The 144,179-nt window shown below is 35.2% G+C and overlaps 1 protein-coding gene across 1 annotated transcript; it reads right to left on the bottom strand.

Annotated features, from left to right (window-relative positions):
- Nucleotides 1-6,129: 6,129 nt before the first annotated feature.
- Nucleotides 6,130-80,894, bottom strand: LOC100619892 (placenta-specific gene 8 protein-like). The gene is made up of 2 exons (XM_056821116.1): nt 80,732-80,894; nt 6,130-6,743 (listed from the first exon to the last, which is right to left on the bottom strand). The coding sequence occupies exons 1-2, from the start codon at nt 80,892-80,894 to the stop codon at nt 6,388-6,390; spliced, it is 519 nt and encodes a 172-aa protein (XP_056677094.1). The 3' UTR covers nt 6,130-6,387.
- Between the last annotated feature and the right edge of the window lie 63,285 nt (nt 80,895-144,179).

Consider the following 144,179-nt stretch of genomic DNA (forward strand, 5'->3'; position numbering starts at 1 on the left):
ACATGACTGCCAAAATATTTCCTTAGAATCCAATCTGACCATGTTATTTCCCAGCTCACAAAGACCCAGGATCCAAAATACATTCTTCTGTATGGCACTTACACACCCTTCACATACTGGTTCCAAGTCACATTCCTGGCATTTTACGTTATTTCCTTCTACTCTAGTCGAACGACTATCCCTGCTTTTCCATATCCATATGAATTTGGATATCACATATATATATATAATAACCCTTCCCTTGCTTTCATGACTTTGTATAAGGTGCCTTTGTATAAGCCTGGAATTCTCTGTTGCTTTACCTTCATCTTCTATAGTGTCAAGTTCCTTTTAAAGGTCAGCTCAAGGGACAACTATAGCAGACCTTTTCTTTCCACCCCCCCCTTACACACACTTCTTTTGTTCACATTTTCCCTAAATATCCTCAAAAATCATTCTCTATTTTCTTTGTATTTGTTAAACTTACATGTATGTATGTACACATATATGTACACAAATAGCATTTGTCTCTAGTGGCATATAAATCCCTTAAAGGCAAGAAAGGTTTTCATTTTGTGTTCATAAATCCCAGAGCCCGGTAAAGCATAGGACATGTAGCAGAAGCTTAATACATGCTTGTTCCATTAATCTGAAATAAATAGTTATAAAGGTTGTATAGGGGGCGTTCAAAAAGGGAGTGTCTAGGCCTCTTCTGCAAGGAAACCAGGATGAGCAAGGCTGTAGAAGGTTAAAAGCATTCAGTGTTTGGAGATTCCTCTGTGTGTGTGTGTGTGTGTGTGTGTGTGTGTGTGTGTGTGTGTGTGTGTGTGTGTGAGGTGGGTATATGTTAACTCGTTGAATTGAAGTTTACTTATGATCAGTTTTCTGAAATACACATCTCTGACTGGCGGTAAGTTTATTCAGTCTATGCCAGAGAGCTGCACTGATCTCTTCAGATACTTTTCTCTGGCCCAGCTTCTGTGGAAAAGATAAGAATCTCCGATGGTGATTCTGAAAGAAGTGCTTTCTATGCATACGGAGACATCCAGTCATTGAAATGCATGACAAATGTTGAATAAATAATACCTGAGGACACAATGCCTGCATTTGCTCAAAGCATGCATTATGATGAGGCTTCTAAAGCAGTTACCACACTTGAGCGTACCACACACAAATAAAAGTCAGTCATTCCTTAAAACTGTTTATTTAACCTTAAGAGCTGTAGAGTAGCCAATAAAAGCCATATAATTCAGAGTAAATAGTGATTCTCCAGTGTGACACTTCTATTCATTTTAAGGTATTAAACTTTCCTCTCTCATTTTCTCTTTAAAGGAGAGTTATAAAAGCCATTATGCATTCTCGGATTCCTTGCAGACAACAGTTCTCCAACAGTTATGGAACAGGGAGCAGTGAGGAATTTAAACAGGAGGTCCTGTAACTCAGATAAGTTATCAAGTACAATTGCACTTGAGACAAAAAGATAGATATAGATGGTTGACTCGGCTTCAGAACTACTATGGTTTTAGTCATACAGCTTCTATGGAAGTTGTATTTCTTGGGAGGATTTCAGAGTAAACATCTTAAGGAATTCACAGGGTCCTAAAAGGAAACAGCAAAGCAGGAAGCCCTGTGGCAATGGCTTCCACAGCTGAAAAGAAGACTTCAGTTTGGACTGAGGAATAATATATGTTCTTATTGAGGCACCTATCAGACCTAAAGATTGTGTAACATTTAAATTCATATCCAATAAATCCAAGAATATTTTATAACATTTACTAATAACCACTTGAAGGAGAAGGAAATAAAGAACGAGGTACAAAACTTAACTATGACCACGTGTAAAATATTCTCCTGCCTGGCACTCACCCAACCTCCCCAAGTCACATTGGCAGGAAAAGAGAGAGCAGGGCGGAGCTACACAAACCTAATATCCTCCCCACGTGAGCACAGGAGGCGAGAAGGAACATGGGAAGCCGGAAAATAGAGCTCCTGGGGGGGCAGAATCCCAATTACACAACAGACATTTTAATTTCCACAAGCTCCATTTTCTCCGTGGGTCTAAGTGAGAACGTTTCTGTTTGTCTTTTTCTCCTGCATGGATGACCCAGGCTGGGACTAAATTGGTATTGTGAGCCTAAATGCCACTTCGGTCACAAATTGACTGCTCCTAGCACAGTGCCAGGCGCCATTGTAGGTGGGTTGATTAGTTACCCTTTATAGATTAGAGTCATTTAGGCGTCAGTCAGTCTCCTTTCAGGGTATACAACAAAGGTTTCTGGCATATAAGGGAGTTTGTTGTTTCTTTCTTAGACCACTTAGTCCTGATTTACCACTTCAAACTTTGTAGAATAAATAAGTGGATATTTTCAATAGGCTAAATAAGCCCTTAGATGAATCTGATTCGTGAGTGCTCCCATCTTGTAGAAGCTTATAGAGATATTTTTTCTTCTCTTTATCACTTTATATGAGTACATACATAAATGTAAGAGTCTTTAAAAGATTATTTAACCCATCTCTAAGGGTACTAACGCCAAACAAAATCAATTTGCAATCTCACAAGAGATGTGAAGGAAAGATGGCTGCACTCTGGAAAATGAAATGTAGGGAGTTAGGAGGACAAAAGCCTGGTGTTCGGGGAAGGTGGGCTCTAGGGGGGAGACAGTGGTGGCCATGGGGCCAGGTGCTGACAGACACACCACGAGATATGGGGACAGATAGACTGCTGATGGCATCCCTTTTATCCCCCTTAAAGGGATTATCTTTATTACTCCAGGAATCAAAACCTTATTGCCCTCCTCCACGTATTGCTTCCTTTCTAAATAATTCTGACTGACATGACATAAACTATTTTCTGTAATGGTATCCTAAGTGGATATTTTGAGCAGTGAGTCATCACATTCTCCATATTATTATATATTAAACTTCAGATAATAAGGACCTCATAGCATGCCAATATGTTGAATCTTTTAAATACACAGGAAGAAATGTACTCTACAATAGAGAATTTCATAGCCATCTCTACCTGCTTCTGTTATTTTTCCTCAGTCTGGTACCCCTCTGGGTAGTGCACATGTCGAGAAGACCAAAAGAAAAATAGAATTAATATGTAAATAAGTATAGTAATATATTTAATATACTATAATCAACTTTAATTTCTTAATATACCACATGAATTATTTAATTGGTTAAACTAATATATTAAGTAAATTGTTTATAATATATTAATATATCTTTTTCCATATTAGAACTGAGTGGACTATATATTCAATTCCGTCTCGTATCCAATATCTGTAATTCTTTTGCCTCACTAAACATAAGTTATATGGTACTCATTAAAATTAAAATAATATTAACAGTCAGCGTTCCTACCTAGGAGCAGAGTAGCTCCTCCAACAAGCTGCTGAATTCTACGGGTACATATGCTGGCGAAACCTTGCAATGGATGGCTATTACAATAAAGAATGGTGAGAAGGGGAAGGAAAAGGCAAGCGTGGTGCGGCACGATAACGCACATGCACCGACGATTGCAATGTTTGGGGCAGCTTCCCCGGAAGGGCTCGTAAACACACGAACACACGTCCCTACTACAATCGCTCACCCGTCAGATGTGTTCATGGGAGACTGCTTGCTCTGGCATGCTTTTCCATCCCGAAGCCCGCTGGCCTCTGCATCGTAGCGTCATCGGGTTCCATTTCCTCCTCCCACCTCCCTGGTCCTACTTGGCCTCTCAGGACCCTTAGTTTCTGCCGAGCACAAGTTATGTGCGCAGTTACTTGAGGAGGAAGATGTACTCCTAAGAAGGTGCCACCACAAAACATTCTGGAGGAGCATCTTGAGCTGTGAGGGACTGGAAGTCAACGAGGGACTGTGCAGTCTGGAATTCTTAATTCATTCATTCCTAGAGGTTCATAGATGATAACAATAAAAGATCTCAATAGAATTCGATACAAATGATTGCTGAGTGATGGTGGAAAGAGAAGTTTAAATATGAGGAAATTCGAGAGGAAAAAGCAGTTAGTTTTGGAAAAGGTGCCAAGAGACGTATTGCCTAATTTAAAGTTTCCAATTTCAGAAAACATTAGAAAATAAGAGACATTATTTTATAATGGATAGAATAATACTTGGAATGAGGAAGACATGGTTTAAATCTTCTCAGAGACATACTTGATTATGGGTACTGGGCAAGTCATTTAACTTTTCTCAGCCTCAATTTCCCTATCAGTAAAAGAGTATCTGTAATGCTTGTCTCACAGAGTTGCTATGAAAATCTCATTTTTATTGCTTGTAGATTCTGTATAGAACATCCAATTATTATTTAAGATTGGAAGTATATTAAAGGAAGCAACTTTGTGTGAAAGGGAATTTGCTGGCAGTAGAGGAGGGTGGCACTGATAGTTAAAGTTGACTTTGACAGTGACCTTGCTCTGTGGGATCCCTCCACTAATCTACACCAATTTGGATGCAAGAGAAATTCATCCCAGTGGGAAAGTGCTGGAAGAATAGGGTAGAGTAGTTTGGGGTCAGGAAAGAGATTGGCGGTGGTCAGCCAGAGAAAGAGCACTCCTCAATCAGTCAGGAACCAGAGTAAAACTCACTTAACTGTGATAGTTTCGGTTCTGGCTAGAAGAAACCTTGGAGCACATCTAGTTCATCTCTCATTTTATAAATAAGGAAACTGCAGTCCCCAAAAGGAGAAATCATGCTCAACATCATAGCATGAATTGATGGAAGCACTTCCATTTTGGTGATATTTTAGTTTCTTTTCCTTTGATAGAAGAGATGAATATGTTTCTATTTCTTAAGTTTGAACAGGAAAATTTAGGTCTGAGTCACAGCAGCAGGATGATGTAATTGAAAAAGTGCAGGACTGGGAGATCTTGGTTTAAATTCCACCTAGACAATTACCAGCTCTGTGACAATAGATGACTCAGATATCTCTGAAAAATGCATATAACAGTAATTTTACTACTGCTGCGGGCCAGGGTCCAGCCCAGCTCGGGACTCCAGGTGGTCCTTGGCAGGTGGAGGGACTAGATGGAATTGAATGATGAAAGGCATCCATATGTTTGTATCTGCCTGGGGCAAAGCTCTGCATGAGATGGCTGCTTCGCCATGCCCCAGTTTAGCTTTCATTTTTATACCCATTTTCTTGGCACATAGCTACATTATTCAACATAAATGTTTGAATAAAGATAATTGGATAAGTAATACATGAACTTTTAACAAATCATTTGATTAACATTCTGAGATCATTCTATACACTTGTATTGTAACTATTGATTCTGACAGGATACACAAAGGTTTTACACAAGATCAATGGTTTTGTCACAGGTGACTTTATTTTCTCGTTAACCTGTGAGGAGCTTTGAGCTTACAGATAATCAAGGAAAATCATTTATTACCTTTAATAAAAATAGATAATCAGTTCTAGAGACCAGAACACCAGCCAATTTAAGGGATCAAAGGGATAATAGAGGCATAACTAGTTCTAATAGTAAACTGATCATTTTTCAGAATTTCATTGGGGAGTTTGGGTTGGTAAATCAAGTCACTGAGGCATAATGAGGCATGGTGCACCAAAGCATATTGTACAGGCCTCTCTTATGAATGATTTATGTACTGGCTTAGTAGAATAAGTTCTGGACATGGCTTATGGGCACAGCTTTTGCTGGGAATTATATACCTAAGCAAAAGTTAACCCATGATGGTCTTTTGGGTTTAGTTTTGTGAGTCTGATCTTTTGGTGATATTTTGGGGGAATAGTGTGCAAGCATTTTTCTCTTATATTATTCCTTCTGAGGCTAGGGAGAGAACAAGAATCATATCAATTCCATCAATAAGGGATGTTGATGAGAGAAATCATAAAGAGGGGGCTGAGTGGATAATTCCATCCTGCCAAGGAGCCACATTGTGATCTCCTGGTTTCCACAAGTGACAGTGTCAAGACATTGTGGTCTGATGGCTCCCAGTTACTACCTGCTTCACAGAATTACTTTAGGAAGACGCACTCTGAAAGCTTTAAATTACTATACTGTGTGAGTGATTCTTTTTGAGGTATAAAAATTGAAAAGAAGTTGGCAATAAAAGTTTTCAAAAGTTAAGAAAATATTTGCTTTCAAAAGTTGTCTGCATTAAGAACTTATTTTCTTTCTTTTTTTCTTATTTTGAATACTTTTATTTGCTTTCTATTAAAAAATCACATTACAAATCAAGAATTATGAGTCATGATACAGCAGAGATTAAAGCTTCAGGATAAACTGGCATGGCATTCCATCATTATTAAACTTCTAAAGTGTGTAGCAATTTAGGACAAGAGTTAGAGGAATACTTAAAAGAGAGATATTTTTCACATGTTAAAACTAATGTTGGTTGCTTCATCAACAACACAAGACTTCATCATTAGTTTTTTCAGAAAGCATTCATTCCCCTCCTTCTATTAATGTCTCTCTTAAGTTGGCAAAGAGAACACACAGTACAACAAGTAGTCACCATGAAGTCACTGCAGATGGATCCAGTGATGCCATATCTGGTGCGGTAGAGGGTCCTCATGGCCACGCTCGAGCCACACAAACAGCATTCATTCATGTCAGAAGCTACTTGGCAGGAGAGGCAAAGGGGACAGAATATCCCACAAAGACAGACTCCACAGTCACTGCAACAGTCTAAAAGGCCTGTCTGCCAGTTGGAGCTTTGTGGATAAACACCACGCTGGGGCTGAGTCACAATGACCAGGGGCTGTCCTTGTTGCGTTTTTGAGGGAGGTACTTAGAAGAGCAGAGCCTGCTTGGAGTTCACAAGAGAAATGAAAAACAAGAACTTATTTTCCAGGAGTTGGGAAGAGCTCTCTCTGCAATCTGTTCCTGTTTACCAGTGAAATAACAATATTAATTGGGAGGGGTTTAGGATGGGAAACACATACGGATTAAAATTTAAATATTTTGCTTTTATGCAATAGAGAGGAGAGGCTTGGGAAAGGAAGGATAGGGAAAAGGAGGTCTTACAACTTAATCCCTTAGTTTAAAACTCCTAATTAATAATCCTATCTTATCCTAAACTCCTAAGGGCCAGTCCAACAGAAAATTCAGAGATCTTACATATAGAGTCTTTTGGCAAGTAGAGGCTAGAGTCCAGATGAGGAGTCCTAGATGGTCCAAAGAATGACTGGAACTGCCAATATTTCCCTTGGTCCACCCAAGGTTACTTGGGACACTCCTATCCCCTCTTGTCCAGAGGGCTGCTTGTAGGATAATCCCGTGATGTCCACAGGAGCACAGATCAGCAACCTCCAGATTCTCTCTCTCAGTGGCAACCCCCCCTCCCCATGTCAGTCCAACTGACTCTCCAATGGTTTTTGGAACTTTTCTCTTGCCAGCTCTGAAGGTTCTCTGGGATTCTGTGTCTCATGGCCTGCCTGTCAATCATACTTTGTATGTAACCCGTCGCTACACCAGGCATACCTAGAACATAATGTTCACCTCTGGGTGTCATTTTAAGAATCTCAAGCTGAAAAGCACACAGAGGAAGAGAACCCAAGTGATGGCTCTCAGAATCAATGATACATGAAAACTGATTAAGTTGTGGGAAATGCTAAACCAAGAGAATACTAAGAGTACATACGTATTTTAAATGTTGTCATACAGAGAAGCAAATAGACTATGATTTTCCCAGACAAAAGAATTGGAAGACAACAGTTGCAAGTTACAGGGAAATACACTTTGAATGTATGCCAGGGAAAATGCTCCAGACATTAAAAAACAGAATTAAGTAGATTTTTTTACAACTTACTTCTCATTATCTAATAACCATAGGCAAGTATAAGGTATGACGTAGGAAAAGACGGTGGCAATGTTTACCTGCAAACACATTTAGCCTATACTCTTGGTACCACTAAGCTAAAATCCTTTTTTTTCAGTTAGTGGTATTTAAATTGTCCATTTAATAAGGCCCGTCAAAGTTCATGGGAGTCCCTGGAAAGTTATTCTAGGTTAAAGGGACCCTTTGGTTCTATACTTATGTCATATCACAGGTACTGAGCCTCCACCAAAGGTTGTGTTTTATAAAAGAATATAAAAGTTATGTAATGAGACAGAATAGAAAAATTAATATCAAGGAAAATCCTTACAAGCATGTAGGAAAATATTTTTCGCAAATTTCCATACTTCCAATGAGGAGGACAAATGAAATGGGGGCACATTCCATCAGGACACAAAGAAGAGAGACGACAAACTTCAGGACTTGAGAAATTGACCATTTGGGGACTTCATCCTGGAGGGAACGCCTCTATTCTAAAAATGTGATTTATTAATTTCCTTGCTAACTTGATATCTCTTGGTGTCCTCTGCTAAGCTATTCCTTCTATTATCCTGATATCTTCCAGTCTGTGGTGCCATTTCCATAGATCAGTTTTTTGCTGAATTACAATCTTTATGTGTTCTATTCCCAGCAAAGGAAGGGTTCCAACTATTATATTCTATTTTAGAATGAAGGTTTTTAAGTATGAAGTATTTAAGTTCACTTGTAGATCAGAACCATAGTCATAACTCTCCAACCAGGATAAAACAGACACAACGAAACAACAAAAACATTATCTTTTGAATGTTTCCTTCCCTCAATGTTAAACTTCCCTTAAACTGAATCTGCAATTGGAGTTGAGGTAATCATTTCAGTTCCCATCATGAGCTAGTCTGGGACCATGAAAATTAACCAGATAGTTAACAACAAAAAATGTACACCATCCAGTACTTACTTTTTATTTAATAATGATTTGTAATCATATTATTGTGATATATTTTATCTGTTAATTACTAAGTAGCAAAATGATTCCACACTCAAGCTAAACAGAGTAATTTTTAAAGCTTACAGTAATAAAGAAATCATTAAGAACTGAAAAATTACCCCCAAAACATAAATTACTAAGAAAATATTTCCCTTTTGAATAAATACTGCTGAGAAACCTGGAAAAACAATTTAGTATAAAAGTATAGAACAACTCTTAAATCAGAGATCACAATGAATTGAAACTGCATATTTTAACTGAATATAAAAAGTAATATTTTTTAAATAAATGAGAACAAGAAGTTCCATTCTTGGATTTTTCTTTTCTTTCTATACCATATGTTAATTAGTGGCCTCATAAGCTCCTAAAAGTTCAATTCTCATCTGTATTCAGGTGGCTCTGAGATATTTATCTATAGCACTAAAAACATAGATACAGATATAGATAGCTATCCACCCTTAGTCTCTCTCTCAAGTTTTAGTCCTTGATCACAAAGAGCCAATTGGATAGTCTAATCTTGAAGTTTCAGAGATTCCAAACTCAACACAGTCAAAACTAAACCCATTATCTCTTCTGAAAAATCTATACTTATTTTGAACTTTTTTCATTTCTTTCTAGAGTGCCACTTTCCATTGTTACCCATAATTGCAACTTGACTTCTTCATCTCATTAATTCAAAATGCATCACTTCTTTCCGATATGTTTCTTTTTAAACACAAAGTTACCATCTTAATTTGGGGCTTGGCCACCTCTGGCATGGATTATTGAAATGTTAATCAATTGGTCTCTGCCTCAAGTTTTTCCCTTCTCTAGACTATCTTGCACAAAAGTGTCATTGTAATATGCATAATGTACATTTCTGACACAAACTCAATATGTGTTCCTTTCTACATGAAAAATTTTCCATGTTGCCCTGAGTTTGAGTTTCTTTCTACTACAATGAAAAAAATTACCTTGCACCCTTCTAATATATTTTACATAAGTATATAAGATACTCTCCCTTTTCTTCCTATGAGATTTGTGCTAAAAATGATGAAAAGTACTTTTACATAAAGAAAAAAATGTCAAATCAACTAGTAAAGAGTGCAAAATAGTGTCTCTTTCTGAATCTAGAGTGATTTAATAAAATTTGATGAAAGATGAGTTTAAAGAGAGATGGATTTATTTTTGGATGAGATTTTTAAAAATTGATATAGAAAATGAAGTGTGACACAAATATATATATATATATATATATATATATATATATATTAACTTTTTTCTTTAAGTATGTAGGAAGGTAGGTCAAACTGAACAAAGATTTCAAGAGAACAAAATGTCATTTACTAAAAACATTAGTTTATAAAGTAATAAAATTTCAAAGACATAAACTAAGACTGAAAGCTCTTAGGAACAGTTCATTTGCACATGGATGTTTTAAAACTTAAGAATGCAATACTGAAAAAGCATGAAAACATATTATTTTTGATGGATATGGATTTTGTATGGGGTATACAGGCTTCTCCTAGACACCCCAATTTTGTAGCCTTCTTAGAGTGTTAAAGAAGGTGGCTTAGAAGCCCTGTGGTCTCTCCCTTCATTCTTGATGAGCACAGAGAGACACCTCTCAGCTTGCTCCTGATTAACATCTACTTTACATCCCAGATATCTAATTATCTTCTAAATTGGACAGTTCGCCCCTTTTGACTTTGAGGCATAGGACATAACCACAGGACTGCATGCTAGGAGCTCTAAGAGAGATTCTGGAATGCTGGAGGAGACATTCTGAAGGAGCATCTACAGCTGTGCTCCTCCTGGCTGGGAGCTTGGAGAGAAGGAGCCGATCTCTGCTGATCCCGTTTCTACCAGCCTCGGAGTGGGAGAAGGGAAACCTTTTGATTTCTCTGGGAGAGCCTCCCTCCGGAATGGCCATCCCAAAGAAGTCCCCACAGATTCTCAAATCCTGACTAAAACATGGCGGTCCAGAGGCAGCTGCTGGGAGGGCTGAGGGTCAAACCTCAGACATGGCCCCACTGGGGTTTGAACTCCTGCGTCCAGAGAGCATCCTTTTATCCTCATAAGCTGCTGAAGCCTGGCAAACCAGCCAGGGGAGGATTTACAGGGTCAGGTAGAGTGGAGAGGACTTTGGGGGTGACTAGCTAGAAGCAGGAAGGGCTTTGGGGAGCCTCAAGGACAGGAAGGATTGTCCATGCGGAGAATGTGAAGGGAGAGGGAGGAGAGAGAGAGAACTAGTGATCTCCTTAATCTCCATAGAGTGGATTGCTAGGATTTGAATAGAGCAGGCAGAGGGAGTGAAGCCTACTCTCACCTGCTGTCCAGCCAGTCAGGTGTCTCTACGTCGTGGCTCCCAGCCAGCATCCTGCAGCACCAGTTCCAGAGGACTAGAGAGCGCCTCCTCCTTTCCTCCAGTCCCAGGTCCGGTCCCCAGATCGCTTCAGCTGTGACCTGGGTTGTGAATGTTCTCATAATATCCAGTCACGCGACGGAAAGCCAGCAGGCTGGGACACAAGGAACATCCCAGGAGATTCCCTCCACACCCCTCCAAGCGCAGGAGAAATGACCTTCGACTATTAATAAACTATCCGTAGCTCCATTCTTTAAGCTAGTCAAGAAACGAATATAAAGTACTGATCAGTGGCAGAACGGCTGTTTTAAGTACTGGATTAAAGGAATATAACTGAATAATTTTGTTTAGGTAACACATGTCATATTGGAGGAAATCAGGGAAACGCATTGGACGGTTTGTATGGATTCATAGGAATACAAACAAGATAAAATGCGCGTTTTCCAAATGAAGAGAAGTGGAAGAGAAAACACAACTCCAATGATGGAAAAGCCGCGGAAGCTTTGGGAAAGACTGAATGAAATGTAGATTCCCTCTTCTTGGCAAGAAGTTGGGACCTAATTGTGTGGAGTGAAAGCCTGAGGGGGGTCAGACCCCCAAATCACTCTAATGAGCAGACAGCACACTTAATGCTGGCACAGTTCACCTGGCTTTATTCAGAGGGGGCATAGAGGGAGGAACATTGCCTGGGTTTAGTCAGTGTTCTCAGAAGGGGAGGGGGCTAGGGGTGAGGGAATATTGGACTAGGCATAGCCAATATCCCTCACAAGGGGAAGGGGAGACACAGAGAGACACAGAAAGAGAGACAGAGAGAGGAGGGAGGGAGGGAGGGGGAGAGAGAGAGAGAGAGAGAGAGAGAGAGAGAGAGAGAGAGAGAGAGAGAGAGAGAGAGAGAGAGAGAGAGAGAGAGAGAGAGAGAGAGAGAGAGAGAGAGAGAGAGAGAGAAAGTATTTGGAACAACATTGTTAGGGAGGCAGGTTAGGATTTTCACTGTTTTATATGAAATACATGACACTGTCTGACTAGAAGTTATCACTGACATAAAATGAAGCCAGTAAAAGAAAAGCAAATGTGTCCTGACCTCTTCACCCTCTGAGGATTAAGGATAACAATATAAATGTAATATAAATACAAAATAAAAATATAAATCTCTAAAATATCCAGGAAAAATAGAAAGTGTTGCTTGATAGATCACCTATTCAATCACCTTAATTTGATATTACATCTATTTTGTATTAAAGTGGAAGACATAAGCAGCACTAAGAGAACTTTCAGTTCTTTCCAAATATCCCTCGCAGCACTAAATGATCTTCTGATCCTAAGAAGTACTCCTTCAGTCTGTGAACATTTATGATTTTACTGAATTGATTCATTGAGTCATATAATCAGGCTGACTGATTATCTGCCAGAATTTAGTGGTTGTTTTGGCTTTATGTAGACACAGCCTTAGTTATAAATGAGATTTGTGCACTAGCAATATGCACCTCTATTATTTATTCAAGAAAATGTATCCTACTTTGAATATGGCTTTAGAAAAATAATATATTATAATACATCTGATAGGCTTGTTCACCAACAAAGCATCACATTCTAATACTATTTCTATTTTTGTAATTCACAAAAAAGAAACTTTTAAAATATATTTGAACATTCATTTCATATTTTCAGGTTGTCAATGATGCTTAACTTGTCTATAAACCTTTCCAAAATGACCAAGAAAAAATAGTAATGCCTTGTAGTATAAAATATTATAACTCAATGTTTAGTAATACCTTATTGGTTCACTTTGATTTACAGCAAACAAGTTTTTGAATATTCATTTCAAAGAGAATTTAATTTTTTGATATAAATAGTGACATTTTTATAGCAAGGGTTTAGAATTTCCAAGGAAGACCACCACAAATTGAAGTTGGGTATAGACTTTACCTGAACATATATTATAATTCATTTTCTCTTTACATTTAAAATATTATAAATCTGTTACTACATTTTCCAGGAGCCCACTGACTTCATTACATATGTCATTACATACTTCCTGTAGACAGGGGATATTAGGCAGTGGGGTGGAGGGTCCCAGTCTCTTCCTTGCTGTTGTGAGCATGGTGGTGCTAAGTGTGGGTTTTGAACAGGATAATTAGCCATGGGCACATGGTTTTTATTTTGTATCACTTTTATTCCTTTATTTCTAATGATCTTTAATAAATCTCTTAAAATAAAATATTTTTATTATTGAGAATAATTTAAAATTTTACACATTAGAACCTTTCTGTAATGATTTTAAGGGTGGGATCAGTGTTAAATGACTTTACAGATGAGACTACCTTACAATAATATCTTTTTAGTGTTTTGATATTTAAGCACTCTTGGATATCATTCCAGAAAAAAAAATATCATATAATAAATTTTACTTTAAATTCCTTTTGTGCAAAGGATATTTACCCATCCTCTTTTCTTGGGCAGCACAGGTGACATCTACCTGGCATGAGCCTGAATTTGACCTGGGGATTAAAGACAGGACAAAGGAAGTCATGAGATAATAAAACTGGCTAACCAGGAAGTTCATGTTCTCTCTCTGGCTCTGGCTCTGGCTCTCTCTCTGACTCTGACCAAGGAACTTCTGTCCTAGGAATGCTGCTGGAAGAGCCATGTGGGTAGATAGATTAGGCCTCTTTCTCTCTTTCATCTTTTACTTATCTAAGTAATTCTAATAAACTATTAAAATCTAACAGCCAGAGTACTAACTTAATTAAAACAATGTCAAGGCTATAGTTTTATACCATGTATCTTCTCGATGTCCTAGCCATAGTCTTGCTCTGGAGAGAGAATTTTCCTACACTGGTCCCAAGTCCTCCTTTCCTGATTAGTGAATTCCTGGTTCCAATAACCTTTTAATGAGGAGTAGTTGTCATACTCAATTCAAACTGAGTCCAATTTATGATGTACTTCTCTACCTTTTCAACAGTAGTTTCTCAAAGGTATTATCTATCCATTTCCTCTTCCATTTTCTTTTTTAAATTTTATTTGATTGATTAATTAAGAGAATTTTTCCATGGTTACATAATTTATGCTATTTCCCTCACCCCTCCTACCCCTGTCCTATAGCCAAAATGCAATTCCCCTGGGTTTTACATGTGTCATTGATCAAGACCTACTTTCATATTATTGATATTTGCAGTGAGGTGATCATCTAGAGTCTATATTCCCAATCAGATCCCCATCGGCCATTGGCCATTAGAACCAAAATAAATATACTTTAAGCAACTAACGTGCAATCTCTTTTTCAAGTACAAATATGTGACTGTCTCTGGCAATGGCAGGTTTAAGACATGCTTATAAAACAAGTTCATTTGCAAATAATTATGAAGAACTAAGGAAAATGTGGACAAATTATCACTTTTTAGGAATGTGAAAATGGCTGCACAACTACAAAAATTTGGCAAGAGACCCAGTTAAGCCAAGTGAATTAAGAACATATGTAAATACAACTGGAGAGAGGAAAGGAAATATAATATAGAAAAATGTAAATAATTTCCCAACATTCCTATATTTTCATGTGTAATGGCAGTGGAAGCTCATTAGCACTATTACAGACTCTAATAGGTAATATGAAGAAGATAAAATTAGGAAGACTAGATACTACAAAGTATAGAACATGTCCTTTTTGAAAACATACACATTTAAAGTTATTTAAATGAAATGATTTTCAGAATGTCTTTAAAGTGAATGACAACCCAAGGAACAAAATGGAGAAATAATATTATTCGGGGAAATAATACTTTAGAAGACAATGGCAAATACTGATCTACATATTTAGGTTTTTATTTTTTCAAATGTTTTACAATAGTGATATTCAATTTCCTCTTTTGTTAATTGAGGCAATTTATATTTTTTAAAATATTCACACATTTCACCTAGATTGTCACATTTATTGCCATATAATTGGACAAAGTAGTTTTTAATAATGACCTTATTTTCCTCTACATTAAAGGTGAGGTCACCCTTTTTATCTTTGATACTCTTAATTGCATTTTTTTCTTTCTTTTTTATTAAATTAACCAGTGCTTTTTCTATTTTATTTGTTTTCTCAAAGTACCAGTTCCTACTCTTATTTATTAGTTCAATAGTTCCTTTTCTTTCAAATTCATTCATTTTCCCTTTGATTTTTATGATTTCTAATTTAGTTTTTATCTGGGGATTTTTAATTTGGTTGCTTTATAGTTTTTTAACTTGTATGCCCAATTCATTGACCTTTTCCTTCTTTAATTTGTTGATATATGCACTGAGTACTGCTTTGGCTGCATCCAATAGATTTTGATATGTTGTTTCCTCATTGTCATTCTCTTCAATGAAATAAGTAATTGTTTCTTTGATTTGTTCTTTTACCCACCAATTTTGAAGAATTAGATTACTTAGTTTCATATTAATTTTAAATCTGCTTTTCCACAAGCCCTAATTGATAATGATTTTTATTGCATTAAAGTCTGAAAAAATTGCATTTATTATTTCTGTTTTCCTACATTTATTCACCATGTTTTTATGCCCTAATACATGATCAATTTTTGTATATGTGCCATGTGCTGCTGCAAAGAAGGTATATTCCTTTTTATATCTATTTATTTTTTCCAGATACCTGTTAGCTCTAATTTTTCTAACATTTCATTCATTTCCCTTACTTCTTCCTTAGTTATTTTTGGTTCAATTTATCTAGTTCTAATAGGGGAAGATTGAGGTCCCCTACTCATAAGTTTTAACTATATATTTCCTCCTTAATCTCCTTTAGTTTCTCCTTTAGAAATATGAATGCTGTCATATTTGATGGATATATGTTGAGTACTGATATTTCTTCAATATTTATACAGCCTTTTATCAAGATGTAATTACTTTCCTTATCTCTTTTAATCAGATCTATTTTTGCTTTAGCTTTGTCTTAGATTCTAATTGCTGCTCCTACCTTCTTTGTCTCAGTTGCTGTCCATTAAATTCTTCTTCACCCTCTTACCTTTACCCTGTGTATTGTCTACCTCCCTCAAGTGTGTTTCTTGTAGACAACATATGGATTCTGGTTTTTAATCCATTTTCTATCCACTTCCTTTTTATTGGTGAGTTTACCCCATTCACATTGAGTTATGATTACTGTCTGTGTATTCCCCTTAATTTTTATATTTTCATTTGATTCTGCCTTTTCTCTTATCCTTCCTATCCTGCTCTCAAACTTTTGACTTTTAGTCACTCTCCCTCTCCTTTTTCCTGTAATTAATGTTATTCCACTTTCCATCCCCTCCCCTCTTATTTATTCCCTTATAACTATAGTTAGTACCTTTTAAATGACTCCCAACATCTCCCTCTCTTGTATTTATCCCCTCCCCACCAGCCTGTTTATTGCCCTTCTACTTCTTTATAGGGCAAGATATAGCTCTATGTCCCAATGTATCTGATTGTTCTTCCCTCTCTGAACCAATTTCAATGAGTGTAAGATTTAAGTATTAACTGTCTCCAACCTCTTCTATCCTGCCATTGTATTGGTCTTCTACCCACCTCTCTCCATACACTTCTTTATAAAATATATATTTTCTCCATTTTATCTCTTTTCCCCTTTCTCTTAGTATTATCCGCTTTTTTACCCCCTAGTTTTTTATATATTTCTTGACACAGCATCCTATACAATTTTTCACTGTACCCTCTAAGTATACTTCTTCTAACTATATTTCTTCTAGCTATTCCAATGATAATAACAGTTTTTAAGATTTACCAATAACATCTTTTTTTATAGGAATCAAATTCATTTGAACTTATTGGGTCCCATAAAAAGGGTTTTTTGTTTGTTTGTTTGATTTTACACTTTCTAAATTATATTTTCTTGATTGTCTTGAGTTCTTTGTTTGAGGATCAAATTTTCTATTCAAAACCAGGCTTTTCTTTATGAATGCTTGGAAGTCATCTATTTTATTAAATGACCATATTTTCCTACAAGAATATAGTAGGTTTTGCTGAGTAGTTAATTCTTGGTTGAGGACCCATTTCCCTTGCTTTCCAAAATATTATATGCCAAAAAAAGTGACAGTATATTCCTGGTATGAATCCTCAATTGACCTTTGTGATGCTGACAGCTCAAAGATTTTCCTCAGACTTGTGTGTAAGCTTTTGATCTCAGTCTGAACTCAATCAGGTCAGGTGCTGATCAGATTCTATCCCTAGACTTAGACTCTTGCTTTTGGCCTCAAGGTGTTCTTGATTCAATCATGCACACCCTTGATTGTTCTGTCTTAGAGCTCCACCCTTTGTTTTGGGCAAAAAGGTCCTGGGAAGGCTTCCCCAGGAGAACTGTGTCCTTATCTCAAACTGTAGATTATGTCCTCAAACAATGTCCAGACTGAAATTCCTGGTTTTGCTCTGGGTCCATATGGATCAGCCACCCTCAGCCCAGATTGATTTGGCCTGGGACTCTGTACTTCTCCACAGATTTGCAATATCAAGCAGTGTTAGTTGACTTGGATAACTAATTGCCAGACAGGATCTCAGGGTCTGACTTATCTTGGGCTTAAGTTTAGAAACTGTGAAAGCAGATGTGGGGGAGTGTGGAAGGTTGTAGTTGTGGTTGTGGTTGTGGAGGATTCACTGCTATGCCTCCTGCTAGCTCTTCTCCCCTGTCACCTCAATTCCCCAGATGACCCCTGCCTACCTTTTGGATTTTTCTATTTTTGAAGGTTGCCTTCCTCTGTCTCTGTTCTTTCACTCATGTATTCATTTTGGGGTGATATTTTACTCTTGGTCAGAGAGGATTTTTGTGGTGCTACCCTGGTTACTCCTCCACTCCACCCTCAAGTATTTTATTCTATCAGTGGTCATTTTAAATAGAGTATCTTTCGAATCTCTTCTTGCAGGACTTTGTCAGTGATACATAAAAATACTAATGATTTATGAAGGCTTATTTTATATCCTGCCACTTTGCTAAGATTATCTATACTTTTAACTAACTTTATAACCAAGTTTCATGGATTTTTGTATGTATCATATCATCAGTAAATATTTGTAATTTTATTACTTCTTTCTCCATTCTGATTCCTTTGATTTCTTTTTCTTTTATTATTGTTCTTGCTATCATTTTAAATATTATTTTAAATAATATTGGTGACAATATGTATCCTTGTTTCACTCTTGATCTTATTACCAAGGATTCCAGTTTGTCCCCTTTACACATAATACTTGCTAATGGTTTTAGATTGATGCTTCATATTATTTTAAGAAGAAATTCATTTATATGCATGATTTCTGGTGTTTTAAATAGGAATTAGTGATGTACTTTATCAAAATATTTTTGAATCTATTGATATAATCATATGTTTCTATTATTTTTGTTATTAATATCAATTATATTGATAGTTTCCCTTGTATTAAACCATCTCTGCATTCCTTGTATAATTCCTGTTTGGCCATAATCTTTGTGGCATATTATTGTAGTGTCCTAGGTAGTATTTTGTATAGGATTTTTGCAGTCACATTCATTAATGATATTGGTCTATAATTTTTTCTCTATTTTTGCTCTTGCCGGTTTAGGTATCAGCACCATTTTTTTTTTCATAAAAGGAATTTGGAAAAACTCCTTCTTTACCAGTTATTTCAAATAATTCATTTAATTTAAGAATTAGTTGCTCCTTAAACATTTGGTAAAATTCCTTTGTAAATCTACCTGGTCTTTCCAAAAATCCATGAATAAGCTTGTCCTGGTTCTGGATTCATGATGCTGAGTGAGTGCTTTAATTGAGAATTATAGTTTTCTGGTGTTAAGTCTTAAGAAAACTGATTTGTTAGGGTTTTTTTTTCTTTCTCTTTTGAATGTTGTTTTAATTATTCTATATATGATACATAACATATTTGGGTTTTTTTTCTTTTTCTCTTTTATTTAGTTTTATAATGTTTATGTGACTTGGAAAAAGTCTGTTCATGTGAAAGAGAAGAGTTAGATATATAACGATACTTTTCATCCCCAGAATTTAACTTGTCTAATATTGGTTAGTTGTCTTAGTCCTGTTTGGTTTTTCATGTCCACATTTGGGTTTTTCTTGTTAAAGCTACTGGAGTGTTTTCTCTTCTCTAGCTTATTTTGCAGATGAGACAACAAATGCAAACAGAGTCAAATGACTTGCCCAGGGTCACATGGTTATTGAATATCCAAGGCTGAATTTGAAATCAGGTCCTCCTGACTCCAGGTCTGGCACCATATACACTGTACTGCCTAGTGCAAGAGACAGAGTAGAACATTCTTTTTTTTTTTTAAGATGGAAATTCACTATAAACTGATGATTTTATGTACATCTTTATGATGTTTAGTTGTTTAGGGAGAAGACTGTCATTCTATATTGTCATTTTAATTCTATATGATGCCCTGGGCATCCAGGTAATATGGAAGACAGAGAGTCTAGCCTGGACTCAGGATGATCTGAATGCAAATTCAGCCTCAGGCACTTAGTAGCTGTGTGACCTTTGGGAAGTCATTTGACCATGTTTGCCTCAGTTTCTTCATCTTCAAATATGAGCTAGAGAAGTAAATGGCAAATGATTCCAGTATCTTCGCAAAGAAAACCCCAAAAGGGGTCACAAAGTGTTGGACACAACCGAAATCAATGAGCAACAACAAAATATCATCGATACTATGAAAGAAGAATTAAAGTTTAACGGTTAAGATGTCTGGGAAACTCTTGGCCAACATATTTTGATCCAGACCAAACTTGTATGTGTCTGACTCTGTTGACCACTTACATAACAACCCATCTTCTTTATTTTGTGTGTTTTGTCAATGAATCTCAATTTCTTTGTGAATTAATTGTACAATTATTGATATCAATGATTAAAACAGCTCAAATGATCAAATTTCTTTGTCCTGGTGTTATGTCTGTAGTAGCCTTATATTTAACACAACATCCCTTGTCTGATTAGGTAAGGAACTCATAACATATTTGAACACATATTGAGATTTATTGGAATTAAACACGATACGGACTACGGAAAGTTTGGACAGTACTACAAGTTTCTGGGACACTTTATTTGGAAAGTAGAGAGACTAAAGATGTTAGAGTGGGTAGTCAGACAGACATTCCTTTGTAGAAACACATTTAATGCGCTCTCTCTAGTAGGATGAAATTCTAAAGCAGGGTGTACTTTGCCCTCATGCAGGAGAAGAAAGTGTTCCTTTAAACCATTGAGTTTGCGCAGCAAAGTGATTGGGACAAACTAGCAATACAAATGTGTGACGACCAAATAAATTAGGTTAGGCAATGTTTGCAGCTGCTAATAAGTACTTTCCTTTATCTAGTACTGTCAGTAAGGAGCAGTGGAGGACGATGAAAGGTACATCTGATTTGACAGTCCTTAAATGACTCTGAGCCAAATACTTCTAACGGTAACGACTAGTTAAAAATGGGCTCATGTTTCAATACAGTAACCAAGGAAGCCAAGTCCTTACATCCTCGCGTATTAGAACAATGCAGGGAGAAAGTCTCTCTCCTGATTGCTAACAAGTAGTTCGCTCATGCGGATATTTTTCATCTGACACTTAAAAAAGGATCATATCTGTTTAGTTATATGCTGCTTACTTCTAAAACATTATGTTCTTTCCTCAATATGTTTTATGTCTCTCAAAGTTTGAAAATTAAATTTCTTTGGGCAATTTTTGCTGTTTAGACATATGAATGCAAGACCCAAGTGTGTACAAACCCTTTAATATTATAAAACCTTGACCCTCTCAGAAACTATGGATAGCCTATTCTATGAATATACAATCTGTATTCAAAAATGGGTACTCAAACCTGATTGAAACAGAGCCATCCCCTACAAGTAGGTGGCAATTTTCTTTTAAAGATAAAGTAAAAATAAATACTGGTTTGATCTTTTCATGAGTTTTGGGTTTATCCAAATGATTTTCATGCGGGTCCTTTAAAAATTATGAGTAGCAGAGGAGAGTAGACAGAGGATGTGGACTTGTCAAGAAGAGCAGGGCTGAAATCCCACCTCTGACACATTTAGCTCTGGGCAAGTTTAAGACAGATGGAGAATGTTGGGAATGTAGAGAGGGTGTTTTGTGAAGGTAGTGCCATACTCTCTCAAATCACTTGCTACATTTGTTGTTCTTTTCTTCTTTTTGCATAGGAAAGGTAAATAACCGTTAAACTGCAAACTTGACTATGATTCTCTTTGAATATGTGGAGTTAGTAAATGGAATTGGTCATTCCAATCATCACCTTTTTTCCTTTTATCAAATATAGTAAACGAGCTTCATAAGATCATACTCATGATAGATCGGTCTATGGATTTTAGGTCCCAGAATGGCAAAGTAATTGGATGTTGTTTTAACTATATTCCTCTATTTCTTTCAAAGGCAACTTTTCTGAATCTGTAAGGAAGAACTTAAATATCATGATAAATCTTAGTGTCACTATATGATCCTTGAGTCCATACTAATATAAATACGATGTGTTAACTCCTTAGTCATATTTTATCTCTTTAGTCTAAATCCCAATATCCCTGCTAGAGAATATATAACATATACTTAAATATAAATGATCTACTTAGAACTTAAATTAAAACATAAGTTTAAAATATGGGTATTTAGCTCTCTAATTGTTTATAACAGTTTTAAAACAAGTGTATTGCCATCACTTTGGCTGGCACTGCTTGAAGACCAGCTGTGTTACATTTCACCCCTCCCCTGGTCTCTCTGCCCCATTCAAGAGGGAATTAAGTTCATTGCTTAGAACAGTTATGCAATGGCATAGTTCAAAGCTCCAAGTGCAAAATACCCCTTGGGCTGGAGTTCCAGCTGCCTTAACTTCTCAGAGTTGTTTGTTTGCTGGGTTGGCTGGTTGCAACTGTTATCTCATTGGGCCTGATTTGTTTAAACATACTCTTATTCATCCCTGATTTTAGGATACCACTAAGTTTTTCAGCATTGCAGGGTTGACTGATCCATTGGTTAAATGTAACCTCCAGATACCATCTTGAAATCTTTAATTTCTATCATTCTTTGGTGCATATGGAGAATTTTACTCTTTTCAAGGCTATGTGATAATTGGATAACTTTGGGAGAAGGTTCCACCAGATCAAGGAGCTCTTTAATAAGATTTTGTTTTTGGTGAAGGTAGGCAACTAATAAAGGCTTGTTGACTTGACTTTCTTTATTTTTCAAACATATATGCAAAAAAAGTTTCACACTCTTATTTTTTTGGACTTACTTTCTTGCCTCTGATTTCTTTTATTTTCAAGCCTATGTGGTAAAATTTCTTAAATCAATATTGAATTCCTTATTTTTGCTTTGTCTACGTCTTTCTCTCCTTAATATTGCCTTGACTTTTTCAATTCATTTTCATTTGCTGATTGAAGCTGACCTGCTTCCCCCACCCCCTATTCTGTTATGAATGTGCAAGTTCTTGGGGAATTCTCAATGCACATTTTACACAAGTACATGGAAATTTTGGAGATTTTTTGATTGGAGTTGGTGGAGGTATGGGAAGCTGATTCTGATCACGTATGACAATGGGGGTATCCTCTCCCTACACTTCAGAGCAGACACAGAAATTCTCTGACTTTTGTTGTTCAGAATGACTCAGGGTTTCCTAATCCTTGAACTAGGTAGCTCGTGGATATATTATAAACAGTATCCTCATCATTTAGTGCTCTGTACAATAGTTTTCAAGTAAGTATGTTTTCTTTAAGCTGATGGACAGGGGAAAGGCAAGTGCACTGTCTCCTTCCCAGTTGCCACATGTCTTTCTATTTCTTTCCTCCTACAATTCTTACTCCACTTAATGGGCTACCTGAACATTGAAGTGTGCAGTCCCTAAAATGGTTTGATATGGGAGAATGTGTTCATTCTTGATTATAGCTATACTAGCTTTTAAAAGGATTATATTTTGTATAATTGATAGAATAGGAAATATATTGCTAAATTAAGAAAAATACTTATCAGAATATTAGTCTTAGCATACCCACACTGTTTTATAGAATTTTTTCTATTAAAAATGTATGTGTATAGATAAATTCTTGTCTTTTCTTCATCAGTTTTTTCCCACTTACATATAAAATCAATTTTTGGTATTCCTTTTTGAACATTTTGACCTCCATATTCTTTACTTCCATCTCTTCACTAAAATTATTTTGAAAGATATGAACAATGACTTAAGAGTATCATTATTTTCTAATAATATCAAATTGTGTAATTGTGAAATATAGTCTGCAATCAAAAATCAAAGAACCTTTTATTTTCTAATGTTTTATGGTAAGTGATTCATATATTCCACATTCTTTTAAAAAACTTTTTACTATGCCTATTTTTATCATCCATTTCTTTACTGGATAACATTTCTGGAGTCTGTGTTAAATGATAATTTTCAATAACATCAGGTTCTTCAACATTCCACTTTATGTTTTTGTAGCATATCACTTTCCTTTCTTATCTCATCTAATCATGCTACTTGCACTCTGACCTTTTACTTCCTCTCATTAGATTTCATCTCTTCTTTTGGGACTCTTGACTCTTAGGAGGTGAGCTTTTACTTTATCTTTCCTGGAATCAGGCTTCTTTTCTGCCATTCCCACACCATCCCCTTGTTCTATCACCCTTCCAAATCTAATTCCCCTTTATTTATTGCCTTCCCTATTGGAAGGCGAGTTTCTTTATTAAAGGCAGGCTCTTATCTGGATTGCTTGTTTCTGTGCCTTCAGCACTTTGCATAGTGCCTGTAACATAAAAAGCACTTAAGTTCCTCTTCATTAATTTATACATTCATTCATGCATGTATGCATATCTCTGCTTAAGACTAAAGTTATCAGCATGCCCTAATTTCCAGGACCTTGTCATACTTTGGACTATGATGCCATTGGCAAAAAGCTTTGTGACATCCTTGTTTATAACCGATGAAATGTTTTCCATTTTGTAATTAAATAGTATTCAACTGAATACTGAAAGTATTCGAGTCTTCAAACCATTTCAGATGTTTACCTAATGATTTACCTGCTTTAATCTTCCCTTACACCTTCACTGAAGCATTTCCAGTGCGTGTGATAATGGTATTCCTGATTTAGTCCTATATAGCTTGTTTTCTTGTGGGACTAAAATAAAAGGATTGTCACTAACTCCCTTATTGTCTATGTCAAGTTGCTCATCATTATGACTTTTAAAAGGGAACCCTAGACTGCCCTGTTTAGGAATCATCATAGTAAACTTACTGGGTGCCAACTCAAACAGTGAAATTGCTAGGGTGCAATTGGCCAGCATTTAAAGATTCCTGGCATGCCTTTAGAGCTAAGATAAAAGTGTCAGGGCACAAGAACGCTCCACTATACATCATCCACCGGGCATTACCCTTTATTGCTTTCATCTTGAGGACCCTGTTGTCCTGAATTATGGTTTGAACTTCATGGAAATTATTATTATTATTATCTTGTACTACTTTTTGTTAATAGCAGTAACATTAGCAATCTATTGTTATATGTTCTCTCATAATAATGCAAGGACTATCTTTTTTCTTCTTTCCATTTTCAAATTCTAATATAATAACTCAACAAATTTAAAAGTATATAATATTTTGTTTAACTTCAGTTAATAATAATTCATTGAATTTAACTGAAACATCCTGGATTGGATGGAATTAAATAATATTTAGTGTTACATTAAAATATGTTAATTACATGAGAAAAAAACAATGTTTGAACTATTTAATAATATGGCACTCTTCTAGACACTCAAAAATTATGAAAAAAAGCCCATCATATAGTTCTTACTTTCAAATCTTTCTCTTGGAAAGAAGATATATAATCATTGTTTTTGTTTGTGTAGTTCTTCAAGGTAGGATAAATCATTTATTTTAATATATTTTACTTACATTAGCAATATTTTGAGGAGAGTCATATTATTATCACTCATTTTACAGCTGATGATACTGTGGTTTGGAGAGATTAAGTGATTTGTCCCTGATTACATAACATTCTTTAGCAGATTTAAATTTTGGTCTATATTTACTCCAAGTCCAGAATTTTTCCTCCTATATCACCCTATCTCTTCTTACTTATGAATATCTTTAAAAAAGTAATACTCTAATGTAAGTAACAAAATAATTTGTGTAGATGATGTAATAAGAAACTAAATTCAGCATAAGGATATGAGTCATTAAAGGTTTCATGGAAAAACTATATTTGATATCAATTTTATAGAATGAATCAAATGTGGATAGGCAAAGGGGAGAAGAAAGGGTATTCAGGATGAGAAAGGAAAACATAAAAACACAAAGAGGGGATGGGGCATGAGTTCTAGGGTAAAGAAGTAGATTGCCTCAGATGAAGAAAACACTTTTTTTCCCCAGGGGTGAGAAATTGGGGGGAAACTAATGTTGCTGGAAGGTGGTACCATGGATAGATTCCTGTCCTGGAGTCAGTATTCAAATCCAGCTTCATACGCCTAAACTAGTTGCCTCTTAGATATAAATTTGCCTAATCTGATTCTGGGAAAATTTTATTATCTCTATTTCCTCCAGTTTTTTCATGTATAAAATGAGAATAAAATAGCACCTTCTCTTAAAGTTGTTGTGAAGTTCAAATGACATCATATTTGTAAAGTACTTAGTATAGTATCTGACACCTAAAAAATGAATAAAATTTAGATGTTATTGCTCATCTTTATTGTTATCATCATCATCATCATCATCATCGTCGTCGTCATCATCATCATCATCATCATGTTGGACTGGTATGGTGAGATGTCAGAAGAGTAGATAATGTTGAATACCGTAAGATAATTACATGCTTTGTATTCAACCAGCAATGAAGTTTATATACAGAAGAATAAAACAATATTGATGATAGCTAATATTTATTTAACACTTTAAGTGTTACATGTTTTCTTTATATGCTTTACATATGTTTACTCATTTTAACATCAAAAAAAATCTTTTATTTATCTTTTACCACAATAACTTTTTTGAGGAAGGTGCTGTTACCCCAGTTTTTTTTTAATTTAGGGAAATTAAGTGACTTATGAAAGATTAAGTGACTTGTCTGAGATAATAGCTAATAAGTATGTGAAGCAGTATTTGAAGTAGGTTTTCCTAACTCCAAGGCTAGAATTCTTTCCAATGCACCCCCACAACCTCTTGGGTTCCATGATAATGATAAATGCATTTCTTTGGGGTGACTAATTTAGTAATAACATGAAGGATAAATTATAATAAACAGAAAGCCCTCAGGAAGACAAAGCAGTTAAATTATTACATAAAACTAGACAATCATATAGTAAAATGAATAAGAAAAAATGGAAGAAAGACTTAACAGGCTTTGGTAACAAATTTGACTATGTGTGTGTGTGTGGGAGAGAGAGAGACAGAGAGAGAGACAGAGAGAGAGAGAGAGACAGAGAGAGAGACAGAGAGAGAGAGAGAGAGATAACTTTGATGGAATATCAATTTAAGAATGAATTAAGTTCATAATCATATTAACCATATTAGATATGACGATTTAAAATTCTTCCCACTCAAACAGTATGAAACAAGCTTTGTTCCCTCATTTCATTATAAGATTCTCACAGCAGCAAAGTCTCATAAAATTGATGGAGGAGAAAGGAATAAGCCTGGGCTTGTGCATAATGAGAGTCTGAGTAAGAGTACCTAGAAACTTCAGTGTTGCTTTCATAATGCCACTTGATACTCCTGGCAGAAAGTTGTCTCCTCATTCTGGGACTGCTTGTTCATCAAAGTGTAACAGACTCCTGTGCTTCAATTGAGGGCTTCAAGATCTGGAACAGGGATATAATGAAACATAATTAACTAAGGGCTGAGATCTGGGCATTTCAATGGATTAGAGGTGCTTAGATTTTCTTCCTAACTCTAGTCAATTATTTCATAGTGGCTATCTTTAGAAATAACAGGTTTGAATAGTCCTTGAAATTCTTCAATTGTGAGATAGATAGATGGAAACATGAGAAGCTGCGAAATCCATAATTGGCAAAATGGTCCTATAATATGGATAAAACACTACGATAATAAGGTTGAGTATTTAAGATAATGATTTGAGGAACATCATTTAGTTTGTTACACTGTCTTTGAAATAGTCAGGTGTTCATTTACTCACACTGTACAGACAAAGAATAACTCAATTAGATATGTACTTTACCCTTATGGAACTTGCGCTCTAAAATGATGGAATCTTAAAATATTGAGTCTATTGTGCCAGTGAAGTACCAATTTATAGAATAACAGATCTAAAATCAGGAAACTGAATTAAAAGGTGGCTCAAGTTCAAAGGTTGCCTCAGACACTAGTTGGTTATAGCACTTGACCTCTGTTTTAGATTTCTCATCTGTAAAATGAAGTTAATGATAGCACTAACCTCACAGGATGAATGTGACGATCAAAAGAAATAATCATTGTGAAATGCTTAACCCAGTGCCTAGTACACCTTAAGTACTACATAAAATGTTATCTATTATTATTATTATTATGCTGTTGTTGTACTTGACTTCCAAGACTTTGCTGTTTGTTGCTTTAAAAAAGAATTATGTTCTACATAAGGCATAGCAAAAAAAATTAAATGATTCCCTTATACAATTGTCCGATATACTCCCCAAAGACAAGAGACTTGCTTTTGTAAATTTTTACATTTTCAGGCTCACCAGAACTTAAAGTTAAATTTTCTCAAACTAAGATTGATCCCAAGGTCTTTTCAGAATCACAACACACACACACACACACACACACACACACACACACACACACACACACACACACACACCGCCCCACCCCATGCTCCAAACCTCAAGTCTAAGTAAACAAAAATCTGCTTTCTATTCTTATTTTAGAGGAAATATAGTCTCTCAATTTTTTTTCTTTCATGTTATTTAATTCTGTGCAGAATGTGACTAAATTATAACCAGACACATAAATAGCAATGATTGAAGAAAAACCTTAGTTTTGTCAATTTGTATCTAGATGCACCTGATGAGGATAAAAAAGCTGGTAATGCAATATAAAGAAAAAATGGTAAAATACTTTCCTTGGAATTTAAATTTTCAAAGGATATTTAAAGGGTTTATAAATCTACATCAATGATACACTTCATACAAAACCCAGAAACATTCTCTACCCTTTGAATATTTTGCATTTGGAGGATCCTATCATGGAGAGGCAGCTGTGATTGTTGTCCTCAGATAATTCTTTTTATCAATTGTTTCATATAATGTAACAATTATGCAAAACATGATGGAGTTCAAATGGATTTGCTAGCAGACAAATAATATCTAATTTTCTTGTTTCTACTTCATAATTTTTTTGTTGCTTTCTTCAGCTTTTACAACTAAAATACACTTTGAAATGTATGAAGGGCATTAATCAAACTTACTTTATATTAAATGAACTATAGCAGTATATCTATAAACAAAGCAGACAACACTAACTGAAAACTTTTACCGATACTTTTCCATTATCCATAAGTGGATAATATTGGGAGTGAATCTTCTCAGTCACATGAAATTGGGACATGTGCTGTTTTCTTTTTACCATTTTGGACACTTTCACTTCTTTTAATTACTTAAATAAGGCAAAGTAAGTAGCCCCAGATGTGGATGCTGTATGAATTTTAGAAATATATAGCACTCTGACATTGGATATGAGGTTTATATTTCACCCGTCCTCTAATTGGGTTGCCCCAAGGAGATAGTCTGTAGAACTCTCATTTGGGATGTTTCAGAAGGCTTTTAAAACAAAAATTTTGAGCCCAAAAGATTCAGGGCCAGGAGCAGAGACTTAGAGTTCCTAGATCTCTGAGTGTAGCCTCGATAAACAAAGTGTAAGCCACTGGCAGGAGCCTAGAAATCTTGTGGAAAAAACAAGGTCTTATACCACCATCCAAAAATGATAGGAGAAGAGAACAGCTGGTCAATGAATGAAATAAAGAAATCAGAAACTGAGCTTGTGGGGAAAATATCATGCAGTGAATGCTGTATTGGACTCAGAATCTGGAAAACCTAGTTTCATATCCCAATGAAATACCTTATAAGTGAGGATAGTCTGAGTGTCAGTAAAGCACCTACTATAAAAGGCACTGTAGGTGACGAATAGAAAGATAGCCATTCACCTGCACTTAATATTTGATATAGGGGGAAGACAAGAGGTATATATATATAAAATGTATAGAACATGCAAGAGTAGAGATAGATAACAGAAGAAACATAAAGGGAATAAATATAAGGGGATATGAAATAAATGTACAATTTGTACATTTACAATTTGTACATTTGGCCATTAGGCTATGAAATTCCAATTGGAAGAAGAGAAAGTTTCCTATGATTACTAGTGTTTGGACTTGAAAGGGGAAAATGAATGTCTCCAGCTCCTGATTGTAGAATATATAGATGCTTATTTTTCTTTATTTTTTAATGAATATCTAGATAGTTTATCATAGAACAATAATATCATAAAAATATCTACTTTTCTCCTAAAACCCAGTATTTGATGAAAATTAGCATAGCATTCTTTTTACTTCTGATGCTCTTAAACTCAAAGCACCATCAGTGTCCAAGTCATTCATACAGGAAAGACCTACCAAAGCCACCATTAACATTCCAGATACAAGAGAAATGGTAGAATTTGATAAGCAGATTTGCCATTTAGCAACATCTGATAGAAAAAGAAGCAGTAGAGGGCAAAGGGATCTCATATAAACCTATTAATAATTTTTCCTTGTATTCTCACTTCTAATTGGCAACTCAAATTTCCAAAAAGTTGGAAGGAAACCATATTATTAATATCTCTTATCCTTTTTTAAAATTGTTGATTTTGTATAGAAAAATGATTTTCCACTTATAAGTTATCAGTAGTTGTATATCATGCCTGACTTGCAGATTTTTTCCAACTTCACATGTACAAAATTGCATTCATCACTTAATTCACATTTTTCAAACATTTAAGCTTCTATTAAAAAAAAGAAGAGTTAAAGTACAAAATTCTCAGCTATGTTTGTTATCCAGATGCCTTAAAAATGACTTGTATCTATTCCAAAATGCTCAGATTACCAAATTTCATGACCAAGACATAGATAAGGAAGTAAATGTTGTTACACCCAAATTTTTCTTTGTGATAGAATTATAGCCTTAGTGAAGGATGAACCGAAAAATGAGTATGTTTTGGTATAATTTTCTTTTAGTTTTTTTCGATAATTGCCTTTTTACTTTTAATACTACTTGCTATTGTTCCTAATAGGTCTAAGTTATTATGTAGTAATTTAGTACATGATTCTGGTTTTAGTTGTAACATCAAATTTATGCCATCATTTTCAATTTGTCTAGACCTTATCTAATTTATAGGACAAAAAATGATGATTTACAATAATGTGGTGAGGAACATAGAAGGAGTTAGTAAGCTTGTGTTTACACTGTACTATTTCCAATTATTAGTTATATAGACTTGAATGTTGTTCTGTGAATCTCAATTTCCTCAGTTGTTAAAAAAATGGTTAGATTTAGATTATTTCTAGTCTCTTAAAATGCAGACTTTCTGAATATCTGTTCTATGTTACATTCCTGTCTAGTATCATTTAAGGTCTTTGGTGAAAGAGACTGCATATATTCTTTTATATCCCCACAGCTAAATATACATAGCAGCAAATAATAAATGTTTGTTGAATTTTGAATGAACTAATTTCATGGAATACCTAGTCATTTTATCTTGCAGTGTTCAAAATGAGAATAAGCAAATAGAGCACTATAATGATAACTGTAGTTTATGTGCTAACATCCATTGCAAAGAATAAAGAAGTAGAAAAATCCCGTGAAGAACTTGGCATGATCCTGAGAAGTAAGTTAACATATAATTTGTTTCTGGGCAACTTCAGTGGAAAAGTGAGCATAAATTTGTTGACTGTTAAGGAGCCTCATATTTATATATCATGACTATTTTCTTCATGAAGACATCTGGAAGTTATAGAGTACGGTAAGCAATATTTAGGGTCATTGGAATAACTAAACCCATACTGCTGATTCATGTGTTATCTTTGGTAGAAATATATGTAAAATCATCTTCATTTCATATCAATCAAAGAGAAAGCATTTGTAATCGCTTGATATGCGTCAGGCACTGTGCTAGGTGTAACAAATACAAATGAAACCAATGAAGCAAATCCTTTCATAGAGATCTTCCCCAAAAATGGATGAGGAGAAGCACAAATATAAATATAAACAGGATTCACATAAAAAGAATAAGTACAAGTTAATAAAAAGAAGTTAAAAACAAGACACTTTGGAATCACATTTGTCAAAGATAATTCTGTTTACTTCTCATACCAAAGTCATCATTGTTATTATAATGTAACCTACTTATAACCACTGTTTGTCTCTTTAATACAATCTGGGTGATTCATAATTTTTATTCTCCTGAGTTCAATATTTCACAATTGTATAGCATTACAAGAAGATTACTAGTATGAAAAAGATGGATTTTTGTTACAAGAAAGTAGACAGCAAATTAAAACAAAATAGTAAAGGGAAAGAAGCTTTCTGCAACTAAAAATCAGTTCAATCTAATTTACCATTCTCCTGACATAGGAAAAATGGGTAAAAGATACTTGTTTAGAAAACAGGCTTCTGGTGACAGTTAGGTGGCTCAGTGGATAGAGAGCTGGGGTTGTAGATTGAAGGTCTTGGGTTCATATCTGGCCTCAGACACTTCCCTGGGCAAGTCATAAGTCACTCAGCCCCAATTGTCGAGCCCTTACCACTCTTCTGACTCATAATCTATACTTAGTACTGATTCCAAGACAAAAGAAAAGGGTTTTAATAAAGAAAAAAGATAGGCTTCTGATGAAAACTTTATGGAAGCATAAGATGCAAGACAGTGAACCTCACAAAACACCCAAAGATTTAGGAGAAATTTTTGAGGACTTGGTATTACATCAGCTTAAAATGATCTGTGGGCTTGGGTTGAAATCCTAAGGGACGTGTTGTCTGCATGCTAGACGAGTGAATTTCATTTCACCTCAATTACTTCATTTGAAATTTAAGGTGCTAGGCTAGATAGTCACTAAGGTCCTTTCTAGATTTATATCCCATAAGCATTTGTAGATGCTACAGACAAAAGATTCAAAGTCAAACAAATTGGGTAGCATTTTGAATACCAATCTATTTTTAAATACTGTAGTGATAGCAAAACTCACCCATACCTTAGAATTCCATAATAATGATACTCAACCAGATAAAGCAAGATATTTCTGTCAGGTGTTAAAAGATATTATCTTAAAGTTTTGATTTGTATTGATATTTGTTTTTGCAATGAATTTAGGTATTAATGGGTACCTTCTTCCATTATCTTTCATTCAAGCCTTCCCTTGCATCAAAGATAAACAAAGAAAAAATTTACAAGTTCAACAATAGCAACTGATATTTGGGCCACATTTGATGACATAGGAATAATTTTACACATATACTCTATTGTTTAGCTTACCTCTCAAATTCAAGGAGAAACATACATTTCTCATTTCTTCTGTGGAACCAAGCTTGGTCATAATACCTATATATAATAGTCATTCTCGATCACCGAGAGACTACCTATACCGAGAGACATAATACCTATACACATAATTATTCAGCATTTAATTTTTATCATTTTTCTATTTAAATTATTTTAGTCATGTGTATTTTTCCTGATTTTTGTACTTCACTCTGTAATTGTCTGTCTTCCCATATTTGAGTTTTCCATTTGTTATTTCTTATTGTACAATAATATCACATTATATAAATTTACCATAATTTCTCTAGTCACTATTCAGTTGATAACCACTTTTTTCAGTTAAGTCACTTTTTTAGTAGTCAAGAAAAGAAGCATTTATTAAATATTAAGTGATTTCTACATGCCATCCACTGTGTTAATAACTCGGAAGAAAAATACAATTAGAAAAAGTATAGTCCCTGCCCTCAATGATCTTATAATCTAATAAGAGAAGAAAACTCATTAAAGGAAGCTGAAAAATGGCAGTGGCAGAAAAAAGAAGGTCCTGGGGTGGGGATATGGGGGGGGGGGGAGTCTACCGTCACAGCTGTAGTTAGAGAGGAAGGAAGACTTGGTTTGCCTACATATCCTCCTTGTTCTTTAATCAGATAATTTCTTTATCTGTCTCTATCAATCTCTCTTTCTCTGTCTTTCTGTCTCTCTCTCTCTCTCTCACACTCACAGAAACACACACACACACACACTTTTCCCTCTCACGTTCCTCCTGAGTTGCTTAGTTTTTAACTACTATCCTTAGGAGTTCTAGGGGGAGACAATAGGAAGAAGGAGCATCCTTAGAACAAAGTCTAGTTGTCCAATTGCATGGCACAAAACACATGATGTATTCTTATGTTTTTTTCGCTCTCCCAGTATTTTCATAACATATTCAAGACATCATTATTACTGTGACCTCTGGATAATGGGTACTTCTGACATTGAATCTCTCCAGAAACACTTATGGCCTGGCTGCCTGGAAGGTGAAGGATTTCACAAACATCAATGTAAAATTGAAAATCACCTAAAGCAAGTCAGACTTTTAGTAATTGGAAAACTAATAATGACCCCAGAAAACATAATACATATTTCTCATTTTTTTGAAGATTTTATTTAATTAGTCAATTTAAAACATTTTTCCTTCATTACAAGAGTCAAATTCTTTACCTCCCCTCCCCACACACATTCCCATAGCCACTGTGCAATTACACTGGGTTTTACATGTGTCCTTGATCAAAGCCTATTTCCATGGTGTTGATGTTTGCATTAGGATTTAGAGTCTACATCCCCACTATATCCCCATCAATGTATATAATCAATCCGTTGTTTTGCTTCTGTGTTTCTACTCTCACAGATTTTCCTCTGAATATGGATAGTGTCCTTTCTCATAAATCCCTCTGAGTTGTTCTGGATCACTGTCTTACCACTAATGGAGAAGTCCATTACATTTGATTGCACCACAGTGTGTCAGTCTCTGTGTACGATGTTCTCCTGGTTCTGCTTCTCTCACTCTGCATCGATTCCTGGAGGTTGTTCCAGTTCATTATTCCTTTGAGCACAATAGTATTCCATCACCAACTTTTACCATAATTTGGTCAGCCATTCCCCAATTGAAGGACATCCCCTCATTTTCCAATTTCTTGCCACCACAAAGAGCGCAGCTAGGAATATTCTTATAAGTCTCTTTTCCCTTATTATCTCTTTGGGGTACAAGCCCAGCAATGCTATGGCTGGATCAAAGGGCAGACAGTCTTTTAGCGCCATTTGGGCATAGTTCCAAATTACCCTCCAGAATGGTTGGATCAATTCACAACTCCACCAGCAATGCATTCATGTCCCAACATTGCCACATCCCCTCCAGCATTCATTACTTTCCTTTGTTACCATGTTAGTCAATCTGTTAAGTGTGAAGTGATACCTCAGAGTTGTTTTCCCACCTTTATTTTACTTCCTTTTCTAAGCACCCCCTTCTTATTCCCCTCTTTTTTTTTCTTTAGGACCTTTTTGAACTACCTCCCACACTCTCCCTTCTTTGTGTTACTTCCCTCCCCACCAGTCTGTTTGCTAACCTTTTACTTCTCTGTAGGTCATGAATCAATTCTCTGCCCCAATGGATGCGATTGTACTTCCCTCTTTGAATCAATTTCAGTGCATGTAAGAATTAAGTATTTCCTGTCTCCAACCTCTTAAGCCTTCCAGTATATTGGTGTTCTCACCCCCTCCTGCCATGTGTTTCTTTATGATATATAAATTTAACCCATTTTGTTTCTTTTCCCATTTCTGGTAGTATTAACCTCTTTTTTACCTCTAGTTTTACACACACACACACACACACACACACACACACACACACACGTATATAATAGCTACCCAGGTGATAATAACAATTTTTAAGTTACCAATATCCTCCTTTCTTGTAGGGATACATATCATTTTAAATCATTTGGTCCCTTAAAAAAAGTTGCTTTTTTGTTTGTTTGTTTTTGTTTTTCCCCCTTTCTTAATGACCTTTTGGTGATTCTCTTGAGTTCTGTGTTTGGCCATCAAATTTTCTGTTCAAGTCCAGTCTTTCCTTTATGAATGCTTGAAAGTTTTCTATTTTATTAAATGACCATACTTGCCCCTGCAAGAATATAGTCAATTTTGCTGGGTAGTTGATTCTTGGTTGTTGACCTAGTTCCCTTGCTTTCCAGAATATCATATTCCATGCCTTTCAGTACTTCAGTGTAGATACAGCCAGATCATTTTATACTAACTGTGGTTCCATGGTATCTGAATGACTTCTTCTTAACAGCTTGTAATATTTTTTCCTTGGTTTGGTAATTCTTGAATTTAGCTATAACATTCCTGCGTGTTGTCAGTTAGGGATTAAGTACAGGAGGTTATCTGTGGATTTTTTCAATCTCTACTTTTTCCTCTTGCTCTCAAATATTGGGCCAGTTTTCTTGGATCAATTTGTATAGAATGATGTACAGGTTTTTTTCTTTTGTCACCATCTTCTGGTATACCAATAATTCTTAAATTGTCTCTCCTGTGCCTGTTTTCCAGATCTTCTGTTTTGTGGATGACATGTTTCATATTTTCCTCAATTTATTCATTCTGTTGATTTTGTTTTGTAGTTTCTTGCTGCCTTGTGAAGTTGTTTGCTTCTCATTGTTGGATTCTAGTTTTTAAAGACCTAATTTCATACCTGGATTTTTGATTATCTTTCTCATTCTCATCTTGTATCTCCTTTGTCTCATTTTCAAGCTGATTAATTTTGGCTTTCAAGACACTATTTTCTGTTTCCAGATGATTTATTTTGCTTTTTAAGTTTTTTTCTGAGTTGTCTTCAGCCTCTCTTAATTGATTTTTGAATTGTATTTTGAGTGTGTCCAAAGCCTGTGTCCAATTTGCTGGAATTTCTGTGTTTTTGCTTAATGTTCCTTGATTCTACTCTCTTCCATTTGCTCTTTCTTCATTCCCTGGATATAAGCTGTCAATTGTAATTTATTTTTTTTTTCTTTTTCTGTTGTTTACTCATATTTCCCTCTTCATTCTCCACTTATAGGAAGGAGAAGAGATTTCAAAAATAAAAATGAATTTGGTAATCTTCCCAAATAAATTGATAAATTGGGAAAACAATGATAATTTCATATATATATATATATGAAATATATAGTAATCTATCTAAACAAAAGCAAGGTATCTGACTTACAAAGAAGTAATTGAGGTTATGAATATTTTCAGGAAGATTTAGAACATCCAATCCAAAAAAGTAGTAAAAAAAAAAGAATATGAGCAAAATAATAACTTATTCCCAAATTCTTCTTGAGCATTTTTTTAGCAGTTCAGGACTTGACAGAACAAAAGGTACTATTAGTGTAATAGTACATGGTAACATTTATATTTCTAGGGCCACTGAGTAACACTTGACTGTAGTTTTAAAATGGTTATTAATGTATCAGAAAAAAAAAAAACATCACTTAGTTCTTCTTGGGAGAATTATCATGTAGTTTCCTATTCCATTTATGATGTCTCTTGGAAGGCAAAGCACTCAAAGTCACTTAAGGACATATATGAATTAATGAATGATCACATTATAATCACTCACCATCACTAGAAAGAACCTAAGACTTGCAACATAAAAGAATTTCTATCTTTTTTAAAACTTATTTTAAATACTATTCTTTTTTGTTTAATTTTTTTTATTTTTATTTGGTCATTTCCAAACATTATTCATTGGAAACAAAGATCATTTTCTTTTCCTCCCTGCCCCCCCTCCCATCAACTTTCCCTCTCCCATAGCCCACGAGCGATTTCACTGGGTATCACATGTGTTCTTGATTCAAACCCACTTCCATGTTGTTGGTATTTGCATTAGAGTGTTCATTTAGAGTCTCTCCTCAGTCTTATCCCCTCCACCCCTGTAGTCAAGCAGTTGCTTTTCATCGGTCTTTTTACTCCCACAGTTTATCTTCTGCTTGTGGATAGTATTTTTTAGATCCCTGCAAATTGTTCATGATCACTGCATTGCCACTAATGGAGAAGTCCATCACCTTCGATTGTACCACAATGTATCAGTCTCTGTGTACAATGTTCTCCTGGTTCTGCTCCTCTCGCTCTGCATCACTTCCTGGAGGTTGTTCCAGTCTTCATGGAATTCCTCCACTTTATTATTCCTTTTAGCACAATAGTATTCCATCACCAACATATACCACTATTCTTATATAGAAAATACTATTCTTTTATTTAAGCACATTTAAAAAATGTAAGTAAATAATAAATATTTCATCACCCACATTTTGCCAAATAGCTTCTTGAAACAATTAGGTCCTTATCATCAGTATATCCTAAATTTAGTAGAAAAAGTTCTCTAAATTAAAAAAAGTCAAATATAACAAATTATACTACCTTAGTGGCTATTATATATATTGAGATAGATTTAAGTGCTGAGGAAAAGATGAACTGTTTTTCAAATGTTTATATATTTTAGCAAATAGCATGGACTGTGAAGGGAATGTGCACAGCATTCTCAATTTCGATATTTCTGTAAGTTGACTTTTGTTTTTCTTTTCAGTAGGATAAAGAAAAGAAGAGAAAAGAAAATCATCTGTGACTGGATGTAAGTTGTATCACAGCCCATTAAGATGAATGTGGGGTAGGGGACATACTGTTCATCAGGGGAACAACAACAAAAAGAAACCAGCTGGATTTCAAAATCTACTCTCAATACCCCAATTCTCAATCATTTTCCAGGTAGGCTTCTTTGAAATTTCACTCTACTGTGCAGTAATAAAAGGCAAGTAGGAGCAGATGGTTTCTGATGCCATGCACTGACATGAAATCATCATACGTTTCCTTTTGGTAATGTTGCTGTGCTCTCTGTATTATAGATTATCATTTGTCCTATGGATGGCACAATCATTGTTTTCTTATTAAAATACCAAAGGCATCTGGCTACATAACAGTATGAATGCACTGAATGTACTGCAAAAGTCACCACCAGATTTTTTGCTCACAGAGTAAGACAGTTGCAAACAAAGGCAGAAAAAGAATACAGATAGGACAATAAACAAGAATCATATTGTGGCCTAGAGGCACCTCTCACTATGAGGAGTTTATTCCTGAGAAGAAGCCAAGCTAAATTTTCCCTAAGTAACTTCTTTCCTATTGTACTATAGCTGTCCCTAAGATACATTTCAATTATCTTTTATCCCTAGTAGGTCTCTACTCTTTTCACTGAGCCAAAGCAAGAGGAGAGCAAGAGTTTTAGAAAAAGCAGTGGTATAGCTACCAAAATTATGATTCAGTTTCCCAGATCTATTGCTTCCAAAATTTTACCCTCTAGCTTACAAAACAAAAACACAGAGAAATAGCAATAACAACAAAAAGCTTCTCTTCTCTCATTCCATAAACAAATACTTAGTTAGGTAACATTTGTCTTCAAGTCCCCACTACTTTCTATCTCAGTATCAGTCCCCACTTTTCTCCCTGGCTCCCATTCTCCCCTTCTGATGACAAAATCCAATAAGATTTAGGCTGTTCTTCCCCTATGCTTTAACTTTTTCCCTCTATCTCCTTTAATTTGTTTTGTTCTGTGTCCTATTTCCTTCACTGCTGAAATGCTATCTAATAAACTACTCATCTCTTAAAGAGTAATAATGGTTTACTTTGTTCCCACTCCTTGAAATTTGACATTTTTATAAAATAACATTTGTTTAGAAACCTTTTAATGGAAAATGTTATTGTTTTTAATTTTCAATCTAGTAACAGCCAGTGGAGTAGAAATTTGGAGGTAAGTGGTACTTGCTCAGGTGTCCTTAAAATTGTACCATAAGAGCATGGAATCCATCTGTCACATTTTAAGGTTGATGAAAAATAGCCACGATTTGCCATAGTTAGTTGAGTGGTTATCTAGGCTTGTCCTTTCTCTAGCTGTTTCATGATTTCTTCTTTCAGAACAAAAACAGGTTCTTATGGCAACTCAAAAGACATTTGGAAAATCCCATGGTAAGAGGGAAGCCCCAGGAAAGTATGTTGGTGAAAAAAAAGAAACACTGACATGTTGGTGGGATAAGATCTGGGAACAGTAGAAAATTCAGGTTGACTGAAGGATAACTATTATGATAATCCTAGAGGGGAGGGATAACTACCAGGGAGGCAGCAATGGAATAGACCATAGAGAATATCTGTGACTGATACTGCAGAAGTAAAAGTGTCAGCATCCCATGTCATGTTACATAGTAGTGAGTGAGAGAGAAAAGAGTGTTAAGAAAGACTCTAGGAGTTCAAGAATAGTCGGTGATTAATCATTAAAGAAAATCCTCAAAAAGGGTACTGTAATATTGCCATCTATTCTCTAGGATTCTGTCACTCAATTTATCACCACTGGCACAGTGTTTAGGTGCTGGGCCTGGAGTCAGGATGGCTCATTATGAGGTCAAATGTACATCAGACACTTATTGATAGCCCAAGTTTCCTCACATGTAAAATGAGCTGGAAAACAGAATTGGGCATGACTAAAAATGACCAAAAACAACTTTTCTATTATTTCTTTAAAAAACAGGTAGAAATTGTACTAATCTTACAAATAATGAGGGGGCATCAAATGTTCTAGTCTGGACAAATTGTAAAAATCTTATTTATTGGATGTCTCTGTCCCTCCTGAACAGTCTATCAAATAAAATTTTAGAATGGGACATTTATAGCTACCTTCATAGGAAGCTGGTTTGTATATCAATTAATTTTACTTCTGCATTTTTCTAGCAACTTGATTAACTAGGAAAATTATATCATGTACCATTGTTCATAATATTTAATTAAATGTCACCTTCTGCTCCAGATAAAATGGTCTAGTCTAGGTTTAGGGGTTCTTAACTTGGTATCTATGCACCTTCAAGGAAATGGGGAGAACCCTTTTGATTCCCGTCTGTCTATAAAGTTCTAGCCCATCTTTCCAGGTGCAAAGACCTAATTATTCAATGAGATTGTCCATGAGTATTCAAGTCCACCATAATATCCCTATCCTCAGACAGTAAGGGCAGTCGTGTATGTAATTCACTATGCTAGGTATAAAGGGAGAACAACACTAGAGTATCTGTCATATTTCTTTAGTACTTAAGCAAGACCTCAGCCTTATGTTTGAAAAGGTACACACATTGCTCTTTATATATACAACCCTTATTCTAAATTTTCCCAATCTTCTCTGTGTCAGAAATTCGTTGTCTTTTTTTATCTTTTCCATAGTGCTTAGAATAGGATTTTGAACACATTAGCAACTCAATACATATTTTCTAGATACAAGGTACAGTAAAATTAGGTTATTAAGTATTCTGTGTGTATGTGTGTCTCTGTTTCTCTCTCTCTTTTGATGAGGGTTCATTGATACAAATATTATCCTAAGAAACTTTTCTTTTTTGCTGAACCCTAAATGTTTTGACATATTTTCTAATTCTTGTTATTTTTTTTTATAAATGGATCTCTTAATTCTATGATTCTTTAGGATCAAATATTTGGTTTAGGTTATTTAGATGCTCTACTATACTATGATCTCTTGATATAGATTTCTCTGTATGTAGATAGATATAGAAATTCCCAGGAATTGTCACAGTACCTGGCATTGAGTAGGTATTTAGTAAATGCTCATTGTTATTTACTTTGTGTCATTTAAGTTTAAGTCCTTTAATCAAAGCTTCTTTATTGATTTCTTTGCAACTTTATTGAATTGGGTTAATAAAATTATGAGTTTAATATTCCTGCTTTTCATTATTCATAATTTGTATACCCTAATACAAGTGAATTTCATAAAGGTGTCGGGCATAGATGAAAATTGTATTTATTCATATTTCCATTTTGTAATTACCAAAAATTCATTATTCCTAAATTTGTAAAATTCTGGTTAGCTATTTATCTACATTTTTTACTATTATTTTTCTCCTTTATTTTCCTTAATTTTTTAATTATCATGTAAAACACACTTCTGTTTTGGTCATTGTTGTAAGAGCACACTCATACATAACCAAAACCTCAAACTAAAACCATAAATACTCTGATTCAAAAGATAGTATGCATCGATGAATTGACTGCAACAGTTCTTTCTCTGGAAGTGGAATTCCCTGTCATAAGTCTTTCAGGATTGTCCCAGATCATTGTGTTGTTGAGAGTAGCCAAGTTTTCACAGTTGATCACCATACAATATTGCTGTTACTGTGTGCAATGTTCTCCTAGTTCTGCTTATTTCCCTCTGTATCAGTTCCTGCAGATTGTCCCAGCTTCTTCTGAAATCATCTTGCTTATCATTTTTATAGCACAATCGCATTCCATCACAAAAATGTACCACAATTTGTTCAGCTGTTCTCCTATTGATGCATATGCCCCCAATTTCCAATTTTTTGGCTACTACAAAAAGAACTGCTAAAAATATTTTTGTAGAAGTACGTCCTTTCCCTTTTCTATTATCTCTTTGGTATACAGACCCAGTAGTGTTATTACAGAATAGTTATGAATTACCCTCCAGAATGGCTGGATCAGTTCACAGCTCCACTGACAATGCATTAGTGCCCCAATTTTGCCAAATTCCATCCAACATTTATCACTCAGCTGTCATTTTGGCCAGTCTATTAGGTATGAGATGGCACCTCAGCATTGTTTTAATTTACATTTCTCAGGTCAAGAGTGACTTAGAACAAGTCTTATATGATTATTGATGTCTTTGATTTCTTCATCTGAAAACTGCTTGTTCATATCTTTTGGCCATTTGTCAATTGGGGAATGGCTTGTATTCCTACAAATTTGACTTAATTTTCTATAAATTTGAGAAATTAGACCTATGTCAGAGAAACTTGTTATGAAAATTTTCTACTGGTTTGTTGTCTCTTAATTTTAGTTACATTCATTTGTTTTATTCAAAAGCTTTTTAATTTAATATAATCATAATTATTCATTTTAAATCTAATAATACTCTCTATCTGTAGAATTGTCATAAATTCTTCCATTCTCCAAAGATCAGTCAAGTAAACTATTTTGTGTTCCCCTAATTTAGTTATATATCACTCTTTATAACTAAATCACATACCCATTTTTACTTTATCTTGGTATAGGGCATGAGATATGAGTCTTATACTTAGTTTCTGCCATACTGTTCTCCAACTTTCCAAGAAGTTTTTGCTAAATAGTGAGTCATTTTTCCAAAGGCTGGGCTCTTTATGTTTATCAGATATGAGGTTGAAAAGGCCAGTTTACCCATCTATATTATGTATCTAATCAATTCCATTGATTTAACATTCTGTTTCTTAGCCAGTACCAGACTGGTTCGATGACTGCTCCTTCCATAGCAGACTCTCAAGTCTGATACGGCTAGGCCACCTTTCTTTACTTTTTTTTTTAATTGGTTACCTTGATATTCTTGACCTTTTGTTCTTTCTGATGAATTTTGCTCTTATTTTTCTAATTCCATAAAATAATTATTTGGTACTCTGATTGGTATGACACTGAATAAGTAAATTAATTTAGTTAGAATTATCATTTTTATTATATAAGATCAGATTAATCATTAGCAATTGATATATTTGCAGTTGTTAAGATCTAAATGTATTTTGTAATTGTATGTCTATAATTCTGGCATTTGTCTTGGCAAATAGATTCCAAGATATTTCATATTATCTAGAGTTATTTTATTTTATTTTATTTTCCTTAATTTTAATTAGTTTGACCAACCTCTCATGAGCCAAGCTGGGAAGAAGTTGCATTTTATTTTATTTTATTTATCTCTTTGGTAAATTGTGGGTTTTTTAAAATTACATTTATTTAATTAATTAATTGAGAATATCTTTCCATGGTTACAGGATTTATGTTCTTTCACTCCCTTCCTACCATACCCCTCCCAAAGCCAATTCACAATTCCACTTAGTTTTACATGTGTCATTGATCAAGACCTATTTCCATATTATTAATATTTGCATTAGGGTAATCAATTAGAGACTACATCCCCAATCATATCCCCATCAAACCATGTGACTAAGAAGTTGTTTTTCTTCTGTTTCTGCTACCACAGTCCTTCCTCTGGATGTGGATAAAGTTCTTTCTCATAGATCCCTCAGGAATGTCCTGGATCTTTGCATTGTTGCTAGTAGAGAAGTCCATTAAGTTTGATTGTGCTACAATGTATCCATCTCTGTGTATATTGTTCTTCTGGTTCTGCTCCTCTCACTCTGCATCACTTCCTGGAGGTCAATCCAGTTCACATGGAATTCCTCCAGTTCATTATTCCTTTTAGATTAGGAGAACCAGGAGAACTTTGTACACAGAAACTGATACATTGTGGCACAATCAAACATAATGGACTTCTCTACCAGCAGCAATGCAATGATCCAGGACAGTTCTGAGGGACTTATAAGAAAGAACTCTATCCACATCCAGAGGAAGAATTATAGTTGTAGAAACAGAAGAAAAACAACTACTTGGTTACATGGTTTGATGGAGATACAATTGGGGATGTACACTCTAAAGGATCACCCTAGTGCAAATATCAGTAATATGGAAATAGGTCTTGATCAGTGACACATGTAAAACCCAATGGAATTGCATGTCAGGCATGAGAAGGGGGTGGGGGAAGAGGAGGGAAAGAACATGAATCATGTAACCATGGAAAAAATATTCTATATTAATGAATTAAATAAATTTTAAAAAATTATATTCCATCACCAATAGATACCACTCTAAAATTATTTTAAAGGGAATTTCTTTTTCTATCTTTTGCTGATGAACTTTGTTGGTGTTATATTAAAATGTTAATGATTTACATGGATTTATTTTGTATCTTGCAACTTTGTTATTGTTATTTTTTTATTTCAACTAGATTTTTAGTTGATTCTTAAATAATCTCTAAGTATAACAATATATCATCTGCAAAGAGTGATAGTTTAGTTTCCTCAGTGCCTACTTTAATTCTTTTAATTTATTTTTATTTTCTTATTGCTACAGTTAGAATTTCCAACACAATATTAAATAATAGTAGTGATAATGAACATCCCTGCTTCACTCTTGATCTTATTGGGAATGCTTCTAATTTATCCCCATTGAAGGTGATACTTACTGATGGTTTCTTAGATGCTACTTATCAGTTTAGGGAATGCCCCATTTATTCCAATACCTTCTAGTAGTTGCCTTTGTTGAAGGTGTTTTCTGCATTTATTAAGATAATCATGTGATTTCTGTTAGTTTGGTTATTGATAAGGTCAATTATACCGATAGTTTTCTTTATATTAAGCCATCTCTGCATTCCTGGTATGAACCCCATGTGGTCATAGTGAAAATTCTTTGTGATATATTTCTCTAGTCTCCTTGCTAGTATCTTATTTAAATGTTTCTTTCTATTTCCATTAATGAAATCAGTATATAATTTTCTTTTTCTTTCTGCCTTAGGTAACAGTACCATATTTGTATCATAAAAAATAATTTGGTAGGATTCCTTCTCTGCCTATTTTCCCAAATAGTTTATATAGTATTGTGATTAATTATTGCTTCAATGTTTGATAGAATTCCCTTGCAAATCAATCTGGCCCTGGAAAATTTTTCTTAAGTAGATCATTGATGGTTTGTTCAATTTATTTTTTATGAAGAGGGATTATTTAAGTATTGTTTCCTCTTTTGTTAATCTGGGCAATTTGTATTTTTGTAAATATTCATACATTTCACTTAGATTTTCAGATTTATTGGTATATAATTGGGTAAAACAGCTTCTAATGATTGCTTTAATTTCCACTTCATTGGCACTGAATTCATCCTTTTCATCTTTAATTCTGATTATTTGATTTTCTTCTTTACTTTTTTTTAATAAAATTAACCAATGCTCTGCCACTTTGTTTTTCCCATGAACTAAATACTAGAATTATTTCTTAGTTTTGTGGTTCTCTTTCAATATTTTTAAAAAAAATTTCTCATTTAACTTTTAGTAATGTTAATTTAGTCTTTTATTGCAGATTTTTAATCTGTTCTTTTTCTGGTGTTTTTAGTTGCATACCTAATTCACTGAACTGCATTTTCTTCTTTTGGAAGTGTTTAAAGATAAAAAATTTTCCCATATGTACTGTACTTTTCCCATATGTACATTCAGGGTTATGATTATGTGAAGACAGGATTAATTTTCCCCTTCTCTATTTTTAGCTAAAAAAATCAAGAACTTAAAGCACACCTACTTGATACTAAGTAAGAGAGTTCACCAGTCACTTACTAGAGTAAGCTCACAGCTCCAAAGGTCACTGGTTACCTTGGGCAGTGCTAGGCAAATTGATTGGTTCCAGTAAAGTGGGAGGGCTACAGAAAGAGACATTGAGAAAACTGCTTTTAAAAGTCCAGCTCAAGGATTCACTCATTCACTCTGGGTTCAGTGAGCTGACCTGGAGGAAGAGAGTCTTTCCTTGGATCCTGCAGTGGTGAGTGGAGTGATTCCTTCCTTGGTTCTTTGGTGAGGAGACTGTCTCTGTTCATTGGCTCTTCGGTGGGACACTCTCTTCAGCATGAGTACTGGTGAGATTCTTGGTGGTCTTAGCCTTGTGGTCACTGAAGGTTCACAGTGGATTCTTCAGCTCTCCTGGCTCTTTGGATTTCAGCTCTCTAATTAGAATTTTGGATTCTGGTGAGATTCACTTTCGGATTCACATTTCCATTCTGTAAACATTAAGATTAAACTTAAGGTATTTGTAGCTGGCAGTACTTTCTGTCTCTTTACCTACATTTTTCCACTGTCATTCTTTTCACCTCTTTGTAAAAGTTATTTTGATGTAAGCTGTAAAATTTTTAAATCAGTGACAGTATTACCTTAGAATTCTCACATTTAGCATGAAACCTAAATTTAAATTCTTACAATTACCATCTGTGTATTTCCCATTATTTTGATTTCCTCTTTTAATCCTGCCCTTTCTTCTTTGACTCTTTCCCTCCACACCAGTGTTTGATTTTAATCAGTCCCCTTTTTCCCCCTCCCTTACTTTACTCCCATTTTCAGTAACTCCCTTCTTCTTCCACTTCTACTTCTCTTTATGGTCTTTTATTGACCTTCCCCAACTTTTCCCTCCCTAATATTAATCCCCTCCCCATATCCCCTTTCCTCATCCCTCTTCTACTTCTCTATAAGGTAAGATAGAATCCTAGACACCAATTAATCTGGCCTTTCTTCCCTCTCTGAACTGATTCTACTAAGAGTAAGGTTTATATATTACCTGTAATGACCCTCATCCTTCCCTTCTTGTAATACTATTCTCCCACATCTCTTTTTATCCCTCCTTATGTGGTATAATTTATCCCATTTACCTCTTCCTTTCCATTTCTCTTAGTACAATCTTCTTTTTTCACCTATTTTTTTTTACATATCATCCTAAATAGTTTAATGTCACACCCTCACCCTCTGTATATTTCTTCTATCTACTATGATAATGAAAACAAATTTGAAGAGTTACAGATACCATTTTTCCATATGAGTATAATCAATTTAATCTTATTGAAGACTTTAATTTTTTCTCTTTCTTTTTAACTTTTTATTGTTTTCTTGAATTCTATATTTGGACATCAACATTTCTGTCTAATCCTGGTCTTTTCTTCAGAAATGCTTAGAAATCTTCTATTTTATTGAATGCCCATACTTTTTCCTCAATGTATATAATCAATTTTAATGGATAGGTGATTCTTGATTGTAGACTCAGTTCTCTTGCCTTCTAGAATATTATATTCCGAACCTTTAGGTCTTTTAGTATGGAGGCTGCCAGATCCTTTGTAATCCTGACTGGAGCTCCATGATATTTAAATGTTTTTTTCTGGACAATTGCAGTATTTTCTCCTTGGCCTGGAAGCTCTTGAACTTGGCTCCAACATTCCTAGGAGTTGTCATTTGGGGATTTAGTGTAGGGGGTAATATATAGATTTTTTAAATATCTATTTTGCCTTCTTGTTCAGGAATATCAGGTTATAGAGCAAATATTAATAATATGGAAATGGGTCTAGATCAATGACACAAGTTAAAATCAATGGAATTTAATGTCAGATACAGGAAGGGAATGGAGGGAGGGAAAGGGAGGGAAATAGCATGAGTCTTGTAACCATGGAAAAATGTTATAAATCATCCAATTAAATAAAATTTTAAAAAAAGAATATCAGCGTAGTTTACATGGATAATTTCTTATAATAAGATTTCTAGTATTGTTTTTTTGGTCATGGCTGTCAGGTAGTCCAATAATTCTCAAATTGTCTGTCCTGGATCTATTTTCCAGATTAGTTTTTTTTTTTTTTTCAGTAAGAAACTTCATGTTTCCTTCTATTTTTTTCATTCTTTTGATTTTGTTTTATTGTTTTTTGATGTCTTATGAAATCATTAGCTTCTACTTACCCAATTTTATTCTTTAAATATTTATTTTCATCCATGATATTTTGGCTCTCTTTTTCAATTTGGTCTATTTTGCTTCTCATTGAACTCTTTTCATCTTTAGACTTTTATGTCTGTTCTTCCAGCAGCTCAATTCCAGTTTTAAATCTGCTTATTACTTCATATGATTTATTTGTCTCTCTTTCCACTTGACCAATTTTGACTTTCAAGTTATTATTTTCTTTTTGGATTACTTTCATTTCTTTTCCCCACTTTTCTTCTCATCTTTCTTCTATCTCTTTTACATAGCTCTTGAATTCTTTTTGAGTTCTTCCAGAGCTTATGACCAGTTTCTATTTTTTTTTTGGAGTTTGCATGTGTTTGTTTGTTTCTTACCCTCTCCTGTTGCTTCTTGTTCTTGCCCTTTTTCTTCATAAAAATTCTCTAGGGTCAAGAGATTTCTTTGCCACTGCTTACTCATTTTCCTGCTAAAAATGCTGCAAGTTGCTGTTCATAACTGTCTTAGCTTCTGTCTTGAAGAGCTTTGTATTAAGGCTATCTTCTCTTATTGTATTAAGCCTATCAGAGGCCTGAGGAATGAGCCAAGTGTTATACAGCTCTAACCCTCACCTCCAGGTTCTTGGATTTCTAGGGGTAAATCTTTAGTTTTTTATTTGGTGGTGGTGGTATAGCTCACTTCACAGTGATTTTCCCTGAGGCTATCTTCTCTGTCACTGCTGCTGCTGCTGCCAATGTTGAGTGAGGCTAGCACTCTGGAGCTCTGAACTTCACCTCCAGGGCCTGGGATTTCCAGGGGTAGGTTTGCCGTGTAGCATCCTTTGCAGTGTTTCACCCTGAGATTATTGTCACTGATGTCGTTGCTGCTGCAGCTTAGTGAGTCCAGTGGAATTAAGCTTCGGGTCTCACTGCTAGGACATGGAGCCTAGCTGCCCCCTGCTTTATCTTTAGTGTAGCCCACCACCTAGATTCCAGGAGTTGCCCAGGTTCTGGTTCTGCATCTGGCATGGCAGATGGGACAGGGGGAGGGGTTGATCTGCCTGAGCTTTTCCTTGTGCAATTTTGTCCCCTTATAATGTGGAAACCCCCTTTCTCTGTCCACCTTTCATGCTCTATTCAATGGGAGAGTCCCTTTGCTCGTCCACTTTGACTTCTATCCTTTTGAGATGCTTTTTATAGATCAGTTTGGAAGGATATTCATAGGGTCTTTAGAATTTCCCTGTTACTACACTACCATCTTGGCTCTGGTTCTTTAACATATCTTCATTTAATTTTTAGCTGCCTCTGTTTAATGTTTTGTGGAAGTCCTGTGATATAAAGCATAGCATGTGGGTGGCAATGATCGCTTGCCAAGCCTCCAAGTTCAATATGCCATTTAGAGTATTCTAAATGGACTACATTATTGGTTGAAGTTAAAACACAGCTTTGACCTTCATTTGAAATAAATATTGGCTTGATTTAAAATAAAAGAACAACAAATTTATACCAGAAACAAGACAGGCTTTCATTAATAGACTGTCAAGTATAATTATAAATTATCAATGCCTCATATGATGATGGAAGTTTCTCTCACAATACACTACTTGGATTGAGAGCCAGGCCGAGAGATAGGTGATCCTGGGTTCAAATCTAGCTTCAGATACTCCCTAGCTCTGTTACCCTGCCTTATTTTAACATGAACATCCAATGCCAAGTAGGATTTCTATTGTTGAAAAGGAGGGAGGAATGTCACCGTGAGGTGATAAAATGAAACCATCACCCTCAACCCCCACCTCCACTATGCCGCCTGGACTCGAGGCTGGGTTCCAGGCTTTCTCCTGGGTTCCCCTTTCCCCAAATCTGATCACTCCAATAATCCTGTGCCCAAGATTGGCCCCTGGAACCAGTGGTCTTTCCACCACCTGTCTGCAGAGGTTCAGCCCAGTAGACCCTATTGTCCACATTGAAACCTAAGGGCAGGTAAAGAGTTTTGGCAACACATTACTGTGCAGTATAATATAGGGAGGACATAAAGGGTCCTGGCCTTGGCTGGGGTTAGAGTTCCCTCACCCGTTCTGGAGGGCCCTTATTGGGATCTGCTCTTTTCCCCGTAAGTCCCCCAGCCCTGGCTGCACTGATGTCGCTGGAGTGGAAGGCTGAGAGCCCTCCTCAATCCAGCACTTTCAGGACACAAACTCCACCAGGGCTCAGGGGGTGGTCGGTATCTGGACATCTCTGCTCTCCTGCCCACCGTATCCCCTCCATCCCTGGTCTTTCTGTCTTCCCATCACCATCCCCTGTCATTCTTCGGGCACTTTAGTTCCAAGCTTCAGAGTTTTCAGTTAGGTGGGAAGCATCCATCCTTGCCCTGGAGTTGATGTGGATCCCAGGTAGCTCTTGGAAGGAGCTGGTGAGGGGAGGGCAGACAGAACCAAAGGTGCTTCGGAGCCATGAAGTGATTGCTGTTTTTAGAGTAAGAACGCTTTCATTTGGCCAAAAATGTAATGAAGGCTCCGTAGCTCACCCAAGTCACCCAAGAAATGAATAATAGCATTGAAATGTGAACCAAGCTTCTCCAAATCTGGCACTCTTCATGCTCCTACTTAGCTGCATAACTACAAAACGACAACACCTGATATTTATATACTGCTTTAAGTAGTATGTAATGGGATATTATCTGAATCCGTTTTGTAGCAGTCTTCTGAGATAAGTCCTTTTGGTATTTCTTCATTTACAGAGAAGGAAATTCAGTCTCAGAAAGTGAAGCTACGTAGCTATAATCATGAAGAGAGTAAATGTTAGAGCAAGATTAAAACAAGACTGTCCTGAAATGGAGTCCTGCACTCCTTCCACTACACAATGTACATCTCATATATGTGTAATATACATTTCTTTTATTAGAAATTAAAACTATTTCTTATTTTCTAAGACAGTGATCTCAATTCAATTCATCAAAATTCATTTAGCAGGCCCAAATTTACAATTGTCCCAAAGAGAAATGGAAAATCATATAAGTCAATTAAAATTTATGATTTACACAAGAAAATTGCCAGAAGAAATCATGGAAATCTCTCAAAAGGAAAAAAACAAACAAACCTGTTCTCTGGTTGCTATGTTATTGACTCTACCATGTGATCCTAAGATGTCAGCATTTCAATGTACCCTGTTTTTCCTATTGATAAAGAGGAAATGAAACAAACATACTACATATCTCACATACTGTAAAACTATGAGAGATGTAAGAGGAAGAGATGGATAACACTTCTGGAATTATTAGAGATTTCTTTAAATGGAAATATCTATACAAAAATACATTAGACTAATAACTTTTTCTTTAATATTCATGCCTTAATCCTACTTGAAGCATTGTGGTAGCTGTATGGTGCATCTGAATTTTTACTTTATGTTTTGAAATGCAATCTATTCTCCAGGGACCAGAAAGATTTAAAGTGATACAGGTTTTCTGAAAATTCTCCTTAAAAAAAAAAAAAACAGGAACATTAAAAAGAGGGCAGAAAATGTATGGATAGAGCAGTTTCTAAGTAGATTTATTTTCAAAGATTTCCATGACACCTTGGAAATTATTTAAATCATAATTTGCCAGAATCTGAATCAGATTCACTGTGTTCTCTTAGATTACTAATTTTTAAAAATTAATTAATTTAGAATATTTTTCAAAGGTTATATGATTCATCATTTTTGCCACTTCTCTTACCCACATCCCCCAAACTCCCCAACCCCTAGATATAACCAGCAATTCAACTGGGTTATGCATGTATCATTATTCAAAATCTATTTCCATGTTATTCATATTTGCAATAGGGTGAGCTTTTAACCCCCAAACCCTAATAATATCCCCATCAAACCATGTGATTGATCATATGTTTTTCTTTTGCATTTCTACTCCCACAGTTCTTTCTTTGGAAATGGGGAGTGTTCCTTTTCATAAGTTCCTCTGTATTGTCCTGGATCCTTGCATATTAGAAAAGTCTGTTACATTCAATTGTGCTACAATGTATCTGTCTCTGTATACAATGCCCTCCTGGTTCTTCTCCTTTCACTCTGCATCAATTCCTGGAAGTCTTTCCAATTCATATGTAATTCCTGCAGTTCATCATTCCTTTCAGCACAATAGAATTCCAACACCAACAGATACCACAATTTGTTCAGCCATTCCCCAATTTATGGACATCCCCTCATTTTCCAGTTTTTTTACCACCACTAAAAGCAAGGCTATAAATATTTTTGTACGTATAGTATGGGCTGTATGGGGTGCTCAGGGAGGAGTAATATCTCTGGTATGGAGGGCTTGTCGTGCCCTCCTAGGGCAGCTCTCCAGCCTCTGACCCCCACCTGACACCCAGCTCTCCCTTGTGGCTCCCAGTAGCTTCTAGCATGCGGCAGTGGCCACACCCCGGGCAACGGCTTTGACAGGCCGGCCAAACCTTGTGAGAGTAGCCATCAGGTCATCGACCCCTGGTGAACCAGGGCTTTGCTCACCCAGCATGTGAAGACTGCTTCAGCGGAACAGGTGGAAGAAACCAACAAGAAGGTTCAACGGCTGAGAGGGCGACGCAGGAAAGCACTGTGGAGTGCTCAGGGCGTGTTGGAGCACAAAAGACAACACGGCCATCCAATGCAGCTGAGGAAGTCTCCAGGTGTAACGACTTTTCGTGCCACTGGACCCAGGCTTCCAACGCCGAGAGAGTGGGACTGTCTCTGTGCATCGGCTTTTCCACTTAACTCTCCTTCACTCACAAGGGTCTTTGTGCACAAAAACACACAAAGACAATCGTCATCCTCGGTTACTGAGAGACTGCTACTACTACTATGATCTCTTTGTGGTACAAACCCAGCAATAGTATGGCTGGATCAAAGGGTAGGCATTCTTTTAAAGCCCTTTGTGCATAATTTAAAATTGCTTTCCAGAATGGTTGGTGTTCCACCAGCAGCGTATTAGTACCCCAATTTTGCAACATCCCTTCCAATAAGTGTCACTTTCCTTTGCCGCCACATTGACCAGTTTGCTAGGCATGAGGTGGTACCTCGCAATTGGTTTTATTTGTATTTCTCTAATCAAGAGGTACTTAGAACACTTTCATGTGCTTGTGAATAGTTTTGATTTCTTCATGTGAAAATTGCCTATTCATACCCTTTGACCATTTGTCAATTGGGAAATGGCTTGATTTTTTTGTAAATTTGACTTAATTCCTTATATATTTGTGAAATTAAACCTTTGTCAGAGAGCTTTGTTATAAATTTTCCCAGTTTGTTGCTTTCTTTATCAATATTTTTCATGTCACTAATAAAGATACCTTTCTGTCTATATGGGAGCTCAAAGCACTGGCTCAAGATCAATATGTTTATTCCTTATTCTTTCACTATTTCTGAACCCAATAATAACTTATGTCCTTGGGGTTGTGCTTTCAAGTTAGGAATCAAGATTAAATAGAAAATTATTTTAAAATAGTAGTAAAATACTCCAAAATGCCTTGTTGGTTCAAAAGATTGAAATAAATGTAAGTTTTCTATCCCACCAGTATTAATAAGTGTCCTATTTTTCTTAAGTAAACAACTTTCTAAGGCTTTATAAAGACTCCTAACAACTCTGAGTCAACAAATAATCCCTATAAAACAACATTGAATGATTTAAGTATGTTTTTCTTCACATGTGTATATATACACATATGTAAGTGTATATATACATATATGAAACTTGAATTTCTAGACAATTTAGAAATAAAATGGTAAAATGATTCATATTACAAAGAAGTAAAATAAGTTGATTGTGGCCATATGCTTTTCTTTAAACATATATATATATATATATATATATACATACACATCTATATTTCTATGTATATATGTATTTAAATATGAAGGAGTAAAGTTATTGGCAAATATGTGGAAGACTTTGATGACTCTAAAATATTTGAAAAACAGACTAAAACATTCAATAAACACAAAGTGCAGCTGGAATCATCCATTCTATGCATTGTATACTTAGAGATAACTGCACATTTCTGTTTCCAAAATGTGTGTTGAGGGGAAGACATTTATTCTAGAAAGACACTTTGGCATTTGAAACAGCCCTGCTGGCTCTATTGTGTGTATGTGCATGTTTTGTATGAAGATCTTATAATGTTTCATCTTGGCAGAAGGCTTTGGGGGAAAATAATATGAAATTGGAAAAAAAAACAAAAGCAAGATGAAGCTAATAAAATGGCATCATAAATAAAATTTTGGCTTGACACTCAAAATAGACTACATTGTGCCCAGAATGGAGGATGCAGATAAAGCCATATCAGAGACAAGTTATAAATAAATGAGTTTTTGAATAGTCAACTTGGAATTATTTCAAATTGAAGTATTATTTCTTTATCTTTGTGTCTTCCCTACTCCATAAGACAGCTGTTGCCTGTACAAATATGTCATCCATGGGAGAACACATTAACAACAAATATTCAGTTGGAAAAAGATTTTGGTGAGAAAGAAAAGGGAGTGACATAAGACAAATGGGAAGTCAGAATTCATGTAAATATTTTAATTTAATACATAGTTTAATGTATTTGTAATAAAATGAAATTTTACATATCTTGGGATTTTAAGAAAGGGATGATTATAAGAAGACTTAAATTATTCCCAGCTTTTTTTCATGTAATAGCTACTCATTATGATAATATTACTCAATAATAATCATAAGAAACCCCACAAAAATTTAGAATCAACAGAATTCTGACTTCCTAATCACTATAACATGATTTCATTTGTCTACAAGTACAATATATCCCCAGAAATGTTAAGACAACATGTGATTTTATTGGCACAAAAGAAAATTCCAATTTATATAAAAGAATCCAAGTTGATGTTTGGAATTTTGATAGAAAATTTAATTGGATTATCTACAATTCCCACTGCTATCTATATCCTGTTACTCTCCCAGAGAAAACAACCCTAACAAAACCAAAAAAAGCTAATAAAATCAAGAAAATGTTTTCAAAACTAGCATATGGAAAAAATACATACCATATGCATTGTTCCACACTTATGTTCTAAAATTCTTTCAAGGAGGAAGGAACAAATGCTTTTTCACATTTTTCTTTGAACTCAGTTTAATCAATAACAATTTTTCAACACTCAACTTCAATAATTTGTTGGTCTTGTTATAGTCATCATGTATATTGCTTTTCTATTTTTTCTCATATAATTCATACCAGTTCATATAAGGCTTTGCATGCTCCCCAATAATTAAAATGGTGAAGAGTTCTTTGAATATAGTAACATTACATTACATTGATGTACCACAACTTGTATAGTCACTTCCTGATATCTGGACATTGATTTTGTTTCTGGTTCTTTATGACTACAGAAAAACAATATTATACACATTTTGGTGTTTGTATAACTCTTCTTTTTTTCATTTACTCAATTAAGAAAAGAAACTCTAAGTTAAAGATTATAGACATCTTTGTGTAGCTAGAAGATTTAGTGGATAAAGTGCTGGGTCTGGAATCAGAAAATCTCTTCTTCATAAGATCAAATCTGGATTCAGAAATTTGCTAGTTTTGTGATGCTGGGCAAGTCACTTTACCTTATTTGGCTCAGTTTCCTCAACTGAAAGATAATCTGTAGAAGGAAATGACAAAATTGCTTTGGGTTTATCAAGAAAACCCAAAAAGGGGTACCAAAGAGTCTGACATAACTGATAAATTACTGAACAAAATTGATATCTTCATGACTCTCTTCACATAATTCTGAATGGCATCCTAGAATGTTTGGACTAATTCCTAACCATACAAAATGAAATAGTGAACCTATATATTTTTGTCAACATAGTCTATTACTAATTTATGTGATCTTTCCCAATTTTCTGCATGTATGGAACCTAATGGTTATTTGATTCATTTGTCTTCTTATCAGTGATTTGGAGCATTCTATCATATGGTGGTTAACATTTTGCCACAATTTTAAAAACTATTTTCCCTATTCTTTGTCCACTTATGAAATGGAAAATATAGATTTCCCTTAGTGGTTAATAGATCTCAAATATAAAACCCTTATCTGAGTTTCTTTCCCATTCTATCTCTTTACTTTCTACTTCATATGCATTAATTTTGTTCCTGAAAAGTGTATCAATTTCATGTGAAACCCCATTTTTATTCATTTAAGATAGTCACTTAAAATGTGGCTATAAATCTAAGGCAATTAGTGTCTCAGATTATTTTTCTGACTTTCTCTAATTGGTATGGCACCCTTATTTATAGAAAAAACTTTTTCAGAATGAACTCATCTTAACTGATAGGCAAAATACCTGTTTTTTAAGAAAAAGTACAGTGAACAAGTAAACATGGACCCTGAGGATGTAATGTCAGCTGATAGCATCAATAAGTCAAAAGAATAACAATAGAGAGGAAACGTCTTCACCATGTCCAACACTGAAGAAAACAGTAAATTCTGATAAAGTGATTCTTTCCCAAGGTGATCAGGGAGCCACACAATTTCCAAAATTCATGATTAGATTCATTTCAAGGTGGCAGAAATTGCCTTGATATTGACTTATTGATGATTTGCATCTATCCTATACCTCTCTATTTTTCACCACCAAAAGCAAAAGTTCACAGAGTTGTGACTGTCCTAAGGCTTAATCTTCCCTTAGTCTCTCAGTCCATTCTTCAACCTAGGAAAGAACACAGCCCATTTATTAATAAGGGTCTATGTTAGTAATTTATATTACCTATTTGATGATTTGTAATTACCTGTCATCTGTCATTGCATGTCGAGGGGATTTCATTCCCTTCCCCTCCTGGGTTGCTGACCAGTTCAACAACATGCTTCACATGCCAGAGTTGCATCCCTGAACATCAATAAAAGAGAGTGGGTGGAGCCCACCTGGGTCTTTTGACACGAATTTTGGGTAGATATATTAAATTTAAATATATCAATTAGATAAGTCCAATTTTTTGCCATCTCATCACAAAGAGCACAGCTATGAATATTTTTGTACAGGTCTTTTCTTTATTATCTCTTTGGGGGATGTAAAGGGTGAATCCAAAATAAGAAAATACCCAAGTCAGCTGCCAAATTTTATGGTGATTTAATTGATATAGTAGAGAAGATTTTAAGAAGGAGGAAAGAAGGGGCTAATACCAGGCAGGAAGATAGGAAATCCAGAAAGTAAGGGTTTGAGTGTGAAGGGGGAAAGAATCAGCTTGACCTCCAGAGAGGCTTAGCTAAGATGCCCAAACCTGATGTCAGCTCCAGGGCAAACTCACCATCCAACACTCCAAGATGTCGGAATGCTTAACACGCTGCCAGCCAGAGTCAGCTCTCCAGGGAAAGAGGCATGAGGCAGGAAATGACGTCCTTATATGGACGATTTTACATCATCTTTTTGCATCTCATCTGTACCAATGAGGACCTAGCTTGACTTAGGACAGCCCAGTGGTTTGTCCATTTTTTGCACATGCCTGTTGAAGGCCATCTCCTCAGATAATTAAATATTGAGTTTGATGCAGACCTTAAAATCTTGTCAAACTGAGTAGGGTGGAGAATGCAGAGTTTCCAAGACCTGATTCTGTTATTCCAAGCATCTCCATTGTTACTCATAAGGAAATAGCTAAATCACATCTTCTAAAGAATGGTCTGATTAGGGTGGAGTAGTTTTGAAACTCACAGGCACAAACCCAGCAGTGCTATGGATCAGTCAAAGGGCAGACAGTCTTTTATCGCCCTTTGGGAATAGTTCCAAATTGCCCTCCAGAATGGTTGGATCAATTCACAACTCCACCAGCAATGCATTAATGTCCCAACTTTGCCAAATCCCCTCCAGCATTCATTACTGTCCTTTGCTGTCATGTTAGCCAATCTGATACATGTGAGGTGATACCTCAGAGTTGTTTTGAATTGAATCTCTCTGATTATGAGAGATTTAGAACACTTTTTCATGTGCTTATTAACAGTTTTGATTTCTTTAACTGAAAATTGTCTATTCATGTCCCTTGCCCATTTATCAATTGGAGAATGGCTTGATTTTTTGTACAATTGATTTAGCTCTTTATAAATTTGAGTAATTAGACCTTTTTCAGAGGTTTTTTTTATGAAGATTGTTTCCCACTTTGTTTCTTCTCTTCTAATTTTGGTTGCATTGGTTTTGATTGTACAAAATCTTTTTAATTTGTTGTAATCAAAATTATTTATTTTACACCTGATTTTTTTTCTAACTCTTGCTTGATCTTAATGTCTTTCCTTACCCAAAGATCTGACATATATACTATTTTGTGTTTACCTAAATTACTTATAGTTTCCTTCTTTATATTCAAGTCATTGTCCCATTCTAAGTTTATCTTGGTGTAGGATGTGAGATGTTAATCCAAACCTAATCTCTGCCATACTGTCTTCCAATTTTCCCAGCAGTTTTTTTTAATCAAATCGTGGATATTGGTTCCAAAAGCTGAGATTTTGGGGCTTATCATAGACTGTCTTGGTGAGGTCACTTATGCCAAGTCTATTCCACTGATCCTCCTTTCTGTCTCTTAGCTAGTACCAAATTGTTTTGAAGACCACCGCTTTATATTATAGTTTGAGATCTGGCACTGCAAGTCCTCCTTCCTTTGCATTTTTTTTTCATGATTTCCCTAAATACCCTTCATCTTTTGTTCTTCCAAATGAACTTTGTTATTTTTTTCTAATTCAGTAAAAAAGTTTTTTTGGTAGTTCAATGGGTATGGCACTAAATAAGTATATTAATTTGGGTAGGATTGTCATTTTTATTATGTTAGCTCATCCTACCCAGGAGTTATCTATGTTTTTCCAATTGTTTAGATGTCATTTTAATTGTGTAGAGAGTGTTTTGAAGTTCTGTTCATATACTTCCTGTGTTTTTCTCAACAGATTCCTAAGTATTTTATATTGTCTAGTTTGATTTTAAATCTAATTTCTCTTTCTAATTCTTGCTGCTCAGGTGTGTTGGAAATATATAGAAATGCTCATGGCTTATGTGGGTTTATTTTGTATCCTGCAACTTTGCTAAAGTTGTTGATTATTTCAACAAGATTTTTAGCTGATTCTTTAGGATTCTTTAAGTAGACCATCATATCATATGCAAAGAGTGATAGCTTGGTGCCTATTTTGATACCTTCAATTTCTTTTTCTTCTCTAATTTCTACTGCTAAAATTTCTAGTACAATGTTACAGGAAAAAAGAAAAGAAAGAACTGAAGTTAGAAAACCATCAGGAGATTGAGGGTTCGAATCCCTTCATGGTCACCACAATGTGACAAGGAAATCACTTTAAAAGACTGATATATATTAATTTAAGGTCGCCAAGGAATCAGCTATGTAATTCCTAAATGAAAACTTAAATCAGCAGTCAGTCTTTTATGGAGTTTAATTACAATAGGAGGAAGTAATTAGAGAGAGAGAGGGAGAAAAGGGAGAGAAGGAAATAGGGCTTAAATACCCCTTCTGTTTAGGCTGGGCCAAAAGGCCCAAGCCCTTAGATAGCTGGGGCAAAGAAAGGAGATCAGTCCCTATTACTCACGTGACCAAAATGGAGAAACAGTCTCAGAGGCCCCCACCTTCAGCTTCCTTCAGAGCAAGCTTCTCAGAGCACACACCAACCACACCGACCAACTTCTCAACCACCCCCGAGTCTTCAGACCCCCCTGATCTTTAAGGAAACCATCCAAGTTACCTCCCCTCAGTTCTCACATCTGCCAATCACTGTCCCTCAATTTACCTGTGCCAATGGAGGCTCTAGCTTAACCCAGGACCGCCCAGAGGCTTTGCACATGTCTGTTGAAGGTCATATTTTCAAATAATTAAATCTTTGCTCCTTTGCTACAGCCCTTTCTAAATCCTGTTAACCTAAGTAGGGTAGAGATTGGAATAATTAAATTTTGATCTAGGCTGCAGCCCTTACTCAATCCTGTTAGGACTGAATAGGGTGGAGATTCATTCCAAGTATCTCCATTGTATCAATTCTAAAATCAATCATGACTCAGAGAAATTCCTGTTCTATGCTTAAGCATAGGTCAAAGCCCTTTCCATTGTTCAGCAAAAGGTTTCTGTCCTAAAGTAATCTTAAGAAGGGAAGAGGAGGAACCTCCCATGCCAATGGGGTTCCCATTCCAATAGACTATCAGTAAGAAATTTTCCAAGTATGAAATATCCCAATGGTGAAATTTCCAACATTTATAAGTCTAAGGAATTTTAAGGTTTACATAACAGAGGTGATAATGAACATCCTTGTTTCACTTCTGATCTTATTGAGAAAGCTTCTAGTTTATCCCCATTGCAGATGATGTTTGCTGATGGTTTTCAATATTGACTGTTTATTATTTTTAGGAAAGGCCCTTCTATTCCTATGCTTTCTAGAGTTTTCAATAGGAATGAGTGTTGTGTTTTCTAAAAGGCCTTTTCTGCATCTATTGAAATAATCATGTGATTTTTGTTTGTTTGCTTGTTAATATGGTCAATTATGTGGATGATTTTCCTAATATTGAGCCATCCTTGCATTCCTGGTGTGAATCCTACTTGGTCATGATAAATATCCCTTGTGATCACTTGTTGGAATCCTTGTGCTAGTATCCTATTTAAGATTTTTACATCTATGTTTATTAATGAGATTGGTCTGTAGTTTTCTTTCTCTGTTTTTGACCTGCCTGGCTTTGGATTCAGTACCATATTTGAATTTTAAAATGATTTCATAGAACTCCTTCTTTGCTTATTCTGTCAAATTGTTTTGTACTATTTGGATTAGCTGTTCTTTGAATGTTGGAAAGAATTCATTTGTGAATCCATCTGGAACTCTTTGATGGCTCATTCGATTTCTTTTTCTGATATGGGGTTGTTTAGGTATTCTATTTCTTCCTCTGTTTGTCTACACAATTTATAGTTTTGTTACTATTCATCCATGTCACCTAGATTGCCATATTTATTGCTGTATAATTAAGCATAATAATTTTTAATGATTGCCTTAATTTCCTCTTCATTAGAGGTGAGGTCTCCCTTTTCATCATGGATACTATCAATTTGGTTTTCTTCTTTCCTTTTTTAAATTAGATTGACCAGTACTTTGTCTATTTTATTTGTTTTTTCAAAGTACCAGCTTCTAGTCTTATTCATTAAATCAATAGTTCTTTGACTTTGAATTTTATTAATTTCTCCTTTGATTTTTAGGATCTCTAATTTAGTCTTCATCTGAGGATTTTTAGTTTACTCACTTTCAGGGTTTTTTTTTTAATTTGTATGCCCAATTCATTGACCTCTGTCCTCTCTAATTTGTTAATATATAACCTCAAGGACATAAATTTCCCCCTGAGCACTGCTTTCGCTGCATCCCTTAGATTTTGAATGGTTGTCTCATCATTGTCATTTTCTTCAATGAAATTATTGTTTCTATAATTTTTAACTGATTTTTGAGAATCATATTTTTAAATTTCCAATTATTTTTTTATTTGCCTCTCCCTGAACCCTTACTCATTATTATTTTCAATGCATTGTGGTCTGAGAAAGTTGCATTAATTATTTCTTCTATTTTGAATTTGTTTGAAATGTTTTTATGCCCTAGTACATGGTCAAACTTTGTGAATGTATCATGTGTTGCTGAAAAGGTGTATTCCTCTTTATTCCTATTTTTTTCTCCAAATCTATGCCAACTCTAATTTTTCTAAAATTTAATTCACTTCTATTACATCTTTCTTATTTATTTTTTTTCTTGATTTATCTAATTCTCATAGAGGAAGGTTCAGTTCTCCCACTAGTACAGGTTTTCTATCTATTTCATCCTTGAGCTTTACTAGCTTTTCCTTTAGAAATTTGGATGCTATGCCATTTGGTGCATACATGTTGAGTACTGATATTCCCTCATTGTCTCTACTGCCTTTGATCAGGATGTAATTACCTTCAATATCTCTTTTGAGTAGATCTATTTTTACTTAGGCTTTGTCAGATATTATGATTGCAACTCCTACCTTATTTTTATCCATTGAGGCTGAACAGATTTGGCTCCATCCTCTTACTTTTACCCTATGTGTGTCTACCTTCCTCATCTGTGTTTCTTGTAGACAGCATATGGTAGGGTTAGGGTTTCTAATCCACTCTGCTATTCACTTGTGTTTTAGGGGTGAGTTCATTCCATTCACATTCAGAGTTATGATTGCCAGCTGTGTAGTTCCCAATATTTTGATTTCCTCTCCTAGTCCTGCCCTTTCTTCTTTCACTATTTCTTTCTAAACCTGTGTTTTGTTTTTAATTGGCCCCCTTATTTCCCACCTTTATTTTACTTCCTTTTCTACCCTCCCCCATCCATTTTTATTCCTCTCTTATTTTCTTTACAGTATTTTTAAACTACCCCCCACCCTCTCCCTCCTTTGTATTGCTTCCCTCCCCACCAGTCTGTTTGTTACCCTTCTACTTCCCTATAGGGCACAAATCAATATTCTGCCCCAATAGAATGGATTATTCTTCCCTCTTTGAGTCAATTTCAATGCACATAAGAATTGAGTATTTCCTATCTCCAACCTCTTTACCCTTAGAGTGTTTTGATTTTCCCCTCCTCCTCCTGCCTTCCATGACTTTTCGTCCTTCAGTGTAGATGCAGCCAGATCCTGTGTTATCCTCACTGTAGTTCCATGGCATCTGAATGACTTCTTTGTAGCAGCTTGTAATATTTTTTCCTTGGTCTGGTAGTTCTTGAATTTGGCTATAACATTCCTGGGTGTTGTCAGTTAGGGATTAGGTACAGGAGGTGATCTGTGGATTCTTTCAATCTCCACTTTTCCCTCTTGCTCTAGAATGTTGGGGCAGTTTTCTTGGATAATTTCCTGTAGGATGATATCCAGGCTTTTTCTTTTGCTGTGGGCTTAAGATAGACCAATGATTCTTACGCTGTCTCTCCTGAAACGATTTTCTAGATCTTCTTTTTTGTGAATATGATGTTTCATAGTTTCCTCAATTTTTTTTCATTCTTTTGGTTTTGTTTTATAGTTTCCTGCTGCCTTGTCAGGTCATTTGCTTTTATTGTTGTATTCTGGTTTTTAAAGACTGAATTTCATCCTTGGCTTTTTGGTCATTCTTCTTCTGGTCTGATTTTCTTTGGAGATGATCTTTTATCATCTTTGTCTCATTTTTATCACCTTTGTCTCTTTTTCAAGCTGATTAATTTTTGCTTTCAAGACACTTTTTCTTGTTTTAGACCAAGTGCATCTGTTTTCAGATGACTTATCTTGTTTTTTAAGTTCTTTTCCTCATTGTCTTCAGCCTCTCTTAATTGTGTTTTTAATTGTATTTTGAGTTCTTCCACAGCCTCTGTCCAATTTGCTTGACTTTCTGTGTTTTTGCTTGATGTTCCTTATCTTCCTCTGTTACATTCCCTCTTTGTTCATTGCCTGGATAGAAGCTATCAATTTTAATTTCTTTTTTTTTCTGTTGTTTGCTTATATTTGCCCCTTCTTTCCCCCCTGTAGTTGCCTGCACTCTTCCTCCTCTCATTTAAGCCCAGCTGAGTTGAACTTGCAGAGCTGGATGTGTCCTGAGGCTAAAACATTGGGGGGGGCAATATGGAGTGTCTCCACTGCTGAGACTAGACTGTGTCCTCTGTGCTTCTCCTTGAGCTGTCTCCTAGTCATCTGCATTAGGAGCCCTGAGCCTGGCACAGCTTTGCCCACAAGGTACTCCCTCCAGACTAGCATCCTTGCCTGCCCAGAGATTACAGCCACTGCTGGAGGCTCAGTACTGTGGGTGGGGGAGGAGTCCTGGGACCTTTCTTCTTCCTTCCTCTTAAACCCAAGTATTCTCAAATTCAGGCTTTTTTGGGGGGAGTAGGGAGCATACATTTTAAGTTGAGTCCAGCAGGAGGGTTCCTTAGTTGTGTCCTATTGTTAGATTTGGTTTTCAGTCCCCTAGGAGCATTTGATTTTTAATTGGTGAGGAAGGCTTTTCAGATGTCCAAACTTTCACTGCCTCTACTCCACCATTTTGAATCTGCCTCTCATGTGGATTTCTTTTATCCATAAACTAAGAACTAAGACTGAAAAAAACCAACTAACCCTAAGAAGCATTTTAGTGTAACAGAACAAAGGAATTAATGGAATTTCCTCCTAAAAAATTCAGTCATATTCACCAAATCATTATATATCCCTATTGTGGTGACAGGCCTTGGGAACAAGGCTTTTATATTCACTTCCTTCACTCAAGTTTGATTCAAAGAATATCTATTAAGCACCTAATATGTGCAATGAGCTGACTCAACAACATTTTTTATAAAATCTGATTCCAATCAGAGGAGGTAAAATCTAATCAAAGCAATAGAAATTTTTCAACATAGAGAGAAAATATTTCAATGTTGAAATATCGGCCTTTTTCATGATAGTTTTTTGGGATATCAATTTGTTGAATAAGTCCTCTAAAACTGTGGTGGTTTAGCATGGATAAAAAGGTGAAAACACAATTCATTTGTCTTTTTAAAGTATGTAGGGAAATCTATTTTAAATGAGATGTGCAGATTGCAGGCTGCCCTTCGTTGTTGAAGGTGTCCTTGAAAATACCACATGAATATTTTGGTAACATGAAATATTAACTATAACATATCAATTCACATAACACATATTTATTTTTCTATTCATATAAACAAATAGAGTTAAAGAGGTGTTATAGGTGATATTGAGAGTAACAAAATAGAGAAACACATTGGAGCTTTGATCTCCTGAGGAGAATTCCAAATTGGAACCCCATCTTCAGAGTTTAATTACTAAAAGAGAAAAATGAACTGTTTTAGGATCTTACTTATGCTATAACAATTGTCAAGACTTGGAAGATAGTAACATGTTATTATTATAATTATATTTAAAATACAATTACATGCTGGTTATACAATTCTTTCATGTGTCACCATAAACTATTCACTTAATGTTCATTTCAATGAAGCAAACTTATATTTAGCAAAAAAAAATTGTAAAATTAAAACTAATAATATTTTTTTCATTTTATGACTTTGGTTATTAAAAATACAAGCCAAATACAAAGAAAGTATGTATTTGTATTTTTAATGGAAAGGTTGATTACAAATGATATTAGTGTCATGTCGTTATTCCAGTTCTTAAGGCTATTTTCAAAGAGAAATGAATGCAATTTTATTTAAAGGATGTAATTTCACAAGATTCCTCAAAGTGACCTTTTATGGGTTTTCTTTTATACCTTTTGATGATGATTAGTGTCTTCGTCTGATATATTAATGAGGAAGGCAACAGTTGAAATATTTATTCACAAGAATGGGGATAATTTATCCACCCACATACTGGGGTAATTTTAAGGATCAAATCACATAAGTGTAAAATGCTTAGTATAGTTCCTGTCACAAAAGTGCTATACAAATGCTTGCTATTATTATTATTATTATTGCAGAGATGTGTATTATTATTATATACATATATAGAAAATATATTCTTATATATTCTCCCAAGAGGAAACTAATATAATAGATATAACACTCTTCTCCAAGTAAAGCTCGTCTTCCCCACATTGTGACCATGGGAAAGTCTTTCTTCCTTCTATGTATCTTCCAGTACTATAAAATGCAGAGGAAGGTACTGACCTTCATTGATAAAAGGTGTTTCCTCACCTGGGAGTTCCCTCTTCCAGTGAAATCACAGAGCCAGTCCTCAAAGTCTATGTATAATTATTCATTTCATAGATATATAAGCTGAACATATTTCATAATAGGGAGATAAATTCAAGGTTATGACCCTGTTTTCCCCTTTCCTAGGATTCAAGTTCCATCTATCTGTGATGTGGAAACATGACAGACTATCAAACACAAGAATACAGAGTAAGTCTGTAGGTATGGAGTAATAACTGCCTCCTCACTGAAGCCAATGTTTCACTACCCATGGACAGCTCCTGCCCATTGTAAACATTTATTTTTAATTCCTCTATTATAAAAAAATTGTTATTGCTACCACTGATGATGCTGATTTAATTTTGGACACATCTCATTAAAATTTATTATCTGCTAGTTTCAAGTATGGGACTCATTTTGCACTATGAACTGGGGATCATGAATTGCCTTTACTCTTTGGGACTCCTCCATTTACTAAACTTGTTCTCTGAATTAAGTCTCTTTTAGAATCCACCTATTTTGGGCAGCTGGTTGGCTCAGGGGATTGAGAACCAGAGATGAGAGATACTGGGCTTAAATCTGTCCTCAGACACTTCCTAGCTGTGTGACCCTGGGCAAGTCACTTAACTCCCATTACCTAGCTCTTACCATTCTGCTGCCTTGGAATCAATACTTTGTATTGATTCTATGACAGAAGGAAAGGGTTTTTTTTTTTTAATTTACCCATTAAAATTATGCTACAGAAGGGCAAATTCCATCTGTTCTTTTGGGAGAGGAAGAATTCTTAGGTAGTGAACCCATTAGTCTATATTTCTTTTAATTTACCAGAGCTAATCAGATTGCAAGAGTTTATTTTTTAATTAAATTTTTTAAAATTTTAATTGATTAATTAATTTAGAATATTTTCCTGTGGTTACATGATTTATGTTTTTCCCTCCCCTCCTCCCTCTTCTCTCCTAGACCCAATGAGCAATTCCACTGAGTTTTACATGTATCATTTTTCAAAATGATATTTCCATAACAATAATATTTGAAATAGAATGAATATTGAAAGTCAAGGTCCCTAATCATATACCAATCAAATCATATGTTTTTCTTCTGCATGTCTACTCCCCCTGTTCTTTCTCATAAGTCCCTCAGAAATGTTTTGGATCATTGCATGGCTGCTAGTAGAGACGTCCTTTACAAATGATTCTGCCACAGTGTATCCGTCTCTGTGTACAGTGTTCTCCTGGTTCTGCTCCTCTCGCTCTGCATCACTTCCTGGAGGTCGTCCCAGTTCACGTGGAATCCCTCCAGTTCACTATTCCTTTCAGCACAATAGGATTCCATCACCAACAGACACCACAATGTGTTCAGCCATTCCCCAATCAATGGCTGCCACCTCAGTTTCCCGTGTTTTTGCCACTACAAAGAGCGCAGCTATGAATATTTTTGTACAAGTATTCTCCCTTTTATCTCTTTGTGGAAGCTCTCTTCGCAGATGACTGTGCTCTCACGGCCCACCCAGAACATCATCTCCAAACCACTGTGGACAGGTTCTCCACCGCAACAAAACTGTTTGGCCTGACCATCAGCCTCAGCACAACAGAGGTGCTGCTCCAACCTGCACCAGGGAGGCCAACGAACCAGCTGTGCATTACAATCGACAGCACGCAGCTTTCTAACGTCAACACCTTCAAGTTCCTGGGCAGCACCATCGCCAACGACGGGTCTCTAGACCACGAGATGAATGCCAGGATCCGAAAGGCCAGCCAGGCACTCGGGCGGCTGCGCTGCAAAGTCCTCCAACACAGCGGTGTAAGCACTGCGACGAAGCTCAAAGTGTACAGCGCAGGGTCCTCAGCTCGCTCCTGTACGATGTGAGACATGGACATGAAGTGGGCTGGCAGGACACCAAAGACACTAGAACTCGCTGCCTCTGACAGGAGCAGCTGGCGAGCCCACATTCACCAGGCCGCCATCTTTGAAGAGGAGCGACGTCGACGTCTTGCTGCTACGCACCAACACCAGGCCACACCCGCACCTCCCGTAACAACGGGCGTCCCAGGCCCCGTGTGCCACAAACTCTGCACCTCAGCCTTTGGACCCCAAAGCCACAGGAGGGTACACCAGAGATGAAACTGCACAAAGACCATCGTCATCCTCGGTCACCAAGAGACGACCACTATAGGTACAACCCCCAAGTGGTATAGTTGGACCAAGGGGCAGACAGTCTTTTAAAGCCTTTTGGGCTTGCCTTCCAGAATGACTGGATCAATCCAAAACTCCACCAGCAATGCATCCGTGTATCACTTTTGCCACATACCCTCCAACATGTATTATTTTCCTTACTGTCATGTTAGCCCATCTGCTGGGCGTGAGGTGAGATTGCTGGAGTTTATGACCCCTGATGAGAAATTTAACAAAATATTCCAATCATACTATTCACTGAAAGTATGTCTCTAATTGTCTCCCCAACTCCACATTCATGAAAGATGTCAACAAAAGAAAGGAGTATCCACATGGTCTTGTTAGTAGCCTGATGCCTCAGTAATCCCAAGTAATGTTATATATTATCAGTGAGCATCATGTTACATTCTAGCTTTGGGGTGTGAAGATTGGGTTTAGCTGTCTTCTGATTATAACAATGAAGATACTTAGCTCTTCCTTTATAGTGAAGCTAGAATTGTAAGCTACAATCTATTTTTAAATTTTTACTACAAAAAGGTGTTAAGTAACTACCAAAGATGAATTGACCAAAAAAAGGTGTTAAATAACTACAAAAGGTGAATTTAACAAAAGAGTTGTTAAATAACCCAAAAAGATATAATCAAACCAGAGAAGTTGAGAAGTAAAGTGTGGGCAGTCCTGGAGAAAAATCAAATCAGAGAAGGTGAGAATTAAAGAATGGACAGGACTGGAGAAAAAGCATCTGCTGTGATTGGTAGATGTGAAAATTTAGGGGAAGTGACACAAGAGAAAAAGGCCTTTAAATAGAGGGGGAAAAAGACTGAAGAGGACAGTCAGTGACCTAGGCTTGAAGTGAAGGATCAGTCACTCAGAGATGAAGGGAAGATGGACATTCATTTGGAGATTTGGGCACTGACTCAGAGGAGCAACCATAAGGTGGACACCCAGACTTCTTTAAGACTGTCTCTGTTCATGAGTAAAAAGCTGACTTAGTGACCCCACCTTTCTGGAAGCACAAAGTGTCCAGGAAAGGTCCATCTTCTTGAGACTCTCTTCCCCTGGCTGGGCTTAGAAATTCTAACTGGTATCAGAAGAAGCCAGAGGTTTTTTTTTTCTCTCTCTCTCTCTCATTCTTTAATATCTTCCTTCTATTGTGAATATTGTAAATAAAACTACCATAAATTCCATTTATTTTAGTAATTTCTTTTGGGGATTTAGAAATGTAATCCCTGGCGACCAACTCATTAATAATATATTCAAGTCCAACCCACAATTAAATTTAACAGGGGACAGACTTATTCACTCATCTTCACTAAGCTAAAAGCAGGAAAGTTGACCAAGTGTCTCCCAACAAGTTTTATGAATTCCTTAAGCCAGAGGTTCCCTTTTATGAGGAGGTCAAGACTCACTGATTCAAAATGAATTTATCTCATTGAGAAGTTAAGATCTCTATATGTGGTAGGATTATCATCAACTTGTTCTAAAAATTATGAGTCCAAAAAAGACAATATTTCTCCCTGCTGACTTAGTATCATAGTAGAGGCTATTTCAATTACAAAAAAAAAAAAAACTAAAACATCTTTTACACAAATAAAAGCAATACAACTAGAAAAACAACAAAAATCAAGTTATTAAAAAAAGATTTGGAAAAAAAATCTGATAAATGTTCTGTAAGGGGTAGAATTTATGGTTGGACTGAATATATTTTTAGTTGGTTACCAGGGATTTAAATTCTAAATCCCAATGAAATACTCAAGTCAGAATGGGATTTTATGGTGGTTTATTTATAATAGAAGGAAGAAATAAGGAAAATGAGAGAGTGAGAGGAAAAAGGGAAGGATAGCTGCCCTGGCCAGGTCTGAACCAGGCAGGAGTTCTGAGGTTTCAACCAAAGGGTCGCTCCAGAGGTTAGTAATTCCAGAAAACCAAGGGAAAGGGAGTCCCAAGAGATGGGCCTCTCCAGAGGCTGTGCATCCAGAAGAGACAAGGAAAGGGGATTCAGCCTTCTCATTCACCATGTGATCATCTAAGAGAAGCAGTGTGACGTCTCACACTGGAGTTCTTCTATGGTCAAGTTCCCCCACCAAAGTCCTTCTCACAGGAAGTGACGAAAAATATAAAGGCAGTTCTTTACGTCACTTCCTGTGTCTTACACATACCAATGGTGGCTTAAACTTGGCTTTGAACAGCCCAGGGGGGTCAGTCAGTTGTTTTTGATTTGTCACTTGTTAGCACACATGGGTCATAGATATACCTTCCTTCCCTACACTTAATCCTTAAGTGGGGGTGTATACATTCCTGGTTGCTAAAATTTTAAAGACTAAGCAGGGTGGAGTCAATCTAAAATTTACAGTTCAAAATACATAAGGAAGTGACACAAATATAGGTGATTCTTAGAGACATTTTCAAGTGACTAGTTGTCAAAGAGTATAGAAAATCAATTTTCAAATGAACAAGTATCTATTGAAAACTACATGAAAACATTTCACTTTGACTTTGAGGAAGTGCTAATTAAAACAACTTAGTTTCATCTACACCCATGTACTGACATAAATTTCTTTGATTTTTGTCTTCCTCTATAATCTCATAAGTGAAAAAGCCCCCTTTACCTATGCAAATCACAACTATTTTGCCACTCATAGCCCTAGAGCACTAAGGGAGTTAAGTGACTTGCTCAGAGTCAGGGAATTAATGTATGTTAGAGGCCAGACTTGAACTTGTCTTCCTGACATGGGCAATCCACCATGTAATATTGCCTGCCAAAAATGATAAAATTCTATCAAAGATTGAGATACATGGGAAGATAAATGCAACAATAAACTATTGATGAAGTTTTCAATTAGGTTCAAATATTCTGCAAAGTATTTGAGAATTTGGTGAGAAAAACTTTGAAATACGTCATAGCTGTGATGTGGTGAGCCTACAATGGAACATATGATTCCAACAAAAGGAAAGGTCAAATATAGGAATATTCATAATAGTACACTATGTAGAAGCAGGGGAAATAGAGTGTGTTCCCAACAAAATGGAAATAACATGGCAAATTATGATATATGAATATAATAAAACATTTTGCTACCCAAAAATGAATTCAAAATATTCAGAGCAACAGAAGAAGACTTATATGACTGAAGTAAAAAAAATACAGAACCAGAATAATATAAACACTTTCAACAACCTAAGTGAAAACACTAAAAAGGAGCAATGTTCAGATTAATTTCAAAGATCAAATTTCAGTCTCAGACAGCACAGCTCTTGTCAAAAGAGAAGTTGGGAACAACATGTGCAAAATACTGCATATAGTTGAGGCAACATCATTTTATTTTATATTTTGCATAACTAGTTCTCTTTTCTACAAAGGAAAATGTCACAGCTAGAACCAAGGATGTATCCAGAAGTAATGTTAAGGAAAAAAGGAAATGGACTTCTGCTTCCAGTAGCTCAGAAGAAATAGTGAGAAATGCTCAGAATTCACCAGCTATTGCCCAGACAATCATAAAACAACAAAAAATTATGCCTGAAAACAAATCCTGGCATGAAAGAGTCAATGAAAGACAGGATGAAGCAGTGCTCTGGCTGAGTCCAGTATAGAGGAATGATAAGGGAACAAAATCAATGAATTGGGTAGAGACAATGCAGTCTAGTGGGCCAAGGTGGAGCTCTGGCATGATATAGATCAAATTACAGGGGAAGGAGAACATCCAGGTTGAGTCCAGCCTCAGCGGTTGGAGGGGGGGACTGGGGGGAGAAGGGAAACCAACATGACATAATACAAGGAGCAATGATAGGAACACCTTCAGCACAGTACAGCAATAGCAGCATCTGGTGCAACTCAACTACTAGGTTCTTTGTAAATCTGTTTGTAGCTCCATGGTATTAGAATTTTTTTCCAACTAATTGCAATATTTTCTCCTAGGCCTAGAAGTTCCAGAATTTTCCTATAATATCCTCAGGAGCTTTACATTTGTGATCCCTTTCAGGAGGCAATTAGTAGATTCTTTCAAATTCTATATCCCCCTCTTGCTTAAAAATTATCTTCCTGATGATTTTTTTGCAATATGTTGTCTAGGATCTTTTTGATCAAAGTTTCTAGGTAATCCAATGATTCTTAGGTTATCTCTCCTGAAACTGTTTTCCAGGTTAGTTGTTTTTTCAATGAGATATTTCAGATTTTCTTTATTTTTTCCATTCTTTTGAATCTGCTTTATTATTTTCTGAGATCTTATGAAGTCATTAGCTTTCATTTGTGCACTTCAAAGATTTAGAAGTCATTTTTTCCTTTTTTTTAATCTTTGTACTTATTTTTTTTTATAAAACTCATTTTCTTACTTTAGATTTTGTGCTTGTTTTTAGAGGAAGCTGTTTTCTTTAGTGAATTTTATTTTCAAACTATTGATGTTTTCTGTCACTTTCTTTTCTAATTTTTCTTCTAAATCTCTTATTTGCTTTTTATCCTCTATTGGAGTTAATTTAGGAGATCATTTTGGGACTTATATTTTTTCACATTTTTCTTTGAGGCTTTACATGTTTTCAATTTTGTTTTGCTATTCTCTTCTAAGGACCAGAAAATGTGAAAAAAAATCTACAAATCAAAAGATCTAGAATGCTTTTAAAGGGATTTTCTTAATCTCTCCCTGTGTCCCCTTAAGAGGCAAGACAGCAGGATTTCCAAGTGGATCAGACCTGACAGGAGTCAGTGAGCCAGAGATGAAGATTCCATTACCAGGGAGACCAGGAAAGAAATAAGGAAGGAGCACTGACAGTTAGAGGCTTTTGCCTCTGGATCTGGAGAGAACAGGAGGTCTGTCTCTGAGGCAGGGGCTATTGGGAGTTCGCCACTGACAGTTTGGTGGTAAAAACTAATAGAAGGATGGATGTCTAATTATTTAGGAAGCTAGGTAGCTGGTGAATCAATTTTAGATGGTGTAGGTTAAAGCAGGCCTGGTATTTGCCAGGCAAGAAGAACCTGTCCTCAGAAGACAGTTAGAGGTAGGTTATTAGAAATTTTAGATAGTATTAGGAATTTAGGTATAGTCATAGGATATTAGAATAATAATCTTTCTTTCCTCCTTTTCTATTTCTATCTGTACTTCTCAAATTAAACTAAGTGTTTTTAGTCAACTGCTCTCCTCACTTTTGTCAAACTCCAACTTTTAACCCTTACAACTCCAAACAAAAATCACCTCCACAGCTAAACTGAGCATAATACTCTAGGGGAAGAAATGTATATTTCATGAAACAGAGGACTTCCGGGCATTCCTGACCACAAGACCAGATCTGAAAAAAAAACAACAACTTGATAATCAGATTTGACATTCAATTAAAGCATAAAAGGTAAACAAAGAGAGAAAATTCTCTAGAGAAGCAGCGGAGGGCAACAGACCCTTTTTTATAACTCTTGGTTATTTAGTTTTATTGAGGTTAACAATTCCTAACTTCTGCAAAAAGCATTTTCCAGTCCAAGTTATTGGTAGTACTTCACCTCTGGGATTACTCCCAAAATATAGTATGTTTTTCATTTTTTTGGTCTGGGGATTATTGTAAATTATCTCCCACATTACACTCTGAGCTCCCTGAGAGCAGGATATTTCTAATTTCTTTGTATTCTATCTACTTAGAACAGTGTCTGATACTAAACTTCTTTTCTTTTATATTCTCACTTTATTCTCCTTTCATTTTCCATCAAACTAGTGCATGCCTTATTATCAACTTTTAGGATAAAGAATGGTTAAGAGTCTGGAGCAAAACCATCCCAGGACAACTTTTGAAGGATGGGCTCTGATATCTTGGGTCAGCAGTTTCATCTGACTGAATTCCAAAGAGCATTCAGTAAATACTGTAACAAATAATCAAGAAACAGTAAGTCCTGGAGAGAAGGCAAGCTAATAAGCAGCCTCATTATCAGCTTCACCTCTGACTTTATACCCCAGCAGTAAACACTACCTGAATTAGCAAATAAAAAGCCTTGGGATGAAATGCACTTTGTGCTATACTAACTGGACCATCCAGGAATTATGCCTATGCTGTAGACCTGAATAATATAAAATCTGTCGTCTGGTGCAATCAAGATCTCAGACCATGAGGAAAATCTGGGATTTTATTTCTCAGGACCCTTTAATAAATAGTTGTAGACCCAGAGCTCTGCCTAAGTTGTCCAAGATATCAGAGCCCATCCTTCAAAAGTTGTCCTGGGATGGTTTTGCTCCAGACTCTTAACCATTCTTTATCCTAAAAGTTGATTATAAGGCATGCACTAGTTTGATGTACACATATGTACTAAATGTTATCATATCCAGATTTTAAGGTAAAGAAAAATGAATTATAGGTGGAAATAGATAGCAAAGTAATAATAGTGGAGGACTTCCAACTTCCATTCTCAGAATTAAATAAATATTATATAAAGAAAGAGTATTACCAGGACATTTTACAAAATGAATATAGTGCGGATACCTAAATGATAAAAAGCAAAAACAGAGAAATAACATTTTAGAAACATTTCATTAATAAATATGGATGCTAAAACTCCAAATAAAATACTAGCTAGAAAAATGCAAAAATATATCATAAAGATTAAACATTGTGACAAAATAGGATTTATACCTGTAATGCAGGAATGCTTTAATGTTGGGAAAACTATGAAAATAATTTATTGTACCAATAAAAAGGCAACAAAAACATATGATTATACAACACTCAAGAACACTGGAAAGTATAGATTTAAGTGGATTTTTTTCTTAAAATGATAAGAAGCATTTACCTAATTCATATCATATTACCTGCTGTTTGGGAAAAGAGGCAAGAGGAAGAGAAAAAACAAAATATCAAAAAATGTAAGAAAGCAATGATTGAAAATTGGACTGAGATGTAATCTGCAAAAAATTAAATTTTTTTAAAAGACTAAAAAGAAGCATCTACCTAAAAAGACTAAAAAGAATATTTGTAATAGGGAAAACTAAAAACATTTCCAATAAGACTGGGAATTTTAAAAAAAGATGCACATTATCACCAATATTATGCAATATTCTATTAAAAATTCTAGCAATGAAAATGAGAGAAAATAAATTGAAGAAATAAAAAGTAGCAAAAAGGTAATGAAACTGTCTCTTTTTGAGATTATATGATGGTTTATTTGAAAAATTCTAAAGAATTAACTAAAAATAAGTTAAAACAATCAGTAATTTTAGCAAAGTAGCAGGATATAAAATAAACTCACAATGATTATCAGCAATGCAATATATCACTAGCAAAGATCTGTGAGAAATTATATATATTCCATTTAAAATAATCAGAGAGAATTAAAAAAACAGTATATAACTCTTAAAACAGACCTAGGAATTACATGAATATGATTATAAAAAATATTTTACACAAATGTCAGATGTTTTAAAAAATCAAATCAGATTTTAAAAGTTCTATACAAATATGTTGCTGGTATCAAAATCAGGAAGAGCAAAACTGGGGGCAGCTAGGTAGCTAGGTGGATTGAGAGCTAGGCCTAGAGATGGGAGGTCCTAGGTTCAAATCTGGCCTCAGACACTTCCCAGCTGTGTGACCCTGGGCAAGTCACTTAACCTCCCTTGCCTAGCCCTTACCACTCTTCTGTCTTGAAACCAATACACAGTATTGATTCCAAGATGGAAGGTAAGGGTTTAAAAAAAAAAGGAAGAACAAAACTGGAGAAAAACTATAGAAAAATTTATCTAATTCATATTGATGTAAAAATTTAAATAAAATACTAGCAAGGAGATTATAGAAATATAACACAAAAATCATTATGACCCACTGGGATTTATTTTAGGGATGTAGGTCTTGTTCAATATTAGGAAAACTACCAGCATAATTGACCACATCAATAAAAAAATGACAAAAGCCATATTATCTTAATATATGAAGAAAATCTTTTTTTTGGTCAAAATACAACACTTAATCCTATTAAGAACATTTTTCATTTCTAGGGGTGGAACCAAGATAGTGGAGTAATCCAGAGCAGCTCTGTGCCACCATGAGAATCCTCCTGACCAAGATTAAAATATCACCAGAAAATGAATACAAGAGTGAAAGAACCAATAAGGAGACAGAATGAAACAACTTTCAAGAAAAAAGAAAAGATGGGCACTGGGGTGAGGGGAGAGCAGAGCCAGCAAGAAGCTGTAACAAGGAGTGAAGTGTAAGCCAAGAGCAAGTCACACACTTCCACCCCAAATATGCTGTCTGAGGTTTGGGAACCCTTGGCCAAGGCAATAGTCACATCCTGAACCCCTGCCTGAGCAAAGAGAGGTATAAGCCAATCCATACCCCTTGAAATTTCAAACCTGTGGAGAAGTCTGAAGCCCAGCAAAGGGAAATCTAATCTGGACTTGGGATAAGGATTTCATTCACACTTTGGGGTGGCTGATAGTACTAAGTATTGATCTTTTTTTCTTAAAGCTTAGGGTGGAGCTCCAAGACAGGATAATCAAGGTTGTGCATCATTGGATCAAGTAGACAATGAAACCAAAAACTGGAGCCTAAGCCTGGAAATAGAATTTGATCAATCCCTGATCTGATCAAGATCAGAGGGAGATCAAAAGTTTAAACCTAAACCTGAGGCAAGTCTTTACTCTATCAGTGTCTCAAGAGTCAACTGAATGAGCATGAGGAGAGGACTCTCAGAGCTCTCAGCACTCAGACCATCACATCATCCTCCCAAGTCTACCAATGATAAAATAGGAAAAGTGAGAAAACAACAAAAAAGCACCTAACTCTAAAGAATTTCATGGCTACAAAGAGCAATGACAGAAGGGGACAGTGAAAGTAAAGAAAACATACCCAAAGTCCAAAAGAAAAATATTGATTGGATACAGATTCTGGAAGAACTCAAAAAAGACTTAAAAAAAAACAATTAAGAGGGGACAGCTGGATAGCTTAGTGAATTGAGAGCCAGGCCTAGAGATGGGAGGTCCTAGGTTCAAATCTGTCCTCAGACACTTCCCAGCTGTGTGACCCTGGGCAAGTCACTTGACCCCCATTGCCTAGCCCTTACCACTCTTCTGCCTTGGAGCCAATATACAGTATTGACTCCAAGATGGAAGGTAAGGGTTTAAAAAAAAAACAATTAAGCGAGGCAGAGGAAAAGTGGTGGAAAGAAATTAAAGTGATGCAAGAAGAAATGGACCAATTGAAAAAGGAGAAGACAGAAGAAAATCAGGCCTAAAAAATCAGAATTGACTATCTAGAAACTAATAATTAAATGAGAAATAAAAAAAAGTAGAATCAAAGTTTTAACAAAACAAAACAGAGGAAAACATGAAATATCTTATTGAAAAAACAACCTACATAGAAAACAGATCTAGGAGAAACAAACTGAGAAATATTGGAAAAAAGAATTAGAATGGAAAGAGGATTTTTGCAACTCTCAAAAATTACTCTTAGGAGTAAGGAATTTACTCAGAAAGAGGGTAGAGAAGTAAGCTGATTATGATGATATGATGTAAATGTAAATGTGATGATATGGAACAATAGGTATATATGATATGATGTGTATGCATATGAATGATTTGTAAAAAAGAAATCAACCAAGGGCTGAAAGAAAGGGTTACACTGAGACAAATAGTGCAAGGAAAATCAGAAAACAGTATGAGAAAAATTAGGTTTAGATCAACATCGTATACCCTATACCAAGATAAATTCTAAATAGGTAAACCTTTGTCACAACGTTTTCTCATAAAAATCTTTTCCCAGTTTGTTGCTTCTAATTTTGGTTGCATTTGTTTTGTTTTAAATTTCATATAATCAAAGTCATTCATTTTACATTTGATAATGTTCTCTATCTCTTGCTTGGTCTTCAATTCCTTCCTTTCCTACACATCTGGCAGGTATATTAATCTATGTTCACCAAGTAATAAACTAGAAGACTTCCCAATAAAATCATAGGTAAAGCAAAGTTGAACCAAAAAAACAGTGCCCATTATCAGTAATTCATTGTTGGTGGAAGTGTGAAATGATTGAACCATTCTGGAGAATGATTTTTGGATCTATATACACAAGGGGCTATAAAACTGTTTAAAAGGCACATTTCTACTTCAACAGTTCTTTCTCTGGAGGTGGATAGCATTCTTTTTCATAAGTCCTTCAGAAATTTTCTGGATCAATGTATTGATGTTAGGAGCAGTCATTGCACAATATTGTTGTTACTGTGTGCAATGTTTTCCTGTTTCTGCTTATGTCACTCTGCAACAGTTCATGCAGGTTTTGCCAGCTCTTTCTGAAAATATCCCATTTATCATTTCTTAAATTCTTTGTAATGTAAAATTTACATTAGAATGAGGGAGCAGGTCACATCTTTCTCAACTCTCCCCTCTGTTAAAGGACTTTTAAACTTCTTTTGAAAAAAAATTCAGGTTAGAGTTTCTCTTGTATTGGCAGAGCTCTCAAATATTGGAGAACTCTGCAAGATTTTCAAGTAAAAGAATAATAACCAAGCAGTAATCACTTTATGTACATGAATAATACCAATACCAATATGGTCACAACAAATGACATAAAAGAGCTTATTCTTCTGATGGATTCTTTTCCAATATTGAAATTTATTCCCAATAAGTGTACATTTGTATGTCATATAAATATAAGAGATTGAAACTTTCAACTTATATCTCTAATGAGCCCAAATTCAATTATCAATGTCCATTAAGTAAAGAGTACAATGAATCAGTATTAGCTATAAGAATTTAGCACCTATGAAAGAGAATATCTGGTGGTGGAAATTAAACATAAAAATCTGGCTAGTTTTCATCAACTGAAAAGTAACAATATGAATACAGAGTTCAAAATATCTGAGAGAATTCGACCAATAAACTGCAAAGGAATTAGACCATTACCACTGAACAAATTGTTACCTTTAATTATTCAGATATAATTAATTTAAGAATATTATTTCTTTTTTATATATAATAGAGTTGTTATTTAGTGAACTATATATTTCTTTTTTTAATTAATTTATTTATTCAATTTAGAACATTATTCTTTGGTTACAATAATCACATTATTTCCCTCCCTTCCCTCCACCCAACCTTCCAGCAGCTGACACACAATTTCATTGGGTATTACTTGTGTCCTTGATCAGAACCTATTTCCATGTTGTTGGTGTTTGCACTAGGATGTTCATTTAGAGTCTACATCCCTAGCCATATTACCCTCGACCCATGTATTCAAGCACTTGTTTTTCTTCTGTGTTTCTACTCCCATAGTTTTTCCTCTGGATGTAGATAGTAGTTTTTCTCTTAGGTTCCTCCAAGTTGTTCAGGATCACTGCATTGCCATTAATGGAGAAGTCCATTACATTAGATTGTGCCACAATGTATTAGTCTCTGTGTATAATATTCTCCTGGTTCTGCTCCTCTCACTCTGCATCACTTCCTGGAGGTTGTTCCAGTCTCCATGGAATTCCTCCACTTTATTATTCCTTTTTGCACAATAGTATTCCATCACCAACATATACCACAATGTGTTCAGCCATTCCCCAATGAAGGGCATCCTCTCATTTTCCAATTTTTGGCCACCACAAAGAGCGCAGCTATGAATAAGAATATTATTTCTAATAGATACTTCTGTCTCAAATACAGTCAGACTTTGGTACTTGAATATTTGCAACTTGTTGAATTTGATAATCAATGCAGTTGATGAGAAAAATTATGAAGGTATTCAACATTTGCTAGAACTTCTTCATGTCATGATCTTGGGAATCATATGTCTGATAACTTCCACCAAAACAAAGGATCAGGTTCAGGAGCATAAAGAAGAGCTTAATACTAAAGAACTGCAGGAACTTCAAAGGGAGTAGCAACAGATAGTGGTAGGGCAATTTTCTTCTGGTGAAGAAAAGGATAACTCTACTTTATTAATTAAGAAAATTCATGGAAAATAGGTAGAAGTACAAAACTTTATTGAAAAATATCACCTGACAAAGCTTTAACAAGCAGAATTGTGAATTTTTCAAATGACCAAACCATTTTCCACTGTAGACGAATGAAATGCAGACAAAAATAGACTTTATTGGATAGGTTTCTCCTTATGAAACTTTGTACCTGTTGAATTTCAAGCAGGGTTCATTGGTCATTAGAGACAAAGGACTCCAGAAGAGCAGTTGCCCTCAGATGCTGTAAAAAGGAGACCTCTGTTTCAGACAAGAACATTTCCCCTCGACACCATTCCCTTTGGCTATGAACTCCTCTCAGTACAGGTAAGGTTAAGTTAAAATGAAGTTATTTAATATAAATATCAATTTTTATTTAAGTCTATGTATTATTGATGTTTATTTAGTAAAATACAACTCAGTTTATGTATATAATACCTTATATAATCTAGGTTTATGGTTATCTGGAATAGATTAATTCATTTTACATTACTCTTTATAGGAAAAAGTATTTTGGTATTTAAACTTTGGGGTACTTAATCTATGTTCTGAAATGAAATACTTATCACAATAAAGAGAAGAACCAAGAAGATCAAAATCAAAATTGTATAGGAACAGGATGTGGAATATATCATCATCGTCTTATTTGTTATTGAAGCTGTCCAGAAGATGCTTTCAATGAGTTTACAGGAAATAAGTTTAAAACAATGATTTTTTTTTCAATTTCAAAAATGACATTTTATCTATATTTACAGCAATATGCAAGACAATAAATATTTTAAATGATACTGAGTTCTCCTCAAACCATTTCTATCTCTACTCCATTGAAAAAAATGAGAATGATTGCTAACCATGAACAACCCTAACTATGTTAATATAAGTACTTTTCCAAGTGGAGAGAAAAATATAGCAGGTTATAACATTTTTTCCAAAATGTCAGTGTTAATATGCTGGTACCTTTGATGTAATATTATATAACAAAATTCTGCTAAAAGAATGTTAAGAAAGAAGCAACTTCCTATTCTCTAATCACTTTATTAAATGAAAAAAATGTATAATTGAAAATTTGTTACCTTAAAGAAGAACTACATTTCCCTGGAGCCCACTGACTTCCTGTCATTGCCTACTTCCTGTAAACAGGGAATAAATTGGTCCTGCTGGAGCTATTTTTTGGCTTCCTGTCCTGAGTGTGGTGGTGGTGAGCATGGGGGTTTTAATAGGCTAATTAACCATAGGCACGTGGTGTTTTTTGTGTATCCCTTTTATTCCTTTTATTTTAATTATTGTATATTAATTTATATTTTACATTGATGGCAACCACTAGTTGGAGAAGGACTTCTCAATTTTTTTTAAGATAGCCTAGAAACATCTTTTTAAGCCACAGCTATCCTTTTCTCCTGCCACGACTTTTTGTCTCCTACCCGTCACCCCTTCCCGAACTCCGAGAGAGAACTCCAAACTCCCTATGGGAGCTGCTGCCCTGCTCCTGCTGGTCAGGTTTTTTTTTTTCCCTGCTTTTTGCCCAGTGGCCCTCCCCATTGGCCCATTTTTAGTTTGACAGAGAAGGGATAAACCACTTCTCTAGCCCATCTGCTTGAACAGCATCCCTCACTGCTGCCTCTGGCATTGCTGCGTTGCTGCTTCTGCTCCTGTACCTCCTCCTGCTCCTGCCCCCAGCCCCAGCTCCAGACCCTGGTAGCTGCCCCTGTTGCTGATCCTTTTGGTGCTGCTGCCTGCTGAGAAGTTAGGAATCCGTGGAGCCTCTCTCTGGGCATCTGGTAAAACCAGGGTGTATTTTCCTTAAACAACAATTAGCCCCCAACTCCCTGTCCACATGGCAGAGGAAACAAGCTGCTTTTATGATTGCACATTAATTTTAATGTTTACAGAAATAATCTGAAGCTGACTAATTAGGAAGCTAGTTTTTTTCCTTTTTCCATATGTAGAAGAGACCAATGTTCATACTTACATTGTAACCAGTAGAGGGGAGATGTGAATGTGAAAACTCCATCAATTCAGATAAGAAATACCGTCTGTATTTTGTTGTGGCTTCCCTCTGTTTATTGCATCAGTTTGTGTCAATGGTGGGATTTGAATCTGGGTCTCCCTGACTCCAAGGCCAACTTGCTATTCATTAAGCCTGTTTATCTTGCCCAGGATCAGATTTCCAGTCACTTCCAGCTATCAGCACATCTGCATATTCCTGACATTATTTATCCCTAATTTTCTTGTGTTATTCTTATCTCCCCATTCTTAGTCACCAGTCTCTGATGGAGGCATTTCATCCCATCCTACCCAGAACCTGGCATTTACCATCCTCCCCAGACCCCTCACTACCCTGTTGCTCCCCTTTCTTTACTCCTATTTTACATGCCCTTAGGCCAGGTCAAATTCAGTTTGAAATGGATCCCTGCCACCTGAATAGTGACTTAGAAAGCCATAAATTATTCAAAGCTTCATTGTATTTTTTATTATGCTAAACATCTCTCTGTTACATTTTAATCTTTTTTGAGCTTTGTTTTTTGCCTCAATTTCCTGCCTAAGGTCTGATATTTGACACCTTCTGGAGCTATCTTTATTGTTTGAATTTCTACAATGTTTAGTTCAGCTTACTACATTGTATAAGAAAGATAACCTGCTTTATCTCTTATCTATTTATCTATGTAGCTATTAAGCTATCTTATGTCTCTCTATAAAGAACTCTAATTTTTGCAAGGAAATCCATACTGTTATTAAATACTACTTTGTTATAGAAAACCTGATAGACTATGAAAGATCTTATCCCAGGAAAAGTTATTTTTATTGCCAGTGCAACTTTACATAAAAAGCTCTGAATACCCATGAAATAAAATTTTGGAAAATTAATCTTTTTTATATATATTCATTAGTGTATATTTTAGCATATGCTGTATTTATTGCTGATGATAGGGCTTTTGGATTTGATTGGTAGAATGTGTTTAGATCAATGGTTATTTTTATTTTAATACATTTGAAATTCAAATAAAAACCACCATTTTTTAGTTGGGAATAAATATCTTCCAAAGCAATTTGATCTGTGTTGATTACAATTGTTGAAAACAAAGAGGAGTCACTTCTGATTGATATCAAGATCCCTGGAAAAATTCATTGTCTTCGCAGTATAAATGAAGTTCTCAGGTTAGATTATTTTCTGGGACAGAACTGCTAAGGTTATACCTTAGGTAAGTGCTTTTCCTTACACCAAATTTGAGGAATATGAGAAGAGACATCGATACTGCTTACTTAGTTATATAGTAGGGAACAATCATTTACACATTGTTTATTTGTTTGAAAAAAGTACCACATGGGACAAAGGTATGTATGATCAAATTAAATAATGCATGTGAAGCTCTTTATGCTATAAAAACTTGGGTATTATATACATGCATATATGATTGTCATGTTCAATGAATGACAAATGAAAAAAGCATTTGTTAAACATATAAAGCAGGGGGTTACGAAGAGATGAACAGTCCTTGATCTCCAGGAGCTCACCTTCCTTGAGACAAAAGGGAAAGACAAGACATACAGAAGGTTTCTAGTACAAGCTAAAGGAAGGAACAATAAAACAGATGATAATTCATCTTCTTTAATGTATTTTCTGTTCATAAAATCATATCTATTTCCAACATCTCATCATTTGACAGTGCCAAGGACTTTGTGGATAAAGCCTTTCTCTTCCAGGGCTTCTGTAGCTGCCACCACAAAGGAGTCCAAGGCTCAAATCTACTATAGAGGCAGCATCTCAGTGCCGGTGACAGATTTTATTTCCCTGGATGACTGTTAGAGGGTGTGATGATGGTGGTGCTGAGGGGATCGTGTTGAAGCATGGCTAATGGTTTCAGGGGCACGGCTTTCTCTCTTTGTTGGACTCAGACTCTGGGCTATTTCTACCAGGGAATCAGGGAAAGCGGTGGTTGAAGGAGTAGCAGTAGTTTGACTTTCCTGGTATATGCTTTTTCCTATCTCCCTCAGCATGTTTTGCTGTATCAGAGCACTTTCCCCTGATATCATTATCCTTTTGTTCCCAAATATTTCCTCCCCCTTCGGGGTGAGGTTCCAAGGCATGTAGTCAATTTGTCTTCTACATACTTATTTTTAATAGTTCTTTTCATTAAAAATATCACATGAATAGATATTATTCACTAAAAAAAATTGGATCTGTTTTCCTTCCTCTCACCAGAGCAGACATATCATCCAAGCTGCTATAAAAGGTTTTAAATGGCGCCTGGCAACTACATCTTCTTCCATTTCCTCAGCCCTTTCTCCGAATCAACCTTTATTGCTCAAAATGTTTTTTCATCTTTTAAAATCCTATTTTCTTCCTCAGAAACTCATCTAAAGCACTGGTCATTTGAGGAGTTTGAATGGCCAAAGGGCAATCAGGAGAAATGGAAATTCTCTCTGCCTTTCAGGGAAAGATATCTCTCTATATGGCTACAGACAAGTTTTGTGGGAAAGGGATTTTGGGAAAGAGAGAGAGCCACTAGGAAGGTAAAAGCCCTCTTTGGGAAAACAGTGGCATGTGTACTCTGGACACTGGGAATGGGAAAGGGGTCACCAACCCTGTGATAAGGAATTGGATAATGTGGCCAAAGCTAATGAATAGTTCTCCAAAGAAGAACTTAAAGACTATCAACAACCTGAAAAAATTGTTCAGAACCACTAATAATCAGATCTGTAAAAATTAAAATGCCGCTAATATATCACCACATACTCATGAATCTAGACATGATGTGAAAAAGTGATGAAATTATTATTGGAGAGGGAGTGGAGAGAAAAGCTCAGAAAAGCTTGTCACTAGTGGAACTACAAATTAGCTAAAACATTATGGAAAACAATTTTGAATTAGGTTGACGTTACTAAATCATTCATACTTTTCGACATAGTGATCCCACTGCTGAAGCCAAAAGAGATTATTAATAGCCTGAAAAGAGCGCAATGTACAAAAACGTTCCTGGCCTCATTACTTATGCTAACAAAGAAACTGAAAACAAACTGTATATAAGTGAGAAGTGAATGGATAAAGGGGAGGAAATATTAACATTTATTAAGCATCTACTCTATGCCAGGTACTTTGCTAAACACCTTCCAAATATATTCTCACAACCAATTTGTGAGGTAGGTAATATAATTAACTTCATTTTGTAACTGAGGAAACTAAAACAAACAAAACTTTTCAATTGTCCTGAGAAATGTAGTTAGTAAATGTCTGAGATCAGATTTGGATGCTGTTCTTCCAATTTCAAACCCAGAGTTCCTTTTATTGTTCTACTTTTCACTGTATACTATGGAAAATGGTTTATAAATATGATGGTGTATTATACCATAAGGAATGATGACTATGAATAATTCAAAGAAAAGTATAAGAAAAATGTGTATGAAAAAGATGCAGATTGGGGGGAAAAGCAGGAATTAAACAACTATATAAAAACAGCACTCTCTTTGCGTTCATTCTCCCAAATCATGGTGGACTAGAAGGTTTTCCAAAAGTCAGTTGACTACTTTTTTTCTTCAAGACACTAAGGGGTATATCCTTAAGAAATGTGATTAGCATACTATTGTTATTATTATTTGACTACTGGGAGTCTAACGATTGAAATTTTGGATAGGCAATATTTCTTAATTTTAAAATAATTTATTTGATGATTTAAGACATCCCAATATGGTCAAATGATTCTTTTGTCAATCAAAAGACTCCCATTGCCTTAACTAGGTCCCTATAGTCAATCTTGGAGATAGTATGATTAAAATTCCCTGGAAAGTATACATTAATTTATAATTATTTGTTTAGCTATGAAAATTAGGAAAGGAAAAAAACGGCACCAGCCATTTGTGACCACAGCCTTCTTCAGTCTGGGATTCTAAGGAAAGAGGTTCTATTTCCTCCTCCTACTGCAAATAATGCTTTTACTGACATCGTTCCCCATGCCTCTGATGGGAAGACTCCAACCCGTACAACTGACATGTTCACTTTTCTCTGATGGATTTTACCTAGCTTATTTAGTTGTTTCACTACCTGAAAGGCTTGTTTACAGATAAACAAAGGAAAAAGCACCTTTCTGGCTTCTATCATATGATCAAACTTTTTCTTATTTAAAATCCAAAGGTTTTGTTGGGGTACCCAAAAGGGGTACAGATTAATTTTAAGTTCCCATGAGAGTTCATTATTCAGCTCATTTCTTTAACATCACAAAATATTTCTAATTGGTAAATAGCTAATTAGGAGGTGGTACATCAAACTCTCAACCCTTCCCCACACTCTAAGTCAAACAGGCAAGAAGAGAATCTTTGGCTTCTCTATCAACCATTTAAAAAAATAATTAATTAATAATATTTCCCTCAGTTACATGATTCATGTTCTTTCCCTCCTCTCTTCCCTCCCCATGCCCATGAGCAATTCCACTGGGTTTTACATGTGTCATTGATCAATACCTATTGCCATATTATTAATGGTTAGAACCTACATCTCCCTACATCTGCTCCTCTCACTCTGCATCAGTTCCTGAAGGTTGTTCCAGTTCACATGGAATCCCTCCAGTTCATCATTCCTTTGAGCACAAAAGTATTCCATCACCGACAGATACCACGTGTTCAGCCATTCCTCAATTGAAGGGCACCCCCTCATTTTCCAGCTTTCATTTTTGTAAATGAAAGAAATTCTTGGAATTCCTAAGAATAAAAGAAATGTAAAAAGCAGTAGACTAGACTTATTCAGGATTGTAACACAGGAATTTTCTCTAATGTAAAGTTTATGAAAAATAAATTCTCACAGAAGTATACTTCTGGAGAACTGTCAGATTGACTTAAAGAACATTTTAATATATGCTTCATCTGGCAGAAATTCAATCTAAATCTCAAATAACATCAATTAGTTCTTTTTAAAGGATCTTTACTGAAAAGGCACCGGAAGAAAAGTAGTTATAAAACACCTAACCATCTCCCCATCACACACACACACACACACACACACACACACACACACACACACACACACACACACAGGATACTCTTCTCTTTCACAAAGTCTCCAAAGAAAGTAGGCTGGAAGTTAAATTATAAGGCAGTAAAGCTCCTGGGTACCTCAGGACTCCTTGCTCTGAGAGTCCTTTTATTCTCTTTGAGAAATCCCTACCAAGTTATCTTTGGTGTGAGTTGTTTGCTTGTCCAGTTAGGCTAGTTCCAATGCAGTTAATCTACCTCCACTGACAGGCCAATGCACTGCCAGCCTGTGGAAAGCAGGCTGTTGGTCTACTGTGCTGCTCACCATACTCAACTGTTGATGCTACCAATGCTGACTGCTTGTGTGAGGTTCCTCTGACAATATTTATGCATCTCCTAGTCTCAGAGAAGAGTATATATTCACCTAAGAAACGGAAAGAATAAATAAAGGAAAACCGTACCATTGGCTGGGGGGGCGGGGGGAGCCAGAAATTCTCCTTACTTTGCAAATCTGAGTATGCTCTCTAGATTGGGTCTGGGCCCCCATTGGACAGTCTCCTCATGGAATGCATCATGACTACAACAGAAAGTAAACATGGAGAGGCAACAAATCTAAGTTCATTTGCATAGTTAATGATATATGTTGATAGACTGAATAAAAGACCCTCACTCTCAATAAACTATGATCAGAACTCTGTACTTTATGAAGCAATTTATTCTTAAGCTATTTTAAAGTATCTATTATGTCAAAATAAAATATACCAATAAATGTATTGCTTTTTAAGAATTAAGAGAAAGGGACTTATGCCTTTTTTCTCAAATATTCAATGATTCTCTCACTTCCCACTTTTCTCATCAACTCCCACTTGAAAGATGAAGGGAAATTTAAAGGCATATCTATTTTTGTTACTAAAGCCTAATGATTTGTACTCCTGTAGACATTTGGTAAATTTTTATTGACTGCCTGATTGAGTCAAAGAAAAGCTCTGGCTGACTGCTTCATTGCCACACCTCATTCTTTCAGGAAACAAACAGATCTCTTGTTAATGCAACGAAGCACATAAAATCTCAGTTTACGGATATTTTCTGGTTTTGAATCTTTTCTTGTCAGCTATTCTGCTATCTACATTAGAGTCATTTTTATTACCTTTTGTGGTTTTCCTTTCTTAAATTTAATCGAGAGCTTTGTAGAAATACAGGAGTCCTTTATTATAGGCTAATTGGACATTGACAGAGTGTTGCTGGAAATCCAGAGGTTGGGAACTTGCCAAATTCTTGTCTACACAACATTAAAATGGCAAAGAATTAAGGATCACATTTGGTATTGACTTCTCAGGAACCCCTAAACTTTTTGATACATTTATTGGGCAATGGCTTTTCAAGTAGACTAATATCTCTGATGTCTCTTTAGGACATGATCCTTTAGGACAAGAAATAGAATACTTTTGTATTTGTATTCCCTAGAATGTATCATAGTATCTGCCACATAGTGGTAATAATAAAACCCTATGATTAGAGGCCAAATTGACATAATGTGTAATGTATTGGGACTCAGCATTTATGTTCATGAGTTAGGTTTCATTTCTTTGTAGACAAGGGGAAGATAGAAAACAAGCACTTATTGAGCACCTACTAGGGACCAGACACTTGAAAAGTATTTCAGTTGGTCTCCATTCTCAACAAACCCTGGGAGACAGGTTCTAGTATTATCCTCGTTTTACATTTGAGGAAACCAAGGAAAAGAGAAGGTAAGTGACTTGTCCAGGATCACACAGCTAGTAAGCTTCTAAGGATTTGAACTGAGGTTTTCCTGACTCCACATCTAGTGCTCTATTCACTGTGCCACCTACATGCTTCTGCAGCAGTGAATGTGCAATGACTCAGTGGGGCAACTTGTAAGAAAGTGGTAGTCAAAAAAAAATCCACTTATAATCAATTGAGACAATTCTATCCTAATAAATAGCTCAGAAATTTAAGGCAAATTCAGTTAGTTTCCCCAGTCCACACATATACTCACTAGGTTATAAATCACTATTTTACACTCACATATCCAGCTCCCTTTCATATTCCCTGTGGTGCTTTTTTTTTTTTTAATGAGTTTAACTATTAAAACAAAAAAGCATATCGAGAGGGAAAAAATTACCCTGACCTGCTTGGCATCCTATAGTATTGGCCTTAAGCACCAAATTCTAGTGTTTCTCCTTCTTCCTTCTTATAAATGCCCTTTGTCTGATAAATATAGGAATTATAGCTCAAAAAGATAGACATTACTTTATTCCCATCTCTGTGGGGTGCTCTGAGGAATTTGTTCAGGAAGGACACACGAGAGTTTTTGAGCAAAGAGATGAAATACAGTTTGGACAGAGTACTTGACCAAATGGTGAGCAATCTACTCTCCTCATAAATAATGGGATAACTTGTGGAAGCTGGTAGAAATAATTCTGATTGCTCTTGATTGCCCTGCAGGTGTGTCCCTGATTTCACTTCCTCTATTTCCTTCTCCTATCCTCATCATTCTTGAAAGATTATACTGTATGTTAAGTCCAAAGTTTTTTCTGTTTTTTTTTAATTATTTGTTTATTTAAATTGTACTTTTAAAAAGCTAGTTTGCCTTTGAGAAAAGTATGGCTAATCATAATTGCCTTGATATTTGTTATGTATTTTTAAAAAAATTATTTAGTTAATTTGGAACATTATTCCTTGGTTACAAGAATCATATAATTTCCCTCCACTCACACCACCCCTTCCAGTAGACAATGTGCAATTCCACTGGGTTTTACATGTGTCCTTGATCAAAACCCATTTTCATGTAGTTGATGTTTACACTAGGATGATCATTTATAGTCTACATCCCCAATAATATCCCCCTTGACCCATGTGATCAATCAGTTGTTTTTCTTTTGTGTTTCTGCTCCCACAGTTTTTTCTCTGAATGTGGATAGCGTTTTTCTCATAGATCCCTCTCAGTTGTTCAGGATCTCTGCATGGCCACTAATGGAGAAGTCCATTACATTCAATTATACCACACTGTATCAGTCACTATGCATCATGTTCTCCTGGTGCTGTTCCTCTCAGCATCACTTCCTGGAGGTCATCCCAGTTCACATGGAATCCCTCCAGTTTATTATTCCTTTGATCACAATAGTATTCCATCACCAACAGATACCATAATCTGTTCAGCCATTCCCCAAATGGAGGGCATCCTCTCATCTTCCAATTTTTGCCACCACAGAGCAATCCATGAATATTCTTGTACAAGACTTTTCCCTTATTACCTCATTGGGGTACAAACTGAGAAGTGCTATGGCTTATGGCAGAGAGTCTTTTAGCACCCTTTGGGCATAGTTCCAAATTGCCCTCCACAATGGTTGGATCAATTCACAACTCCACTAGCAATGCATTAATGTCCCAACTTTGCCACATCCCCTCCAGCATTCATTACTTTCCCTTGCTGTCATGCTAGCCAATCTACTAGGTGTGAGGTGATACCTCAAAGTTGTTTTGATTTGCATCGCATCTCTAGATGCAAACTCTAGAGATTTAGAGCACTTTTTCATGTGATTATTAATAGTTTTGATTTCTTTAACTAAAAATTGCCTATTCATGTACCTTGCCCATTCATCAACTGGATAATGACTTGATTTTTGTACAACTAATTTAGTTCTTTATAAAATTGAGTAATTTCACTTTTGTCAGAGGTTTTTGTTATGAAGATTTCCCCCCAATTTGTTGTTTCCCTTCTAATTTTGGTTGCATTGTTTTTGTATGTACAAAATCTTTTTAATTTGATGTAATAAAAAATAAAATAAATAATAAATAATTTGTTATGTATTTAATTGCTAATGTTGCTCAAATAAGATCACTTATGATAGGGCCTGATCTTATCATGAGGTCTCCAATCTCCTTCCCTTCTCTCAAGTGGATAGAGAGTGAAAAATGTAAGGGAATATCTAAAACAAAGTGACCATTTGGATAGAAAATAATTACATTAGCTCTTAAGCTCCTAACTTCATTTAGCGATACTTGAAGTCCCAGCTGACTTCCTCTGTCTATTTTACCTTCCCTCTTTTACAAAAGACAAACTCATGATGCCATTAAAATTATCTTATCTTTATGAACTTTTGTTGAACTTTATGAACTATTGTTGAAAAAGGTAATAGTAGTTAACTTTGCTATCTTTTGTTTTAGGCAGTAAAACAAAGCATAAAAATGGAGAGTAAAGCTCCCTACTGGCCAGAATTCCATGACACTCTGCTATATTCTCTTAATTAGTTGATCATGAGGTCTAGGAAAGATGAAACATGGAAGACAAACATTAGAGCTTCTAATGTTCTCATTAAGAGTTCCCCTACTCCTGCCCACTTTCTGCTTGTTAAAGAGACTATTTCATACTTCCACTGTACCAGAAATTCCACCCTCCAAGGATGTCATTTTCCAAAGCTAAATATAGTACCTGGTACATAGAAAAAGATAGTGGGATTGATTCTCTTATACTTGGAAGAAGTACAACTTCTAAAGTATTGGGGATTGCTTGAAAGGAGGTTCAGTCTTGCTAGGAGGATTGTTAATACAGTGCCATACCATCCTAGAGCTCTAGAAGATAATGAAAGATTAGGACTGATATAACTCATGGCATTGATCTTCTTTCTCTAAAATGTTAGGATGTGAAGATGGTGGCTTAGAGTTGGCAAAAATTCAGACCTCCATAAACCCTTCCTCACCAATCAAAAACACAATGCTTTCAAGGGACTGAAAACCAAATACAACAATAAGACAGAGCTAGGAAACCCTCCTCCTGGAGGCAACATAAAACGTATACCCCCAAAAAAACCTGAACTCTAGAAAACATGGGTTTAAGGGGAAGGAAGAAGGAAGGTTCCAGGACCCCTGCCCCACCTACAGCACTAAGCCTCCAGTGATGGCTATAATCTCTAGGCAGGCAAGTTCTTGAGTCTGGAGGGAGAACCTTGCCTGGACAGCTGAGTCAGAGTCAGGGTTTGGGAACAGAGCAAGATTAGAGGAAGCTGGAGGAGAAGCACAGAGCAAACAGTCCAGTGGTAGCCAAAATGCTCAATCCTTTACCCCTCTTCTGGAGGTTTTAGCCTCAGGGCACATCCAGTTTTGCAGACCAACTCCACCCTGGCTTAATTTCATCAATAAGGGCAGATAAGATGCCTTCAGAGGGCAGAGAAGCACAAGCTCCAACACCCCTCCCCCATAGACTGATCTGAGAACCTCACTGACTGAACTCCAAAGGGAAAAGGCTACAACAAAATACAGACAACAACCTTGACCACAGGGCAGGAAGCCCAGCAACTTGTCAGCTTCTGCTAACAACTAGAGGAGATCAGACTACCTGATCAAACAGCAGAACAGAGAAGAATCCCCTTCACTACATAACAGCCCAAACTCACAGATCCAGCACAAAATTAGAGGAGCAAGACTACAAGCAACTACATGGGGAAAAGAAGGGAGAAATATAAGTAAACAACAGAAAAAGCAAAAAGAAATTAGGGGAGAGGCCATGTAAAGATGGCGGTTTAGAGGCAACAAACATTGAGACCTCTGAAAACACTTCCTTAATGATTACAAACTAAATGCTTCTAGGGGCATAAAAATCAAACCTAACAACAAGACAGAGCCAAGGAACCCTCCAGCTGGACTAAACTTAAAAGGTATGCCCGCAAAAGCCAGAATTTGAGAACACTCCAGTTTAAGGGGAAGGAAGAAATAAGGACCTGGGACCCCACCCCAACCTAGAGTGCAAAGGCTCCAGGGACAACTGGAACCTCTGGGTGGGCAAAGGCACTTGTCTGGAGGGAGTACCTTGCAGGCAAAGCTGTACCAGGCTCAGAGCTTCCAACACAGGCAGTGGGGAAGCAGAGAGAGTAGAAACATAGAGCTCAGAGTGGGAGGCATAGTTGCAGAAGCAGACGCAATCCATATTGCCCTCTCCCCTTCCCAAAAGTTTTAGCTCCAAGGTACATCCAGCAACCCAGCCAGACTTAATCCCATCAAAGCCTCCATAGGACAGGAAAGCTGAAGCTCCATAACACCTCCCACACAGACTGCTGTACTTAATTCCAATAAAGCTTCCAGAGGGCAGGAAAGCTCAAGCTCCAACAATACTCCCCCATGGACTGCACTGAGAGATTTACTGACAAAGCCCTAAGGGTGAAGGGGGAATGAAAACCCAAAACCACACACTCAAAACAAAAACAAAAACAAAAAAAAATGAGAGGAGCAAGAGCTCAGGCAACAGCAGGGAGTAAAGAAGGGGTAAATATGAGCAAACAACAAAAAAAGAAAAAAATAAATTAAAATCAACAACTTCTATAAAGGCAATGAACAAAGAGCAAATGGAACAGAGAAGGATGAGGGAAATCAAAGCAAAAAAACAAAACAAAACAGAAATCCCAGCAAATTGGATACAAGCTCTGGAAGAACTCAAAATACAGTTAAAAACTCAACTAAGAGAGGCTGAAGACAACATTAAAAGCAAGATAAGTCATGTGGAAACAGAAAACAGTGTCTTGAAAGACAAAATTAATCAGCTTGAAAATGAGGAAAAGGAGATGAAAGAGGAGTAAAAGAAGATGAAAGATGACCTCCAAAGAAAATCAGAACAGAAAGAGAAGAATGACCAAAAAGTCAGGGATGAAATCCAATCTTTAAGAATGAGAATAAAACAATTAGAAGCAAGTGACTTCACAAGGCAGCAGAACGCTATAAAACAAAATCAAAAGAATGAAAAAATTGAGGAAACTATGAAGTACCTCATTCAAAAAAAAGAAGATTCAGAAAATCGTTCTAGGAGAAACAACTTAAAATCATTGGTCTACCAGAGGACCATGACAAAAGAAAAAGCCTGGACATCATATTATAGGAAATTATCCAGGAACATTGTCCTGATATTCTAGAACAAGAGGGAAAAGTGGAGATTGAAGGAATCCACAGATCACCTCCTGTATTTAATCCTGTAAATCTTGAAATTTCTCAGACTTGTGAATGTTAAAAATTTCCACATTGAGGAATCCTCCACTGGAACAAATTCCCTACTGGGAAACATTCCCCATTTTGATGTGAGAACTCTCCAGGATCCGAAATGGGAGGACCTCTACTCCACCCATACTTAAGACTGCTTTAGGGGAGAAAAATCCTTGCTATGGGAGGACTTCTGCTACATCCGTACTTAAGACTGTTTTAGGGGAGAAAACTCCTTGCTAAACAATGAAAGTACTTGGACCCATGCTTATAATAAGGCAAGGAGTTCTTTGAGCCATGCCTGTTTTTTAGAATTGATACAATGAGATGCTAGGTACCAAAAAGGGTCGGGCAAGTTTTCTCTTAATGAGATTAGTTGACTCAGCTGTGTTTTCACTGGTTCAGACTTACTGAGGAGATTAGTCGACTTAGCAGGAATTCAGATGGGCAGTCCTTTGGAAAACGTCTACAGTGATTGGTAGATGTAAGGACTTAGGGGAGGTGACATAGGAGAAAAACCCCTATATAAGAAAAAGCAGAATCTCTTGAGAAAAAATTCCTTTTGGAGGATCTCTGATGAGGATCACTTGGGAAGAATCTCTTGAGAGAGGCTCTGGAGAAGGGAAGCTCTTGGAGGACAATCTCTAAGGAGGTCTCCCTGGAGCTCCTCTGAGGGGACTCTGTCCCTCTGGAGGCTCTGGAGAGAGGCCCTTTGGAACAGTCTCTGGCTGGAAGGCTCTTTAAGGAGGACTCTGGCTGGAACTCTCTCTGGTGAAGTCAGCTGAGATGGAGCTGGCCTGGTGTCACTAGAATCCTTGCTTAGACAGACCTTGTGGTGAGTGTTAAAAGACTGACTGACTGATCTCTCTCTCTTAAGACTCAGGTCTAGGCCATGTTGGCTTAAGGCCCTTCATACTTATTTCCATTTTCTCTCTTTCTCTCTTTTCTTTAACTCTGCATTTGTATTAATTAAAATCTCTATAAAACCCAGTTGACTTGGGTATTTGAATAATTGGGAATATTTCCCTGGCGACCACCTTATATTTGATTTAAAAACCAAGACACCATAGTGTAACATATTTTCTGCAGTCAAATTTACTCACCCTCTCTTATATCTATCACAATTTATATCTTCCACCATTTTAACTCACTATAGTTTACAACATCACTCTTTTAACTGTTACAGTTTAAGGCCTTCAACCATTTTAAATCTAACAATCCCCAACTGACAACACCCAGGAATGTTATAGCCAAATTCAAGAACTGTCAGACCAAGGAAAAAATTTTACAAGCTGCTAAGAAGAAGTCATTCAGATACCATGGAACCACAGTGAGGATAACAGAGGATCTGGCTACATCTACACTGAAGGACTGAAAAGCATGGCATATGATATTCCAGAAAGCAGGGGAACTAGGTCTACAACCAAGAATCAACTACCCAGCAAAATTGATTATATTCCTACAGGGATATGTGGTCATTTAACAAAATAGAAGAATTACAAGCATTTGTAAATAAAATACTAGACCTGAACAGAAAATTTGCTGCCTAAGCAGAGAACTCAAGAGAATCATCAAAAGGTAATTTAAAAAGAGGGGGAAAAGAAAAACAAAAATAACAAAAGAAAAACATACTTTTTAAGAGACCTAATAAGTTAAAATGATATGTATTCCTATAAGAAAAGAGGTCATTGATAACTCTTAAAAATTGTTATCATCACCTGGGCAGCTAGAAGAATTACACTTAGAGGAAACAGTGACAAACTGTATAGGATGAAATGCCAAGACATAAATATGTATATAGATATACATATGCATAAATTAAAAATACATTAGATATATGTATACATAAATATATATAAGTATATATTATATATATATATATATATACAACTAGAGCTAAAAAAGATGTTAATAATAAAAGAAATGGGAAAAGAAAAAAGAAGGGGGTAAATTTATATATCACAAAGAATCTCATGGCAGGAGGGGGGAAAATATCAATATGCAAGAAGAGTAATTGATTGGAGATATGAAATACTCAACTCGTACAGTAATTGAAATTGACTCAAGGAGGGAAGATCACGCAAATCCATTGGGGCAGAGAATTAATTTGCACCCTATAGTAGAAGGGTAATAAACTGACTAGTGGGAAGGGAAGCAGTACGAGGGAGGGAGAGGTTGGGGGTAGTTTAAAAAGACAGTTAAGAAAATAAGGGGGCAATAAGAAGGGAAGGAGTAGAAAGGGAAACAAAGGCAATAAGAAGGGAGGGAGTAGAAAGGAAAACAAAATAAGGGTGGAATCAGGGGGACTGATTAAAAAGAAAACATTGATGTAGAAGGAAATAGTGAAAGAAGAAAAGGCAGGACTAGGAGTAGAAATCAAAATTCTGGAAAATGCACAATAGGTAATATAACTATGAATGTGAATGCAATGAACTTACCCATAAAATAGAAGCAAATAGCAGAGTGGATTAGAATCCACAGCCCTACCATAAGCTGTCTACAAGAAACACACATAAGTAAAGTAGATATGCATAGGTTAAAAGTAAGCGGATGGAGCCAATCCTATTGAGCATCAAATGACAAAAAGAAGGCAGGAGTTGCAATCATTATATCTAACAAAGCCAAAGTAAAAATAGATGTAGTTAAAAGAGATAAGGAAGGTAATTATATCCTGATAAAAGGCAGTATAGACAATGAGGAAATATCAGTACTCAACATGTATGCACCAAATAGCATAGCATCCAAATTTCTAAAGGAGAAACTTGTGGAGCTCAAGGATAAAATAGATAGAAAAACTATACTAGTGCGAGACCTGAAGCTTCCTCTATCAAAACTAGATAAGTCAAACCAAAAAATAAATAAGAAAGAGACAAGGGGAATGAATGAAATCTTAGGAAAATTAGAGTTAGTGGATATGTGAAGAAAAATAAATCTGAACAAAAAGGAATATACCTTCTTTATAGCAGCACATTGTACATTCACAAATATTGACCATGTATTAGGATATAAAAACATTGCCAACAGGTGCAAATGAACAGAAATAATAAATGTAACATTCTCAGATCACAATGCAATCAAAATAATAATTAATAAGGGTACATGGAGAGCCAAATCAAAAATTAATTGGAAACTAAACAATGTGATTCTCCAAAATCAGTTAGTTAAAGAACAAATCATAGAAACAATAATTTCATTGAAGAAAATGACAATGATGAGACATCCTTTCAAAACCTATAGGATGCATCCAAAGCAGTACTCAGGGGGAAATTCATATCATTGAGTTCATATACTAACAAATTAGGGAGGGCAGAAGTCAATGAATTGGGCATGCAAATTAAAAAACTAGAAAGCGAACAAATAAAAAATCCTCAGATGAAGACTAAATTAGAGATCCTAAAAATCAAAGAAGAAGTTAATATAATTGAAAGTCTAAGACGTATTGATTTAATAAATAAGACTAGAAGCCGGTACTTTAGAAAAACAAACAAAACGGACAAAGTATTGGTCAATCTAATTAAAAAAGGAAAGAAGAAAACCAAATTGACAGTATCTAAGATGAAAAGGGTGACCTCACCTCGAAAGGAGAGGAAATTAATACAATCATTTAAAATTATTATGCCCAATTATATGGCAATAAATATGGCAATCTAGTGATATGGATGAATATTTACAAAAATATAAATTGCCTAGACTAACAGAGGAAGAAATAGACTACATAAACAACCCCATATCAGAAGAAGAAATTGAACAAGCCATCAAAGAACTCCCTATGAAAAAATCCCCAGAACCAGATGGATTCACAAATGAATTCAATCAAACATTCAAAGAACAACTAATCCCAATATTATACAAACTATTTGACAGAATAAGCAAAGAAGGAGGTCTACCAAATTCCTTTTACTACACAAATACGGTACTGATTCCAAAGCCAGGTAGGTCAAAAGCAGAAAAATAAAACTGTAGACCAATCTCTTTAATGAGTATAGATGCAAAAATCTTAAATAGGATACTAGCAAAAAGACTCCAGCAAGTCATCACAAAGGTTATTCACTATGACCAGGTAGGATTCATATCAGGAATGCAAGGATGGATCAATATTAGGAATTGACCATATCAACAAGCAAACCAACAAAAATCACATGATAATCTCAATAAATGCAGAAAAAGCCTTTGAGTAAATACAACTCTCATTTTGTATTAGGAAAACCATCCACATAATTGACCATATTTACAAGCAAACCAAAAACCAAAAACCAAAAAATCAAGAAAACACATGATTATCTCAATAGATGCAGAAAAATTCTTTGAGCAAATACAACTCTCATTCCTATTGAAAACACTACTACAAAGCATAGGAACATAAGGGCCTTTCCTAAAAATAATAAAAGGTATGTATCTAAAACCATCAGCCAAAATCATCTGCAATGGGTACAAACTAGAAGCCTTCCCATTCTGATCAGGAGTGAAATAAGGATGCCCATTATCACCTCTATTATTTAACACTGTACTAGAAACACTAGCAGTAGTAATCAGAGAAGAAAAAATAATTGAAGCTATTAAAATATGCATTGAGGAGACCAAGCTATCTCTCTTTGCAGATGATATGATGGTCTACTTAAAGAACACCATAAAATCAACTAAAAAGTTAGTCGAAATAATCAACAACTTTAGCAAAGTAGCAGGATATAAAATAAACCCACATAAGTCATCAGCATTTCTATGTATCTCCAACACATCTCAGCAGCAGGAATTAGAAAGAGAAATTCCATTTAGAATCACAGAACACCAAAGAAAAACAATTGCTTAAATACATGGGTTGAGGGGATATGGCTGGGGATTTACACTCTAAATGATCATCCTAGTGCAAAGATCAACAACATGGAAATAGGTTTTGGTCAAGGACACATATAAAATCCAGTGGAATTGCTCATTGGCTACTGGAAGGGGTAGCGAGAGGAGAGAGAGTATGATTCTTTTAACCATGGAATTATGTTCTAAATTGACTAATTAAATGAAAATTTCAAAATAAAATAATATAAAATGTTAGATTTTGTTTCCATACCTAGGGCCTCTAATCAAAAGATAAAGAATATAATTGATTTTTTATTTAGGGACCTTTAATTGCTTCTTTTATATAGTTTATCAAAGAACAAAGAGTATGTATATAGAGGAGGGATGAGATTCGATGACTGGTTCCAACAAAGAATTTGCCCCATTCTATCCAGGCATCCCTCCTCCCTCTCATCTCTCTTGAGAACTTTAGTCAGAACCTTCCTGGTACTAAGATTCTCTTCCTTGATATATGCATCCTTCTTTGCTCTCCCCATCCATGAACAATACACACTCTACCCAAATTGGGACAAACGGGGAAGGAAAAGATAGAATAAGATAGTTTCTACATTACAATAACATCAGGCAAATTCAAACTTGCAGAATCAAATGTCTAGTGACTCATTTCATCAGCAAATACAAATAATAAGATCTATTTTTGCAAGATTTTAAAGGAATTTAACTAGTAAGAGGTAAAAATTGAGGTTTTTGATAGTTTAGTGGTTTTATGTCACATATCTGCCAAATCAGAGTACTTTTTACATCTTCTCAGTAAATGTTACCATATTATTAAAACAAATCACAATTTATAAAGTAGAATCAAACAAACAATCCCAATGAGACGTATGCAAACAAAAGATTCTGTTTTTCTTTTGTTGAGCATTACAATAGTTATTAAGAGAGCTGTTCTTTGTCTAACTAAAAAACCTTTTTAGTCAGATATAGCAACTCTCTACATCCAAAAGGAGCAGGTCACACTGTTCATATTCCATTTGCAAAATCATAATGAAAGGAGGCATGTCCAGGCAGATTTTTTTTTTTCCTTCTACACTAGGTGACTCTGATTAGACAATAGATTATGGGTTTTGAGTTGAGATTTCTGAACAGATGGAAAGAAGAAACTAGTAATTTTCAAATTAACAAGAAAATATTTCAAGCTGTTTTCAAAATTGTTTGACTAAATGAAAAATAATTGCTTTCCAAATGGTTATCAAAAATAAGTCCTTTCCATTTTCCCAATAATTTTAGAAGTTGGTGTAACAGAGCACAGGGTACTCCAGAGAACACACTTTGAGTCCAGGTTTATTCCTTTGTGTTGGATTAACAGCTGCTATTATAATGAGTCTAAGTTTAATGACTGAGCCTGGGGAATGCAGTACACAAAGTGTCACCTCCTAGAGAAATCATACAATATCCAGGGGAAATATTGTATTCCTCTGAGCCTAAGGGAGCTGAGAAATAGTCACTATTAATGGCAAGAGTCCAGCACCAGAGAGCATTGGGGACATCACAGTGTGACAAAACAGAAGGCTCTTAGAGATGAAATACCTAAGTTGGTCACTAAATCATTTACTCAAAGCCATGAAGGATTCTATTTTGTGTACTTTTATCGTTCTCAAATAAATGTCTTATTTTAAATATATATGTATGGACACAATACATATATGTTTATTTATGCATATAGTATTCACATAAACACATGAACCATCTCAGGATAAGTAAAAAGTTTCTCAGAAATTTGTTTAACATAAAAAATATACATCCTTTTAAAAAGGGCTACTTGCTGCAGCAATTATAAAAGTAATGGAGAAAATATAAAAAATACAGAAATAATATTCAGAACACAACAGATAAAAGGATAAAGTAATAACTGACAAAAACATATATATTACACCAAATAATCTAATTAATGAGACAAAATGCTTTCATAGTGATTGGTCATTTGTTGTTTGGGTTGGGGTTGTTTTTTTATATATATGGATTTTCCTCAATTCCTCCAAGTAATTATTTTTTCAAACCTCACAAAGGATCTTCTTCAGTAGGCTTCAAGGTCTACTAAGCCTTACTTTTTAGATGTGATAACTAAGTCATAGAAAAGTCTGCAAGTCAAACAATAACAAATGAAAGCACATCCATAGTTAAATCTTTCTGATTTCTAGAACTGTATATATTTCTATAGATACTGTGACATGTCATGTAACCATCTTTAGCAGTAAAATCAATTATATTTTGGAATGGCTTTCAATAAGCAATAGAAACGCTACTAATTAAGCCATTCAAGACCAAAGAAAGCAATGTTTTTCAAACACAAATTCTAGGAAGTTACCTTGAACTGGAAGAATACAGTACTCTCATAGGCTTCAATGATAAAGGCAATCATGGAAAATATTCCAGGAAAAGCAAATTTAGGATTTCTTTGTTTATAGAAATTGAGGTACTGTGAGCGATAGCAATATCATTTAATATACATTTAATGTAAATTTAGGACATGAAAATATACTTGTAAATAATATGTTCGGATGATTTAGTATCTCTAATAGAAGAATTTCTTTGATGATATAAATTGAAATATTCAAGGTCAAAGTAATATGGTTTGTCTAGAAGGGATTTAATATGTTTCTTTAGAATCCTGCTAAATCTGTTAACTCATGTGAACAAATTTGTTAAATCGAGTCAGATGGAAACAAATTTAATACATTTCTTAATTTGGTTTTCTTGTATATTAAGGGTGACAGAAGCCAGGGCTTGTGTGAAGTTTAGTTTTGTTTTTAATGACTAAACATTTTACTTTGTGCTACACTTCAAATTAGGGACAGTTGGAAAATAATAAAGAGGATTGGAACCCCTTAAGATGCTCCTAAAGATGAAAATAATGGGGTAAATATGAGGGGAAGTGCAATGATTGTTTAATTACAAAGCTGTAATATGAGGAGTCTGACAAAGAGGACAGCAATGATTGTATATTAAACAAGGTTCAACTGTCCACTCTATCTTGGATAAGAATACAATTAAAAAAAACTTATGAACCTAATTATGGCCAAAATATTTGAAAAAAAAGCAAAAATCCTCTCTTATAGATTGGCAAAATTATGCAAGATCTACACAAACATTACATGACATTGAAATGATTAAAATTGACTAGTCATCTATGCAATTTATTTATTTTTTATTTTTTAAAGCCCTTAGCTTCTATCTTAGAATCAATACTGTGTATTGGTTCCAAGGCAGGAGAATGGTAAGGACTAGGCAATGGGGGTTAAGTGACTTGCCCAGGGTCACACAGCTGCAAAGTGTCTGAGGCCATATTTGAACCCAGGACCTTCTGGGCCTGACTCTCAATCCATTCATCCACACAGCTACCCCCTATCTATGCAATTTATAAAATAGTTAACATGTCCAGAAAAGCATTTAAACATGAGCAGCTTCATTGCATTTGACAAGGAATCCAAGTTTTAAAAAATATTATTAAGGCTATATAATCTGTGTCAATTCACAACCTTTATGAGTTTCACATTCTTCATTAGTAATATATGACTATTGGATTAGATAAACGGTGAGATCTAAAATCTTTAGTAATTTAGTAATTTAAAACATAACCTACTCTAAATTTTATTTACGTACAAATTTCATATGTTGGTGATACTGAGAGAGAACAAAGATTAAACAAAAGGTTTGTTTTAGGGCTTGCAATTCTACTTTAACTTCAATAAAGTTTTCCAATAACATCACTGCAGGGAGAATATTCTGTTTTCTCAAGAGATGTGACAGGGTTTTATATGATTTGATGTCTGATCCTGGAAATCAAAAGACAGTCTGTGATGGACTTTAGATTTGTCACTCAAGTATAAGTTTAGCTAAATTTGGGAAGCTCACCACTAGGTTGAGCAAAGAGTAATTGAAATATTGGACAGAGTCATTCTTGAAGTGATCTATTTCCTAACATGCTACAATAATGATTTGTCAGTGTAGGAAGTATTCTTATATAGAGAAAATTACAGATCATTGAAATATTGAAAAAATGAGCAATATAATCATAGCATTTTATAAATAACATTTTTATGCTATTTAAATATATCATCAACTATGGATGGAAGTAACTATTTAATAACTTTGAAGGAGTTCTAGTAGCTATAATATTATCTTTTAGTCCTTGTACTCTTTCATGTTATTTGCTCTTCAGTTATATCTTTAAAATTATTTGATTACAAGCATAGCTTTACCATCTTCCAAATTCATAATCTTGGAACTTAGTTTGAATATTCTCTCTTCTTAACTCTCTTTCTTAAATCATAATTAAATTCTCCTAATTCTTTCTCTGAGATGTTTCATAAATCCATTCTTACTTCTTTTATCCACTGGTACAAAACCTCATCACCATCTTACACCAGAATTATTTCCATACCTTCTTTATCTTTATGACTCTAGGTCCACCAAGTTTAAATCAATTATGTATAAACTAGTATAATCAAGCATATATCAATTTCATAAAGTCACTCATCTCCTCAAAAACCCAAGGACTTCATGACTTCCATGAGTCCAACTAATCTTTGATGTGGGCACTTGCTACGTCGATGAAATATGCCCTTTACTGCTCATTCTAAAAAATTTTTGAACAAGTCCTTGGATAATTTCCCTGCAAAGTTATACTCAAAACAATGGAGACTATGTATGTGTGTATGTGTATATATGTATGCACACACACACATATATATACATACATATGTGTACATATGTGTGTATGAAATTTAAATTCTATAATCCTTTTTTTGTAGTTCTGAGGAATTTATCATTCTTGTCATGGCAGCTCCAGTTGTTTTCTTGGTCATACATGCCTATCTTTACTGATATCTTTTACAGCATTTATCATTTATGGTTCATTATAGTTATTGTAAGGCAGCCTATGGTGATACCTTCCGGTCACTAGACATTTAAATTAATCTGAGAGGATGATGGTCCATGTTTCAGATGAATTTTGAACATTCAATATGTTCTATACTGGAGTGGAATGATTTTCAATAATTCAGCATTAATTAAAATCATACTATGGGGAGCCAAGATGGCAGCATAGTAGAAGGAAAATCCTGAAACTGCTCTGAATATCCTTCCAAATGGATCTATAAAAAGCATTTCAAAAGGACAGAAGTCAAAGCAGGATGAGTGAGGGGGCTAGTCCACTAAATACAGCATGAGAGATAGGCAGAGAGTGGATTTCTAAGACATAAGGTGGCAAAACTGAACAAGGAAGAGTGGAGGCCCACACCTCCCAACCATGACCAACACTTCAGACATAAAGCCAGGGCCTGGACATTCTCAGGATTCTAAGACATGACTACAAAGTACCACAGATCTACCCCTGGAGGCTCCTGGCCCTGGCAGTGAGATTCAAAGCTCAATAATATTCAACTCACTAGGGTCTCCATAGCAGCAACAATGGCAGTGACACCAGTTACAATGAAGATAGCCAGGGCTTCGACAGACCGGCTAAACCTTGTGAGGGGAGCCATTGGGTCGACGTCGACCCCTGGTGAACCAGGGCTTTGCTCACCCAGCATGTGAAGACTGTTTCGGTGGAACAGACGGAAGAAACCAACAAGAAGAGAAACCAACAAGAAGGTTCAACGGTTGAGAGGGTGACGCAGCAAAGCACTGTGGAGTGCTCAGGGCGTGTTGGAGCACAAAAGACAACATGGCCATCCAATGCAGCTGAGGAAGTCTCCAGGTATAATGACTTTTCGTGCCATTGGACCCAGGCTTCCAATGCAAAGAGAGTGGGACTGTCTCTGTGCACCGACTTTTCCACTTAAATCTTCATGCACAAGTGTCTTTGTACACAAAAACAAAGACAATAGTCATCCTTGGTTACTGAGAGACTACTACTAGCCCAGGGCAAAATATTTTAAAGAGAGCTATACCAACAACAACAAAAACAAACAAACAAAAACAGGCAGAACTGCCCCTGGAACTGCCTGGTCCTGGAGGTGAGATTTAGAGGTCAATAGTACTGGTACCATTTGGAACTCTTATAGGGTAGTAAAGATAGCCTCAAGACAAAACCCTGCAAGCTGGAAGCCAAGATAAAAATGACTTGAAATTTGAAGAACTCCCAGACCTTGAGCAGGAAAATGAGTAAACAACAACAAAGAAAGCTCTGTTCCCTTGAAAATGGCTATAGAGAAAAACAGCAAAAATGAAACAATGGGAAAGAGTGAAAAATAACCAAACACATGCAAACTCTCAAAAAAAAATAGAAACTGGTCACAAACTCTGGAGGAACTAAAAAAGGAGTTCAAGAACCATGTAATACACATATGAGAAAAATGGGAAGAAAATTGGGAATAAGAAATGAAAGTAATACAAAAAGAAAACAATAGCTTAAAGGGGGGAATTGCCCAAATGGAAAGAAAGCCACAGAAATCAAATGAAGTAATAAGCAAATTAAAAACCAGAATTGATCACCTGGAAGAAAAGTCAAAGACCTTCAATGATGAAAAGAATGCCATAAATATCAGAATAGACCAAATTGAAATGGGGAATCAAAAGATTATGGATAAAAATCATTCTTTAAAGATTAATACGGGGCAAGTAGAAGTTAATCATTTTATGAGATATCAAGAAATAATAAAACAAATCAAAAGAATAAAAAAGATAAATTTCTCATTGAAAAAACAATTGACATAGAAAAGAGATCCAAGAAAGACAATTTGAGAATTATTGGACTACCTGAAAGCAATGCCAAACAACAACAACAAAAACCTAGACATCATATTACAAGAAATCATCCAAGAAAACTGTCCTGATATTCTTTAACAATAGAGAAATATAGACATCAAAAGAATTCATAATGCAGAGCAAAAGGAGCAGAACCAGGAGAACATGTACAGAGAAACAGATATATTGTGGTACAATTAAATGCAATAGACTTCTCTACTAGTAGCAGTGCAGTGATCCAGGACAATCCCAAGGGCCTTATGAGAAAGAATGCTATCCACATTCTGTGAAAGGACTGTGGGGGTACAAATGTAGAAGAAAAACACAGATGAGTATATGATTGGGGATTTTTTTAATGTAAATAATCCCTCTATTTAAAATATTAATAATGTGAAAATGGATTTTTGAATAATGATACATGTATAACCCAGTAGAATTACTCATCAGCTCAGGGAGGGGGTGGGAAGAAGGGTGAGAAAGAACATGAATCATGTAACCATGGAAAAAATATCCTTAATTAATTAATTAATTAATTAAAAAAATAAATAGATTGAGATAAAACAAATAAACAAAAAATATTTGTAAATTACCCCTACATAAAATCCCCCAATAACAACTCCCAGGAATCTTATAGCCAAGTTCAAAAGCTAGAAAGAAACAATTCAGATATTATGAAGCTCCAGTCATGATTACACAGGATCTGGAAGCTTCTACTCTGAAGGACCATGAGGCTTGGAATATGATATTACAGAAGGCAAAAGAACTGGGTCTACAACAAAGAATTACCTACTCATTAAAATTAACTATATACTATCAGGGGAAAGTATGGGAATTTAATAAAATAGAATATTTCCAAGCATTTCTGAAGAAAATATGAGTCTTAAACAGAAATTTTGGTGTTCAAATATAAAATTAAAGAGAACAATAAAAAGGTTAATAAGAAAGAGAAAAAAATTAATGGCTTTAATAAGGTCAAACACAATATTGAATAGGAGTAGAGCTAATGGACATCTTTGCTTCACTTTTCATCTTGGTGGGAAGGCTTCTAGCTTAGTACTATTACAGGTAATGTTTGCTGATGACTTTATATAGATTCTTTTAGTTATTTTGAGAAATGTTCCACTTATTCCAATGTTCTCTAGAGTTTTTAATAAGAATGGGTGTTATATGTTGTAAAAAGATTTTTCTGAATCACTTAAAATAGTCATGTGGTTTTTGGTGTTTTGCTATTGATTTGTTCAATTATGTTCATAGTTTTTCTAATATTGAACCTGTATTCATAAAACCCAAGGGAACATAGTGTATCATCTTCATGATATATTATAATCTCCTTGATACTATTTTCTTTAATATTTTTGCATCATTATTCCTTATAGATATTGATCTGTAGTTGTCTTTTTCTGTTTTTTTCTTAAGGATCTACACTATATTTGTGTCATAAAAAGAATTTGGTAGGGCTCCTTCCTCAGTTATTTTTGTGAATTGTACTTTATATAGTATTAGAATTAGTTGTTCTTTGAGTGTTTCGTAGAATTCACTTGTGAATCTACCTGGTCCTGAGACTTTTTTCTTAGTGAATTCACTGATGTACTGATCGATTTCTTTTTCTGAGATGAGATTGTTTTCTATTCCTCTTTTATTAGTCTGGATAATTTTTATTTCTTTAAATATTTATCTATTTCTCTTAGGTTATTAGGTTTATTGTTATATAATTGGATAGAATAACTCCTAATTATTGCTTTGATTTCCTCTTCTTTTCTCATATCCTTTTCATTTTTAATACTGATAATTTGATTTTCATCTTTTTTAATCAAATTGATCAATTATTTATTTATTTTATTGATTTTCCATAAAACCAGCTTTTCATCTCATATATTAGTTCAATAATTTTCTTACTTTCAATTTTGTTAATCTCTCCTTTGCTATAACCAAATTTTTCTAGAAACTATATATTAATTTATAATTATTTATTAAATAGTAACATGTGAGTCTATCCCATGGCCAGTTGCCTAGCTAACCTAAACTTGCTAGTCCCAAGAAAGAGAGTTATGTTTCCATAATCCATAATTTATACCATCTTGGCATCATTTTTTCTGGGTCACCCTGATTAGACAGATAACTTCAGACCAGAGCAGAGGCTGGTCTCCCAGAAGCCAGAAATCATGTGGGACAAGAGGCAAGCATTTTCAGGCATATCATGGAGCCAGGAGATTTCTGGATTACTCCCATAATATGCAGGCAACCCCATTATCCAGATAACCATCAGGCCTTACTTTCAAACCAATCAAAGGGTGGGGGCTGAACACAAACACAATTCACTAGAGACATTCCCCAAGACTAATCTTAGGGTATTAAGAAAAGGGGTGGGAACTGGTGTTAAATTCTCACATTTTTTTCCCATTAATTCTAGGAACAAAGGACCTAGAATACCAAGAGAATTGATGAAAAAAGTACAAATTCTCCCTCTGATGCTTTGGGACATATGCAATTCTTTCAATGTATCATTCCATATCAGGTACCTATACATTTCATGATTACCTCATTAGGGTGCATGGGGGCCCAAAGATATACTTTTCATGGTGGATCTAACTACATTTGGGTATTTAATATAGTAAAAATTATTGATAAATACATTGACAAGGATCCAGTGTGGGGCATCCCCCCTTTTCTTGGCACAAGGCTTTTACAATCAAGATAAAATATTGGTACATGGGAAGGAAAGAAGTGGATGGGACTCACCACCCATCCAGTTCCATTCATGAGTTTTATAATGTGGTGCCTGATTTCTGGGGACATCTTTTATTGCTGTTACCTTTTTAGTCTGTCTGGAATCATGATGGTCTTCACAGCATCTTCTTGGGAAGGCATGCCTTCCAGGTCCAAGTTACTGGCTATATCTTTCCTTAAAATTGCTTTAAAAAATCTTAATGTATGGATCACTAAGATAATTTCACAATCCCCTCTCAGGAAGATGAGAAAATCCCCTGGATCTAATCTGAATAAAAACATATACACCTGATGGTAGCCCAAAATAATGTTCCAAAACAGTAAATATTCTTTTATAATAATAGTCTTGGTATAGGATGTTTGGTGAGGTTACTCAATTAAGAATGCATTAAATAAAGCACCTAAACAATATATGAATCACTTTTCCCAAAAATAAGAAAACACACACACACACATACACACATATAACATATTCAAGATCTAGTAGAGGTATTTTGTATCCTACAAGCATGTAGTTGAAACAATATTGCAGCTACCCACCATCGGCCATGACTAAAGAAAGAGATATAGAGATTTGACAAAAAGGGGAACATGATCCCCGCGTCTGATTTCTACTCTCTACAAAGTCATAGGGACAGCAAGGTAGAGTCGGAGCCAAGGAAGGGTACCACGCTAAGCCTGCTGAAGAATCCCCTGAGAGGGCTCTCCCCACTTTGGCACTGATGTTGATCACCCCTACAGGGGCTGCTGACACCCCTTAACAACAGATTGTCAGCAATGCTTAATGACTTGTTAGCAGCCCCTTTGTAATTTTCCTGGAATCAGACTCAAGTATCAGTTATATTTCCATAAGATTTAATCACCAATGACAGATTTCAACAGTCTAACTTTGGAGTATGCTGTGTTGTTGGAACTGTTAGACCTTGTATACTGTTATAAGGAACAGAGAAGTCTAGTATGAAAATGGAGGTTTGCAGAGGACAGGCATGAGACCAACAGGGAAAGATTCTGGAATGTTGGGGGGGTGATTAAGCTGAAAAACTTAACGATTGTTGGGTCAGTCTGTCTGTCCCTGGATTTGAACCAGGAGGGAGTGGATGCCAAGTCCGGAGGGTTTGAGCCTATCCCTATTGCTGCCTGTGTTGCTGTCTTGTGCTGTGTGTCCTGGAAGAAGATCTTAAGAGACAGTCACTATTCTGGATCAACATCAAACTGTCAGTAAGCAGATGTCTGAGTCCATCGGCACTTGGGACCTTTCCCTGGATCTGTTATAGACCAATATCTCTAGTAACAACCAAGAGTGGATTTTAGTGCAGGAGAGACAGAACAGGGACTGGCTTTTTCTAGCTTAGCAAGGTCAGGGAGATGAGTAGGAAAACAACTCTCAAGAAGGTTGTAGATTTGGGGTGACTTAGCTAGTAAAATGAGTGTCAGGGATGTCCCCTTCCCTCTTAACTTCCCCCTTTGAAAATAAAATATGCTTGCCATTTACTGTGACTTGGTTATATGTACACTGGCCCCAGCCCAGCCTCTGCCTGGTCCAGGCTGTCTGTTGGACCCTTTCAGCCACAGTGCAGAAATCTTGATACTGGCCCAAAGTAATTCAGTTAATCCCATCTCCCAAATACTCCTATAAGGATGTTGATCCTTCAAAACCAAATATTAGGTATAATTCCATAAATTTAACTCTAACTAAATATATTATAACTTTGTGGAAATTTTAAAATATAGTGCTTGAATTTATTTTTTTAAATTTTTCTTTTCTAGTTCTAGAAAGGCTCCATAACTAGGTGATTCAATGAATAGAATACTGGGTCTGGAGTCACTTCAAATCCAGCTTCAAATACTTACAGCTATGTGACCCTGGGCAAGTCATTTCAACTCTTTTTGTTGTAATGCATTGGAAAAATGGCAAAACACTCCAGTAGTTATGCCAAGAAAACTCCATGGTCCCTGGAGTCATGAAAAGACAAAGAGACATGACTGAAATCACTGAACAACAATGGACTTACATGAGGTAAGATTCCCTGCACCTGCAGATGAATTAACCATGATTTATCAATTAGTAAATAAATGACTTTGTAATCGATGAAGGTGGAATCAATTTTAACCAATATTCCTTGATAGATACTCTATAGATGGAGAACTGTACTCATGCTTTCTTCAAGCATCAATAAAATATCTTTAATTTGTAGGAAGATCAAAAACTGTTGAAGTCAATTTATGATACTGGCTTTATTTTTTTTCCAACATTTAGTTTATAATCCAAGAAATCTTTCTTCCATAATCAATTTTAATAGTAAACAGTTTTTAAATGCTATCGAACAAAGGATCAAACAAGGGTAATTCAGCAATACACTCTGGTAAAAAATATGAAAAGGTGTAATCTTCTCATATATATGTACTACATCCTCTGCTTTCTTCACAAAGAGTGTCCTTGTTCAGAGAATTATCAATTAGGTGTGTTTGTATACACATATATAATTTATGAGCCTTGAGTTTACCAAGAAATCTGCTGTACTAGACATAATTAACTGCAGGTTTCTGGTCAGGGGTTGGGAGAGAGCACGTAGCGGTTCTGGTAAAAGGAAGTAGCAATCTCATTAACTCACTAAATTCTCTTTTATGGTCTTACTGAGTTCTTATTTATATTGTAATCTGTAAGTACAAAGTTGGAGCTCAATTTTATAAAACTACATTTATTTTAAAGATAAATTTATCTCTACTGATATCCAACCCAAATTCTCTGTCCCATGAGCAATCTATTAAGATGAATAAAATTTTAAGAAATTGTTAAGTAAATTTAATCAACATATCAATTATGCTATATTCCAAAGTCATTCCATCTTTAAAAGAGAGGTTGGAGATACATATTTTCACATCTCTTCTTCAGGATCAAACTTACATCTCATGACTAGGCTGAATCATCATTCATCCATTTTCTTTATTTCCCTCAAGTGATATGGTTGTATCTCCAACGAATATTATCCTGCAAAGACCTACACGAAATAGCTCTGAATCTAAGCCTGGATGGATTAATTTCAATACTATGCATAATAAAACCCTTAATTATCAATAAGTTAATAATTTCACAAGGGTGTTCAGTTTTTAAGTTGTTTATCTGCAACGACAATATGTAGTTTGTTTTCTTGTTTCTACTTATTTCACTTAATTGGTTCATATAAGTATAGTCATGTCCTTTTGAATATTTTTATATTTTTTCTCTAAATATTACAAAGATCTATAAAATTCATATAATTTATTGTACTATTCCCTACATCATTTACATTCAGGAATAGAGTTCTTTTTAATTATAAAAAAGTGTTTATATGAATATTTAGGTATTGTTCCCCTCACCACCAGCCCATTCTACTTCTCTCTAGGACATGTCATAATTCTCTGTCCCAGGGGATCTGACTGTTCTTCCCTCTCTGAACCAATTCCAATGAGTGTAAGATTTAAGTAGTACCTGTCACCAACCTCTTCCTCCCTTCCATTATTTTGGTCTTCTCCCCTCCTTCCCCATGTACTTTTTAATGAAATATATATTTACACCACTGTATGTTTTCCATTTTCTCTTAGGATAATCCCCCTTTTTTAACCCTAGTTTTATAGTTTTGCTTTGTTCTGTTTTTTTTTTTTACATGTCCTATACATTTTATCATTGTAGCCTCTAGCTGTACTTCTTCTAGCTACCCAAATGATAATAAAAATTTTTAAGAGTTACCAATATCATCTTTTCATATTGGAATAAAATCATTTGAACTTATTAGCTCCCTTAATTTTATTTTCCTTTCTTAATTACATTTTTTTTCTCTTGAGTTCTGTATTTAGATAGAAAATTGTCTGTCTCATCATTTCTTAATGAATACTTGGAAATCTTCTATTTTATTAAATCACCATACTTTCTCCTGCAAGAATATAGTCAAATTTTCTAGTTATTTAACTCTTGTTTGTAGACCCAGGTCCCTTGCTTTCCTGAATACTATATTCTATGCCTTCCAGTCCTTCAATGTGGATGCAGCCTAACTGTGGCTCCATGATATTTGAATTATTTCTTTTTAGCCATTTTTAGTATCTTTTCCTTGATCTTGAAGTTCTTGAACTTGGCTATAACATTCCTGGGCATTGTCAATTGGGGATTTAAGGCAGGAGTGGATTCTTTCAATCTTACTTTACCTACTTATTCAAGAATATCAGGACAGTTTTCTTGGATAATTTCCTATAGAATAATGTCTAGGATTTTTCTTTGGTCATGATTTTCAGGCAGTACAATAATTCTTAAATTGTATCTCTTGAATCCATTTTCCATGTCTGTTATTTTATCAATGAGGTGTTTCATATTTTCCTCAATTTTTATTCTTGCTGCCTTGTGAAGTCATTTGCTTCTAATTGTCTGATTCTAATTTTTAAAGGCTGAATTTCATCTCTGACTTTTTGATATCCCTTTCCTTTTTGATCTATTTTTCTTTGTAGATCATTGTTTTTATATTTCACTTTCTTTGTCTCATTTTTGAGCTTGTCAATTGTGGCTTTTATGACCTTATTTTCTTATTTTAGCTCATGTGTCTCTGTTTCCAGGTGACCTATTTTGCTTTTTAAGTTCTTTTACAATTTTCTTCAACCTCTCTTAATTGCTTTTATTAAAATTATATTTTGAGTTCTTCCAAAATCTGAGTCCTATTCTCTGGAGTTCCTGAGCTTTTGTGTCTTGTTCTTTGGTCTTCCTCTATTTCATTTGATTTTTGTTCATTACTTGACTAGAAACTTTCTTTTTATTTCTTTTTCTATTGTTTATTCATGCATTTTCCTCCTCTTTGCCTGTATTCTTGCTCCTCTTTTTATTTGCTGTATCTGTGAGTTTGGGCTTTTCTGTCCTGAAGGGGCTGATTCTCTGCTCTGCTGATTAACTGAATTAGGCTGATGGAGCTGACCTGTTATATTAATGTTCCCTGAGGCCAGATCTTCCCCAATATCCAGCAGAGACTGAAGATAAAAGTGAAGGTTTGAAGGCTGAAGGTAGTTAGGCTTGGTCCTTCTCTCTAATCCTTTCTACTAGCTACCTCCCTGCCAGCTGCCATGGTCAGAGCCCTGGGCTTCCTGTACTGTTACCAAGTTAATCTGTAGTGGTCTCAGCCTTCTCCCTGGGATCCCAATCACCTAGATTCCTACTGGGGGTTTCAGCAAAGTAGGTGAGGGAGGGGTGTTGGATCTTTCCCCTATATCTGAGAATTTGATTTTGTCTGTGTACCTTTCAGGTTGGCACAAGTAGGAAAGAGCTGTGGATCTGTCCTATAGTTAAGTTTAACTTTCTATTTTGAAAACTTGATCTTCTGGTTGTTTACCACTTCTCTGAGATTAAGCTTTTCTGCCCTCTGGAGGATTCTTCTCTGTTTTATTGATAAACTGGATTAAGTCAGTTAAGCTGATCTGCAGAGCTGAATGTGCCCTGAAGCCAAAACTTCTGGATTCAAAGGTGGAGATGTGGTGGCTGAAGGCTGCAACCAGCCTGCCCTCTTCTCTGCTCCTCTCATCTAGCTGCCTTCCTGCCAGCTGTGGTTGGAGCCCTGAGCTTCATGTAGTTGGGGTAGCAAAGTACTCTGTCCTGGATGGACTCTCCCTGAGATCCCACCCACCACTAAGTCTCAGCAGAGTACGGGGAAGAGGGCATTAGGACATTGCTTCTTTCTGCTCCTTAAACCTGAGAATTCAACCTTCTCTACATATCTTCTAAGTTGAATCCAACAGGAGGGTCACACAGCTCTGTCTTTTTGTTGGATTTGGTTTTCTGTCCCCCCTTGAAGCACTTTGTTTTTTATTAATATGAAAGGATTTTCACAGAGGAATTAACTTTTGCTGCTTCTAAACCACCATCTTGACTCAGTGACCCATTTACACTTTTTGAAGATACATCTGGTGTATAGAGAAAATTTGTTGAAGAAGTTATTTCTGCACATATATTCTGATTGTGTGAGTATTTACCCTAAATGTGATTTTTTAAAAGTCAGTGGAATAATCTTTTTTTTTTTTAATTTTAAATTTGGGTATATAATCTTAAAATTATTGTTATAGGTTTTTTTTTTCTCCTCTTAATAGGTCATTGCCAGTCTTTTAGCTTAATCAAATCAGTCACAAACTGTGTTGCAGAAATCATGACAATCTATTCCTTAGTAATACATCAAGGTATAATATAGCAGAGAATTCACAAAACTGAAATTGTTTCTTATTATTAACTATGGGGAAAGCTCCCTCCCTTCCTCTTGCCTACAGTTGCAACCTATATCTAGATGAACACTTTTATCTTGCTAAATAACACCAATAATAAATAGCAAGTTGACTCAAGGAAGAGAAAGCATTATTGCTATTTTATGCTGTACTTAGGTCATACCTAGATGAGCTAACAAGTTGCTTCAGGCACTTCAATAAATGTTGTTAGAAAGTTATTAAGTAAAATTGCTCATAAAAGTGATCCAGTTACTGAATCTCTAAGATATCCTATTTAATTCGGCAAGTTTCTATTCCAACACTACTTATGAAAACTTTTATTTTCTTATTTTAACTAAGTTTACTTATTTAATTTAGAATATATTTCCATGGTTACATGATTCATGTTCTTTCCCTACACTTCTGTCACCCCCCTTCCACTGACAATGAGCAATTCCACTGGATTATACATGTATCATTGTTTAAGACCTATTTCCATATTATTAATATTTGGACTGAGGTGATTGTTTAGACTCTATATCCCCACCAAACCATGTGATCAAGCAGTTTTTCTACTCCCACAGTTCTTTCTCTGGATGTGAATAGCATTATTTGTCATTAGTCCCTCAGAATTGTCCTGGATCATTGCTTTGCTGCTGGTAGAGAATTCCATTATATTTGATTGTGCCATAGTGTATTCGTCTCTGTGTACAATGTTTTCCTGGTTCTGCTCCTCTTACTCTGCATCACTTCCTGGAGGTTGTTCCAGACTCCATGGAATTCCTCCAGTTCATTATTCCTTTTAGCACAATAATATTCCATCACCAACAGATACCACAATTTGTTTAGCCATTCTCCAACCGAAGGGCATCCCCTCATTTTCCAATTTTTTTTTGCTACCACAAAGAGAGCAGCTAGAAATATTTTTGTACAAGTCTTTTTCCTTATTATCTCCTTGGGGTATAAACCCAGAAATGCTATGGCTGGATCAAAAGTCAGACAGTCTTTTAGTGCCCTTTGGGCATAGTTCCAAATTGCCATCCAGAATGGTTGGATCAGGAGCTTCCGGGTAAACATGGTGGCAGTCTAGAGATAAGACTCATCCTCTCCTTAGCACCCACTAATATAGACTACCTCAAAAGACCAAAAAAACCAAATTCATATGAACAAAGGGACTCTACAGTAGGGTGCAGTATTGAAGGTACGAGGGATTTGGGCATTTCCACACTATAAGGGGGTGAAAAAGCTCCCACCAAAACCGATCTACCCTCTTCCACCCCACCTACAGAGTGAAGTCAGAGCCAGCCTGCCAGAATCAGTGAGCAAGGGGCACCTCTAGAGTGAGTAAGGGACACCTCTAGGCCCTTGGAAGCTAACTAAGACCACCAGAGACCTACTCCTGAAAGTAGCTATACCTGAAACCCCAGCAGACTGAAGAGTGCAGATCATGGGCGCTCAGGGGAAAATTGCACAGAGAAGGGCAGCAAACAGCAGAAGCTGAAGAGATTTGAGAGCTGGCCTCAGGCAAAATCCTTGCTCTTTAGCTCCATACACAGAGAGCCTGCCCATCTCACTCAAATATCTGACTAAAAAGGGAAGGAAAAACCTCCAAAATGATGGCAAATTGTGCCCAGGAGCAACAACCTCCCTCTAAAAAAAGAAAACAGAATGGTTCAATCAATTCACAACTTCACCAGCAATGCATTAATGTCCGTATTTTGCCACATCTCTTCCAACATTTATTACTTTCCTTTGTTATGATATTAACTAATCTTCTAGGTGACCTTTATTTTCTCATTAACTGCTAGAACACTACTCTAAAGAGAGGTAAGGTTGGATGACCTCCAGAAAGCAAACTAGGAAAATGTTCATGGTGTCAGTAAATGAAGCAATTTCCAGGGGACAGATCACTAGAACTTTCTGCTGTATCTCTTTTTCAGGTTGCACAGCATTGCAGTTGTTTGAAATGATATGTTGTTATCCACTCTAGATGACACATTCTAGGAAAGACACTGAGGATGAAAGAACATCCAGAAGTAGACAATCAGAATGTGAATGTGCTCATGATGATACTGTTCAAGCATCAGTTGATGGAAAATACAAATGTATAGCTAGGAAAAAAATTAGGAGCACCATGGTGACTGTCTTCAGGTATTTAAGGAGTTATCACATGTTAAAAATGGTTTTATTTTTCATGTTTTCGTTTGTGTATTTAAGAGAGACGGGAGAGAGGGAGAGACAGAGACAGAAAAACAGAGATAAAGAAAAAGTGAGATGGAGAAGCAGAGACAAAAGAAAACAGAGGAAGTAAGAACAGTGAATAGAAATGAAATGGAAAATGTGGTTTATGAAAAAAGCTTTCTAAGAATGAAAATTACTCATGTTTGTACCTCAGAATATGGGATTTCCCAGCCAGTTTTGTGACAATTGAATATTTTGCCTATTTTTGTATGATGGTTTTGGCATTATGTGGATGTAACTTTGGGGACAAAACATCAGATGCAACTTCTAGATCTATAAGGTCTCCTATGTTCCAGAGAGATTAATAAAAATACAAAACTTAGTCTATGAAAAGGACAAGTGATCAGTATACTTAAAATGTACAAGCACCATATTTGTTTCATACTCTCTCATTCTTTTCCAGGTAGTGAAGTTGGATTAGTGGAAACCTAATTTGATCGATGAGATAGATGCTTTCCCCAAATAATCCCCTCACTCAAAATAGGAATGAGTTCTCTGATATCCTGAATTTGTCAAATTTAAAGTTCCTTCATGTTAAGACTGAGGGGAAAGCACTTATTGTTTATGAATATGTATCCACTAACAGGAATGCTACCATGGAATACATTTGTTGCATATTGTCTGGAAGAGAAAAGAAAAACCATTTAGCCATAGGCATGCTATAACCTTTTAATTTAGTTTAATTAATAAAATAAATAATTGGGAAAATCTAGGAGACATCCTTCATGATGGTATTAGAAGCTTCACAGTTTTCAAAGCTAATCAGAAGCTGTCTTAGCCATTTATTCTTTTATTTTACCTTGACTTCGTATAGCCTTGGAAATGAGGACAGTCAGCTTTTTGAATTCTATCCAGATGCTGGTTTTATAACCACAGAGATGTCTATTAAGTGCAAAGAGCTCCGGATCTCAGCTTCAAAGTTATTTTTAGGGCAAATCAGTTAATGAGCAAGTAGAAACATAACAATAAATGAACAGTGGGACAGAGTCACTGAAATGTCAGGAATATTCTCAGATGGAAGGAAGGACAAATTATATTGTTTAATCTAGCTAGGGACAGAAGCACAAAAAATGAATCTGTACAATCTGCCAAGCAGCAAAACAATTTAATTCTTTCAGGGTGGAAAGAGAATGTACATGGACAATATTACCTGCCTCAGAAGTCCGTAGCAAACAATACATGTCAGAGAAGCTTACTGAGGCTGCCTTTCACGCTTGCAGAAAGTATCAAGGTTGCTCCCCCTTTCCTGAGCTTCCTTCGGACTCACATATTAGCTCTAATATCTGCATTATAGTTTTAATGAATATCACATCTTTCTCTTGTATCAGTTTATTTGGAATGACAGCGTTTAATGGGCTACTTCTGCATTCTGTGGCAGGCTCAAAGAGGCCAAGGAATTGAGCATTCACTCAGGCACCATCCTGCTACCATCCTCTCCTCCCTCAGTAGAGAATTGTCTATTAAGAGAGTGTCAAGGATAGGACCAAATGAATCACTTAATTTGCATCAAGGACAATCCAATGGGGGTAACTTGACACTCACTATATAGAAGATGACTAAAGTCAGACTCATTCAAAGAATGAATAGCAAACTATATAGCATTATTCTCTTCTCTGCTCCCCTATTTTAGCTCCCCTTCATAAATTGTTTCCTGTATAGTAGTCTACAATCAAATACAGGAAGAAAACCGACAAACTTGGTTGGCTAAAAGCCTCTTTGCACTGCATTTTCTCTTAATACTCTCCTTTGTCCAAAAATTCACCATTAAAAAAAAAATCTTCCCTCATTTGGTACATTTCATATAGTGTCAGACTTTGTAGAGAGTAGAACTTCCTAAAAAATAGACTTGCCAAATATGGAGTTGCTTACTAAGAAATATGGTACATTCCTTCTTCTTGGAGGAGCTCTTCAAGCTACGACTCAATGACTTCTTTTGGAAAGGTTTTACTCCCATGAAAACATGTATATGGTACAATGCATAGACAGTTGAGTCTGGAGTCAAGAAGATATGAGTTCAAATCTGGTATTAAAGATTTGCTACTTATGTGACCACAAACATATCACTTAACCCCTTCAGCATCAATTTTATCATCTGTAAAATGTGAATAATAAAGCACCTACCTCGTAAGGTTGTTATCAAATAAGATAATGATAGCAAAGTGCTCAGTAGAATACTTTACACTTAGATGCTTCTTCCTTTCCCTTAATACACTGCATTACAGTTGCTGGATTCCCTTCCAACTTCCAGATTCAATGATTCTATTATATATTTTTTAACTTTACTAAACTGCTTTTTCCTCTCTCTTCTCCCTTTTTCACTCTTTATCACAAGAAATGATTCAGTAAAACATTAAGGGAGTATCTTAAAAATTTAAGTGTGCAAAAACAAAAGATACCAATATTTTTAAAAAAGTTTTTCTATTCAATACAAGAAGGAAAAGAAATAAAAGGAATAAGAATAAGAAATAAGGAAACAAAACTATCACTCTTTGCAGATGATATGAAGATATAATTGGAGAATACAAGATAATTAATTAAAAAAACTAGTTGAAATAATAGTTTCATCAAAATTACAGGATATAAAATAATCCAATATCAAATCATCTGACTTTCTATAACCAGTAAGTCCATTAGAAGAGGAAGAAAGAAATTTCATTTAAAATAACTATAGATAATATGAAATACTTAGGATCTATCAACCAAGCAACGTCAGGAACTATATGAACATAATTACAAAACAATTTTATTCAAATAAATGTAGATCTAAATAATTGAGAAAATATTAACTTCTCATGAGTAAGCCAATTCGATATAATAAAAGTGACTATTCTACCAATTTTTTTTTACTTATTCAATGAGAAACCAATCAAAGTACCAAAAACATTATTTTATGTAGATAAAAATTATAGTAAAATTCATTGGGAAGGGAAAAATAGGTCAAAGATATGAAGGGAATCAATGAAAAAAAATTAAAGAAGATGACTCAGCAGTAGCATATCTCAAATTGTATGAAAGCTGTAATCATCTAAATAAGAAATAAAACAGGGGATCAATGGAATAAACCAGGTTCCCAATACATAATAGTAAATTGACTTCATAACCTAGTTTTTGATAAATGCAAAGATCTCAGCTGTGGAATATGTGAATAAACCTAAAGACAAATAAATTGGATTCACTGAGGAAAAGCAGCAATAAAGACATACTTATGAGTTTGTCTATGTTCTCATGGAAGGACTGAGATCTCAAAATAGCAGCTCAAAAAGTACTGTCTAGCTATAACCAAAATAAGACATCTCTTGGAAAGTTTCCTTCATAATAATGCTTGAGATGTTGGTTATTTTGCTGTTCAAAGAAGCTTCCGAATGTCATGACCAAATAGCCCAGTCTCTCTTTTCCCCTAATTCCTGAATACCCTCAAGTTATTGTCACTCTTCCTCATGTTTCTTGGGTTTGTTGTATAGCTTTAGAAATGTAATGGTTAGAGTCTTTTCACAAACAGTACACCCCTAAGAATGACGTAATGCTTAAGAGCTTATGATTAACCCATGATGCTGTAATGCTCTTTTGAGTTCTTAGAGAAAACTTTTCTATAAATATTGGCATGGGTTCTCAACCAAACTTGAATTTGTGATGAACTCACTTGTTCCACTTGGTCCTTCTCAAAACATGCCTTTAACACTCAGCTATTGGAAAAAGAAATCATTATTTGACCTAAAAATTCTGGGAAAACTAAGAAGCAGTATGGTAGAACCTAGGTATAGACCAACATTTTGCACCATATACCAAGATAAGGTCAAAATGGATACATAATTTAGACATAAAAGGTGACATCATAAACAAAGTAGGTGAACATAAAATATTTTACTTGTCACATCAAATTTATGACCAAAGAAATAATGGAAAACATTATGGGATGTAAAATGGATATTTTTTATTACATTAATTTTTTTAAGTTTTTGCACAAATAAAACCAATATAAAAAGATTAGAAGGAAAGAAGAACACTGGGGGGGGGGGATTTTGCAAGATGTTTCTGGGATAAAAGTCTCATATCTAAAATATAGAGAGAACTGAGACAAATGTATAAGAATTTACAATTACAAGAATAATTCTCCAACTGATAAATGGCCAAAGAAAATGAAAAGGCAGTTTTCAGATAAAAAAAAAATCAAAACTACCTATAATCATATGAGAAAATACTCTACATCACTATTGGTTAGAGAAATGCAAAAAAAAAAAAAGAAAAACACACACACACAACTCTGAAGTACCATCTCACACATATTAGATCAGATAATTCAACAGAAAATTAAAATGACAAATGTTGGAAGGGATGTGGAAAAATAGGGATGCTAATGCTGGTGGAGTTATTAAGGAGAGTAATTTGAAACTATGCCCAGAGGACTATAAAACCATGCATATCCAGCAGTAGTACTACTATATAGTATATAGAGCAGCTCGTTTGTGGTAGTGGAATTAGAAATTAAGGAGAGACCCATCCATTGGAGAATGGCCTGTGACATATGTTTATGATGTAGTATTATTGTGCTATGAGAAATGATTAGGCGAGTGGTTTCAAAAATCCATAGCAAGAATTATGTGAACTGATATGAAGTGAAGTAAAAAAACAACTCTAAGATCAATGTGCACAGTCACAGTTATGGCGTAATGATGACCAACTAGGAACACGTGAGCAACTCTAATTAATACAATGATCTAAGGCAGTTCCAAAGGACTCCTAATGTAAAAAGACTATTCATTTCCAATGAGAGAACTGATGAACTCTGATTACAAATTGAGTCTAATTTTCTCTCTTCATTTTGTTTGATTTTTTGTAAAATAGGGCATTATGTTTTTTATTGCTGCATATATACTCTATATCAGATTGCTTGCCTTCTCAAGAAAAGGGGAAGGAAGGGAGAGAGAAAATTTAGAAGTCATTTTTTTAAATGGATGTTAAAAATTTATACGTTTCCCACAATTAATACTCTACTGCTCTAGCCAGCTCAGTCTGTTTCCACATCCATAGAACTTTATAGCCTATCCTCTTGTCTGTTTAGTGTCTTGTTTCTGTGACTACTCTAATCATCTCCACTGTTTCCTTTTTTGTAGTTACCGTCCGCCATTCTATCCCATTCTACTTTTGCTGGCATGTCCCAAAAAACATGGAGCCTTCATTCTGTTCTCCCTGCTCTCCAAATTTCCACATAGATTTCCCTCAGAAGGTTTTTTTTTTCCTTCCAATCCCTAAAAACATATAGAATTCTAAATGAGGGGTGCCTCTCAAACCACTGTTCCATTGGCAATGTCTCTGAGATACAGCAAGATTACAAGTACATATCTTAAAATACTAATCGATTTTGTATTTCCCCAAATGTCGATTGTTGGAATGAAAAAAAATTATGGTGATTATTTTCTTTGTTTTGGGAGGATTTTTATTGGTCGTAAGAAAGTACCTCGTTACCCTTTGATGATCTAGTTCTTGTGTACTACATTCTGAAGCAAGTGGAGGGAAAACTATCAGTTGTCATATCTGACACGTTGTAAAATTTGAAAGACTATAAAAAGTTTGAGTGTTAAAAGAATGATTGAGAAAGACAAATGTTGCCCTGATTTTTAAAAAAAGGAGTAAAGCAGAGTTTTTTCACTATAGACCAGAGAGCTTAATTTTATTCTAAGGAACATACTTGAACACATCATTAACGAAATGTTTGGCAAGTAGAAAGAGGTGGTTAGATTGAACATGGCTTCATACAAAACAGGTTATGGCAGAGTAATCTCATTACCTTTTTTTGACAGAATTAATAAAGTAGCACCTAAAGAGATATATTTACCTAGGTGTTGATGAAATTCCTATTCATTTATCTCATATAATTATTTTGTGGAGAAGACCTAGAGCAAATTATAATGCAATTAGATTAATTTAAAACTGATTGGAAGATGTAGAGTAGTTATTAATATCTCATTATCAATGAAGTAGGAGATATCCCATTAGATATGCCAGAGATTTAAACCTGGACCTGTGCAAATTGATATTCTAATTAATGATTAGGATACAGGTATATATGGTAATATGATATATAGATATTATATAATTTTATTCTATCACAAATTAGTCTTATGGAAGATTCAGTAGAATAATGAAAGACGTGTGCCATGACAAAAAAAAAGTGAGATCATCATGTAAATTATTCTCTTGAAATGACCACTTCCCTGTATAGTAGTTCATATTAACTATAAGGGAAGGTTTCTATTGCAGTGGACGAATTAATGGGTAATGATAGATAGTTTTTAAAGCATCAGTAATGCATTTTAAACGTGGATTGAAAAAAGTAAAAGAAATGCAGGAGGATATGTAGAGAGAACTATTTGTGACTACTATGTTAAATTTAAGTATATACTCATGCATAATATGTACATATGAATGTTTATATCTTGATATATAGAAATCATATAGCTGTATGTATGACAAAAAAAAAGTTTTCTCATCAAACTTGCAGTTCAACCAAAGTTGAGAAATAACTAATGCCATCGATGATAGAATCAAGATTCCAAAAGCTCTCCATAGGTTAGAGCATCTAATAAGATGAAATCCAATAGCCATAAATGTAAAGACTTACAGTTGAGTACAAAAATAAAAATAAAAAATGCCACCTTACCATTGCAAAATGAAGGTAGAATAACAATTGTTTTAAAAAAGATTTAACAATTGTAGTGAAATGTAATTTTAGTGAAACAATTTTAGTGAGACAGTAAATGAAATGCACTTCTCTAGTTTAAAGTGAGAGGCTAGAGAGGACTAGAGCAGAATATCATACATACTGAGAAATACAATAGTAGTATTTATTTATTTTTCTTTATTTAAAAGTATGGATTAATTTCAGAGAAATGTTGCGCCTCCTGCACCACACCCTGAAATAACTATGATCCATTAATTGAGAATTTAAAAATTTTAATAAAATGTATTTATTAACCAATATATATATTATATATTTATATAATTTATATAACCAAAGAAAGGTTTTTGTGAATGAACAAAAATTGTGATGGCGAACTAGAACTAGACTGTATAGTTGAAACAACTTCTGGCTAAGATAGTGATGAAGAAGTGGTAGTTCCTTTAAGAAGTCCCCCAGCAGGGCGACATCGGATGAAGCAATAATCAAAAACCAAAGGCAAAAATCGCTTCTGGTGAAGAGGACGGAGGCTCAAGCGTCTACATATGCACCAGGCTCCCTAACAAACAGCACAGCAAGAATTTGGAAGGGCACTGAATGAGATAATGATGAAGAAATCAAAGGGAGCATTAATAACGCATCCATTGAGTCTGGGATTGCCGAAAAAAAGGCAGGCAAAAACCTGTGGTAAGTCTTTATGGAAACATGTGAAAGAAGAGTGAGGGAAGCTTTGGTCCCTGGATAAGAAGACCTGAGACCAGTACGGACGAGGTCAGGATCTGTGGGAACCCCAGCAGGCGACCGAATATGATCTTGATAGATGAAAAGCGACACAGAAAGGGCTGTACAAGCTCACTTCCGGGTCTGGTACAAGAGCTGAAGACAACATTTTTGGTGGAGCCTCCGTAAACAACAGGCACAGCTACTACTTATCAACTGCCTAAAAGGACAATTTTCAGTTCCTGAGGAGTCCCCAGAGGGAGTCTTAGCAAAAGACTTGCGATCACATGATCTTTGATATTCAATCAGAATTCAGCAGGGATGCAGCAGGGGAAAGAGTGATCCCGCACTTAGCTATCATCACCATCAACGGGAATGATGAAAATGTTGAGCATTTGTGGCTAGCACTTTAAGGTTTACACAGTGATTTATACAGGTTATCTCTTAACCAAGGATGAAGACAATAAAATAAGATCAAAGCTCGAAATCATGTTGGACTATGAGAATACGGAGACTGAAGCCAGACATTTTGGCAAAGGACATGATCTGCTGATAAAAGTTACATTTTGGACTACAAGAGGGCAGCAACAACGAGATCCATATTTTAGAGGAAAAAATAACAAGCAAGAACTCTTCCATGTGTGTGAAAGAATTAAAAAAAAAAAAGAAAAACTCCAAATATAATGAGTAAACAGAAAAAAAAAAGAAAGAAAGGTGACCGGGTCAATCTGGGGCATGGACAGACACCTGAAGCTCTCCCTAGGCTTGCCATTCCAGGTTACCTGGGCTGAAATGCTGAGGGAGAAATTTGGAATCCCACCCTAGTGAGCAGCCATCAGTCAGCTGAAGACAGTTTTGGAGTGCCTACACTTTCAGAGTACCTAAAGGAAGTACAGGGGAGACAGCGTGTGGCCTACATCAAAGAAAGGAAAAAGACAAAAAATCTAAGTCTTGGGTTTTTAAGGCTATTTTGTAACTCCTTCCCAAAGCCTGGAAGCCCAACCAAGTTGATATTCTTAAAAGTACCCCTGATTATATATGCCTTCTCTGTGAAATTAGAAACCAAAGGCTTTGAGACCTTCAGGTAGGTTGCAATCTGTTGTTGTAGTCTAAAGACCTCTTTGGGATGATTGAACAAGATGCCCAGAACTTGAAAGTGTACAGATCAATAAAAATCATTTTGTTTATTTTGAAATACATACATATAAAATGAATGCAGAGTCAAAGACTGCCAAAAATACTGATCCAGAATTATATTTATCTGCTGCCTTAAATAATGTGTCTAGTGGATATGATCTGATCTTATCTAACGTCTTATCCTTTATCATTATTACAGGGGGAAATGAGGAACCAGCTTTTTTATTTACAAAGTTTGACATCTTTTCCACCAAATACAATTCCACAATGAACACACATAGTGAATGACATAGAAATACAATGATCTAAATCAGTAGCAAAGCAGACATAATAGAAGGTACACATAGGTGAAACTATACCAGAGAGTAAAAGAGTGAAGGAGCTCATGTACCTGGAAACTCTTCAAAGCCTCTAGTGTAGCAAGCTGAGGATGGGGACAAGATGGAGACAACTAGCTTCTTTCATGTCTTTGCACAGTCTTTTTCTTCAGCAACACTTAAGTGGAATCCGCCTCTTTCATCTTTCCTCTCAAAGCTGGAAGCAGCTAAAGTAACTCCATGCTTAAAGAATCCACAAGAATATTTGAAGTTTGAAAAATCCCGAAGAGGGCTGAAGAAGGCTCAAGGTCTTTCATTCTCTCCAACTGCATCGATTCATTTCTACCAATGAGAAGAGAGTCCCATATTAATATGCCCTTTTTAGACCTAGAAAAATCTAACCCCTATAAAATGAAATAAAACTAAGGGCTTGTACAGAATTTTGGAAAAGTGAGATATGATAGATCTTTTTCAGGAACTAAAAAGGAATGGAAAGAATTAGACATTTTTCACTCCCCAACTATAGTTAACATCTTTACATGAACTATGTTTTAGGGCATAAAAAACTCTATAAAGGTAGAATTACTATATTTACCATTTCCTAGCCACCATAAAATAAAGTTCTGACCAGTAAAGACTTTTGAAGACAGAGTTCAAATTTAAATGCAAACTAAATTAAAACTTCTCAGTATTATGCCATTTAAAGCTTAGAAATACTGTTACCAAAGATAAAATCTATAATATAAAAATATATTAAAATTTTTTGTATGTAGTCAAAGCAGTCATAGAGAAAAATTTTTATTTCTAAGTACTTATATAAAGGAAAGAGTTATAGAGTATTCACAAAGAATGCAATAACAAGAATAACACACCAAAAAAAGGAAACTAAAAAAGTGATAAATTTTAAAAGTACAATTAAATTTTCTTTCATTTTTCCTTTAAAATATTTTTCCATGGTTACATGACTCATGACTTTTTCATACCCCTCCTTCCTCCCACCCCTCCCAGTGCTGACAAGCAATTCCACTGGGTTATACAGTTATCATTGCTCAAAATCTATTTCCATTTAATCATATTTGCAATAGATTGCAAATGCCAAAACCTCAATCATATCCCCATTGAACTATGTGATCAATCATATGTTTTTCTTCTTTCTGTTCACACAGTTCTTTCTCTGGATGTGGACAGCATTCTTTCTCCTAAATTCCTCTGGATTGTCCAGGGTCATTGCATTGCTGCTAGTAGAAAAGTCTGTTACATTCAATTGTGCCATAATGTCTCAGTTTCTGTGTACACTGTTCTCCTGGTTCTGCTCCTTTCACTTTGCATCAATTCCTGGAGGTCTTTCCAGTTCACATAGAAATCCTCCAGTTCATCATTGCTTTCAGCACAATAATATTCCATCACCATCAGATGCTACAACTTGTTCAGCCATTCCCCAATCAATGGACACCCCCCTCCCATTTTCCAATTGTTTGTCACCATAAAGAGCATGTCTATAAATATTTTTGTATGTCTTTTTCCTTATTAACTCTTTGGGGTACAAACCCAGCAGTGATATGGCTGGATCAAAGGGTAGCTATTCATTTAAATCCCTTTGCACATAGTTCCAAATTGCCCTCAAGAATGATTGGAACAATTCACAACTCCACCAGCAGTGAATTAGGGTCTGAATTTTGACACATTTCTTCCAACATTTATTATAAAAGTACAACTAAATAAAAAGTACATTTTTGAAAATAAAAGAACAACAAAACTTATAACAAAAAGCCATTGAACTGATAAATATAGCTATGAATAATTTTAAAAGTACTAATTAAATATACAATTAATGCATTTGACAAATAAAAGAGGAAAATCAAATGATTATAAAAACAGGAAATAAAATGCAATTGAAACTATCTTATTGAATTATGTGCCAGTAAAACTGATAAATTAAATAGATTTATATTTCAAAAAATATAAAACATCCACATTCACAGAAGTAGACATAAAGAATTTAAATAAATAAATCCAAGAGAAGGTAATTGGACAAACAATAAATGAAGTCTGAAAAAAAAATCAATTTGAAGCCTAGGAGGATTTACAGGTGAGTCTTATAAAATTTACAAAAAAAAAAATGAAATCTAACATGACATTTCTTTAAAAAAAGAGAAAAATATCAAACTATTTCTATGAAATAAATAAGATTTTAACACTCAAATCAGAGAAAAATTGGATATATATCGATGTCCTTTAAGAATATTGGTTAAGTAATTTTGATTAAACTATTAACAAAAAGACTGCTGCAACTTTAAAAAAAAGATTTCACAATATGACCTAATTGGACTTGGACTAGGAATGAAGGATAGTTTCCATATCAACAGTTGTTTCAAGAAACAGCATGGTATAATGACTTAAGAGCAGTTGCTATCAGGATTGTAAAAGCTGGTGACTACTGACACAATAAGTTTACTTAACCAGGAATTTCTTATACCAATGAAATAAAAATTTGAATCCACTTAAGATACACAAATGTAAATTGCATGACTATTCAACAGGTGCAGAATATTTTTAAAAATATAGGACATTTAAATTATTTAATCTTAAAATCAAAGGAAAATGAACATTTTATTAAAATGGTAAAGGTCATTCTAAACCATGAGTTAGCATTATCTTGCATATAGAAACACCGAGGCCTTTTCAATAAAAACAGTAAAATAAAGATGTCCATTTCATCACAATTACTTGATATAGTTGTAGCCTAACTATTACAATGATGTCAGGAGCCATCAAAAGACCATGCTGTTTGACACGGTCACACATGGAAACAAGGAACTGCAAAGCATCCCCCAGGAAGGATGGAAACACCCACTGAAACCCCCCTAAATGACTTTCCTTATTAATATCCCCTTATTATTGGAATTGCTATGATTATTATTCTTACATAGCCCCAGGAAAAATAGATGAGAGCAACATGCTTACAGGGTTGATATAGATATCCCATTCTGTCCCCCCAGAATATTACCAGGAGATCCCACTTATAAAATTAAACCTAAGGATTCTTATACACCCACTTAGATAGGACCCTCTTTTCTAGGCATAAAAACTTCTGGCAAATCTGTGCTCTGAATTCTCCAACCTGTATCTGGATCATGTTGATTCTACCCTCTGACCCTGCATTAGTAACAATGTTTTGTTGACTATCTCCTTAGGCTTTGCATCTGTTGTTAGGTTCTATGGAAACATGTATGTTGAGAATGAAACTATGTGTCAAGTAGATGTGTGATAATAGGTGTATAAAATAAAGCCAAGCCTCAGCCAAAGCAGTGCAGTTTCTCTGTGAAACCCTGTGCTGTGGGTTGAATACAAAAGCTATCTCCCATTCATCATTATTTTGCCTAAGTTGCCACACCCAGTCAGGAGGAGCCCTTGGCTTTGCAGTCTGCAGGTTGGCTTGTGAAACAATAAGAAAAGATTTTTTAAAACATAAAATCAGCAAAGGTTGTGACTTTTTGTATATAAGATAGTATACTTAAAGAATGCTAGAAATTTAAATTTAAAAAGTATGAAATAACAGATTATAATATAAAAACATATAAATAAACTTTCCTTGTAGAGAAATCAGACTGCAAAGAACGGACTTACCACCTTTGTGACTACAATTATGATTGATGGGCATCTTCCATCTGCAGCTGCAATTAAACCCCAGAGTCTAGAAGTGAGGCCCCCCTCAGAGTAGTCTGATTCCAAGCCCAACTCCACAACTATCAATGATGGAAACACTTCTTTAGTGTTTTTAGGAGAAAGCGACCTGGATCCATCTTAACTAATAGGCAGCTATTACCTACAGGTCAGATCAGCAAGACCACCTTAATTAAAAAGATTTCTTAAAGGCAAATGAGGAGAAAAAATGTGCCAGGCAAGCCAAACACTTAAAATAACCTTCAGGTCTCTTAATAGACAAATGGGGACCTTTAGATCAAGAACAGAGAATGGAAATGGTTCCCAGACCACCAGCTCTCCTTCTTGCCCTGCCTCTATAGAACAGAACAGGGAAGCAATCACTTCTACAGGTCTTGCAAATCCTACTACCTCAACAGCTAAAACTACTAATGATTTGGCAAAGAAAGTTTTTACTAACAAAGTCTTTTGGCATTATCAAATGGTTTGATGTCAAAAATTGATATGGTCTTATTATTTTATATTCTATATTCTTATATCTACATTATGACCTTACAAATCAGCATAGTATATTATCATCTTTTTTATTACTCTAAGGAACAGAGAACCTTTCCATCCGATTGCAGCTAAAATTTCCTATATGTGTTGTCACACGCCCAATAAACTATGAGCTCTTTATGAGTAGGGACTATCTTCTTTTTCTATTTATATCCCCAGAACTTGCACAAAACCTTGTACTACACAAAAATTTAATTCATGCTTTTGGTTTCATTCATTCATTTGGAATGAAACAGGAAGAATGAAGTGGCACAGATGACTTTTCATAAATTCTACCTTTTTCTAAATCACCTTGAACTTCTTCTCCCAGAAACCAAGACCCACTTTTTTTCTTGTTGTTGTGTTGTTGTTGTTGTTTGCAGCAAGGCATGGTCTACTGAACTTTTTTTATATCATTGTAAATTTCAGAAAATTTTCCATTTTCTGCTTTAATTTGCATGTTCAAAGAAATATTCTGGTCTACTTAGATTATTATTTTTTAACATGATGCAACACTCTTGAAAATAAATTTTCAATAGTGTAGATTAGAATTGTCATCTCCTTTTTTCCCCTGATTCTGTGAACATAGTACCAATTTTTTAATTCAGACCTCACTCAGTAGTAAAAAATTTATGGGGTCACCTTTGGAGCCTGACTGTTTTCTGTAACACATACCACAAGAGACTTATAAGGATATATATTCTAGAGAAGTGACTCTAAAATGCATGACAGTGATTTGTTTTAGGATAAAGAAGACATAAAGCCAATGTGAAAACTTAGAGGAAAACACATTTAGATAGACACACTGAGGAATATCAGCAACAGAAATTATTATTGCAATAGTCTAAAACACTGGCAAAGAACTGGAACACTACAGTCAACTTGTGCTGGCTTTTGGTAATGGCATATTTACCAAGGATTCAACATATCAGACCTACGTAGAAAATAGCAATAAATGTGGTGGTATTTTTTTTAAAGTGATACATAAATTTGACAGTGCAATTTGGTGCTGCTAGCTATTTACAGTTTGTTCTCCCTGAAGAAATGTGTACTGAAAAGCAATGCTTGCTCCTGACACCATATTTCATAAGATTTCTAAACATTAGACACTATTTGCAATATCAGCTTCCTCTCTGATGAACACATTTCATTTCACTAAATAGGCATCCTGAGGATAGCTAAATTTGGAATGATGCCCCTTTTAAAAACTTCTAAAAATCCCTTTAATTACTTGATAGATGCTTGTTTATATTTTTACATCAAGGATTTTTAGGGCACTACAGGTTACTTTAAATTTATTGGATTTGGAGGTGTTTGGATTTAAAAATTTATTACTCCTTGTAGCCAAGCCATTAGATGTTGTTTCTTCTTTTCATTTTCTTCTTTTCATTGAAAAGTCATAGTCACAGAATTTTAGAACTGGAAGGAATATTTGTGATCAGCTCCTTTAACTACCTCATTCCTTTTCTCAACTGAGCTAGTAAAGGTCAAGAAAATAACTTGATCAAGGTCAACTATTAAGTGGTGAACTCAAGGCTCTTAAATTTTTTCTTCCACTACACCCGTGAAAGTCACCACATTTGTCCAAAAAATTCAAACAGATCTGGACAAAAGAAACTATACTTAATATGAAACAAAGTTGTTATTATATCTTGCTATGCCTATGCAAAATAAAAGTATTTTTTTGGAATTTTGCAAATTTTTAATGTTGATAATAGCTCATCAATTGATTTTATTTTATTTTTAAATTTTATTTGTTTAATTAATTTACAATATTTTGCCATGTTTACATTATTCCTGTTCATTCCCTCCCCTCCTTACACCCTTCTCCTGTAGCCAATGAGCAATTTCATTGGTTTTTACATGTATCATTGATCAGGACCTATTTCCATATTATTAATATTTGCAATAGAGTGATCACTTAGAGTCTACATCCCCAATCATATCCCCATCAAACCATGTGGTCAAGCAGTTGTTATTTCTTCTGGGTATCTATTCCCACAGTTCTTTTTCTGGATGGGGATAGCATTCTTCCTCTTCTCATAAGTCCCTCAGAACTGTCCTGAATCATTGCATTGCTGCTAGTAGAAAAGTTCATTATTTTCAGTTGTGCCACAGTGTATCCGTCTCTGTGTACAATGTTCTCCTGGTTCTGCTCTGCATCAATTCCTTGAGGCCTTTCCAATTCACATGGAATTCCTCCAGTTCATCATTTCTTACAGCACAATAGTATTCCATCACTAACAAATACTACAATTTGTTCAGCCATTCCCCAATCAATGGATACCATCTCATTTTCCAGTTTTTTGACACCACAAAGAGTGCAGCTATAAATATTTTTGCACATGCATTTTTCCCTATTATCTCATTGGGGTACAAATTCAGCAAGCAGTCTTTTAAAGTCCTTTGGTCATAATTCCAAATTGCCCTCCAGAATGCTTGGATCAATTCACTACTCTACCAGCAATGCATTAGTGTCCAAATTTTGCCACATCCCCTCCACATTTATTACTTTCCTTTACAGTCATATTAGAATAACAGCTAAGTGTGAGCTGGTACCTCAGAGTTGTTTTGATTTGCATGTCTACTTATAGGAGATTTAGAACATTTTTTTTCCTCTGCTTGTTGATAGGTTTGATTTCTTCATCTGAAAATTGCCTATTCATGTCCCTTGCTCATTTATATATTAGGGAATGACTTGATTTTTGTACAAATGATTTTGCTCCTTATAGATTTGAAAAATTAGACTTTTGGTTGTATTGGTTTTGTTTGTACAAAAAATCTTTAATTAAATGTAATCAAAATTATTCATTTTATATTTTGTAATATTCTCTCTCTTCCTTGATCTTAAATTCTTTCTTTCCCATAGATCTGACAGATATATTAATCTATGTTCAGCTAATTTGCTTATAATTTCCTTCTTTATATTTAAGTCATTCACCCATTCTAAATTTATCTTGATGTAGGGTGTGAGATGTTGATCTAAACCTAATCTCTACTATACCGTTTTCCAATTTTCCCAGTAGTTTTTGTCAAACAGTGGGTTTTTGTTCCAAAAGCTAGTACCTTTGGGTTTATTGTACACTATCTGGCTAAGGACATTTACTCCAAGTCTATTCCACTGATCCTCCCTTTTGTCTCTTAGCTAGTACCATATTGTTTTGACAACCACTGCTTTAGAATAAAGTTTAAGATCTGGTACTGCTAGACCCCCAACCTTCACATTTTTTTTCATTAGTTCCCTTTATATTCTTGATCTTTTCTTTTTCAAAATGAATATTGTTATAATTTTTTCTAATTCAGTAAAAAAAGTTTCTTAGTGATTTGATAGGTATGGCAGTAAATAAGTAATTTAATTTGGGTAAGATTGTCATTTGTATTATGTTAGCTCATCTTACCCATGAGCAATTAATGCTTTTCCAATTATTTATATCTACTTTTAATTATGTAAATTGTTTTTTAGTTGTGTTCATATAATTCCTGTGTTTGTCTAAGAAAATAGATTCCTATATATTTTATATTGTCTAGGGTGATTTTAAATGGAATTTCTCTTTCTAGCTCTTACTATTGAGTTGTGTTGGAAATGTATGGAAATACTTATGATTTGTATGAGTTTATTTTGTATCCTTCAACTTTGCTGAAGTTGTTGATTATTTCCACTAGCTTTTTAGTTGATTCTCTAGGATTCTTTAAGTATAGTGATAGTTTAGTTTTCTCAATACCAACTTTAATCTCTTTTATTTATTTTTTTCCTCTAATTGCTACTGCTAGTGTTTATTGTACAATTTTAAATAATAGAGGTATGGATGGACATCCTCACTTCACTTCTGCTCTTTTTGGGAAGGCTTCTAACTTATTTCCATTGCAGATGATTCTTACTGATAATTTAAATAAATACTGTTTATCATTTTTAGGAAGAGCCCATCTATTCCTGTATTTTCTAGTGTTTTCAATAGGAATGTGTGTTGTATTTTGTCAAAGGCTTTTTCTGCATTTATTGAGATAATCATATGATTTCTGTTGGTTTGGTTATTGATGTGGTCAATTATGTGGATGGTTTTCCTAATATTAAACCATTGATAGATTCCTGATATCAATCCCACCTGATTAAAGTGAATAATACTCATGATCATTTATTAGAGTCTTTTTGCTAGTTTTCTATTTAAGAGATTTTGCTTCTATATTCATTAGGGATATTGTTATGTAGTTTTCTTTCTCTGTTTTTGGTCTGCCTGGTTTTGGAATCAGTACCATATTTGTGTCATAAAAGGAATTTGGTAAAACTTCTTTGCTTATTTTGTCAAATAGTTTGTATAGATTTGGGATTAATTGTTCTTTAAATGTTTGACAAGATTCACTTGTGAATCCATCTGATCCTGGGGATATTTTCTAAGGGAGTTCCTTGATGACTTATTCAATTTCTTTTTCTGAGATGGGATTAAGTATTCTATTTACTCTTTCATTAATCTAGGAAATTTATATTTTTGTAGATATTCACCCATTTCACCTAGATTGTCATGTTTATTGCCATATAATTGAGCAAAGCAGTTCTTAATAACTACCTTAATTTCCTCTCCATTAGAGGTGAGATCTCCCTTTTCATATTTGATATTATTAATTTAATTTTCTTATTTTTTTAAATAAGATTAACCAGTACTTTATCAATTTTATTTGTTTTCTCAGAGTACCAGCTTTTTTCTTATTAATTATTAACTTATTAATTCAATTGTTTTTTAAATTTAAATTTCATTGATTTCACCTTTGATTTTTATGATTTCTAATTTAATTTTTATTTGGGGAATTTTAATTTGTTCTCTTTTTAGTTTTTTAAGTTGCATGCCCAATTCATTGACATCTTCACTCTCTAATTTGTTGATATATGCACTCAGGGATATAACTTTTCTCCTGAGTACTGCTCTAGCTGCATCCCATAGATTTTTTTTTTAAACCCTTACCTTCCATCTTGGAGTCAATACTGTGTATTGGCTCCAAGGCAGAAGAGTGGTAAGGGCTAGGCAATGGGGGTCAAGTGACTTGCCCAGGGTCACATAGCTGGGAAGTGTCTGAGGCCAGATTTGAACCTAGGACCTCCAGTCTCTAGGGCTAGCTCTCACTCCACTGAGCTACCCAGCTGCCCCGGATCCCATAGATTTTTATAAGTTGTATCCTCATTGTCATTCTCTTAAGTGAAATTAGTAATTGTTTCTTTGATTTGTTCTTTGACCAACCAGTTTTGAAAAATTAGATTATTTAGTTTCCAATTAATTATGAATTTGTCTTTCCATAGGCCTTATTGATTATGATTTTTATTGCATTATGGCTTTTTAAATTGCATTTATTATTTCTGCTTTCCTACATTTGTTTGCAATGTTCTTATGATCTAGAACAGGGTTACCCAAACTTTTTACACAGGGGGTCACTTCACTGTCCCTCAGACCATTGGAGGGACAGACTATAAAAACCCAACCCTGACCCTAGTCCTAACCCTAACCCTAACTGGGCAGCAGTATACATAGTGTGGAATACCCTCCCCCAGATCACCACTCATCATGCTATCATCTTCCATTTTGCAGCCACATAATCCTTTGTGAGGCGCCTCATTCTAAAGTGCCATGCAAAGGATTATGTCATTAGAAGTAGTACAGTATGTAAGCAACACTGCCCTCTGCAGTGTTGCCACATACAGTGCTCCTCTCATTGATCACCAATGAAATAAGTACCTTCCAGAAGTATGGTAGGGGCCAGATACATGGCCTCAGGGAGCCGCATGTTGCCCATGGGCTGTAGTTTGAGGACCCCTGATCTAGAACATGGTCAATCTTTGTATATATGCCATGTGCTACTGAAAAGAAGGTATATTTCTTCTTATTCCTATTCATTTTTCTTCAGATAAGTATTAGCTATAATTTTTCTAACATTTCATTCACTTCCCTTTCTTCTTTCTCATTCATTTTTTCCTTCAATTTATCTAATTCTGATAGGGAAAGTTTGACATTCCCCACTAGTATGGTTTTACTATCTATTCGTCCTTAATCTCCTTTAGTTTCTCCTTTAGAAATCTGAATGTTATACCATTTGGTCTATATATGTTGAGTAATAATATTTTGTAATTATTTATGCTGCCTTTCATCAAGATGTAATTACCTTCCTTATCTCTTTTAATAATATCTGTTTTTGTTATAGCATTATCTGAGATCATAATTGCTACTACTGCCTTCTTTGTCTCAGTTGCAGCCCAGTAAATTCTGCTCCACCCTCTTATCTTTACAAATCATAGAAACAATAAAAAAATTTTTGTTGAAGAGAATAACAATGAAACAACATTCTAAAATATATAGAATACAACAAAAGTTTATGTCTCTGAATGCTTATATTAATAAAATAGAGGGAAACGAGGTCAGTGAATTGAGATGCAATTTTAAAATGTAGGAAAACAAAAAAATTAAAAATCCCCACTAAAGACCAAATTAGAGATTCTAAAAATTAAAGGTGAACTCAATAAATTTTATATGGAAAACCACTGAATTGATAAATAAATGTTGGAGTTGGTTTTATGAAAACTTCAACAAAATAAACCATTGTTTAATATGACTTAAAAAAGAGAAGAAAACCACATACTTAGGCTTAAATATGAAAAGAGAAATTATACCACCAATGAAGATGAAATTAAAGCCATTATTAGGAGTTGTTTTGCTCAATTATATACAATTTATCAGTTTAAGTGAAAGGAAAGAATATTTACCAAAAAATGGCCTAGATTTCATGGGATGAAGTAGAATATTGAAAAAAAAACTATTTTTGAAAAAGAAAATGAACAGACCATAAATAATTTTTAAGGGGAAAAAAGTCTCAGGACCAGATGGATTTACTTAAATTCTTGATTTTGTGATGGCTTAATTATTTAAAAGAAAGAAATATAGTAAATCTTCCACTTCCCCTAACCTTTTTTGAAAAATCAGGGGAAAATTAAAAGCTATCTCCTTAAAGCAGCAGGAATGGTAAAAGGCTACATAGAGTTACACATCTTTTTTGGAAAGGTATTTTTGATGGAGAGGGAAGAAAGGGGGGTCAAGAACTGTGATTTTAATGGTACAGGGTAATTCTCTGTAATAGATCTTCCCTATCAAGATAGATTGCAGATAACTAATTAGTCTACAAGATATTCTTGGAGAGCTGTCTCTCACATTGAAAAGCTAAGTCACTAAACCCAGATCATCCCCTAGATCACACATTAACATTATGTTGCCCAAACTCAGAGACAAGTATTCCAGTCACTTTGCCTTACTTATCACTTGAGATGACTCTTTAGAAAAGCTAATTCTTTCATCAAAAATAGCCAGAGAGGCAGAATTAAGATGGTGGCATAGAAGCAGCAAAAGTACAGAAATCTGAAAATTCCAAGCATTTATAAAGAAAAGACCAGACTTGAACAGAAAATTTGATGCCCAAAAACAGAACTCAAGAGAATCATCAAAAGGTAATTAAGAAAGAGGGAAAAAGAAAGACAAAACAACAACAACAACAAAACGCCTTTCTTTTAAGTGACCCAGTAAGTTAAAATGATATATATCTCTATAAAAAAAAGAGGTCATTGGTAACTCTTAAAAATTATATTATCACCTGAGCAGCTAGAAGAATTACACTTAGGGGGGACAGTGACAAACTGTATAGGATGAAATGCCAAGACATAAATATGTATATAGATATATGTATGCATAGTTACATATATATGTGTATATAAATATATATACAACTAGAGCTAAAAAGAGGTTTACTAAAAGAAATGGGAAAAGAAACAAAAAGAGGTAAATTTATGTCACAAAGAATCTCATGGCGGGAGGGGCAAGAGCATCAATACACTGGAAGGGTAAAGAGGTGGGAGATAGAAAATACTCAACTCTTATTTGCATTGAAATTTACTCAAAAAGGGAAGAACAATCAAATCCATTGGGGCAGAGAATTGATTTGTGCCCTATTATTGAAGTAGAAGGGTAACAAATGAGCTGGTGGGGAGGAAGGCAGTATAAAGGAGGGAGAGGTTGGGGATAGTTAAAAAGACTGTAAAGAAAATAAGGGGGCAATAAGAAGGGAGGGGGTAGAAAGGGAAGTAAATTAAGGGTTGGAATTAGGGGAGACTGATTAAAAAAACATTGATGTAGAAGGAAATAGTGAGAAAAGAAAAGGCAGAATTAGGAGTAGCAATCAAAATGTTGGGAAATACACAGATGGTAATCATAACTCTGAATGTGAATGGAATGGACTCACCATAAAAAACAAGTGAATACCAGAGTGGATTAGAATCCAAACCCTACGATATGCAGTCTACAATAAACACACCTGAGGAAGGTAAACATATATCACATAAAATAAGTGGATGGAGTCAAATCTATTGGGCATCAACTGATAAAAAGAAGGCAGGAGTTGAATTCATTATATCTGACAGAGCCAAATTAAAAATAGATCTAGTTAAAAGAGATAGGGAAGGTAATTACATCATGATAAAAGGCAGTATAGACAATGAGGAAATATCTCAACATGTATGCACCAAGTGACAAAGCATCCAAATTTCTAAAGGAGAAACTAGTGGAACTCAAGGATGAAATAGATAGAAAAACTATATTAGTGAGAGATCTGAACCTTGCTCTATCCGAACTAGATAAATGAAACCAAAAAAATAAATAAGAAAGAGGTAAGAAAAGTTAATGAAATCTTAGAAAAATTAGTTAGTAGATATGTGGAGAAAAATAAACACAGACAAAAAGAAATACACTTTCTTTTCAGCAGTACATGTTACATTCATAAAGACTGACCATTTATTAGGTCATAAAAACATTGCAAACAAGTGCAAAAGAGCAGAAATAATAAATGCAACCTTCTCAGATAATAATACAATGAAAATAATAATTAGTAATGGTACATGGAGAGGGAAATCAAAAATTAATTGGAAATTAAACTATATGATTCTCCAAAACTGGTTAAAGAACAAATCATAGAAACAATTAATTACTTCATTGAAGAAATTGACAATGATGAGACATCCTTTCAAAATCTATGGAATGCAGTCAAAGTAGTACTCAGGGAGAAATTAATATCCTTGAGTTCATATATTAACAAATTAGAGAGGGCAAAAGTCGATGATTTGGGCATGCAAATTAAAAAAAAACTAGAAAGTGAGCAAATTAAAATTATTCAGATGAAGACTAAATTAAAAATCCTAAAAATCAAAGGAGAAATTAATAAAATTGAAATAAATAATAAAATTGAAAGTCAAAGAACTATTTATTTAATAAATAAGACTAGAAGCTGGTACTTTGAAAAAACAAATAAAATAGATAAAGTACTGGTCAATCTAATTAAAAAAGGAAAGAAGAAAACCAAATCGACAGTATCCATGATGAAAAGGGAGACCTCACTTCTAATGAATAGGAAACTAAGGCAATCATTAAAAACTATTATGCCCAATTATATGGTAATAAATATGGCAATCTAGGTGATATGGATGAATATTTACAAAATTATCAATTGCCTAGACTAACAGAGGAAGAAATAGACTACCTAAACAACCCCATATCAGAAAAAGAAATTGAACAAACCATCAAATAATTCCTTAAGAAAAAATCCCCAGGTCCAGATAGATTCACAAATGAATTCCTATTGAAAAAACTAGAAAGCATAGGAATAGAAAGGCCTTCCCTAAAAATAATAAACATGATATAATTCAAACCATCAGCAATCATCATCTGCAATGGGGAAAAACTAGAAGCCTTCCTAATAAGATCAGGAGTGAAACAAGGATGAACATTATCACCTTATTATTTAATATTGTACTAGAAACACTAGGAGTAGCAATTAGAGAAGAAAAAGAAATTGAAGGTATTAAAATAGGCAATGAGGAGACCAAGTTATCACTCTTTGTGGATGACATGATGGTCTACTTAAAGAACCCCAGAGAATCAATGAAAAAGCTAGGTGAAATAATCAACAACTTTAGCAAAGTTGTGTAGTTTAGGGTGTGAGGTGTTGATAAATTCCTAATCTCTCCCTCACTGTCTTCCAATTTTCCCAGCAGTTTTTATCGAATACTGGATTTTTGTCTCAAAAGCTGGGATCTTTGGGTTTATCGTATACTGTCTTGCTGAGGTCACTTGCCCCCAGTCTGTTCTACTGATCCTCATTTCTTTCTTTTAGCCAGTACCAAATTGTTTTGATGACTGCTGCTTTGTAATATAGTTTAAGGTCTGGGACGGGACTGCAAGGCCCCCATCATTTGTGTGTGTGTTTTTTTTTCATTATTTCTCTGGATATCCTTGATCCTTTGTTATTCCAAATGAACTTTGTTATGTTTTTTTCTAAACCAGTAAAGAAATTTTTTGGGAGTTCAATGGGTATGGCACTAAATAGATAGATAAGTTTGGGTAGAATGTTCATTTTTATTATATTGGCTCGTCCTATCTATGAGCAGTTAATGTTTTTCCAATTGCTTAAGTCTAGTTTTAGTTGTGTGGAAAGTGTTTTGTAGTTGTGTTCATAGAGTTCCTGTGTTTGTCTCAGGAGAGAGATTCCTAGGTATTTTATTTTGTCTAAGGTCATTTTGAATGGGATTTCTCTTTCTAGTTTTTGCTGCTGAGCTGTGTTGGAGATATATAGAAAAGCTGATGATTTATGTGGGTTTATTTTGTATCCAGCAACTTTGCTAAAGTTGTTGATTATTTCAATTAGCTTTTTGGTTGAATCTCTAGGATTCTTTAAGTAGACCATCATGTCATCTGCAAAGAGTGATAACTTGGTCTCCTCCTTGCCTATTTTGATGCCTTCAATTTCTTTTTCTTCTCTAATTGCTACTGCTAGTGTTTCTAGTACAATGTCAAATAGTAGAGGTGATAATGGGCATCCTTGTTTCACTCCTGGTCTTATTGGGAATGCATCTAGTTTATCCCCATTGCAGATGATATTAGCTGATGGTTTTAGATATATACTGTTTATTATTTTTAGGAATGATCCTTCTATTCCTATGCTTTCTAGTGTTTTTAATAGGAATGGATGTTGTATTTTATCAAAGGCTTTTTCTGCGTCTATTGAGATAATCATGTGGTTCTTGTTGGTTTGTTTGTTGATGTGGTCAATTATGTGGATGGTTTTCCTAATATTGAACCAGCCCTGCATCCCTAGTATAAATCCTACTTGATCAAAGTGAATGATCCTTCTGATCACTTGCTGGAGTCTTTTTGCTAGTATCCTATTTAAGATTTTTGCATCTATATTCATTAGGGAGATTGGTCTATAGTTTTCTTTCTCTGTTTTTGACCTGCCTGGTTTTGGAATCAGTACCATTTTTGTGTCATAAAAGGAGTTTGGTAGAACTCCCTCTTTGCTTATGAATCAATACTTTTGATTGCATCAAATTCAAAAGGTTTTGTACAAACAAAACCAATGAGTCCAAAATCAGAAGGAAAGCAACAAACTGATGAAAGTTTTTATAACAAATTTCTGTCTAAGGTCTAATTTCTCAAATATACAAAGAACTAAGGCAAATTTATAAGAAATCAAATCACTCCACGATTGACAAATGGTCAGTTGATATGAATAGGCAGTTATCAGATGAAGAAATCAAAAATATCAATAATCATATTAAATGTTCTAAATCCCTCCTGATTAGAGAAATATAAATCAAAATAACTCTAAGGTACTACCTAACTCCTAGCAGATTTTTTCTTGTGATTATTGATGCTCATGCAGTTGTGAATTGATCCAACAATTCTGGAGGGCAATTTAGAATTATGCCCAAAGGGTTTTAAAAGATTGCATGACCTTTGATCCAGTAATACCAGCAAAACTACTAGTTTTGTATCCCAAAGATATTAAAAAATGGGAAAGGATCTGTTTGTGTAAAAATGTTTATAGCTGCGCTTTTTGTGGTTCCAAAAATTTTGAAAACGAAGGGATCTCCCTCAATTGGGGAATAGCTGAATCAATTGTGATAAATTATCTTGAAGGTATTCTATTGTACTATAAGGAATGATGAACAGGATGGTTTCAAAAAAGAGTTGGAAAGACCTACATGAGGTGTTGCAGGGTGAAATAAGCAGAACCAGGAGAAAATTATACATCATTACTGAACATTGTCAGATGACCAAATGTATTCGACTTTGCTACTGAATGCAATGAAATGATGTGGAACAATTCTAAGGGATTTAGGAGAAATAATGCTATCCATATCTAGAGAAAGAACTGTGGGAGTAGAAAAAACATATTTATCACTTATTTATGTGGATGTAAGATTTAGGGTTTTGGTTTTAAAAGATTACTCTATTATAAAATAAATAACAAGGAAATGGGTTTTGAATGATAATATTTGATATTTGATTTGATTGAATGATAACCCAGTACAATTGCTTGCCAACTCCAGGAGGGGAAAGAGGGGAAAGAGACAACCTGAATCATCTAAACATGGAAATGTTTTTATTTAATTTTTAAATTAAAAAAATAAAAATACAGGCTTTTGTTGCCTTCATTTTACTTGCTCATATTCATGTAATTAAGATGATTCTTATATGCTTGTGTGCGAATGTACTAAGTAATCTTCCCAACTACTCTGCTAGACTTACCTGGTACTCTAGGAATCTGAGATTTCCAATGACCTGAATTAATTCAACAATTATCAAAAGAATAGATATTTAAAAATCTGTAAATAGAAATGTTACAATGAAAGTTGATTAGTAAACACACCTTTGTGGTTATATTTCAGATAATACGCCCTTATAAATCATCAGTTTAAATTCAGATCTAGAAATAAACATAAATCATTTAATCCAAACTATGTGTTCCAAAGAAATTTGATTATGCCTTTTCTTACTCCATGTTCTATGCCTGGCATGACCTGATATTTGGGCATATCTTTGCTTGCCAATATTCTTCATTTTGATACCATTTCTTTAAAAAATACTTTCCTAATGCTTTGTTATATATACATAGGTACACACATATGTGTGTGACATATTATGTATGTGCTCAGTCTCCTTCTTATTTGATTGTAAGTTCTCTGAGCATTCATTCAGCAATCATACCATGAACTGAACTTATCACTAAGAATACAAAGAGGAAAATGTACTATTCATTATTCTCCATGAAGTTGTATTATATTAGGAAAAATTTCCTGAAGTAAAAAACTTTCTTTTTTTAAAATATACATATATATGTATATATATGTAAAAAACTTTCTTTTTAAAATATATGTGTGTGTGTGTGTGTGTATGTGTGAAACACAGGAGATTCAAATATATATATATATATTTGAATTTGGAAATGGAAAAATGGAAATTTGGAAATGGAAAATGAAAAATTGGAATGGAAAAATGGAAACAGAGTTCCATTTTCCAGAAAATTTAGTGCCAATTCTCTGCCTTTCTTCTCAAAAGGTCGTCAATGACTTCCATGCACTTTTTATCAACTGAAAATATTTTCTCTAGAATTGTAAATATGTTTATGGTTCATCTCTACTTTAGAAACAACTTTTGCAAGTGACAGTTAAGTTACATGTACATTTTTTTTTGTGAGTGCAACTACTTCTTAAAAAATTCACTATTTTATATTAAATGTATTCCTACAAAAAATTTCATAACGTTTGTAAATGATGTATTTTAGTGTCACAACACAACATTAGCAAAATTCCAATAAATATTGCAGTATATGTAGTATTTTGACTTTGAGGGCTGTCCAGCAGCCTCTCTGAAGGTCTGGACTTGCTCTGTCTAGATGTGGTGATCCAGTCAAGTCATGGAGAAGAGAGATGCTATGATCTCAGTCCCACTTGCATAGGCATCACATAGAGTTCTGCCATAGCACAGAGGCTTGTTTATTATTGTGAAGATTGGATTTAGCTCTCCCCTGATTGTGACAAAGAAGGTACTTAGCTCTTCTTTTATTGGGAAGATTGAATTGTAATCCACAATCTATTTTTAGATTTTAATCCCCAAAAGATGTTAACTCATTATTTTAAGTAGATCTGCCCATTTTAACTACAAAAAGGTTATAACTACAAAAGGTAAACTAACCAAAAAAGGTGTTAAGTAACTACAAAAGGTGAACTAACCAAAAAAAGGTGTGAACTAAAGAATGGGCAGTCCTGGAGAAGAGAGTCTGCTGTGATTGGTAGATGTGAAATTGAGGGGAGCTGACACAATAGAAAAAGATCTATAAAAAGAGGATCAGAGGCCAGAAGAGATATGTTCAATTTGATATTCGATTTGGTTTGAGGAGATCAAAGAGCTCCCTGACTCGGAAGAGAGACTGGAAGACAGGCACTTGAGGAGCAAAAGGAAGACAGACACCCAACCTTCTTTCCATTTATATGGTCACCATTGTTGAGTGAAAGGCTGACTTAGTGACCCTGCCTTCTTGGAGGTCTAAACCTCTAATAAAGGCCCTTTGTCTTGAAGCTATGTTCCCAATTAGGGCCTTAGTATTTCTACCTGGCTCAGAGGAAGCCAAAGTTTCCTCTCTTTCTCTCATTCCTTAAAATCTTCCCTCTATTGTAAATAAACTACCATAAATTCCATTTACTTTAGTAATTCATTTTGGGATTTAGAAATTAAATCCCTGGTGACCACCTATATAAATATTCAGATTCCAACCACAATTAAAATTTAACATTATATAGGTTAGTGATTACATACTTCTTTGGCACACAATCAATTTTCTACATATATGTTTCCATGGAACTTAACAAGTGATGTGTAGCCTAAGGAGATAGTCAAAAAAACATTGTTGTTATAGATGAATGACATAAACAGAGTGATCTAGAGGTTACTTCTCCCTGACCTAAGGGGAATCATTGTTACTTTTGGTCAGCTTTCACAATAAATCACAATTACTTAGGAGATGGATAACAAAACATTTTGTAGATAGGTACAAGGTTAGAAGGTAATTTGAGACAGACCAGTTTTGGAGTTTTCCTCAATTTACAAGTTCTATTTTTCTTGTGTTACTTTAAAGCACCTGGAAAAGTTGCCTGTCTTCTCTCCATAAACAGAATTCAATGGAGTGTGTCTTGAAGGTGATTGATGCTCTTGGCTGGACTGGCTTTAATGGTAGTGAATGTAACTCTGTGGAGAGGGAAAGGAGGGGGATAATGGGTAATGATCTTTATGTTTTAATTCTGTGAATGTAATTTCTTTTATGTTGGAGAGAACAATAATCATTCAATAGTGAGAGAAGTTAAAGAGAGAGAAGTCACAGAGGGGAATCAGTGGAGGGCCTCATTCTCTGAAGGCTGCTTTGAAGTCTCCATTACCCCAGACTGTGACTACTGTCAGACAGAAGGGATGATGGCTCTCTGCAGTTTGGCATTTAAACTTGAA

The sequence above is a fragment of the Monodelphis domestica genome, chromosome 3, assembly GCF_027887165.1.
Source record: "Monodelphis domestica isolate mMonDom1 chromosome 3, mMonDom1.pri, whole genome shotgun sequence".
NCBI lineage: Eukaryota > Metazoa > Chordata > Mammalia > Didelphimorphia > Didelphidae > Monodelphis > Monodelphis domestica.

Bases quoted from the DNA above. Each gene is read 5' to 3' on its own strand.
- LOC100619892 (XM_056821116.1), bottom strand. From the start codon at position 80,894: ATGCCCAGAGAGAGGCTCCACGGATTCCTAACTTCTCAGCAGGCAGCA. The intron at 6,744-80,731 runs GTGAGGGATGCT...TGCTCTTCTAAG, and splicing joins CAGCAATGCCAGAGGCAGCA to TACCTCCCTCAAAAACGCAA.